Source organism: Xyrauchen texanus, chromosome 5 (assembly GCF_025860055.1).
Source record: "Xyrauchen texanus isolate HMW12.3.18 chromosome 5, RBS_HiC_50CHRs, whole genome shotgun sequence".
NCBI lineage: Eukaryota > Metazoa > Chordata > Actinopteri > Cypriniformes > Catostomidae > Xyrauchen > Xyrauchen texanus.
The window spans coordinates 24,700,502-24,844,680 of record NC_068280.1 but is presented as its reverse complement, the minus strand read 5'-3'; the positions used below and the strand labels follow the sequence as shown (position 1 = coordinate 24,844,680).

The 144,179-nt window shown below is 38.2% G+C and overlaps 2 protein-coding genes across 2 annotated transcripts; both read left to right on the top strand.

Moving 5' to 3' along the window:
* The first annotated feature begins 59,582 nt into the window (after positions 1-59,582).
* Positions 59,583-62,021, top strand: zic2b (zic family member 2 (odd-paired homolog, Drosophila) b). Its single transcript, XM_052126508.1, has 3 exons — positions 59,583-60,702; positions 61,097-61,260; positions 61,348-62,021. The coding sequence occupies exons 1-3, from the start codon at positions 59,772-59,774 to the stop codon at positions 61,534-61,536; spliced, it is 1,284 nt and encodes a 427-aa protein (XP_051982468.1). The 5' UTR covers positions 59,583-59,771; the 3' UTR covers positions 61,537-62,021.
* Positions 62,022-63,754: 1,733 nt separating this feature from the next.
* Positions 63,755-141,823, top strand: pcca (propionyl-CoA carboxylase subunit alpha). Its single transcript, XM_052126506.1, has 23 exons — positions 63,755-63,872; positions 65,286-65,357; positions 68,596-68,643; positions 69,136-69,204; positions 76,013-76,126; positions 76,370-76,423; positions 90,328-90,459; positions 102,492-102,528; positions 102,853-102,931; positions 105,056-105,158; positions 107,913-108,007; positions 108,376-108,526; positions 110,655-110,798; positions 112,200-112,274; positions 115,335-115,403; positions 115,493-115,568; positions 115,640-115,853; positions 120,423-120,525; positions 123,033-123,131; positions 125,671-125,724; positions 134,917-135,057; positions 138,737-138,814; positions 140,717-141,823. The coding sequence occupies exons 1-23, from the start codon at positions 63,819-63,821 to the stop codon at positions 140,783-140,785; spliced, it is 2,130 nt and encodes a 709-aa protein (XP_051982466.1). The 5' UTR covers positions 63,755-63,818; the 3' UTR covers positions 140,786-141,823.
* Positions 141,824-144,179: the final 2,356 nt, after the last annotated feature.

Genomic DNA, 144,179 nt, shown 5'->3' with positions numbered 1-144,179 from the left:
CTAAACTTTTCAAAATAAAAGACATGATATACATAAACATACACATTAAACATATATATATATATATATCCCCCCCACTAGGGGCGGCTCCCGATTCCCCAAACATGGACAAACACATAAAACATGACATAGTTCCAAATTTCTGTATAGAGCTGGGAAGGGGGTCTTGAGGTGTGGGGCGTGGCCTGGCAAGACAGGGCGTGGGGCATGGGACCAGGGCAGAGTAGCTGAAGACTCGAAGGGCCAGGGTGGAGCTGATGGCAGGGTGGACCAAGGCGGTGCTGGAGGCTCGGTGGAGCAAGGCGGATTTGGAGTATCGGAAGATTGAGGTGGAGCCGGTGGGACTGAGGACCAAGGTGGAGCCGTAGGAAGGAGGTCCCTGGTTGAGCTGATGGATCGGAGGGACATGGAGCAGCCAGAGGATCAGAGATCCAAGGCGGAGCAAGGTGACAGACAGACCAAGGAGGAGCCAGAGGGACGAGGGACCACAGTGGTGCCGAGGGAACGCAGAGCTGAGACAAAATCTAGGTGCCATCAAGCCAAGGCAGAGTCCAGGGCTCGGAGTGTCCAGGCGGAGTCTGAGGGTTGAAAGTTCCCCTTGCCTGCTCAGGAGAACTAAGGGTGGGTACAAGGGCGGGAACCATCTCCAGGTCTAATAGCTCAGGATCCAGGGCAAAAGATGGTGCTAGTTCAGCGGCCATGCCGTGGATCGCTGCCTCGGCGGCCATGCCGTGGTTGATCTGCTTCCCCCACATTGAACATAGAACCAGTGATCTGCAGGGCAAGGTCGATATACTAAGCAAGGCTGAGGGAACTGCGACCACCAGGCATCGAAGTGGAGATTACTTATTCCAAAATGGAAAATGTCTTTGAGGGCAACCTCATTAAAATCCACCTGGCATGCCAGAGTGCAGAAGTCCTCCACATAGTCCTCCGGGGGACAATTCCCCTGACATAGGCGCAGGAGCTGAATTGCTGGATTCATTGTTGATCAAGTAATCTGTAACGTTGCTGGCAGTGCTGACAATGATGAAGATGAAGTTGCCCAAGTGCAATTTATTAATAAACGTGAATACCCTAACTACACACGTGAATGAAACATTGGCCTGACATGACCAATGTACCAAACACATACAATACATGACAATGGAAAACATGAGGGTTTAAATACATGGACATGGGAGAACATAAACCAATGAACAAACAGAACTCTAAACAAGATAATCAACCAATAAACTAATGAAAACAAGATGCATGAACATGGAGGGAAAACCGTACATCACTTGACCAAGAAACAGGAACTAAACATTTAAAAATAAAAGACATTACAAGTACTAAATCATTTACATTTATAGACAATTTGTCTAACTGTGGACAGATGAATATCTAAGCTCTTTGAGATAACTTTGCAACTCTTTCCAGCTTTATGCAAAGCAACAATTTTTGTTTGTAGGTCTTCTGAGATCTCTTTTTTGCAAGGCATGTTTGAGTGCTTTTTTACAAGACAAAATAGCTCTAACCCACACCTCAAATCTATTGTCATTAATTGGATGCCAGGCTTGCAAACTTTTGACTCTAATTTGGTTTTGTTGACATCGTTAGCCTTGGGGTTCACATAATTTTTCCAACCTACACTGTGAATGTTTGAATGTCCGGTCGCTTGGGAATAAAATGGAGGAACTCACGGCACTAACAAGGATGCAACCGGAGTATCGTGAATGCAGTTTTATGTGTCTAACTGAGACTTGGTTGAGTGAGAGAACGCCGGATTCGGTTGCGAAACTGGATTGCTTTCATCTTGTGCGAGCGGACAGGTGTGCTGCTGAGACGGGTAAGAAGAAAGGAGGTGGGCTGGCACTGTTTGTAAATGAACGCTGGTGCAACCCGGCTCATATCACGATTAAAGAAAAACTGTGCAACAAGGATATTGAATTACTTGCGGTGGGGCTGAGACCGTACTATTTGCCAAGAGAATTTTCTTATGTGATAGCGATAACCGTGTATATCGCTCCTTCGGTCAATGTGATAAATGCTTGTGACTATATTACTACTGTTACAACCAGAATTAAGTCAAAATATCCCCAATCACTGATTATCTCTGGTGATTTTAACCAAGCATCTCTACATGATATTCTCCCCACGTTTACTCAGTATGTGGACTGTGGAACGAGAGACAATAAAATCCTTGACTTGTTTTATGCAAATGTGAAAGATGCCTACAGATCTTCACCACTTCCACCACTGGGACGATCGGATCACAACCTTGTTAGGTCTGTTTATGTGCCGGTTGTGAAGAAGCAACCGCCAATAATAAGAACAGTTAAGATATGGTCTGATTCAGTCTATGAAGCATTAATGGATTGTTTCGAAATAACTGATTGGGACGTTCTGTGTAAATCACATGATGAGGACATTGATAGCTTAACTGAGTGTATTACAGATTTATATAAACTTTTGCGTTGATAATACAGTACCTACTAAAAAGATCAAATGTTATTCAAATAACAAACCTTGGGTCACCTCTGAGTTAAAAGTATTATTAAACGAGAAAAAGAGGGCCTTTCTAACTGGTGATAAGGATGAGCAAAAGAGAGTACAGAGGTTACTAAAAGTAAAAATTAGAGAGGGAAAAGAGTTATAAGTTAAAAATGGAACGAAATTTACAACAAAAGAACGTGAGAGAGGTTTGGAAAGATTTAAACATGATGTCAGGACATAAGAACAATGTAAGGAGATACATTGCCCCTGGTGGTCAGACATGGGCAGATAAATTAAATGTATTTTTCAATAGATTTGATGTTGGGTTTAATGATCTTGAACATTCTCCATTAAGTAGTTTACCACGGAGTTCTTCATCACATCCACCTCCAGCCCTAAGCTCATCCCTTTCTCCCATTTGTGAGTATGTCCCTGGTTTTTCGATATCAGTTGAACAAGTAAGAAGTGGGCTAAGGAGAATTAAGATGAAGAAATCTCCGGGTCCAGATGGTATTAATTCTAGCGTTCTAAAGGCCTGTGCTGATCAGATTTGCAGGGTGGTACATTATATTTTTAACTTGAGTTTGCGTTTAGAAAAATTACCTGTTTTATGGAAGACATCATGTGTAGTACCCGTACCTAAATTAACAAATCCCACTGAGTTCTCGCACTATAGGCCTATTGCATTAACAGCACAGTTAATGAAGGTTTTTGAGAGATTGGTATTAAACCATTTAAATTCAGTATTGTGTGGTGCTGAGGATAAACTACAGTTCGCTTACAAAACTGGTGTTGGAGTGGATGATGCACTTATTTAACTCTTACATAAATCCTTAAGTCATTTAGAGTCTGTACAGTTAGAATTACATTCTTTGATTTCTCTAGTGCATTTAACACTCTTCAGCCTTCACTTCTACGAAGATGGAAAATGTTGGAGTACATCAAGGTATGGTCAATTGGATAACTGATTATCTCTCTAATAGACCACAGTATGTGAGGATGCAGGACTGTGTGTCTCAAATAGTGAAGTGCAGCACTGGAGTCCCTCAAGTAACGGTTTTAGCACGATTTTTGTTCACTTTTTATACATCAGATTTTCAGTATAATTCTAAATCTTGTCATCTCCAGAAATTTTCAGATGATTCTGTAATAGTTGGCTGTATAAAGCACCACGACGAGAGTGAATATAGGGAGCTAATAAAGAGTTTTGTGGACTGGTGTGATAAAAATGGCCTCAGGCTAAATGCTAGTAAGACAAAGGAAATAGTGGTTGATTTTAGTAGACTTCCCCAGAAAGCTGTACCAGTAAATTTAAGAGAGTCAGAAGTTGAGATTGTAACAACTTACAAGTATTTGGGTGTATATCTGAACAACAAGCTCAACTGGTCTGATAATATGATGTATGTTTATAAGAAGGTTCAGAGTCGTATCCATTTGTTAAGACGACTGAGATCCTTTGGGGTACGTCAGGTACTACTTAAGATATTCTATGATTCTGTAGTTTCATCTGTGATTTTGTACTCTATCACATGTTGGGGAGGGGGACTGTTGGAAAAGGAGAAGAATAAGTTAAATAAACTCATTAAGAAGGCAGGCTCTGTCATGGGGAGTGTGTTACCCACTTTAGAGGAGATAGTGCAGGATAAAATGATTGGGAAACTTTCTCTTATGATTAATCATGACCGTCATCCTCTTAATGAAATATTTGGAGCTTTTGTGAGTACCTACAGCTCAAGATTAATTCATCCACGCTGCTACAAAGAGCGTTTTAGAAAGTCTTTTTTTCCCAACTGCAATTAGATTTTATAATCAGTGTTATATAAGATGATATTCAGATAATGGTCGTATATAATCATAATGCTTTGAAGAAATGTATATTTGAGAACAAGACTTGTTGTTGTGTATGTTGTCTGTTGTTGTTGTTGCTTATTTATTCATTGTATTTTTGTGCTGTTGTGACATATAAATTTCCCCTTGGGGATTAATAAAGTAAATCAAATCAAATCAAATGTATTCAGTATGTACAAGAACAATACAATCGTTTTTGTATTATTGGTTGAAACAGATTGTGTTTGTTCATTATTGTAACTTCGATGAAGATTAAACCAGATTTGAAAACAAATGTATACATAAATGTAAAGGGTTCACATGCTTTTTATTGCCACTGTACTAATTCAGCTTTTATATTTTATATTTATATTTGCTAATGTTAGTTAATAAAAGTACAATTGTTAATTTGTGTTATTTCAAAGTGCATAATACATCTTTTGATTTTAAAAATGTATTACGATGTTGAAATGAACCGTAACCAAGATTAATAAATGCTGTAAAAGTATTGTTCATTTGTTAGTTAAAGCTAAGTAATGTTGTTAAGTAAAGAGTTAACTGTAAAGTTTTACCATTATTTGTATATTTTAAATACATTTATTATTATGTATCTAATTTATCTAGGTTTATTCAGTTACATAACTAGACTGTGACACATGACTCATGACTGATTAAGACATGCTAGTCTGTAATCATTAAATACATAGAATAATAACATTAAAATTCCATAACATAAAATTCCCATCCTAGTTTAATATTTCCAGTTTTGAAGCTACTTGTCAGGTTATATTACACTATTCTACAATTCAACAGTTAAGATAACTTCATCTAAAATCCAAAGTCCATAGATTCTCTTACATTCTAACCTGATAACGGTCTTTCACAATGGTTTGCTGCGTCGGTCTAGAAATGACCAACTGGCATATAGTGCCTTTGATTTTCTGCCTGACCAAACACTTTTGTTCTCCATCTATCTCTTATATCTTTCTTTCTCTTTCCTCCTCCCACTACAACCACTCGCACTCTTTTTCCCGTCACAGGTCTTCTGGAGTCTTTGTCCCTTTGTCACACCACAGACGTTCGTCACTCCCCTTCTGCTTTTTCCCCTCAACCCTTTTTTTTTTCTCTCTTTCTGTCTTTCTTATTTTCCTCCCTCTTTCACACCCTTTTCACCTGGAAAAGAGGGTCAGTTGTGGCCCTGTGTCTCTTGGGGCGTCCCGTTAGATTCTGATCAGTGGGGTGTCTCTTTGTCTTCTTTCAGTCGAGTCACAATAGGGCCGTGGAATGCCAGCGTGTCCGTGTCCAATCATCACTTGCCCCACAATGTCTCTGTGTCTATAACGGATCACACAATCTGGTTATTTGGTTTGCCAGGAGTCAGTAAAACTGCAAGACCTTGAAAAGATGACCCTGTTCAGCCTGGTCCTCCTTCAGACCAGTCCCTTCTGTCTCACGTCCTCTTTCATTTGCTTTATTTATGAATGGATAGTTATTCACTAATTAAGAGGACTGTTAGATATGGATGTCGGGGTATCCAGTCCCCACTTGCCCAGCGGACGGTGGTCGTTCCCCGCATCCGGGCGGTCGGGCTACTCCGTCACCCGGCAGATGGCAGCGGCGCTCCCCTGGGTGGACGGCAGTGTCGAGGACTCTGCCACGGGCATCCCTCCTCCTTCCCGGACTTTCGGCACCAATGTAACACAGTTAACGATGGGCAAGGAGGAGGCGAGAACCGGCTTGTCAACATAAATAATATTTAATGAAAACTTAAACCAAAAGCACACAAACATAAACACACTTGACGGACATGCCTGTAATTCTCTCTCTCTCGAACCATCATCACCGGCCGCCTTTATCCCTCGCGTGCCTCATCAGGCCGATTGGGGACCGGGCGCGCGATAATCCGACCCGGCCCCGACCCCTCCGCTCCACAACTTACTTAACTACATTTTTCAGTAGTGCGAAAGTATGTCTGATATTTTAACAATTGTGTAGCTTTTCCAGTAATGAGCTACCTCTTTCTAATAAGCAACGGTGTAGCATCACAAATTGTCAGTGGTGGGCAGTAACGTAATAAGTATTTTTAATTTGTTACTGTACTTAAGTAAACTTTTCAAGTATTTTCATTTTAGCAAACTTGTACTTTTACTTCACAAAATTTAAAAGCAGAATATTTTTCTTTTTTACTCCTCTACATAAAAAAAAAAAAAAAAAACCCATGCCATTCCTCGCTACTTTGAAATGAATAAGTAAATAAATAGTGTTAAATCGAATAGACATTAAAGGTGGTGTAAGCTATTATTATAATTTTTTTTTTTTTGGAATGGTATGCAGATAATCTTCCTTCTTAAAGATATCACTAAAATAAATGTTGTGAGATATCTCATCAGTCTCTGTAACAGCATTAGACTGTGTAAATAGCAAAGAAAAATGTGACCGCAGTCCCTATGCAGCCTTCAAGGGACTTTGTCTGGAGTCAATTTCTTCTTTTTTTTTTAATCAAAATATTAAGTACGTTATTGCTGTTTATCACTATATTTAAACTCCGTTATCTAAAATATTATGTTTTAAAATTTGTATTAGTTTATTTGGTACAAAATTATTTTTAATTTAGAGCTGCCAGAATTAATGCAATTAATTGAAAAAGTTTAACGTGTACATTTTTCTTATTCACAATTAACACATTTACCGTTAATACAGCATAAACCAGCATAAACATTGGTTGGAAGGGTGGAACCTTTGCGATGTGTCTGCCCGGACTCATTATACTGATGCACACTTCACAAACACACACACAACAGTACTTTCGTGTCTGTGATAAAATGATGGAGAAAGGAGCTCTTACCCTATTTGATGTACAAAATAAGCCCACATGGTACTTATGATAGAAATCAAATATTTTCCAGCCTATGTAAGGCACATTTTAAACCAAAGAAGCAAGTCAAGTCTTCATGATCACCAAAATGTAGAATGAGACATTTTTGTCTGCAAGCACTTTTCATGTGGAGTTCAAAGCGGTGCTTGCCACTGATGCCCTAATGCAAATCATGAGTGCAATTTCACAATTGCTGTAAAAAAGCGGATAGCCACAGTCTGCTGATTGATTATTGTGGAGATATTGTGGAGAATCATACTCATCCTTAGAGTATGGGAAATATTTAATGTTACTTGAATTGGTGCTATTTTAGTGTATTTCTATCTTTATACTGTGGAAGGCTTTGTTTGGAAAATGTTAAGGAAGCAATATATTGAGGGTTAAGTGACACCATGCTAGGTTCGGATGTGTGAACGAAAATCTCTGTGCACTTTGCTAGTTTTAGCACAATTAATGACATAAACAGGTGAGATTCGATACACTCTGCTCCATAACTGTTCCAGGAGGACAATATGTCAAAGAATTCAAAATCCTCTGGCCCTAGAAACATTAAAAGACACTTTCATGCTCAAGCTGACACCCCTTTGTTGAGTTGATTTGGTCGGAGAAATTAGGGAAATTCGTCGAGAAATGCTGAACATGTCGGCAATGCTGATGAAGGTCATTGCTGACTTGGAGGATCTTGCTGTAATACATCGAAGGATCTCTGCTATGGATACAAAATTCACTGAGGTGGTTACAAGAGTGGGGGATGTCGATAAACTGATTGATTTTCTGGAGTCATCGGAGAGGGAATTATCTGCTAATCCACTAGCAACCATGGTGGATTTGGAGCATGTCTGGGAGAAGTTGGAGGACATGGAGAACCATAGCTGGTGAAATAACATCCGAATCATCAGAATTCCTCCACCTAGCGGCTGGAGTTTGTTTTGTGGAGTAACACACCTTCGGGAAAGTTATGTGGATGAATCTACAATTTTTTTGTGTTTATTCCACCTATTGGTTTGATAGGTTATCTTTTTGTGTAATTCTGTCTCACAGAATTTGAATAGAAACACCGGACTTGAGCAATCTGATGGCAAAGTTGTCGCGGGGGCGTACATGGACTGTTTGAGTTTAGCGCGATGGACGCGTTTTTCTTTTTTCTGTTTATTTGGTTCTGGGGGAAGTTCGGGTTTGATTGTTGCACTAGTTTTGGAATGTGGTCTTTCTAATTTAGATTTTGACACACAAACAATTTTTTTCTAATATGTCAAAATGTCAATTTTGTCAATGTTAATAAGAGTGGATTGTCTCTATCTCCATGTGGAATGTGAATGGGTTGAGGCATCCCACAAAAAGAAGGAAGGTTATTTCTCTTCTTAATCGTAAGAAATATTATATAGTGTTTCTACAAGGTAGTGGTGGTAAAATAAATGGATACATTTCAGATTATTTTACTCTTGATAGGGGTACCCGGCAGGGTTGCCCTCTTTCCCCATTATTGACTTGTCTTACCCTGGAACCATTAGCAGCCGTGATAAGAATGGAGGATGGTTTTCCAGGGCTAGTGTCGGGAGGTGTGGTGCATAAGCTTTTGCTTTACGCAGATAATATGTTATTATTCGTCTCCAACCCTACTAGATCTTGCCTACAATGAATTATTAATTACTTTTCTAAGTTCTACAGGGACACAGAGTTAATTGGTCTAAATCCGAAGCTTTGGTTGTGACCGCGTACACTGCCCGGTAATGCCTTTTTCAGCCGGGCGCCTTCCAGTGGCCCAAACAGGTCATTAAGTATTTGGGTATTTTATTCCCAGCAAATTTATGTGATTTTAGTTAGTTAATTTTGACCCTTTAATAAAAAGATTTGAGCGATGTGGGCAGGTGGGCTTCATTACATTTATCTATGATTGGGAAGGTTAATGTTATTAAAATGAAATGTATTCCAAAATTCATCTACCTGCTATAGTCTCTCCAAATAGAGGTCCCCCTCTCTTATTTCAAGCAATTTGATAGCATAGTGAAGTCCTTCATTTGGAATGGTAAACGTCCCAGATTACGTTTCAGTAAATTGCAAAAGATTTTGTTTAATTATTATGCATTCAGCCCCTCCCTGGTTTGGTCTTGAACAGGATGTTCTTGCCCTTATTTTGCCATTGCAAAGCCTTTCTATCGAACTAATCGGAGAAGTTAAGTTACACCCCATTATCTCGCATTTGCAAATTTGGTTCAACATTTTGGGATTCCCAGATCTCTGTTCTTTAGGTGTTTACAGCTGCGCAACCTGCTTTGTACTATTCTTGGGAGTAGCATACACCCCCCTAAAGTTGCAGATACTCTGGGAATGGTGATTACTGCTTTTGGAAAAGGTCATGATCAGTGTATTACTCCCTGCTAATTCAGATACTGGGGGATGGAGCTTTTACTTTTTTCAAGAGATTATGGGAGAAAGATTTCAACTTGGTATTGGAGGAAGGAGTGTGGGCTAGGATTCTAAATAAACATCAAGTCAGAACTTTGACGTCGATTCTATTGGACCCCCTCTAGATTGTATAGGCTTGGTCTTAAAGAAATGCCCATCTGCTGTCGATGCCAATCAGAAGATGGAGACATAACCCAAGTTTTTTTGTGGTGAGTTAAGATCCAAGAATTTTGGTTGAAGGTTCAGAGTTTTCTGTGTGACATATTGGGCACTAAAATTTCGTTTTGCCCAAGACTTTGTATTTTAGGCAATGGGGCGGTCATCAATATAGGGAATTAACACATAAAAAAATTGGATCCTAACCAGATTTATGATTGCGAGACAAATTATTTTAAGGGGATGGAAGACTATCTATTATAAATAATAGATAGATGTATGTATTTTTTTTGCGTGTATATACACATGTGTGACCACAGGAATGTTTTTTGGGGGTCAGGATGGTTGGTGATTGGGAGGGGGAGGGTAATTGTAACCCTGGTTAAATAATGGGTAATAGAAAGGAATTAAGTTTAATTAATAATTTAGTAACATAATATTTCCATAATAAAGGTGAAAAGAAATTTAAAAGTTATTAAAGAATTTTCAATGAAGTCAATTTAAGTTATTTAGTTGATTGGTGATTTGACCAATGAGAGCTCTCCATCATGCATCATCATGTGTTCCCGCGTGCGTGCGAGACCACGGGAGAGAGAGCTGAGCATGACAGAGAAAAGACGTGAGCTGATGTTCGTGAACTAATTACATTTACATTTATTTGGCAGACGCTTTTATCCAAAGCGACTTACAAAAGAGGAAGAACATCAGCGAATCATCTTAGGGAGACAGTGGTACAAAAAGTGCCATATTACAAAGTTTTACTATCATCAGAATAGTACACCAAACAGATTTAAGTGCAGCAAGAAATGTAAATTTTTTTTTTTTTTTTTTTTTTAGTGACCGGTTAAGTGCTTTTGGAAAATATGTGTTTTTAGCCGTTTTTTGAAGATAGAGAGTGAGTTAGCTTCCCGGATTGAGTTGGGAAGGTCATTCCACCACCGTGGTATGATGAAACTGAAAGTCCGGGAAAGTGTTTTGGTGCCTCTTTGTTTTGGTACGACAAGGCGACGTTCCTTAGCCGACCGCAGGCTTCTGGTGGGAACGTAGCTCTGCATAAATGTTTTTAGGTATGCTGGAGCAGACCCAGTGACTGTTTTATATGTCAGCATCAGGGCCTTGAATTGAATACGTGCATGAACCGGCAGCCAGTGGAGAGAGACAAAGAGTAGTGTAACGTGCTCTCTTAGGCTCATTAAAGACCAGACGTGCTGCTGCATTCTGGATCATTTGCAGGGGTCTAATAGCACATGCAGGAAGGCCTGCAATGAGAGCGTTACAGTAGTCCAGTCTAGTTATGATAAGGGACTGAACGAGCAGTTGTGTGGCATGTACAGAGAGGAAGGGTCTTATCTTCCTGATATTGTAGAGTGTAAATCTAATTAAACAAATATAGTACAGAAAAGTATTTAAAATGTGTTCAAGTTAACTTTGTTTTTTGTACTTTCTCCAGTATATGAAGAAGCCGATAGAATATTGTTTAGTCACATTTTCACTTGAGTCAGCGTAGATTAATAATGGTAAAAAGTGTATATAACCTGTATAATACGACGATTTCGTTATTTAGTTGCAGTAAACATAGTGTTTATTTCTTTTCATGATTGTATTTCAAATAATCTAAGTGGTTATAAATGTGGTTGTAGTTAACCGCGGGGTTATTCCTTGTTCATTGCAGTTCACCAACGCCATTGTTGGACACGTGCGAAAAAAGAGAGAGAAAAAAAGATTAATATAGAGGTAAATGATTATAATATACCATTTATTGTAAAAATGGTATTTGTATGTGTAATTGTTTAATTTGGTTATTTCGATCTTTGATGTGAAATTATTCTTGAATCCACTAAATGAATGCTCTGGTCTGTGATCAGGCCAGGTTTTATTTCCTTCCTTGTTGTTTTCCTATTTTCTTGGTACCACGGTTTGTGTTACTTATGTGAGCTGAAACTTAACATTTGATGGTGAGCAACCCAAATTCTACATTGATACAGAGAAAATAGGATTACAATTCATAAAGAAGAGGATTATTTCCTTTCATTCATCAGCCCTGCTGTATGGAAGTAAGACAATTCCAATTTAGAGAACTATTCTGCTTTGACAAACAAGGAAAAAGAGAAGAAACTGATCAGTATTTTACAGAACATTGAACTATTGATGGTATATGGTTACCCATAACCAATTTGATTGATACTGAGATCCTTATACATTGAAACAGCTGTGATTAATTTGAGAAATGTTATTATGAAATATTTTTATATTTCATTCTGATATTGAAAATAACAATCTGAGTATATTTATATAACATTTTTAATCTGTATTGTACATGCATTCTTTGTGTATTATTGTAATTTGCTTTCTTTTTTTTTTTTTTAATTATTATTATTATTTTCACACTTTATCATAAGGAACAAAATAACATTCCAAGTTAAAATTCAACATTGTGCCTGTGTTACGATTCCTGGTTGTCTGCCCCGTGTTTCTCGTGTCCCCTGTCTTGAACTACATTTTCCACAATTCCCGGCCCTCATCACTATGTTATTGTTCTCACCTCCATGTCATTTTGTCATTATCATGTCTGTGTATTTAAACCCTGCTGTTCCTCCGTTCCTCTGTCGATCGTTGCTTGTTTGTATGCTTATGTTTTACCCTGCTCACTCAGTTCATGTACCCTTTGTATGTTTCTGTGTTTTTGGATTCAATTTTCCCATCGTGGATGTTTCCTTTTGTTCCTGTCTGTTTAGTTTTTCTGTGACATTAGTAGGAGGAGGCAGACGAGGAGTGAGGATCTAAATGCAGTTTTATTTAACAAGGTGAAAACTAAACAGACAGGATGACTCCAAATAATCGATCCATCTCTTGATGTCTGACAATCTTGTAACCACTCAGAGAATTTCATCTCCATGGAAGTGATCGATCGACGTATTACAGCAAGATCCTCCAAGTGTGCAATGACCTTCGTCAACATTGTCGAATGTTCAACAATGCCGAATATCTTTCAGTTCACTGTCTAAATTGTTTCAAAAGTATAGCCACAAGACAAAAGGTATGCATGTAAAAATTATTTTAGTGTGATAAAATCACATACTAACCTTTTCACTGTAAAGTTATAGACATTTTTTTTTTCATTAAAGGAGACCTATTATGCCCCTTTTAACAAGATGTAATATAAGTCTCTGGTGTCCCCAGAATGTATCTGTGAAGTTTCAGCTCAAAATACCTCATGGATCATTTATTATACCACGTTATAAATGCCTCGTTTTGGGTGGAATCAAAAACACGCCGATTTTGTGTGTGTCTATTTAAATACAAATTAACTGCAGCTCCCCGGCCTCTTTCCAGAAGAGGGCTGTGCCTTTACAGCTCGTGCCTCGTTTACTACAACAACAACAAATCAGAACCAATATGACTGACAGCGTAAATACCGGAGTTCAGGCAGGGCTGGACTGGGAAGAGATATCGGCCCGTGATTTTACATAGCAACTGGCCCAAAAGTTGAGCCGGGGGGTGTTCACTGTCCTTTTCTGCATATCGTGGCGGCTCATTTTAGATTATCGCGGCCCATTTGTCCCTTTTTGCGGCCGACCCACCAGCCCGCTCAGTTCTCAAGATGGCCAGTCCGCCACTGATCAGCCCCAAAGTGCGTCGGCCCACCAGTAAAATGCCCGGTATGCCAGATTACCAGTCCAGATTGTACACTGGGTCTTCAGTGGCTGTGATGCCGGAAGTACGTGAGAACTCTTATTTTCACTTTTACAGCCAACAACAGAACACTTATGCTAATGAAGCTGAGGCATTATTCTTCTCAATGTATCTGCTCCAGCATGGAAAAAAAGTGTGTAGATCACTCAGGGGAGGAGGGTGGAGTCTGTCATCAGTCGTTGGCGAGGCCTGCACTAAAGTGACATCACATTAGAGCAGAAACGAAAACCGTTCATTTTGACATACTGTAACAGTTAATTTTGCATAATAGGTCACATTTAAAGAATTAATGCAAGTGCTTTTATAAGATTCACATTTCTGTTTTTAAACCCTCTGTTTTTAAAGAAAATAAGCAATACTATTTAATCAGAGGTGGGTAGAGTAGCCAAAAACTGTACTCAAGTAAAAGTACAATTACTTCAAAAACATAATTACTCAAGTAGAAGTAGAAGTAAAAGTACTAACATAAATAATAACTTGAGTAAGAAAGTATCCAATTAAAAGAGTACTCCAGTAGTGTGTAACTTGTTACTTTCACAAATTATATAATATAATTTTAATCCCCTATATTACATTACATAATCCAAATTGAACATGTACTTCAGAAATATTATTATTATTAATGGAAATTCTTTCATCTTTCACCATCATGTTGTTCCAAACCCGTATGACTTTCTTTTTTTCCATACAACACAATGAGATATTAGACAGAATGTTTGCCTGAGTCTCTATTTATTTTCAGTGAATGTTTTATATACAGTCAGGTCCATAAATATTGGGACATCGACACAATTCTAATCTTTTTGGCTCTATACACCACCACAATGGATTTGAAATGAAACGAACAAGATGTGCTTTAACTGCAGACTTTCAGTTTTAATTTGAGGGTATTTACATCCAAATCAGGTGAACGGTGTAGGAATTACAACAGTTTGTATATGTGCCTCCCACTTTTTAAGGGACCAAAAGTAATGGGACAGATTAACAATCATAAATCAAACTTTCACTTTTTAATACTTGGTTGCAAATCCTGAAGTCTGGAATGCATAGACATCACCAGACGCTGGGTTTCATCCCTGGTGATGCTCTGCCAGGCCTCTGCTGCAACTGTCTTCAGTTCCTGCTTGTTCTTGGGGCATTTTCCCTTCAGTTTTGTCTTCAGCAAGTGAAATGCATGCTCAATCGGATTCAGGTCAGGTGATTGACTTGGCTATTGCATAACATTCCACTTCTTTCCCTTAAACTCTCTGGTTGCTTTCGCAGTATGCTTCGGGTCATTGTCCATCTGTACTGTGAAGCACCGTCCAATGAGTTCTGAAGCATTTGGCTGAATATGAGCAGATAATATTGCCCGAAACACTTCAGAATTCATCCTGCTGCTTTTGTCAGCAGTCACATCATCAATAAATACAAGAGAACCAGTTCCATTGGCAGCCATACATGCCCACGCCATGACACTACCACCACCATGCTTCACTGATGAGGTGGTATGCTTTGGATCATGAGCAGTTCCTTTCCTTCTCCATACTCTTCTCTTCCCATCACTCTGGTACAAGTTGATCTTTGTCTCATCTGTCCATAGGATGTTGTTCCAGAACTGTGAAGGCTTTTTTAAGATGTTGTTTGGCAAACTCTAATCTGGCCTTCCTGTTTTTGAGGCTCACCAATGGTTTACATCTTGTGGTGAACCCTCTGTATTCACTCTGGTGAAGTCTTCTCTTGATTGTTGACTTTGACACACATACACCTACCTCCTGGAGAGTGTTCTTGATCTGGCCAACTGTTGTGAAGGGTGTTTTCTTCACCAGGGAAAGAATTCTTCGGTCATCCACCACAGTGTACCCACTTGATTACCCTTTCACATAGATTAGGTGGGACAAACGTTCAATTGGGTGGGCATTCAGGAGGAGGCGGGTCTTTTGTGTGGGCCTGGGAGATTTCAAACATGATGTCCCACTGGACCGGAGCTAGGATCATTGTAGGTGAAATGATGGGTTCTGGAGAGGGATTCTGAAGAGTGGAGTGATATGGGCGGGAGAGTGAGTCAGCTTTGACATTCTTCGAACCTGGAAGATAAGTATTTGAAAAGTTAAATTGAGTGAAGAACCCATCTGGCCTGTCTGGGATTTAGTCTTTTGGCTGAGCCTAAGTATTCTAGGTTGCGATGATCGGTTAGTACCAGGAATGGATGTCTGGCCACCTCCAGAGAGTGGCGGCACTCTCCAAATTCCACATTCATGGCTAGCAGTTTGCGATTGCCCACATCGTAGTTCTGTTCGGCACAGGAAAGTTTGCGTGAGTAGAAAACACATGGAAAATGTTTAGGAGGATTACCTTGGCATTGTGAGAGGATGGGGCCAATACCAGTGTTAGATGCATTGACTTAAACCACAAAAGGTGTGTTGGGGTCTGGGTGATGCAGAATGGGAGCAGAAGTAAAGCGACTCTTAAGTTCATTAAAGGCATTAATGGCATTCGTAGTCCAGTGAAGCTTATTGTTTCCTCCCTTATTATGGCAGATTGTGGGGTGGTGACGGTGCTGAAGTTTCTAATAAATCTTCGGTAGAAATTAGCAAATCCTAAGAATCGTTGGATTTTACAGTAGTGGGTTGAGGCCAATTTAGAACTGCCCGTACCTTGCCCTCATCCATAGACACCCCTGCTTGACTGATGTAGCCAAGGAAGAAGATTGATGTTTGGTGGAATTCATACTTCTCTGCTTTGACATATAGTTGATGCTCCATGAGCCGTTTTAGAACTGCCTGGTTGACGTGTTCTTATAGTGTGTCTGAATAAATCAAGATATCATTAATGTACACAATTAAGCCCTGGTTTAACATGTCTCTGAATACATCGTTTATGAAAGATTGGAAAATGGATAGACTATCGGACATGCCGAAAGGCATAACGAGATATTCATCGTGCCCGCTGCTGGTGGAAAAGGCTGTTTTCCATTCATCCCCCTCTCAAATGCGAATAATGTTATAAGCGCAGATCCAGCTTGGTGTAGAATTTAGCAGATCTCAGTTGTTCCAAAGCTTCGGGGACCAGGGGTAACGTATATCTGAATTTGACCATAATATCATTAAGACCGTGATAATCAATACAAGGACGAAGACCTCCCACTGTTTGAAGCCTTTGAACAGATCTCACCAATTCCTCCATTAGCGAAGTGAGATGCCAGTAGGTTTGCTTGAGCAGAGAGTTTGTTGGACATTTGCATGAGGACAACTGGATCGGTAAGTGGCAAAGTATTCTGTAACACAGACTCTGGTTGAGTGGGATCCATGTGCTGTTTATTAATGACAAACTCAAGTACAGACAGGCATTGTTCGATAATCAGGCAAACAGTGATATCAGATGCAGAGCAGAATCGTAGTTAGACAGGCAGAGGTTCAGGACAGGCAGCAAACAACAAGGTTAGTTATCCAGGCAAAACACAACAATTGGCAAGCAGCAAACAGAAGTAAACCGTAATCCAGAGCAGAGTCAATACACAGGTAATCAAGACAGGGAAATGGTAAACGCTCAGAAATGTAGCCAGGGTAAACAAGACTTTGTAAGGAATGAACAAACATGCAGGGTTGAAATAGTCTGGTTAATGTGAGACAGGTGGGTGATAATCAGCCCAGGTATGTGGGCATTGGGAATTGTAGTCCATTAGTACTCTGGTGAGAGAGACCTCCGGTGGCCGATTTGAGGAATCTTCACCAGCATTCGTGACAATTATTGCCTAGTCATTGCCTATTATTTTCTATTATTGCATTTCTTTTAATTAACCTTGCCCTATAATTCTGTGAAAAATACAAAAATACAAAAATACATTCTCAGAATGTTCTACACTTTTTAATGAAACTAGATAATACTGTCAAAACTATATATCTAACGCAGAGTTCACTTTTAGAAATACTAACGTTTTTAAATCTGAGCTTCTTCATCTGCAAATGTATAATGCATAAGTTAGCCTACGGCACTAAAATACATTTAGATGGCAATCGATTAAAGTCAAACTATGCAATATTAACATGTTGATTTAGTTTTGGTGTTTTGATAAACAACTTGATAAACAAACTACATCCTCAGTTGTCAGATTCAGGTCTCAGACATCAGATGAAAAAGCCTCAGGAAAACCTCTGACAATTCTATGGAATTGCAGAGAAAATAAAAAAAAATGTATGTTCTGTAGTACTGTCTTTGTGTATGATAACAATGAATCAATCTTTTGGATATTAAATTAATAATTTAATTCGCTAGCACCAGTTTAGGACACAAATGTAAATGTAAACAGTTGGCAGTAACTATGGCTGCTGTGTGCTAATTACCTAGCGATTAAAAGGACTATATTTTGGCTTTTGAGTTGTTGTTGCAAGTAAATTAATGAGTTTCAAATGCCAGTTTAAACTTACACCATTATATCAGCTAGCTAGTTATTAATTTATAGATATGAAACTTCTGCATTTATAAAGTTAGAGATAGCTCTGCTAGTTTCGCAAGCTAGCAACCAAACTCAGCCAGTTTAGCGACAACTCTGCTCATTCTGAGACATTTTTGTCTAATGCCGTTTTGTCTGAGGCTGTTTTGCCTGATGTTGGATAATGCAATTCCATAGACTTACTTGACAGAGGTTTTCCTGATGCGTTATGTGTAATATAAAAGAATGCAAATGTGCAAGAAAGTTTTCTCCGGTTTTGTATATTTGCATATACAGTGTATGCATTTTATGCCGTGAAACATATTGAGAATGTTCATGCACAGTATGTTGAAGATACTTAAATATTTTCATAAAGATGAATATCTCTACATGTTTACCTTTCCCAGTACTTGTTGCAGTGTACAGTAGGAATAGCAAGGGAAGTTTGTATAGTGCATTGTGTTGCACACTTCTTACAGGCTTTCAAGAAAGAAAGAAAAAAAGCGATAGGAGTAATATCTTTATATCTAGCAACGTCCCTGTGCAGCACCACAGCAAAACGTATGTGTCTCAACAGTTTAAGTTCTTTTTAACTTGACATGGCATCTAAAAACACAAACAAGCCGTAGATGTCTGTCTAGCGCACGTTTACATTGAAATAATTTATAAAACAGTGCAGATGGACACAAAAAATGTATCACACTTGCCTATTTATTATTTGTTACTGCACATTTTCACTTCAAGCAAATTGGTAAGTGCTTTTTGCATTGTTATAGCAACATTAGGAGTTTTCTAAGTAAATTAGGCTGCTTGAGCATTCAGTGTCGGATCAAGTTTTGAAAAGTAACCATGTACCCTGACGAAACATTTTATTTTACGGGCCCCAGCTGTATTTGTACAGATTTGTATGTCTATTTTAAACTTAGATAAGTTTATTTCATTCTCTGTGGCAGAAAATTACAATACAAAAATAATTAAGGGTCTTTCAATACCCACAGCTTTCACCTAAATGCTATTTTTGTGTGCATTTTTATATTTTTTTGGTTGCTAACTGCATATTCAGTTATTTTGCACTTAAATAGTTACATATAATTGCATTGAAAATTTAATTAGCACAATTACAGAGGTATATAATGATGATTTGTGAGTTTTCAATGCTAAACAACCCCAAAAAATTCAGCAAATTGCATTGCAAAAATTGAGAAAATCATCCATTTTGTAATTGCAGCTAGCCAAATTATGTGGCCTTTTCCTAAATACATTGTAATTTGATGACCAGACTTTAGTTGTGGCAATGTAACTGATTACGTTGTGACAACAGGAAAAGTGAAATTCCTGTATTCATAGCCAAAACGTAACTTTGGACCGGTGCCAGTCCGTTGTGACGACATTGTGCCAAGGTTGTGGTTCAATAGTGTCATGGAGGGGACAAAGGACACAAAAGCAGAGAAAACAGTTAAATAGTTTTATTAACAAAGTTCTCAATGTCAAGATAAGGCACACCTGGCACTGGCTGCAGAAGGCTGTGATCCAGTGAGCCGCAATGGGCTAATGAAGGGTGTGTTCGTATGATAAGTGTGTGCTTTGTGGAAGTCAGGAACAATCCGAAGAGAGTCCATTGAAGATGGTGTGTTGTGAAGCAAAGCCTAGATGATGTATTCCCCGAGACGCTGACAGAGACCGAGGAATCCTCCTCCACACGAACTGCGCACAGAACTGACAAGGGTGACGCAAGCAGGAAGGTAAACGGACCTCTACAGAGGTGCAACCAAAAGACAATCAAGCATGCTCCAACTACACAAGATTGCATAGTTAACATGACAATTAACAATAAACAGGCAAATAACGAGTTGCCCACAAGGAATAAGTAGGGAGTGCAATCAGAGTGAAGCAGATGGTAACAGGCGAATAAATCATTGCTGTGATCAGCATCTTCCCGAGATTGATCACTGTTCCCATGGAAATGCTGATCGTGAGCCAGGTCCACCTGTGAGACATGAGGGAGAGAAAAAACAAACAACTGTATTAACAGGCACAAATGACGGAACCATGACAAATAGTTGTTTGTTGGTAACCAGTTTGTAATTTATGCTTTGAATAATTATTCTATGGGTGAACATGCCGAATTATAACCTAATTTATGTCCTCATTTGCCCAACATTAATTTAGATGTTATTTAAACAGTTGTGCATATGAATAACGAATGCAGAGTTAATGTACTTCATTTATTTTGACAATGTACAGAGAAAAAAATGTAACAACAGAATTGCAACGAAATTAAACTTCTGTGCTCATATTAAAATCTACTTAGACTATCTTAACACCTAATGCCATGAATTTAATTTGTTAATTTAATTTAAAGCCAATTTATGGATTAATAAAAATGTTAAATAACTTCATTACAATATAATCTTTAGATCTACATATTTTTTCAAGAAATAATTAGATTAAATATTTAGCAAAAATGTCAAATGAATCAGTTAGCAAAAAATGAAAAATAACAATTATAAATAGAAAGATAGATAGATTAAATTTACCCCAATTGCTTAAATTGTTTAAACACTGCTGATGAGAAATTTTGTGAAGTTGTAGTCAAATGATGGCATATATCTGTTACTCATTGTATGATTAGTGTCCAAGTTGATATTAATCTTGAGGTGTTGCTGTGTCCATCATGCATAGTTTCCGAAAGCCACTGAGTGGAAATTGACCCATGGTGCTTAGGCCCATCAACGCTGCTTGCAGCTACATTTATTATTATTTTATTTTTATTTAAAGTATTATAAAAATGTATTTAAGGTATTCACCCATTTATAAGACATTCATCATGCTTGAAAAATCATGAAACTTGGCACACACATAAGACATAAGTAAAATCAAAAAGTTAAGTTGTTTTGAGGCTTGGGTGTGGTCGAGGAGCTCTACAGCGCCTCCAAACGCAGGCAATGGTTAGGATGAAGTTTCTCCAGATGTGCACAAGATTTGATATGTTACTGCTCTCATCTTGTTAGACAATGTTCACTCGGTTGTATTTGACTCCGCCCAACAGGAAGTCAGCCATGTTGGATGGATTTTCACTTTTTCCAGCGGTGTTTTGAGGGGCTTATGATGGCTGAAAATGTATGAAAATGTACACATACGTTTTTCTTAGGACATCTTTTGATTTAATATTGCAATTCAGCATAGACGTGCCTCATTGGTTCCACAGCGCCCCAGTTCATAAATGCATATTTCATTTTTCAAAACTCTTGAAACTTGGCACACCCGACAAAATGTGGCATGATTTTAGAATTCTTTTGCCATTTGTCTTGGGTGTGGCCAGTGCACTCCATAGCACACCCTAACATTTCAAAGTTTATCGCTGTGGTTGCTACAGAGTTTGTCTGATATTCACAAGTTTTGGTGAGGACATTCTATGTGGTTGTGTCATGTACACAACCACATAGAAACATCATGAATTTCACTCCAATTACTTTAGAGGAATAGCGAGATAACAGTATGGGTGGGTTGAGTAAGCAGTTCCCATTAAAGTACACAAAGGGTTAACTGTCAATGAAGCAGTCATATCACTAAATGTTGCATATCACTACATGTTGCATTAAGGCGAGTCAAGACTTTAATTGGGTTGATCAAGATTTTGCTGATAAAGCAATTTATTGCAAAAACGATATCCAAGAATGTATCAACACAATTGGAAGTTTGAACTTTATAATATTTCACCACATAACACCAACAAATCTTTCAATTTTCCTAACGAATGTTTAGGGTTTACACTGCCATTTGCTAGATTTAATGGCTTTAATCCAATCCTATAATTATAGCTTTATAGCTGTAACAGAGACATGGCTGTCAGCAAGGGCATATCAAGTGAATTCACTTGCTTCGAAGGCTATCACTTTCACAGTTCTCCACGTTGGTTTGCTTACAGTACAGACAACCTATATTAAACACAATTTGACACCAAAAACATAGTGGTGTTTGCATATACTGTAGAATTAATAAAGATTACAATATTTTGGACATTCCCAATGTTAACATAGTGCATAATATGTCAACTCAACAAACCTGATATAATCATAGTTATTATTTACAGGCTGCCACAATATCGCCTATCTTTGTATCAAAAATATATTACCAAACTCTGCAATACATTAAACAATTTGTCAGCTAATATCTTTTTAATTGGTGATTGGAACCATGATGATTTGAAAACACATGTAGTCTACATTGATGGAAAACCTAGGCTACGATCAATGTGTCAAAGAACCTTCCACTGAAAATGGAACATTGATGGATCGTGTGTACAAGATGAATAAATGTCATCTAAATATACTACTATTGCACGATTTATAAATGATTTCAATGTAAAAATGCGCTAGATAGACGTCTTTCATGGCTTAAATGTGTTTTTAGATGCCATGTTAAGTTAAAAAGAACCTAAACTGTTAATCGTCTCAAGTCAAGACACGTACGTTTTTCTCTTTTATGGTGCTGTGTGTAATTTTAGTGCAACAACAAACGCATTCAAGCATGAGAACGGCACGTAACATGATTTCAAACATTGCCCTGAAATTTCAAAGAAATATTTTGAATATTAGCTAATATATAGGACTATGCAATTACACAAACACCGTCAACACAAGTCATTCCAGCTTCTAGCAGAAATAAAACTAATAAATGTATTCAGAGCTGAATACTGTGGCTGTTCACTTGCAAATAAAACTTGGAAAAATGTCATGGCTCCCAAAAGCTATCTTGTAAAATACAAAGAAAGGAATATATTATGATGTTTCTTTTAACAGCACAAATCAGTACAAATGAACGACACCGGTTCGGAGCAATTTGGAGTGACGTCACTGCTCCCAAAAAGTTTTATGCTATTTCTAAGGAAGATAAATAGTTACAGTGTGTGCAGCGGGGGCGTGGTCAAGCGCCCGTTCGGGAGAGAAAGCGGTAAGGGCGCTTGCACCGGAGCTAAATTATGTCTAACACATGTCTCTAATTTCAGTGAGCATGGGGAGAGCGGCATAAAGATGGCCACAGAACCTCCAGTTAGGGAGAACAGAAACACGCGCCAGTCTAGTGTTGGCACGATATGAGAGAGTCAGGGACAAAGAGACCTGTTGTTGAGCTGAAGAACTATTGTGTTGTTGTGAAGCTGTAAAGTGCTGAAGGTTTTAATTAAAAGCTGTACCTGTGAGATGAAGAAACCAGTTCCCTGTGTTATCCTTCCCCTCCTGGCCTGAAGTTTGTTACACAGTGTTTCTTTTAACGACACAAATCAGCACAAACGAACAACACAGGTTCGGAGCAATTTGGAGTGATGTTATTGCTCCCGAAAAGTTTCATGCTATTTCTAAGGAAGGTAAATAGTTACAGTGTTTCTTTTAATGACACAAATTAGCACAAACGAATGACAAACAGGTTTGGAGCAATTTGGACCACATGGGGTGGAAAGTGAAGTCACCTCTGGATAAAATTCAGAAGATATTCTTGATATTTGAGTACTGTTGCCATGGCAGCGCATTAAATGTCATAATTCATTTTTATGCATATTCACATGTTTTAGGTACTTGGCATGCTTACATTTTCATGATATTTTACACACACACAGGATTGTCAGCCATTAGGTCTGGCGAAAATTTAACACATGTGTGTGGCTGGGGAGCTTTGTAGCACCACCTTTTGACAAAAGTGGTGGGGTCAGTTTCTTCTATGGTCACTAAACTTGCTACATATATTATTCTCATCAAGCCGGACAACTTTCAAAATTACAGCCATTAGCTCTGCCTAACAGGAAGTCGGCCATTTTGGATTGAAAATTGCAGGCCCTGAACTTTTAACTGCCCTCACCTCGGTAACTCAGACCACATCTCTTTTACGCTAATCCCAGCATACAGATCACTCATCAGGTGCACAAAACCACTTCAGAAGCAGGCGAAATCCTGGCCAGCAGGAACCATCTCTGCTCTTCAGGGATGTTTTGAGTATACTGACTGGCACATGTTCAGGGAGGCTGCAACATATGGCGACTCTACCAACTTGAGGAATACACAGCATCATTGATCAGCCTCATCAGCAAGTCCATTGATGATGTTCCTTTCTCCAAGACCATCACCACACACTCCAACCAGAAGCCGTGGATGACTGCGGAGTTGCGTGTGCTGCTGAGGATCCGAGACTCTGTCTTCAGAGCAGGTGACAAGGCGGTCCTAAGAACAGCGAGGGCCAAACTGTCCCGGGCCATCAGAGAGGGAATGTGTGCACACGCGGCTGTGGCAGGGCATCCAGGCCATCACCAACTACAGGACAACATCAGTTGCCTGTGTCAAAGATGCATCCCTTCCAGATGCGCTGAACGACTTCTACACTCGGTTTGAGGTCCAGAATGTCATGGTGCTATGTCTTACCATGGCTGATGTGAGAAAACTCTACATAGAGTCAACCCACGGAAGGCTGCTGGACCAGACAACATTCCTGGCAGAGTGCTCAGAGGATGTGCAGATCAGCTGGCAGATGTTCTTACTGACATCTTCAACAGCTCTCTGAGCAGCGCCGGCATTCCAACGTGCTTCAAGGCCACCACCATCGTCCCCATGCCGAAGAAGTCTTCAGTGTCCTGCCTCAACGACTACCGTTCCGTCGCACTCACACCCATCATCATGAAGTGCTTCGAGAGGCTCGTCATGAGGCAGATTAAGACCCAGCTGCCCCCCTCACTAGACCCACTGCAGTTCGCGTACCATCCCAACCGTTCAACAGACGAAGCCATCGCCACCACCCTCCATCTGGCCCTCACCCACCCAAGTGGTGCTCACAACAGAGCAAATAGGTGGAGCTTACGTTTAGCTCCCCCTCGCTAGATGTCCAGCTAGGAGGAGCTTACCTAATCTAGCTCCACCTCTATGGATCTAGTGAAGCGCCACTCATTTTGCCACAAAGTGGCTGTTAACGTTAATGCAAGCCCTTCGTCAGATCGAACTTTAAACTAATGAACACATTTTTTTTTATTGTTGATGAGCAAAGATTAGGTCAAAGTAACCGTAAGACTTGCTTGGAACTGGATTTGCTGGCATAGCTAATATTGCCTGACCTTTCTTTAGCATTTTTCATGATTTCTCTGCATTGTTTCTGTGACAAATGGCATGACTAGACTATCTGTGCACCCCTGCTTTCTTTTCTTCCCCACCATATTAAGGCTTTGTAGGCTATTTGTGAATTTATGTCAATCATGTATATACATCTATAATATGTATATAATGAATTAATGTAATAAAGCATACTCCTAATATGCTCTTTGCTTTTAAAAGTGGGAACTGAGTTGCCCTTGCAGGTGTGGTACAAAAATAAAATAAAATGCTTGTCTTAACTCGTTTATTTCTTTTAAATGCACACTTAGAATCTCTACCTCAAAAATAAAAATGACTGCATGAACAACAGTGTAGTTGTGAATATAATTTAGACGGAATATAATTTTGGATGGACTCAGTCCACATCTTAATCAAATCACTGTCTAATCAAATGGTAATAAGTAACCTGTCCAGTAGTCTGAAACCAGCCACGTGTCACACTAAAGAAAATATCAAGAGGAAAAGTGTGCTCTGAGACTAGTAGCAAGGCAACCATTCAAGGAACATTTATTAGTAGACTGGAAGTGTTACTTAATTTACAATTTATTAGTCACATACTTCACTGCCCTCAAGTGTTGCTGTATTTATTTTTATTTCTATTAACCTTTGTTAGCAAAATGCAAAATCTTCAATCTAGGAACAAAATGTATAATAAGATATGATACAAAATTGAATTTTAGTACATTAAGTTTCAAGAACACTTTTTTTCCCCACAAAACTTTAATTGGTTTTAAAAGACATTTTACAAAACCTAAAACTACAAGACAATACAAAACAATATTTACCCATCTACCCCAACAGTTAGCTTGTTAAAGGTGAGGGTTGTGCTGGCAAGACACAAATATTTATTTTGTCATATTTTACCTGCAAGAAAAACTCCATGTCCTCTATTCTCTCAAAGGTGAAAAGGAAAGGAGCCTGGATTTTGTCCTCATCCATTTCACCTTCATGGAAAATGGTGTCAATAAACAGGTTGTTGTGGCCAATAAGGCATCATCCTCGTTCATCTTTATGACCTGTGGTAATTGAAATTTCCCATCAAAGTGGGTTCGGTTCTCCTCCACCCAGTCACAGGCAAGCATAATCTGTTTCATCACCGCCAAGTCCTCTGTGCAAAAAGATATGACATTTCAAGTGCTGCTCAAACACTTTTATGAAACCGGAGAGGTAATTACATAAACAAACAATAGTCAAACAATACATAAACATTCCCTGTACATACATGGATTCTTGTAGTTGGGGTGACCTCCATGACGTCTGGCACAGATGGGGTGACCACCATAACGTTTAGATTCGGTTGGATAATTTGTTTGGTGACTGACTGTTGGCTTTGAAGAAATAGTGAAAAAAAGGTTACATTATTTCCAGCGTGCATTATTTTTTATTGCAAATTACCTGCATACTGGGAATGCACATAATGGATATCTTCATCCAAAATATAGTTATCAGTATCATACCTTGCCAGAGGAAATGCCTGCTGTAATTGATGGTGGCACAACCACCTCCTGATTACAGGCATGTCAGACTGATAAAAGATAGCAATTGAAAAGCATAAAATTGTAATTGTGTTTTCAATCCTTTTTGCTGAACAAATAACCAGAATTTGATAAAAGCTCACTGCTGAAAAATCAAAGGGCTTCCCAGGAGTCACATATGGGGCATACTGTAATACAAAATCAAAACTCTGATGTTATATTAAATGCAGTGTTTAGCACACAAAGATACAATGGTATAGTAATTATATGACCACTTACCATCAAAATGAATATCACACAGTCAGTCACACCAAGCTGAAGTGCTGCACCCTGTTAATTAAGAGTGGAATAAGACCATACACATACAGTATATAGTGTACTCTTAATTTATTATATGATGACATTCCACTGCTGATAATAATTGTTTACATGCAAAGAAGTTAAAAGCTGTACATCACGTTCTCTCAGTAAGGACATAGTCCAAAGGCAAGGTGAAATTTATTTGCCAAGTTTCTATAATACAACAATAACACAACACATTTAATTATTATCCAACAATATATCTTCTGGAGAAGTTACATGTAAGCAGAAAACAAAGTTGATCATATTGTATTATAGCATGGTCAGTCTCAGTCTCAATACTGGATTCTGATTGAGTGGAAGGTGGTGTGCATTAAAACAGTTTACTGCACAGGTAGTTCCAGTCAGTTTGCATAGACAGACACTGTCAGTATCTTTCCAAAGTCAATAACAGCTTTAACTTTATTAATTGTGGCAAGACCATGGTATAAGCGGGGTAATACATGCCTAGCATTAAACACTTCTGTTTTCACATCTGTGAGCTTTGCTTTGGGTGGTTCTTCACCTCCATGTCATGCATTAAAATAATATAATGCACAATTAGCCCTGGATTACCCCTTTCACATCACAAGGATTGGGGTTTAAAACAGAACTACCCCTCTTCGTTATAGCAAGTGGTTTGGTTTTACATATGACAAAATTATAAAAATACCAGTTCTGGAAACATTAACCAGAACTGGCTGAAATGTAAAAGTATGTGTGGCAGCGGGGGTGTGGTCAAGTGCCCGTACGGAGAGAGGGAAGCGGTAAGGGCACTTACACCTGAGCTAAATTATGTCTAACACCTGTTTCTAATTCCAGTGAGCACGGGGAGAGCGGATAAAAGACCCACGCCACCAGCACTTGAGGAAGAGAGAGTCTGGGGCCCGAATTGATTGTTGAAAATTGAAGCTGTGTTATACTGCAATAAAATATTTACCTTGAGAGGAGCTATTCGCCTTCATGTCCTCCTTAGCTCTTAATGCTTAATGCCTCCTTAGCTCTTACTGCTTCCCTCTCTCCGCACGGGCACTGGACCACACCCCCGCTGCCACAGTATGGTCTCAATCGGAACTGCCATACATGTCATTATGGGTAAACTCCAGATATCCAAGACTGAAGTGTGTAGCTGGCTTTTATGTCTTATCTGTGAATTTATCAGTTAATAGCACTGACATGAATGCACAGCAAGGTTTTTCAGGTCAAAAGACAAGAATGAGAACAAACCTATATATAAAAAGCCTGGTGTTTGCCCTCAAGTTAAAACTGAACAGAACCATGCTAACCTGATAACATTAAGTTAACGGCAATCTCCAAACCATATGGGTTCTTGGAGTCAAGTGAAAGCACTCTTCCGTCACTCTTCACACCTGTAAAAAACATACATTTGTAGGCTGTTCATTTAAAAATGAATAAAGAAAATTATTATCACAGGGCAAAACAAGCTGTTTACATAAGGATGCAGACAGAGATTTGTGTTAGATTGAACTGTCAGTACATGCATATTATTTGTATGAACGCAGAACAGTAGAACTGGAAACTCTGGAACTTGCTAACCTGAAAACAAAACCTGAAAAAGTCTTTTATATATCTCCCATGCCCAAAGTTTACAGGGTTCATGGAGTCTAGAAATAAAATTTCTCTTGACTTAGGCTTCGGGATCTGTAAAAGAACATGACATCAGTAATTGAACAAATTAAGAGTCCTCAATGCACACTTGTGTAATTATGGGCATAACAACCAAAAAGTACAAGTTTACAAAAGAAAGGGACATTCCATAACAAGGGATGTTGGGGGAATGGGGGAAAAATACGATGACATAAATCCATACCCCAGTTCTCTACATTACATCAACATATGGAAAAATAGGTAACTTCCTTATACAATCCAGTGCCTCAACTCCCATGAATGGAGTAAAATAAAGTCCTAGGTTGCAGCATCCTGTGAGTTGGGATGAGAATCATGGCGAACCATAGTTATTGTGATTCATTCCCTGTGTACTGCACAAACAATTCAGATAGCAAATCATTGTAATGTGTGTTCACCACATATTTTAAAGGATACTTACAGGTAAAGCTGGCAGAGGATCATTGTCAAATGGTGGCAGCCAGGTCACCACTACATAACTGCTGACAGCAAATACATCTTTTCCCTGAATAAATAAAAAGAGTGCAGTTTGTGTCATTATACATTTTTCATAACCATTATATTATGTATTACCAAACACAAGAGAAAAGATAAAACTGACCTGTGAAACTGCAAGTGCAGCTATGAGTTGGAAACACTGATTAGAAATCTGTTAAAGAAATGGAAGGATATTAATAACAGCTGATGCATTTACATCAACCCTATGTCAACAGCTGAGTAATGCATTGAAATTGACAATTACCGTTGTCTCTAACTCATCAAAGGCCAAAGACCAAACGTCACTTCTGGTTAATGTCTGGGTTGGGCTCAGTTGAAGTAAATCCTCATTAAATCCTCATTTGGACTTATTTGGCTCTATCCAAGACATAAGCCAGCTGAAAAAGGGAAATACACAAATTGTAATATATGTCATTAAAACATACAAAATGGAACAGTAATCCAGAAAAAATATTTATGAAAATGACTGCAAAATGTATATGTCACCAAATTTTGTTGTGCTGGGACATGGTTGACAGCCCATATCCTCCTGCTTTCTTGCTCATTTGTCTGACTTGTTGTTACACCTGGAACTATGTCAGTTGGGATAGGAAGATTCATATTATTGTGGCAATAAAATGGATATCATCTTTATACAATTTGAACTGCACTTTATGATGACATAATCTAAAATATAGAAAGAATAACTTTAATCAACTGTCTTGTTTACAATGTTGTATACAGTGCATTGCCCCTGTAGAGGTTTTTACATCCCCCGATCTAAAGAGCATTTCTATAGTTTTACTTGTTTATGAATTTAACAATGATCAAAAACTAAATGACCAAAAAAAAATCAATAACCACATATGTATTTTGACCATTTGTACATTGTCTTATACACTCACCTAAAGGATTATTAGGAACACCTGTTCAATTTCTCATTAATGCAATTATCTAATCAACCAATCACATGGCAGTTGCTTCAATGCATTTAGGGGTGTGGTCCTGGTCAAGACAATCTCCTGAACTCCAAACTGAATGTCAGAATGAATGTCATCTCCACTACAAATAGGAAAAAGAGGCTACAATTTGCAAGAGCTCACCAAAATTGGACAGTTGAAGACTGGAAAAATGTTGCCTGGTCTGATGAGTCTCGATTTCTGTTGAGACATTCAGATGGTAGAGTCAGAATTTGGCGTAAACAGAATGAGAACATGGATCCATCATGCCTTGTTACCACTGTGCAGGCTGGTGGTGGTGGTGTAATGGTGTGGAGGATGTTTTCTTGGCACATTTTAGGCCCCTTAGTGCCAATTGGGCATCGTTTAAATGCCACGGCCTACCTGAGCATTGTTTCTGACCATGTCCATCCCTTTATGGCCACCATGTACCCATCCTCTGATGGCTACTTCCAGCAGGATAATGCACCATGTCACAAAGCTCGAATCATTTCAAATTGGTTTCTTGAACATGACAATGAGTTCTCTGTACTAAAATGGCCCTCACAGTCACCAGATCTCAACCCAATAGAGCATCTTTGGGATGTGGTGGAACGGGAGCTTCGTGCCCTGGATGTGCATCCCACAAATCTCCATCAACTGCAAGATGCTATCCTATCAATATGGGCCAACATTTCTAAAGAATGCTTTCAGCACCTTGTTGAATCAATGCCACGTAGAATTAAGGCAGTTCTGAAGGCGAAAGGGGGTCAAACACAGTATTAGTATGGTGTTCCTAATAATCCTTTAGGTGAGTGTACAATAGGACAAAAGAGAGAAGGGGAAAAGAGCAAAACACAAGAATAAAATAAATGTTAATCAGAGAATTAACCTATAACTGTGGAGCTAGGGAATATGAATCATTTGTTGAGCAATCTACATATTGGCAAATTACATATAGTGATTAAATTAATCTGAGTTTATGAACCCCTTTGGAAGTCTGTTTTTCATATTTTAGTCTTCATCTACACTACATTTTCTGATAAATTATGACACGATCAACAGAAAACACAAATAGTTTGAATATATTTGAATTATTTACTTAATACATGAAGTATCCTAGTGTGCAGAAGCATGTGAACCTTTGGGATTCAGACTTCCCAAAGGTTTCACAATGCAAGGAAATGTTAAATGAAATTATTTGTTTGTACTTTCAAATTCAATGGAGAAATGACAGAGGCCAAAACATGCGAAAAACAAAAGGGTTCATAACTTTCAAACATGATCTATCTCTCTCTCTCTCTCTCACACACACACACACACACACACACACACACACACGTAACTGTATAAGAATCTTACAATAATTCACACAAATACCTTCTTGATGAACTGCAAATGATGAACAATTTACAGTATGCACAGTTGTATTTTCTGCAGCACACTATACATCTCTCAATAGAGAGAGGGGGATCATGTCCTTTCTTCAGTATTATATGATGCTTCTGTGCATGTTAAACAAGCACACACCATTTACATCAGTAAAAATAAATAACTAATTATACATATATATAAATATATATATACACTTATCGTAATACACACACTGCCTACATTTGCTAAAAGTTGGTTTCCACATGTTAATGCCAATAATATGAAATGAATCGGTTATAATTAGGGCTGTCAATCGATTAAAATTTTTAATCTAATTAATTACATGGTGTCCCGATTAATTAATCGTGATTAATCGCATATACAAATATTTGCTGAGAAAGCCCCTTGTATAACAATAATTCAATATATAAAGATTATACATATTTATATCAATACATAGTTATCTTTAAATATTAAAAAAATTATATATATTAGGGCTGATGATTTAATGCGTTAATTCAGCACAATTAATTGTACAAAAAAAATTATGCAATTAATCGCATGCCCCAGACCACAATAAGGAAGATTTCTGAGAAATGCAAGCTTGTAGTACCACTTGTTTACTCCAGAGGGCAGTAAGAGAAATTTCAGCTGTATGATAACTATGTATAATTATATATTGATATAAATATGTATAATCATTATATATTGAATTATTGTTATATTAGGGGCTTTCTCAGCAAATATATATATGCGATTAATCGCGATTAATTAATCGGAACACCATGTAATTAATTCGATTTCGATAAAAATTTAGAATACACAGGCTTTAGAATACTATCTATTGTTTACTACCATATTATTGAACATAAGTCAATCATTGGTTCACAGACACACGTTCACAGAAATCCGTAAGCTCCACCCATTTGCTCTGCAGTGAGCAGCCTCTCCACCCACCTAGATAAAAAGGACTCATACGTTCGAATGCTGTTCATAGAATTCAGCTCAGCATTCAACACAATCATTCCTCAGCACCTGATTGGAAAGCTGAACCTGCTGGGCCTGGACACCTCCCTCTGCAACTGGATCCTGGAATTCCTGGCTGGGAGACCTCAGTCAGTCCGGATCGGGAACAGCATCTCCACCACCACCACACTGAGCACTGGGGACCCCCAGGGCTGTGTGCTCAGTCCACTGCTGTTCACTCTGCTGACTCACGACTGTGCAGCCATGCACAGCTCGAACTACATTATCAAGTTCGCCGATGATATGACCATGGTGGGTCTCATCAGCAAGAACGATGAGTCAGCATACAGAGAGGAGGTGCAGTGGCTAACGGACTGGTGTAGAGCCAACAGTCTCTGAATGTGGACAAATCTAAAGAGATGATTGTTGACTTCAGGAGAGGCCAGAGTGACCACTCTCCGCTGAACATCGACGGCTCCTCTGTGGAGATCGTCAAGAGCACCAAATTCCTTGGTGTTCACCTGGCGGAGAACCTCACCTGGTCCCTCTACACCAGCTCTATCACCAAGAAAGCCGAGCATCATCTCTATGAATGCTGAGAAAAGCACATCTTCCACCCCCCATCCTCACTACATTATATAGAGGGACTATTGAGAGCATCCTGAGCAGCTGCATCACTGCCTGGTTTGGGGCTTGCACCGATTCCGACCGCAAAGCCCTGCAGGGTATAGTGAGGACAGCTCATCGGGGTCTCTCTTCCCTCCATCAAAGACATTTACACCAAACGCTGCATCCACAAAGCAACCAGCATTGTGGATGACCCCACACACTCCTCACACAGACTCTTCACCCTCCTGCTGTCTGGCAAGAGGTACCGAAGCATTCGGGCCCTCACGGCCAGACTGTGTAACAGCTTCTTCCCCTAAGCCATCAGACTCCTCAATACTCAGAGACTAGACTGACACACACACACACACACGCACACACATACACCTGTACACCATCCAACTTTTGCACATGTCAAGAGTTGCACTTAATTCATTGTCACTTTATACCTGCTACCTCAATAACCGCTATGTCCATAGAACACTATTTCATAGTATGTTTACATGTTTACATTTGGCATTTTTAGGAAGTGTCATCTTTTTGCTCTACTCAGATTACAAATGTGTCTTCCTGTGCCTATTGTCCTGCTCCTTTTAGTAATTTATTGTACCATCCAGTACTTTTTGCACACGTTTGCATCTGCACTTTATGTAGGGATTTTATTTAGTCTGTGTAGACTCATGTGGTTCTGTGTTTGTCCTATGTTGTTTTATGTAGCACCATGGTCCTGGAGGAATGTTGTCTCGTTTCACTGTGTACTGTACTAACTGTATATGGTTGAACGACAATAAAAACCACTTGAATTGACTAAATACTCCTAGGAGATTCATGCAATTCTCAACAAATTTGGTCAACATGATGCCAAGACACTGTAGATGCTAAATTGCAAACAGATTTTTGATATCTCGAACGGTGTAGCCATAGCGAGGCAATAAATATATGGCGAAAAAAGGGAAATAGAAAGTGTCTCATATCTTCTGTGTGTACTGACAGATTTAGATCAAACTTGAGCAGTATGTTTGGTAATGGGAGCTGATCACATGCATACGGCTACTATGGGTCATGGTGTTAGCACCACCAACTGGCAGCAGGAAGTAGGGCACTTTTAACAGACTTTGAAATTGCCCTCATATGTTTATATGAATTGCTTCAAAATTCTTTAAAATAATGTCTAGACACTGCTGATGTAAAATTGGCAAGGTATATTTGATATCTTAAAAAGTGTTGCCATGGCAACACATCCATTGTTATTATTCCTTCTTATATTTGGGTGTTTTTGAGGCACTTGGCATGCTTAAAATTTCCACACACATCAGAGTTCACAAAGTTTGCCAACATTTTTTAAATGGTTTAAAATGTGCATGTATGATGATCTTTGTAGCACCCCCATTTTCAACTACAGTCACCAGAATTGGTACATATATAGTTCTCATCAAGCCGGACATCTTTCATAATTATAGTTATTAGCTCCACCAAACAGGAAGTTGGCCATTTGGGATTTTTTGAATATTGCATTCTCTGAACATTTAAATACTCCTCATAGGGGATTCATGAGACTGTCACCACATTTAGACAACATTATGCCAAGACATTGAAGATTCAAAATTATGAAAATATTTTGGACAATTTGTGAACAATCACAGGGTGTTGGCATGGCATTAAATTCATGGCAAAAAAATGAGGAACAGAAAGTGTCTCATATCTTCTGTGTGCAATGTGTGATTTAGATTAAAATTGAGATGTATGTTGAGTCTTGGGGGCTAATCACATGGATGTGACTATTCCACCTCTTGGCAAAGGAAGTGTGGCTCTTAAAACAGATTTTAAAATAGTCCTTATGTATATATATATATTTACCCAAATTGTTTCAAAATTGTTTAGAATAATGTAAAATGCCAAATGAGAGGACGAGAGTCATAGAGAAGCATGATGGCACCGGTGTGTGGCTGGCCGTCTGCATTCGGGTCTGTTTGTTTTGTTTGTTGTGTTTGTTATTTCTTTTTTAACTCAATGTTTCAACCCTGTTTGTTTATGAACATCAAATGCTCCTCGACATAAATAAACATTGTTGAGACTTTGCCAAACACTGAAGTGAATGTACATCAGGTCAGATTTCCACCCCCTCCCCTTCTGATGAGCTTTTTGAAACATATACTCCAGTTGCTGTGGCCTCACCTGGGAAGAAATTGCTGCAGAAAGAGAAGAAAGTGGGATGGAATAGCGGTTAAGCTGAAATTTCACCTTGCACGTATACCTGCAGATTGCAATTGTATGGATTACCCCGGGGGTGGGTTTTGCTGTGACCGTTTCGTCTCATGGGGATTGCTGGAGTTGGCTCACCAATGGGTCTTTCCCATGATCCTGGACACTCTCCTTTATGTTCCTTGGTATCGGTTGCCACGTCTCCGTCAAGGTGTAGTAAACCACTGAAATCTTCATCCACTGTGCCATACAGTGCAGCTGATTGGCGATCCAGTGCAAATCGGGATGGCTCTGGTAAACGTGAGGTCTCTGGTAAAATGTTCACCTCCAATGACTTGGATTTTCTATTTGTAATGGAGACTTGGCTGAGTGACGCAATATAAGTGCCTTTTGTGAACTTGTACCCACTCTCAGTTAATGTTTTAGTTGCCCTAGAACCACTGGTAGGGGTGGAGGGCTGGCAGCTGTTTTTAAAAACAATTTCTTCTGTCGTCTTAAAACTGAGTTATACTCTAGTTTTGAAGTGTTACTGTTTCACCTGGGCAAGAATCAATCTTTAGTGGTTGCAAGCTTTTATCGTCCACCAAAATCAACTTCTTAAACTTCCTAGGAGAAGTAGTTCTAGATAGACTTTTAATTGTTGGGGATTTTAATATCCATGTGTGTTGTGAGTCAAACACCCTGGCAATGGATTTTATTAGTCTCATTGATTCTTTTAGAATAGAATCAAATGATTATTTTGGTCACACATTATACATACAGTGACATTTATTAGTTTTCATATATCCCAGCTAAGCTGGGGTCAGAGTGCGGGGTCAGAGTGCAGGGTCAGCCATGTTACAGCACCCCTGGAGCAGATAGGGTTAAGGGCCTTGCTCAAGGGCCCAACAGTGGCATCTTGGTGGTGCTGGGGCTTGAACCCCTGACCTTCTGGTCAGTAACCCTGAGCCTCAACCACTGAGCCACCACTGCCTTATCCATACTTACTATATGTGACCTTCAAATAGGTGACTTAAGCTTCATAGTGTTATGAAGGGTGAGGAAACAGGACAAGACAGACGAGAGGTGTGGATCCAAATGCGGTTTTTAATGACTTTAACACATAAGAAATAAAAGGTAAACACAAAGGAAAGTCCACGATGGGAAAAACTGGAAACTTGAACACAATGAAACAGATTAAACACGATGAAACAAAACTAAGAACTCGGGTAGGGAACACGGACCAGGCTAGGAAACATTCAAGAAACGAACGACAATCGACAGAGACGCAACAAAGAACCAGGGTTTAAATACACAGACAAAGTGGAGACAGAACGAGACACAGGTGGAAACAATGATGAGTGCAGGCAGTGAGGGAGGCCGGGAATTGTGGGAAATGTAGTTTTAGACAAGGACAGTGAAACACTGGGCGGACAACAAAGAAAACGTGACATGGCGCGTGAACGGTGGCGGGTGAAAAGGAAAACACGGAGCAGACAAGGAACCAAGACAAGAAAGTGAATAGAGAAACATAGAACACAAGACAACAGTGAACATGACAGAATAACAGAAACTACAAAAAAGACTACAAAACCAAAACAGGAATTAAACTAAACTTCACGATGACAGTACAAAAACAAAAGACAACAGGGAACATAACATAACCCCCCCTCAAAAGGACCGGATTCCAGACGGTCCTAACAAAAAAACAGAAATACCAAAAACACAGAATTACCAAGGAGTGAGGGGGTAGACCGGGGGAGAAAACAGATAGATGAAAGGGGGAACAAGGGACACAGGGACCATCCAAGGAGGCACAAGGGACAAAAAGGCAGTCCATGGTGGCACAAGGGGCAATTAGGCAGTTTATGGGGGTACAAGGGGCAATTGGGCAGTCCACGGAGGCACAAAGGGAAAAGAGAAAGTTCACGGGGGCACAAAGGGAAAGGAGTCAGTCCATGGGGGCACAAGGGGCAATTAGGCAGTCTACGGGGGCACAAAGGGACAGGTTTAGGAGGCCAGGGAGGTATTGACCGGGCCTGGACAGGTTTAGATGGCCCGGGGGCTGGCCAGAAGGCAAGGGCCGGTTCAGGGGACCTAGGAGGAGGAGTGGCCACAGGGGAGGCCGGCGGAACCGCGTGAAGCGAGGGAGGCTCGGGAGGCGAAGCCGAGGGAGGTGATGGCTTAGAAGGCTCAGAAGGCGGAGCTGAGGGAGGCTCAGAAGGTGGAGCTGAAGAAGGCTCAGAAGGCGGAGCTGAAGGAGGCTCAGAAGGCGGAGCCGAGGTAGGCGGCGCCGTAGGAGGCTTTAGGAGTGGAGACCTGGAAGGTTCTGGAGTCTCTGGGGGCTGAGCCGTAGGAGGCTCGGGAGGCAGAGCCGTAGGAGGCTCGGGAGGCTCTGAGGGTGGAGCCGTCGGAGGCTCGGGTGGCTCGAGAGGCGGAGCCATAGGAGGCGAGGGAGGTGGCGCCGTAGAAGGTTTCAGAGGCGGAGACCTGGAAGGCTCTGGAGGCGGAGCTGAGGGAGGTGGCGCCGTAGAATGTTTCAGAGGCGGAGGCCTGGAAGGCTATGGAGGCGGAGCCAAGGGGGGCTCAGGAGACGGAGCCGTAGGAGGCTCAGGGGGCGGAGCCGTAGGAGGCTCGAGAGGCGGAGCCGTAGGAGGCTTGAGAGGCGGAGCCGTAGAAGGCTTGAGAGGCGGAGCCGTAGAAGGCTCGAGGGGCGGAGCTCTAGTAGGCTCTGGAGTATCTGGGAGCAGGGCCGTAGGAGGCTCTGGGGGCGGAGCCGTAGGAGGCTCAGAAGGCGGGGCCGTAGGAGGCTCGGTAGTCTCTGGGAGAGGAGCCGTAGCAGGCTCGAGAGGTGGAGCCGTAGGATGCTCGAGAGGCGGAGCTGTAGGAGGCTCGAGAGGCTTGAGAGGCGGAGCCCCAGGAGGCTCGAGAGGAGGAGCTCTGGAAAGCTCGGGAGGCTTGAGAGACGGAGCCCTGGAAGACTCGAGAGGCTTGAGGGGCGGAGCCCTGGCAGGCTCGAGAGGCTCGAGAGGCTTGAGGGGCGGAGCCCTGGCAGGCTCGAGAGGCGGAGCCCTGGCAGGCTCGAGAGGCTTGAGAGGTGGAGCTCTGGGAAGCTCGGAGGGCGGAGCTCTGGAAAGCTCGGGAGGCTTGAGAGACGGAGCCCTGGAAGACTCGAGAGACTTGAGAGGTGGAGCCCTGGGAGGCTCGAGAGGCTTGAGCCCTGGGAGGCTCGAGAGGCTTGAGGGGCGGAGCCCTGGGAGGCTCGAGAGGCTTGAGAGGTGGAGCCCTGGAAGGCTCGGGGGGCGGAGCTCTGGAAAGCTCAGGAGGCAGGGCTCTGGAAAGCTCAGAAGGTGGAGCTCTGGAAAGCTCGGAAGGCGGAGCTCTGGAAAGCTCGGGAGGCGGGGCTCTGGAAAGCTCAGAAGGTGGAGCTCTGGAAAGCTCGGAAGGCGGAGCTCTGGAAAGCTCGGGAAACTCGGAAGGCGGAGCTCTGGAAAGCTTAGGAAACTCGGAAGGCGGAGCTCTGGAAAGCTCGGAAGGCGGAGCTCTGGAAAGCTCGGAAGGCGGAGCTCTGGAAAGCTCGGAAGGCGGAGCTCTGGAAAGCTCGGAAGGCGGAGCTCTGGAAAGCTCGGGAACCTCGGAAGGCGGAGCTCTGGAAAGCTCGGGAACCTCGGAAGGCGGAGCTCTGGTAAGCTCGGGGGGTGCTGGCTCTCGGACGGTCGTGGCTACTGGCGCAGGCTCTTGGACGGTCAGGGCTACTGGCGCAGGCTCTTGGACGGTCAAGACCGCAGGCGCTGGCTCAGGGACGGTCGAGGCCGCAGGCGCTGGTTCAGGGACGGTCGAGGCCGCAGGCGCTGGTTCAGGGACGGTCGAGGCTGCAGGCGCTGGCTCAGGGACATCTGAGGCTACAGGCGCTGGCTCAGGGACGGTCGAGGCTACAGGCGCTGGCTCAGGGACGGTCGAGGCTACAGGCGCTGGCTCAGGGACGGTCGAGGCTACAGGCGCTGGCTCAGGGACGGTCGAGGCTACAGGTGCTGGCTCAGGGACATCTGAGGCTACAGGCGCTGGCTCAGGGACATCTGAGGCTACAGGCGCTGGCTCAGGGACATCTGAGGCTACAGGCACTGGCTCATTGACGTTTGAGGCTATCGGCTCTGGCTCACTGACGTCTGAGGCTACTGGCGCTGGCTCGGGGACGGCCGAGGACTCAGGCTCGCTCACAGTGACATGCGTGGGCTTTAGCTCGCTCACCGTGACACGCGTGGGCTCTGGCTTGCTCACCGTGACACGCGTGGGCTCTGGCTCGCTCACCGTGACACGCGTGGGCTCTGGCTCGCTCACCGTGACACGCGTGGGCTCTGGCTCGCTCACCGTGACACGCGTGGGCTCTGGCTCGCTCACCGTGACACGCGTGGGCTCTGGCTCGCTCACCGTGACATGCGTGGGCTCTGGCTCGCTCACCGTGACATGCGTGGGCTCTGGCTCGCTCACCGTGGCTGACGAGGACTCAGGCTCGCTCACCGTGACATGCGTGGGCTCTGGCTCGCAGACTGGGGCTGGCGCGGGCCGGGAGGCGGAGGCCCGTCTTCTCTCCCTCCTCCGGGCTGACGAAGTGGGCCGCGCTGGCTCGTGGTAGGTGACTGGCGTGAGGGTCGGTTCGCAGACAGGTGGGGCTGGTGTTACTGGGGCTGCCGGAGGTGGTCGAAGGGACTCCATTGTGGATGGCAAGGTAGAGTCCTTCTCAGCAATGCCCACAGTTAACGGTGAGCCGCAGACCTGCAACGTCATCTCCACGAATCTGCAGAGAGTCCACTCGTGCGTTGCTGGTGGCAACCGCTCCCTCAACGAGGCATTCAGGTTGCCCCTGAAGTAGACCACCAGGGCAGAATCCAGGAAGTTGGAGACGCTAGCCAGCCTGAGAAAATCGCCAATGTGAAGCACTGCCGGTCGGTCCTCTTGCTTCAGACACAGCAGCCGATAATTGGCCTGTTGAACCGCTGGATCCATTTTTGGTCGATTGTTCTGTTATGAAGGGTGAGGAAACAGGACAAGACAGACGAGAGGTGTGGATCCAAATGCGGTTTTTAATGACTTTAACACATAAGAAATAAAAGGTAAACACAAAGGAAAGTCCACGATGGGAAAAACTGGAAACTTGAACACAATGAAACAGATTAAACACGATGAAACAAAACACAAACAAAACTAAGAACTCGGGTAGGGAACACGGACTAGGCTAGGAAACATTCAAGAAACGAACGACAATCGACAGAGACTCAACATAGAACCAGGGTTTAAATACACAGACAAAGTGGAGACAGAACGAGACACAGGTGGAAACAATGATGAGTGCAGGCAGTGAGGGAGGCCGGGAATTGTGGGAAATGTAGTTTTAGACAAGGACAGTGAAACACGGGGCGGACAACAAAGAAAACGTGACATGGAGCGTGAACGGTGGCGGGTGAAAAGGAAAACACGGAGCAGACAAGAAGAAAGTGAATAGAGAAACACAGAACACAAGACAACAGTGAACATGACAGAATAACAGAAACTACAAAAAAGACTACAAAACCAAAACAGGAATTAAACTAAACTTCACGATGACAGTACAAAAACAAAAGACAACAGGGAACATAACACATAGGCTAGTTGTGTTTACTTTTTTTTCTTAGATAAAATCACACAAACTAACAAGCCAGCACACCGGTCTTGTATGCTTAATCCTGCATCTTGTAATGAGTTTTCTGTCCTATTCAAGGATTTTTTTTACACTATTGATTTTCTTTTAATAATTTGGATGCAGGAGAACATCTTATGCAATTCAATTCCAACTGCAATTACATATTAGAGTCTGTAGCTCTAATATGTAATTGGGATAAAAAGGCAAAAACCTAAATCTGAACCTTGGTTAAATTGTAATACACAGCCTCTAAGACCGCCCTGCAGAAGAGCTGAACAGAAGTGTAAAAAGGACAAACTACAAGTTTCTTTTGAAATTCTGCAGGACTCTATAAATAATTATCAGAGAGCAGTGAAAGCTTCCAAATCCAAATACTTTTCTGACTAACATTTTTTATTGATTCATACAGTTAACAAAGAAAAGCAAATCATACAGTACTGTGCAAAAGTTTAGGCACTTGTGAAAAATGTTGCATAGTGAAAATATTTTCAGAAGTAATGCCAAACATTTTTTAATTGATCAATTAATGTCGTACAAAGTTCAGTAAACATTAAAAAAGCTAAATAAATATTTTGTGTGACCACCCTTGTCATCAAAACAGCACCAATTTTCCTAGGTACACCTGGACAAAGTTTTTTACGGTTCTTGGCAGATAGGTTGTTTCAAGCATGTTGGATAATTTGACACAGATCTTCCATGTGATTAGGCTGTCTCAGTTGCTTCTGTCTCTTCGTGTAATCCCAGACTGAATCGATGTTCAGTGGGGGCTCTGTGGGGGCCCATGCCATCTGCTGCAGGGCTCCCTGGTCTCTATTCTATTCTATTCTATTCGCAAAATAAATGTTTGGGAATCTAAAATCTATATTTTCCATTAACACACTAAAGCAGAACATAAAAATAACCATGTAAAGACAAATGTTTTTGTGAAAAATCTTATGTGCCTAAGACATTTGCACAGTACTGTATATTCACAGAAACAACATTTAATCCCCCCACTGTTACCCCTCCCCTCCCAATCCCACCATGACCCTCAACAAACATCCCTGTGGTCACACATGAGTACACACACACACACACACACACACACACACACACACACACACAAATATAATAATCACACACATTTAAAACTATACTTCTCTCTCCACTGCCCCTCCCAAAGAGCCCTCCAAGAATGGCAAATAGCTGCCCCATTTCCCATCAAATGATTCCAAGTTCCCCAGCCTTCTAAATGACACTTCCTAAAAAACGCTGCCCTCCCCATCTTCGTGCACCACTCTTCAAATGAGGGTGCTCCAGACAACTTCCCTCTCCTTAAAACAATCTGTCTGCTGATCATAACACTGGTTAAGACCCAATTTTTTATGTGTTTATCCCCTATATTGATGAATGAAATTTCAGTATACCAAGTTTAAATCTTTCTCCCATAATATCTTGATAGACGTTAAAGCTCAGTCCACCAGACTCTGAATTATCATGGAGTAATACACTGATGCATCATGACCTTTTCCAGAAGCAGTAATCACCACTCCCAGAGTGTCTGCTGCTTTAGGGGGGGTATATGCATGTAATGAGTGTATTAACCTCCCTCGCAATCCACTCTGACCAGCAGAAAGGGGACTTATTAATACATAATTTTGGTTCTGTCATATGCTCGAGGCAACATTTAAATAAATGTCTGAATTAAACACTCTGAACAATTTTGTCCATGCTGAGTGCAAATGTGAGATAACGAGTGTAACTTAACTTCTCCAATTATTTTGATAGGCTTTGCAATGTTGAAATAGTGGCAAGAACTTCCTTTTCAATACAAAACCGGGGAGGGGCTCTCTGAGGTGGAAGTGACCAATGAGCCAAATGTCCGAGACCGAATGCATAATAATAAAATAGAATCTTGGGGAGGTCTTTGTCAATTGGCCTATGCAATTTACTGAAATGTAATCTGGGACGTTTACCATTCTAAATGAAGGACTTCGCTATACTATCAAATTGCTTGAAATAAGAGAGGGGGACATCTATAGGGAGAGACTGTAGCAGGTAGTTGAATTTTGGAATACAATTCATTTTAATAACATTAACCTTCCCAATTGTAGATAAATGTAATGAAGCCCACCTGCCCACATTGTTTGAAAACCTTTTTATTAAAGGGTCAATATTAACTAACTAAATCACACAAATTTGCTGTGAATAAAATACCCAAATACTTAATGCCCTGTTTGGGCCACTGGAAGGCAACCAGCTGAAAAGCCATTACCGGGCAGTATGCTGTCAGAGCCAAAGCTTTGTATTTAGACCAATTAACTCTGTATCCTGAGAACTTAGGAAAGGATTTAATAATACTGTGGAGGCAAGTCATAGATCTAGTAGGGTCGGAGACAAATAATAAAATATAATTTGCGTAAAGCAAAAGCTTATGCGCCACACCTCTCGCCACCACCCCTGGAAAATCATCCTCCTTACTTATTGCGGTGCTAATGGTTCCAGAGCAAGACAGAACAATAATTGGGAAAGAGGACAACCCTGCCAGGTGCCCTTATCCAGAGTAAAATATTATGAAATTAATGCATTCATTTGTACCGCCGCTACCGGGTGTCTATAAAGTAACTTAATCCAACCAATGAAAGTATTCCCATACCCATACATTTTCAAAATTTAAAAAAGATAATCCCATTCTACCATATCAAATGCCTTTTTGGCATCAAGTGAGATGACAGCGACAGGAGTCTGATCCTTCGCCAATGACCACATGATATTGATGAAATGCCTAATATCAGATGAGCTACAGCCCCAAATAAAGCCCACCTGATCTATATGTATAAGAGATGTCAGAACTTTACTTAATCGGTTAGCCAAAAATTTTGACAATATTTTAACGTCTAGCTGGATCAGGGAAATTGGACGGTAACTCTTACACTTGCTTGGATCTTTGTAATAATCTTTTTAGATCAGACTGATTCGGGCTTTCATCATGGTTGGCGTAAGCTTTCCATTCTTTCATGATTCTGTATAAACTTCTAGAAAAAGTGGAGCCAGTTCTGTAGGAAAAGATCTAAAAAATAACTCAGCGGCAAAGTCTTAATTACCTTGCCAAGCTCCTACAAATTTATGTCAGTATAAAGTTATTTTTTTTGCTCAGCCATCAGTTCAATTCAGCCTTTAACAGTTGTTGGAATTCAGGATTTTTCTAAAGGGATACATTAAAGTGGCAACTATATGATTTCCTTTTCTCCCTATGTGGCAACACCTCTAAACACCAGGGCGTGATCTGAGACTAAAATGTTTCCAATTTAGCAATCAACAATGGAAGAAATGATGGACTTAGATATAAAAAGAAAATCTATTCTAGAATAAATCTTATGGACTGATGAAAAAAATGTATAGTCCCTACCAGATGGGTTCAAAAGTCTCCAAATATCAGTAAGACCAACATTTTTACATATCCTGTGAAGTGTCAATGTTGCTAAAGGGGACTTGCACACATTTGCTTCACTATGATCAAGGACTGAGTCCATCAAAAGATTAAAGTCTCCTCCCAATATTATATTATGAGGGGTGCCAGCAGCTTGCAACATCCCTTCAAGATCTATAAAAAAGCCCTGATCATCAACGTTAAGAGAGTAAATATTAGCCAAAATAAGATTTACCCCTGAATTTCTTCTAAAACAATGATGACACTTCCTAATTTATCTTTAATCTGTTTGAGACATTTGAATTGTAGAGCCTTACTTATCAGTGTCATTACTCCCCTGCTCTTTCTTGAGTCAGCACTAAAGAAAATATATCCACCCCATATCTTCCCAAATTTCTTGAAGAAACACTATATCTTATTTCTTAGCTTAAGAAGAGAAATAACCTTCCTTCTTTTTATGAGGTGCCTCATCCCATTAACATTCCATGTGGAGAGAGACAATCCACTTTTATTAACATTTGACATTTTGACATATGAGAAAAAATAGATTGACCACATTCCAACATTAGTGCAACAATCAAACCCCGAACTTCCCCCAGAACCAAACAAACAGAATAAAGAAAAATGTGCGCATTACCCCCGTGCATGAGAGCGCCAACTGGCGTCCATTCCTCTAAACTCGAACAGTCCATGTACGCCTGCCAGAGTCCCGCAACAACTTTGCTGTCAGATTGCTAAAGTCCAGTGTCTCTATACAAATTTTGTGAGACAGAATTGCACAACAAAAGATAATCTATAAAACAAACTTCAGCCAATAGGCAGAATAAACACAAAGAACGTGCAGATTCATCCACAAAACTGTCCCGAAGGAGTGTTACTCCATAAAACAAACTCCATCCAGAACAAATAGAAACAAAAAATGGCGCTCCGTTTCCGTCAGGTGAATGTTCAGTGAGTTGGTCCACTCGGCTGCAATTTAAGTACCACAAAATCACTTACTCCATTGACTTTATGAAGGACATCGCTTGCTGTGGGCGTGTGAATGTTTTATGGCCATTCTTAGCATCTATTCTCAATTTTGCCAGGAACATCAGTGCAAAAGCGACTTTCCGTTGATGTAAGAGTTTCTTGCATTACTTGAATCGATCATGTTTCTCTCGTCAAATTCACAAAATCTGGGAACAAGAAAATACTGTGGTTTTTCCAAAAAAGCCTTCCTTTACTCCTCACCTTGCATAACTCAAGATCTTTATCGGATGATTGCAGAAATTTGGCCTGAATTGAATTGGGCCTGTCTCCCTCAGCTGATCTCCGAGCCAGAACCCTGAGTGCGCACTCGATTTCCATCTAATGGCCTGTTATGTCAAGCCAGCGATTGATGTATTACGTCTTATCAAGATCCACCAAGCCAGCAACGACCTCCGTCAGCATTGTCAACATGTTCAACATCTCTTGTTTTCCCCTAATTTCTCAGACCAAATAGGCTCCTTGGTTCGGGGCCTTCTCAGGGGTGTCAGCTTGAGCATGTAAGTGTGTTTTAATGTCTCCAGAGCCCGAGGATTTTGAATTCTTTGTCATATTGTCCTCCTAGAACAGTTATGGGACAGAGTGCATCGAATCTCACTCGTGTTAAGACTAGCAAAGTGCGCAGAGCTCGCCGTTCACACCTCTGAACCTCGCATGGTGTCATGTGACTCCATCCAAGTACTTTTCAGACATTGTATCAAAAAGCCAGCAAAGACCGAGGATACACTTTGCCACTATAAACTCCCTATAAACTCACTAATCCCCCTGTCACTGTATAACTTGAGGCTTCTACTACTGTATGTGAATGCTTTTTTAGATTTTATTTAGGGAGAGAAAACAATATTAGACAGGGCATTGTATTTTCAAATTATGACCCTTCTGAACCTCCCACTGGTACCTCTTTTCTTAATGAATTTTAATTGGTTTCTCTTAATTCATTACAAGAAATAATCAAGCAATTGAAACCTGCTATGTCTCCACATGATATCATTCCCTAATGCTTTCTTATCCAGGTTTTTTATGTCTAGCAAAAATAAACAAGTGTCAGGGGATAGTTCCAGAATATTTTAAACCGATTCTGAACCTCCAACTGGCACTGATTTATCTTTTAGAACTCCTGAATATCCTGAACATTATTTCACAGCCTAGATGCCTGAGATCATCACACAAGAAACTCTTGATGGTCCCTAAATCAAGACTAAAGTCAGGGGGTGACCGCTCGTTTGCAGTTGTAGGTCCAAAACTATGGAACAGTCTGCCAGTATATCTTACAAATATTGAGACAGAGATAGAAGTTAAATCTAAATTCAAAATGTACCTTTTTGAGCTAGCTTACAAATAATCTCAAGAGTCTATCCTTGGTCGACATATGTGATGGGTTGTCTTTCTAACTTTTTGGGTGTTTTATATTGATAGTCTTAAATAATTTTTTTAAGTAATTATTATGTTATGTTATTTTTTGTTAATGTTGTACAGCACAATGGTCAACCAGTGTTGTTTTTATTTGTGCTATATAAATAAAAGTTTGATTGATTAAATTGTTGAAATGCATGTGTCCACCTTCCCGTTTTCTTAAAGCCACCTGGTTGAAATGGACACGTGGTGCTTCGACCCATCATCGCTGCTTGCAGCTGTATTTTTAACCAACTGCTCCCAAAGTCAGGGGCGAAAATTTCATCAAAATGTTGGGGGGGGACAATAAACATAACAATTCTCAAGAGCAATTTTTGAAGGGGACACCAAGGTTTTTTTTGTTGTTGCCCCCTTTGCATTTGTATTATTTTATGCAACCCTCAGATGGGGGGGGGGATCCTGACCCCCCCGACCCCCCGCGATTTCGGTCTAAGTAATTTTTTTGTGGATGTATGAAGTCAGTTCCCCTCAAGTTCACAAAGTTAACATGTAATTCACAACATTAAATATGGACATGTTCTAGTAATGACAAGCGAGAAGTGTCCAAATACTTTTTATTTTATAATTTGAGACAAAAACAAACTACTTTTTTTGTTAAATTATTTGCTCAAAGTGTGCATTTTTGTGCTATATGGCTTAAAATAAATGCATTTGGTTTGATATGATAATTCTTGACAAACCCGCTTTTCACAGTTTTGAGGCAAAACAGCATGAAAGCTTGTGCTTTCCAAAAGTGAACCAGATTTTTAAAATAACCTTATCCTAGCTTGGACTGTAAAGGCAGCAAACCCATAACAACCTGGGAAGAAATTGGCATTTATGACCTGAAACAATCTGCACAGCAAGAGACTATATTAGTTGCCTCTTAGCCTCTGGCTCCAGCATTAGTCTTGCAGTTATGTGAATGCTGAACTAAACCCTATGAGACACTATTGTATTATACTCCATCATCTGTTGTCCATAGATGCCCAGCGGGTGAGGGCCTCCTCTGATGTGTATGGCCTAAGGCCATGTGCTGTCCATCCTGGTAACCCTTCTCTCTATAGGCATTGTTCCCTGACCTTTAGCCTCTTCAGAGCTTCCTCGGCCAGATCATCAGTTCCAGTGCCCCCCCACACATACACATCTTACTGTGAGTGTGCTGAGAGTGGTGTGACCTGGTCATTTAATAACAGGTGATAAAATTAAGAGACTGCCGGATATATTACTCTTGCACAAAGAATTTAGATGTTCTTTTCTTCAAATGCCCTCCATCATCATCATAATCTCTCTCTCACACTCTGATCTCCCTCCATGGTGAAATTATTATCTCAGCCATCTAGAAAAATTTTATCTGCACCCTTCTACCTCTGTGCATCTAACTCCAACAGAGAGGTTTAACTGAAGCTGGTACCACAACTTTGGTTACTGTTATGAAGAGTTAGATGGTCGCATAAGCAGGTATGCACTATATTGAAACAACAATACAATGACCACATTTACATGCACTTAAGAAAACAGTTTATTTCAGGGTTTTTGCAGCATTAGTAAGCAGCATTGTGCTTACTAGTAAGCAGCATTGTGAAACGTCATGTAAATGAGAATGCCGATTTCCTTAAGCCGTTTAAGGGACTAAGAGAAAGCAGTTTAACACACCAGGATTTCTCACAGAGAACGCAGCTTATGTGGTCATGTTAACACATAAGCGCCATTCTTACAGTGCACATGCGTGTGAATAGACCAGATAACATACATCATATGATGGAGTACAAGAACAAGTCAACACAGTTGAAAGAATTCAACATTTCTTGAAGCACAGTAGGTGAAGCACATACACTATAAACTATACCCATTTAAACACACCATTGTAAAATATGTGTGCTGCAGATGGCAATTTATCTCCCACTTGTAATAAAGATAGTGGACTGCAGTGCCTGTGCTCACTTCAGAGAAATGCAGTTGGGACAAGGCGTTGATGCCTGCTGCTACTGTTTTTAATAGGACCATCTAGTTCTCTCTATCTTCACTGCAGTGGTTCTGTTCCATCCTGTCTGTCAGGGCTGATATTATGCTAAGCCAAAGTCTATCTAGAAATACAGTACACTGTCAGCCATCTTTGGAATGCCCTCGGGAGGCTATTTCCAGTCATGTCAGTGCAGCTCCTATCTACTTGAATGTCAAAAACGGTTGGTCAAGATTACGATCAAATGAGAAATACAATCTGACAATACTAGAATCAAAAATTGTGATTCTTAACCTAAAATCTTGCTAAAAATTAAATTTCAATTTTCCCTGCTTGTATAGCTAAAACACATGTGTGTTCTAGAGTTGATTGACAGGTGATGTCTGTATCTAAAAGGTTATTGGCTCTTTAAACTGTAAGGCGGGACTTCCTTTCAACATCCATTGACCGTTGGGCACTCAGAGCTCTTTGGTTGAGCTTTACAATTTCTAACATTAATTTTATTAGATGTCTGCTAAATAAACTCTGGCTAAGCCCTCCAAACAACCCTTTATATATGGTTGCCACAGCTGCATTATTCCTGGGGTGTTTCAACATAAAATGATTGCAGAGGGATTGAACCTCAAAAAAAGTGTGTGTGCAAGTATCTGTGACTTTGAGAGAAAGAGAAAAAGAGATGAACTAGGATGCTGAAAAGCTGTTTCTAAAAGCTGTTTTTAAGATTTGTATGATTAACAACATTCACATCATAATTTACCTGAATCCCCATCTTTTTTCTTTTTGGCCATAGGCGGAAATCGCGGGGGGGTCGTCCCCCCTAAAATATCATTAAAATATGTGTATTGTAAATAATATAATGATATATTCTTAAAATAATTGTTTAAGAAATAAAATAATACAAATGCAAATGGGGCAACAACAAAAAAACCTTGGTGTCCCCTTCAAAAATTGCTCTTGAGAATTGTTATGTTTATTGTCCCCCCCAACATTTTGATGAAATTTTCGCCCCTGTTTTTGGCTAAACAAAACCACCCCAGATTTCAACAGACTGGTCATCTTTTCTGTTGACCAAACTCATTTCAGTCTGATGTTACAATCTCTGCCAGAAGTAAACCAGAAGTGTCAAATGTAAGCCAGATTCAGCACACAGTTTGTTGTAGTCTGGGTTTGAATAAGCTTGGGCTGATACAGCTAAGGGAAGTTTCATACGTTTACCCCATAAATCTGTAGCTGTTGTGATTTTCTTTATTTGTTATGTCTGAAAATCTAAGGGGAGAGGAACTGTGGGCAACATCAACAGCCACCCCATCCTTTCTTTTCTGTTCTTTCCAAATGGCAGAATTTCAGAACTGTAAAGCGTTCCCCCTCTGATTTCATCCACACATATCTGAGAGAGATTTAGAGTACTGGTTGACAGTGCAGAAACATTAACGGTTTGTTCACACAAAAATAAAAACAATCTCTCATCATTTACTCACCCTCATGCTATCTAAGATGTGTATCCCTTTCTTCTGCAGAACACGAAGATGTTTAGAAGAATATCTCAGCTCTGTAGGTTCAAACAATGTAAGTGATTGGTGACCAGGCCTTTGTAGCTCCAAAAACTAGATAAAGTCAGCATAAAAGTAATCCATAAGACTCCAATGGTTTAATCAATGTCTTCTGAGGCAATAAGTTTGGTTCTGGGTGAGAACAGACCAAAATGTAACACCTTTTTCACTGTACATCTCACCAATGCAATCTCTAGGCAAAATCATGATTTCAAGCTAGATTACAAATCATAGTGCTTTGTATGTACAGAGCCAGACCCCATCCTAGTGCTTTGTATGTGCAGGGCTCATACAAGGTTAGCATATAATAGCATATCATAGTGAGCCTATAGACATTCCATGCATGGTACACTGGCAAGGAGACAAGAGGCCATTCTTTTTGAATGGATGTCTATGAAGAAAATGCTTCAGTGTGCTCAATAAACTGCTTTTGTGTGGACACCAGTAGTGTAGTCTAGGGAAAACACAGGCATGGTATGCCCACCTAATTTTCTTTGGATTTTGTATATGCTCACCTAAAATGATGACACATATGGCCACCAGATCAACAAGTAGGCTTTTGACACGTACCTTTTCAATGTACTGAAGTGATGCCGCAGCACCTTTGAGTGAATTGCACTGGAGTCACCATTATTTGCGCTGTATATTTACTTTGCTATTAGCCTACTAAACATACAATATCACAGAAAGCCCACCTCTTTGGTCACTACTACAACACAAGACAGTTCATCACTTAATGAATTGACCACCTGTCCTCCAATCTTAAACAAGTTTTACACCAAACAATTAGTTTGAAGTGAACTATGAGTGGAGTTTTACTACACTAAAATTGCTGTTTTAAAAGAGAAGTCATGGATGATTTTGCAACAGATAGGTGTCAGTTTAAATTCATTTGTATGATATCTGCAAATGGTGGCATACTGTCACAACATGCTAGTTGAACATTATGCTCTCTCCAATGGTAAAAGTGCAGAGGTTTTTATCTCTGTATAGAATATCTCTATGCAGAGCACTAGATGGCACTATAGGAAGTGTAATCGAGCTTGAAATCATGATCGCCAAGAAGACTGCTGTCAAGATATACAGTGAAAAAGGAGTTATATTTTGGTTTGTTTCCACAAATAGCACACTGGTTCACTTCATAAGACACTACTTCAGAATAAACTACTGGAGATTTATGGATTACTTTTATGCTGACTTTCTCCTTTTTGGAGCTTCAAAGCCCTGATCACCATTCACTTGTATTGTATGGATCTACAGAGCTGAGATATTCGTCTAAAAATCTTTGTTCTTTAGAAGAAAAAAAAAAACTCATACACATCTGGGATGGCATGAGGGTGAGTAAATGATGAGAATTTTCACTTTTGAATGAACCATCCCTTTAAACAGCATATGGTTGATTCAGCACTGTCACAGAGAGAGTCAGAAATGAGGACCCAAATGCAGGAATGAGTGAAAATGTGTAAAATAAATACTTGTATTAATACAACTGAAAATAGAACAGGTAACACAAAACTCTCACGGAGAGAAAACAAATCAAACTATAATAACTAAGACCGACCGAGAACAGGAACAATTTGACCAGTAACAAAACTCACAAAAACTGACTGGATACAGGAACACTGGAACAGGAGCAAACAAACAAGCTAACAATACGATCTTGACAAATACTAGAGGGAAGAGGGCACAACATATAGAGGAAAAGCACACAAGGAACAGGTGATTGCAATTAACAAGGGCTAAATGAGGGAGAGTGATGAGGGTAATGAGGAGGTGGGGTCAGGGAAAAACATGGCTAACACAAACAATTGCACATATACACGGCAAACACACACAAACAGATAAGGACAGAAGGGCAGAGAGAGAAGGCTCATGACAGCACCCCCCTAAACGGACATCTCTTGGTGTCCACATCAGACAGGACTGAAGGGTTGGCCCATGGATTGGGTAGAAGACCAGGAGGGCAGAAACCAGATTAAGGAGGAGGAGGCCAGGGGAAATGAATGGGCCAGGCCGAGGGACATATGACAGACCAGGGAGGGTGGGTAGGGGTCTGACCGGACAGCCGCACTCGAAGGGTCAGACTGGGCGGCAGCTGCAACTTGCTCGGACCACTCCTGGAATGCTGCAGCAGACCCTGATGCAGGGACCCCTCTCCTAATCTTGTGGGTGGAAAGTGCAGCAGGGTCCTCCACCTCCTGGTGGTCCACAGCGGACAGAGCAAGCCAGTCTTTGGCAGCCGCAGGAGGCTGGGCAGACTGGATGGTGACCGTTGGTGACTGGACGGGCTTGTCGATGGCCTCGGGGGACTGATGGGCTCATCAACGGCCTCAGGGGACTGGACGGGCTCGATGACTTCTGAAAACTGGATAAACTCGTCGCTGGCCTCAGAGAACTTGGCGACCGCCATGGTAGGGAACGCTGGCAGTGACTGAGGAATGGCCTCCGAGGCATTTATAACATGGTATAATAAATGATCCGTGGGGTATTTTGAGCAGAAACTTCACAGACACATTCTGGGGACACCAGAGAGTTATATTACGTCTTGTAAAAAGGGGTATAATAGGTCTCCTTTAAAACAACTGAAAACAGAACAGGTAATACAAAACTCACAGCAGAGAGACAACAAATCAAAACATAAACTAGACAAAGTATAATAACTAAGACCAACCAGGAACAGACTGACTAGTAACAAAACTCAACTGGAAATAGGAACAACACTGGAAAAGGCACAAACAAAAGTGGGAAGAGGGCACAATATATAGAGGAATAGCACATGAGGAACAGGTGATGGCAATTAACATAACAAGGGCTAAACAGGGAGTGTGATGAGGGTAACAAGGATGCGTGGTCAGGGAAGAACATGGCTAACACAAACTTAGACACAGCCAATTGCACATACACATGACAAACACACACAAACAGAAAATAGACAGGGACAGAAGGGCAGACAGAGATGGATCATGACACAGTTCATTAGTGCATCTGTGTTTTGTATGAAGGGACTTGCTTGCTAAATAATGAGCTCATTTACACAGAGTAATTTTGCACTGCACTCCCAGCTTTGGAAATGTGTATGCACGCTTGTTTTTGTGTTTGTGCATTCACACATATTGTTCAAACATCGCATACTGGGGCATTTTGCACCTATTATTCAATATCAGGATGGGTAGACCTTAATATACTTACATCATTCTACATTCACACAAAAAAATAAATAACTCTGAAGTAAGCTCTCTTCAGATATCTACGAAAATCAAAATACAGTTTCATTTGTGTGTGTGTTTGTGTGTGTGTTATGTTGCAGATCATTCAGATTGCATTCATGATATTTAGTTTAAATTCATCTAGCTAGTGTCCATAACAATTTGGAATTATAAACTTTGTAAACATTCTCACGGTAGAATAGTCTGTTTTGAATTAAAATTTTCTTAAGGCTTCACACTATTTCCAATATGCATGGCTTAATTCATTTTTGTGATGAAGCAATCTGATTCTGATTTTAATAGGATGTAAATTAATTTTTAATCGAATTAATTACATGGTGTCCCGATTAATTAATCACGATTAATCGCATATACAAATATTTGCTGAGAAAGCCCCTCATATAACAATAATTAAATACATAATGATGAAATAATTATACATAGTTATCTTTAAATATTAAAAAATTATATATATATATAAAATAAAAAATATTCAGATAATTAAAATGCATTACATTCTTGTAGTAGAAGAGTTCATCATTGATAAGACAATACAAAAAGCGGCCTTAGAATACAATGTATTGTTTACTACCATATTATTGATCATAAGTCAATCATTGGCAACAGTTCACAGCAATCCATTTCACAAGTGATTTTGTCAATCAGTTGGAGATTTATTATGAGGGCTTGTTTAAGGACCCGTCAATGAACATCTGCGTCAGATATTTTTATTTTCTTTAGAAACAAGCCAGGGGTATACATAGTACACAATACTATAGATATATTTTACAATAATGCCAAGACATTATATTCATTACATAGTGCAATGGTTTTCAATGCTTTGGAGTTGTTGGAGGTATTTAAATAATATATATTTTTTTTAATTCTCCAAAATACTACTGCGTGGGCACATTCCCCAAAAAGATGAGGGGCAGATTTATCTACAGCATTACAGAAGGAGCAAAGTGGATCTATTTCAGGGAGCATGTTACTTAAAAAAAGATTAACTTGGTAAAAACTGTGTTTAAAGGACACCTCCTTAACCGGTAATTAAATATTTGTGAGGTAAAGACCATACCATAGGGTGACCACCTGGCTATTGCTCTGTTGCGGGACAATGTGGGACATGAGGGTGAGATAACTTACTATTATTGTACTAGGTGAATAAATATTGATTTTATATTAGATGTATTTTTACAGTGATGTTACATGTTAATGACGGCGCTGTGAACGTCACTCAGTTTGGCATAAGGTCTATGATACAAACAAATTTTAACAGCTCAGACCTACTCAATGTAAATACACTCACCTAAAGGATTATTAGGAACACCTGTTCAATTTCTCATTAATGCAATTATCTAATCAACCAATCACATGGCAGTTGCTTCAATGCATTTAGGAGTGTGGTCCTGGTCAAGACAATCTCCTGAACTCCAAACTGAATGTCAGAATGGGAAAGAAAGGTGATTTAAGCAATTTTGAGCGTGGCATGGTTGTTGGTGCCAGACGGGCCGGTCTGAGTATTACACAATCTGCTCAGTTACTGGGATTTTCATGCACAACCATTTCTAGGGTTTACAAAGAATGGTGTGAAAAGGGAAAAACATCCAGTATGCGGCAGTCCTGTGGGAGAAAATGCCTTGTTGATGCTAGAGGTCAGAGGAGAATGGGCCGACTGATTCAAGCTGATAGAAGAGCAACTTTGCCTGAAATAACCACTCGTTACAACCGAGGTATGCAGCAAAGCATTTGTGAAGCCACAACATGCACAACCTTGAGGCGGATGGGCTACAACAGCAGAAGACCCCACCGGGTACCACTCATCTCCACTACAAATAGGAAAAAGAGGCTACAATTTGCAAGAGCTCACCAAAATTGGACAGTTGAAGACTGGAAAAATGTTGCCTGGTCTGATGAGTCTCGATTTCTGTTGAGACATTCAGATGGTAGAGTCAGAATTTGGTGTAAACAGAATGAGAACATGGATCCATCATGCCTTGTTACCACTGTGCAGGCTGGTAGTGGTGGTGTAATGGTGTGGGGGATGTTTTCTTGGTACACTTTAGGCCCCTTAGTGCCAATTGGGCATCGTTTAAATGCCACGGCCTACCTGAGCGTTGTTTCTGACCATGTCCATGGCCACCATGTACCCATCCTCTGATGGCTACTTCCAGCAGGATAATGCACCATGTCACAAAGCTTGAATCATTTCAAATTGGTTTCTTGATCATGACAATGAGTTCACTGTACTAAAATGGCCCCCACAGTCACCAGATCTCAACCCAATAGAGCATCTTTGGGATGTGGTGGAACGGGAGCTTCGTGCCCTGGATGTGCATCCCACAAATCTCCATCAACTGCAAGATGCTATCCTATCAATATGGGCCAACATTTCTAAAGAATGCTTTCAGCACCTTGTTGAATCAATGCCACGTAGAATTAAGGCAGTTCTGAAGGCGAAAGGTGGTCAAACACAGTATTAGTATGGTGTTCCTAATAATCCTTTAGGTGAGTGTATAGTGAAGTGAAAATAATAATCTAATCATTAAAAAGCACATTTCCAAATAAGCACATCAATTCCATTATTAAAGACTAGACAGATTAAATGCATTCTTACCAGATTTAGTGCATCTTGAATTAAATTTTTTTGTCTGATCTGGCTGCTTCGATTAGGGCCTTCTCATGCATTATTATGACAGTAGAACTCCTGGCAGGTGTAGGTGTTCACTTTTGATGAGGTCCACAGATGCTCAGTTCCTTGTCTCTGTCCACGCAGCGGTCATCAGTGAAAACACCCTCTCAACGAACGCGTTGGTGACAGCTCAAAGCCAAGGATATCAGAGCTGTCATGTTTGGGCACTGAACTGCTTCAGCAGAGCTGTCCGTGAAACTTCGGTGGCATACCCTGCACTCTCCTTTTTTAGGGTCACCTGTTACTGGTTTAAACCATGTGTATATTTTCTCCAATTCTTTATTATACGAACAAAGACACTTTTTCTTCTCGGGAGCTCCGGGTAGACCCATTTTTCTGTTGCAGTTTTTTTTCCAGTGTTTTCCCGCTCTGGCAAGAAAAAAAGGCTGCGCATGTTCAGTGTTTTTTAATTAACAATTTTTTATAGTGATTTTGTAATTAAAGGACGATGAAATAAAATGATGCCGAAATAATAATAAAGATAAAAAATTATACAGACAAAATTGAAATGCGGGACACTGCTTATGACTTGCGGGACGCGGAACAAAGCTTCGAATTTCGGGACTGGGTCACCCTACCATAGACCTGCGTCAGACATGCTTGTGTAGCGTCTCCGTTGTGTTGCGTCATAAAAATAAAATGTTTAGGTCACTGTGTCAAGTTAAATATAGTTTAATACTCAATCTTTAAACACATATTGAGATCCCTTAGTTCGCATTTGAACCCTTAGTAACGCATATCTGTATTGTTTTCTTCACTGTATAAACTGTGTGTTGCTCACACAGCTGAAATTTCACTTACTGCCCTCTGGAGTATACAGGTGGTACTACAAGCATGCGATTAAATGCGTTAATAATTTTAACGCGTTATTTTTTGTATTAATTAACTCGACAGCCCTAAAATTAATATATTCTGATGTAAACTATTCAAATTATGCTTCAAGACAATAAAAAATTGTGAAATAAATTCGCAAATTTGTAAAATATAATATATACAATGTTCATAATTGTTCAAAGCGCAAAATATTATGATGTGCGCAAGGTAATTGATTTAATGAAACAAATTTGAATTCATTTACAGGTCAATTGTTAAGCTTGCTCACTTGTTGATTGGCTTTTTAACTCTTTTTTTTTATCATAAGGACATCCATAGACAACATGTATCTTGAGAAATAAGACTGGAACTACATAATAACGCTTTGCTGAACATATGCTATTTCCTTGCAGGTGTCAGGCTGAGGGGATGCGTGCAAAATAAACCACCCCATTTCGACAGGGTTTTAAAACTTTTTTGTAAAAGTTTTTGTAAATTGTTCTTTCCTCATTTTTAAATGTATGAATGTCTTACATTCATACCCCAGATCTTTAATTGACTAGCGGAGTCAATGTTTTTGAAACAATTGAAGTTGTTTTGTGTTCTTAAGAAAAGGTGATAAGGGCCATTTTAGCCTCTTGATTTTACACTCATGGCACAGTCTTTCATATGTGTATGTCACCAATTCAAGCCTCAGCACATAAATATGTGTCTAAAGGTTAGATATCGTCTTTGGAGGAACAACTCGTCCACAATGGAGAGACTTCCCATCTCACCACCGTTGTCAGGACAACCCAAGCGGTATCCGTCCGTCTCCATAATAAGTTTCAGTTCAAAGCCAGTGACTTACTTCTTTACAACACTGTCATGTCCTCCCTCTTCCTTTTCTTTGACTGCTCATTCTGAGATTTAAGGCATGAGCCCATGTCCAAATAATCTATAGACAAAAGTGTTTGTTTTCGGGAACATTAGAGAGAAGGAGAGTGTGTTTTCCCATTAACACAATCCTGTCACCGATGATGCGAGTAAAATGTTGGAAAAATGGTGAGGATTAAAGGACGAATCAAAAAATATCATTATTTTGAATACTTATGGACACAGTGCTAGCTTAAAAATACAGTTAGTTAATTTGTAATAGCATGCTTCAAACTATAATCCCTGCTCAAATTAATACTTTTTTTTTGAGTAGGGAAAAATTTAATCATATACCTTGATGTGTATTCAGAACTTTCTCATGCTTTTATGTTCACAAAACTGACACGTTTTTAGTAACCTGATTTGTTTTGTTTGGTTTGAGATAAATGAACTTGTCTCTTTACATTTGCAGTAACTTAAATTTAGTAACTTTTGTCTTTGTGTCATCTTGGATTTACACTGACACCTAGCAGCTTTGATGCAGCATAATTTAAAATCAATAGTTTTCAGTTTCTGATGCTATTGCAGAAATGTAGTAGCTATTCACAGTCAGCCATGATTACTTTAATTAGTGAAAGAGTCAAATATCAGGATGGTTACAGAGCTTAAGCAAGTAGTAGGCTGGTCATGTGATTCTAACATGGCAGCCCCCGTGCTGACCCTCTCCATGTAGAATAACAGCTTTTATAAGGACTGGAGTCTTTATTTTAATTAACTGGTCATCATTTCCTACATATATTGCGAAATTACAGGTAATTTTTCTAAGAATTAAACTTTTAATTAAATCATTAAACAATTGCTAAGCTAATCAAAGAACAGTGTTACCAACAAGCATGCTTTCAGCATCCTAGCATATTAGCTACTAGCAGGTTACCTCTACTTAAAATATTTAAATTGAGATTACATGTTAATTTTAAATTAATTGCCATCAAAATTTTATTTTACTCAATATTTCAAGTTAAGAGCATTAACTTGCATTTGTAGTACACAATTAAAATCTGAAAGTTCTATTAATCTTGGGAGTTTGTTAAATAAAAAAGATTTGATGTAACTGTCTGATATTCTAAATATTTTGGAGTTCTTCTAATGTATTAGTGTTTACAGTGTAAGCTTTACATCAATCATAAAAAAAAAAAAAAATCATAATTCTTCAGTTCACATTTCATGTTACCATCAAGTAGCTAGTCTAAAATGTCTAAAGGTTCTAATATGGGTCAGACAATTTCATGAGATATTTGATTTAGAATATTTGTGATAAACCGATTTGGCAATGTATTTTGTTATGTATTGTGTAATTAGTGTTTCATTTGTGAGCCCATTCTAATTACAATATATTGTGAGCGAGAGCTCTGCTGTTTTGTGCAATTGTGTCGGCTACAGATGTAAGCGATTGTTCGAATCTGCAGTCCTTGAATTTGACATTTAATGGAGATAAACCTACAAATTGAGGTTATGACTTTCAAAATCAAGGTTTATAAAACAGTTACTGAATTCAAACAAAGTTATGGTGATATATATATATATCACCATAACATATAACATATAACATATATAACATATATAGGCTATATATCCTATATATATATATATATATTCTTTTTTTTCACAACATTGTTTGTTTCATTGATTTATTTCTCACATCACGCAGACTCTTCTCTCGTAAACGCATATAACTGGGCGGAGTAACAAGAGCCGTCATCCCTGATTACTCATGGTGAGTAAATGTGCGATTGGACGAATTTGGGAGTTCCACAAACCAATGAGATTCCTAGATTTGAGTAGTAACGGGGCTACTGTCGTGAGGGGGCGTGGGGTGACCGGGAGAGACCCTTTAGATAAACGCAGTCAGGAGCGCAAAAAAAACAAAAAACATAAAACCACACACAGTGGTACTTATAGGATCTGCAAAGTAGTTACTAGTTAAACTTTGGCGCAGTACCTAATCAGTCCAAGGCGCAGTGTGAGATTTCTATACTTTTTTCCATATTCATACGTCGTTTTCAAAGGGATTTATTAGATTTGACTCTAATTTCATCACGTGATATGACTTTTCTTTAACCACTAACTTTTTGTGTATACTTCTTTTTTTATTATCTTTTTACGCACGAGTGTCGCCTCTTTACGCATCCATTAATCAGAAATCGTGGTGATGTTACTGGATGCCGGCCACCAGATCTCCGGCTTAGGGGTTGGCACGTTCACAAGGCATCACACGACTGTGAGCGAGGCGCAGGAACGAGATATGAGTTTCATGGAATCGGCACACATGGGAGCGTTCAAACTGAACCACCCCGATCTGTCCCCTGGCCAGAGTGCAGGTTTTGCCTCCCAAGCAACCAGCTATTCTGCGGCGGCTCTTGGGGCGCATGCAGCAGCGCACGCTGCTTCATACGCCAGCTCCACTTTCAACTCTACCAGGGAATTCCTCTTGCGCAGCCGAGGGTTTGGGGATTCAACTCCGGGCGGCGGGCAGCACCCCATATTCAGCGCCACTGCGGGGCCTCTCCATCACTCTCATCCAGAGGGTCAGGGTCACCTACTTTTCCCCGCAATCCACGAACAGCACGGGTCCCACCATAGCGCTCCAAACATCCTTAATGGCCGCCTCGGATTACCCGGTGATGTTTTCGGGCGACCGGATCAGTATCAGCAAGTGTCCAATGCGCGGGCCGATCCCTACAGTCAGTATGGCCTAAATATGAGTATGAACATGACGCACCATCCCGGCGCTATCTTCCGCTACATGAGACAACAGTGCATCAAACAAGAGCTCATTTGTAAATGGATGGACTCGGAGCAGCTTGGTGACCCCCAAAAAAGCTGCAGCAAAACGTTCAGCACCATGCACGAGCTGGTCACACATGTGTCCACGGAGCATGTCGGTGGGCCAGAGCAGTGTAACCACGTCTGCTTTTGGGATGAATGCCCAAGGGAAAGCAAGCCATTCAAGGCCAAATACAAACTAGTAAATCATATCCGAGTGCACACGGGAGAGAAACCCTTCGCATGTCCGTTCCCGGGATGTGGAAAGGTTTTTGCGCGTTCGGAGAATTTGAAAATACACAAACGGACACACACAGGTAATTTCACGAGCTTAGTCTATTTTAAAAAGTTTTAAATATCCCTTTAAATTCAAGTAGGCAATACATTAAAAGTGTTTACATTTCCTGAAAAACTGTGAGACTTTGCTGATGCTTTTGTAAGTGTGAACTGGTCTTTAATTGCAATGCGTAAATCGGGTTTACTGGTAGGCCTATGAGGGGCAAGCTCAGTGTATTCTGAATCAGGCCATCACATCTGCTTCCTTTTTGGCCATCAAAGTTATCTCACTTCATGAGGGATTGATTTTAGTAGTAGCAGCCTATATACACACCCCTGCTTAAGGGTATTAATTGTAAATGTGTTCTTTTGTAGGCCTATTATCCAAGTCGTAAAACAAATAAATCTTAGTATAGAACCTGTGTTGTCTTTCAGGAGAAAAACCATTCCTGTGTGAATTTGACGGCTGCGACAGACGCTTCGCCAACAGCAGTGACCGGAAGAAGCACATGCACGTTCACACGTCTGACAAGCCATATCTGTGCAAACTGTGCGACAAATCCTACACACATCCCAGTTCTTTAAGAAAGCACATGAAGGTGAGAATCGACAATTCGCTGACAAATCCTTCCTCGCAAATCAAAGTTTAAATGGAATTAACTATACTTGGTTGATGTCTTTTGTAGGTTCATGAGGATCAAGGTCCGGTAAACGAATCCTCTCCTACTGGAAGCTCCGGGTACGAGTCGTCGACCCCCTCCAGTTTGATCTCTCCATGCTCGGAGACGCACAGTACCATGTCGCCCGACTCTGCTGCGCTCAACAGCAGCGGGCACAGCAGCTTAACGTCCAGTTTTAGCGAGTGGTACGTTTGAGGACTCCGCCAAAAGTGACAAATAAAAAAAGAAAATATTATCTGTACATAGTAAATGAAGGTTTATGTTATCAGCATGTCTAAGATTCAGTGTTGCACTGCGGCTGATGTAAGCTGAGGAATATAAGCAATAAAAATGACTATGAAGGCTGTTCTCTCATATGAAGAATTAAATATCCTTTGGTAATTTTTCGCGAAAGACGAAGAATTATTTTTTTAAACTGTATAATTGTTTTACAGTAGGCCTAATATCGTGTCAAGTTATGATGTTTGAATAAAATATAGAGCTATTTGACGTTAAATGATTGTCTTACCATATATGTATGAACTGGGACCCTAAGTGCGAAATCAAAAGTATGTTAAAATGAACACAATTTTGTGAATGTATTTTAAAAAATTATATTTCTATAACATATATATGTTACAGATGTTTTATGTTATAAAACATCCATTGCGTTGATTGTGAAAGCCTCTTGATTTTAAATTATGGTGTAGCGTATAGCCTACTTGTTAAAAATACAAATATTAATGGAAACTTCTTGCTAAATATCTGTACAGAATTGTTGCCTTTAACGTGTTTGTAAATTGTTTTTCATTTTGAAGATATAATTCTTTGTGATAACATGCCAAACAGTAAAATGAACGAAAAAGATATAAAGACAATAAAACAAACAAGTCTCATTCGTTAATTCATAAAGTGTGAAACTGAGATTATTTAATAATGACAACCATATTTGTGATTTTTTTCTCTGAACTTGATTTCAGTTCATGTTACATTTCACATAGCAAGGGCATCCCGCCCTCGGTACTTCGTCTAAGTTTTTCCTAAAATTATTATTATTTAATTTCTTACATTTTAAAGTTTTAACTTTTGGATGAGTAGGCCTATTTATTTCTTTGCAGTCCTTGTTGTGACCGTTCCAATTAGATTTCTTTGTGAAGATTTAGTGTCCATAACACCCAAATTTCTTTTAATATCAGACTGTGACGTAGACAATGCAGTTTATTTAAACAAAATTGTTTTTGTTGTCATATTTAAGATAGGGTTCAATGGGATAAATGCTCACCTTAAGGAAATCACTTTTTTAAAATATTGATAGAGCAACATATTTTGTGTGGTTAAAATTAGTAATACTAATAAAAAGTGGTGAGGGAGCCTTTTACCCCACACTTGTATATCGTGGATATATATTAGTCATTGGGTAAAATATGTCAATAGGCAAATATTTTTGAGACATCAAAGAATTTTTGAGTAATAAATTAAGATAATATAACCACTTCAGAAAATAGTTAAGCATGTTCTTTAAATTTCAATTGCATTTGGCATTTCATAGCATCTCAAGTATTTTATAAACAAATGAATCTCCATTGTGATTGGATCAGTCACTGTGAGCCTACATATTTCTTAGCATATATCTATCTATTCGCCCCACGTAGGAAAAACTATATGTTTTATGGGGGCCTTTATCCCCATAATTATTTATAAATTTTTTGACCCCCAAATACAATCCTTTCACTTATATGACAGTTTATTGAATCACCTTGAACAAAACAAAAAATGATAAGTATTTCGTCTAAAAATAAATGTGATAATTGCAGGGATTCTCATTAGTTACATTTGCAAAATTTAAAAAAAATACTTTGCTAAATATTAGATCAAATTACCTCAAAATCAAACTTTATTAATTGCACGCAACATTCCCATGCATCAGGAATATTGTGTAGTGTAAAGCGACAAACAGGTGTTAAGGAAAGTACTGTGGTAGTATTTGTTGTTTATGTATATATATATATATATATATATATATATATATATATATATATATATATATATAACTAACGAATAAACGGCCATTTTCAGCATCCTTTGCGCTATTAGCTAGTTTCCATTTTGTGTCTCAATAAAAAAATAAGGAAATAATTAATAAAGTGATGAACTGAATTGGATAATTTTATCTAATCGCACATGGAAGCAATTTTAAAACAATCCAACAACTCATACATTCACGAGACGACCTATTTGATACAAATATTCAAAAAAATCCTTTAATGCATGGTCATACATTCGTTCACACAGATTTAAATCAATAGAAATACAACCGCGTTCAAGGTCACGGTTTTCATCAGGAACCTGTCGTGCCACTTTCAGTTTTTTTCTCCTCTCTGGGACACATTTCAGTCTCTGAAACAGCTGAGCTCTGATTGGTCGAGAGGGGAAACACCCACACGTCTGTCTTTTATGTCATATGTGCGCGCCACACTGTCTCAGCAGTTCCAACAATCATGGCGGCTTACAGAAGCGCTGCAGGCTTTCAAAGAGTTTTGCATGCGGCTAAGGTGAGCGTTTGATATCTGAAGTCGGTACATGATGCAAAGTATTTCATATATCGTACCTGAACATTTGACAGAATTGTGTTCATAGCATTTACACATTGTCTGTCAAAGTGGTCTGCATCGTCCTAGAGATCAGCGAGAATGTTCCCTTGACTTGTCATTCTGCATGGACAGTTTCATTGATTGGTACCTGTCCAAATTATTGTTTATGAAACAGCACTTGCGCCTTAATTGCATTAGGTGACCTTCATTGTCGGAAAGAACTTATTCCCTTTTCACAAATTACTTTCAAAATGTTCTCATGTATTGTTCTCGCTTGCTGTCTTGAACTTATTTGTCCTCTGGGCATTTAACACGTTTAAACAAAATAGCACATATGTGCGACGATTATGTAAGTGTAACATTTTCTGACATTTTGATATTGAAACGAGGTTAATATTTACTGCATTTTTTATTTATATATTTATTTATTTTATGCTGTTTAGACTAGATCTTTGCGGCCATTTTCTGTTTTTATGACACACAGGCAGTCTGAATCTCTACTGTACGCTGTTGCAAACTCTAAATCATAAACCTTGCTAGTCAAGAATTCATTTAAAACCTTTGTAAGTCTGAGCTATGTCCTTATTGTGGGGAGTTTAATATATTAATTCAAACTGATGGTATGTTTTTGAAAGTCATTTTTGGTTAAAAGCTGATGGGGTAAGTACACCTATTACATTATAAAAAGTTTCAGTGTTTTTATAGATTACTTTATGGTTATGAAATTTTGATGGTGACCCTTTTAATGTTTCAAAATTGAGACCAAAACACATTCAGTGCCAGCTGTCATAGCAGGGCTTTTCAGGATTATTTTTGGCCGGATCAACCTGCCAAACTGGAGCTAACAATTTTCATTGGCCCATCTCAAAAAATGATGGATTTTATTGTTAGAGACATTTTCATGTCAGAGTTTTTTTTTATTTAACATTGTTTTCTTCAACAAAAATAAATAGTTTACAGCTTAAGTTTTTAATTTAGAACAATAGCTGGAAAAACTATAATGTAATTCCTTGACAGCTATAAATACATACACACTCTTTTTCTGAAAAACATACAATGCAAAACGCTAATTTGTTGTTAGAATTGTCAATCAATGGTGTCAATCTTGATGTCATTTTTAATTATTTAAATACATTATAGAAAAACAAGTTTTTCTTTGGCTTAATGAGACATGTGTATATAATCAGCAAACGTTAGATATAGTGTCATCGTAGCACTGGCTGCTATTAAGCAAGTGACAGTTTTGTCAGCTGGCCCAAATCTCACTTACGCTTGCCCTGGGCCATCGGACCATCCTTATTGTTAAACCCTGGATAGTCATTAATAAAGTAAACTACCATTCAGTGATTACAAAACAGTCTTTCTGTCTTTTAGCATGTCTTTCTAATGCCGAGATGCAGTGTTTTAGTCTGCCGGTACTCTACAGTTTATGACACAAATGAGAAGGTAAGTCCTGTAAACTGAGTGTTTGGTGTTCATGTGTCAGACTCAGAATTCTCTTGGCCACATATTCTCCTTTCCTATCATTCCTTATCATCCCCCTTTAAAAACAGCCTGTTGCATCCATGTAGCTTTGATCTGCCACTATCCAACAATCAGCCTATGCCTGGAGGGTGTGTGTGTTTTTGTGTTGTGGGGTTAGGGTAGTAGCAAGTAATAAGAGCAAATGGGAAATATGCTTTGAGTTTAGGAATTCTTTCTGGTGAAAGAGACTGAAAAACGTGTGATACTTTTTTGCCTTAGGCCCATCTTGACACATGGTTTATAGGCAGACACTCCCTTGAGTTTTTCTATAAATTGTTTACATGTGGCAGACAACACAAGTCTATTGCTTTGATCTTAAAGGCACTCTAAGTCAAGTGGTCTAACATCCACCTAAAGATTTTTCCCCATTAGATCTTGTGAATTTTTATGCCCTTCCTGGATAAGCTAACACTCACTCACATTTACATGCACTTTAGAAGTTCGATTTCAGTCAAATGAAAACAAATTTTCCTCCTTTTAAAAGTCTTTATTCAGACTGAAATCATACCAGTCTGATTTTAGCAAAGTCGTACTAACAGACCTATATATTGCAAATGCAGCTCTGCTTAATCCAGCATCAGGGCTCGACTTTAAGCATTGTCATGTGCTTGTCCTTCGGACAAGTGAATTGGTCATTCACAAAAAAGTTATTTGTCCAAAGACAAAAACAAAAGACAGTATGTAAAAAAGGAAAAAAAAAGAAAAGCCTACATCGTCATCATTTACACCTAATAGGGATTAAGAACAAATAAGAAAATAGTCATATGATGACAAATCATAATCACTATTCACTGTATCTTTTAAAATTTTTTTTAAAGAGGTGAATTGATACTGAAACCGGGCCAATTTGGTTGCTTATGAGACCTAGCTGGAGTCACTCAGCATGCCCTGGATTTGAATTTGCTCCTCCAGGAGTGGTAGCCAGTGTCTTTGCTCACTGAGCTAACCAGGCCCCCCTGACTGCTTTAATATGTTAAGTGGCGAATTCTGTTTAGAACAGGCTGGGTTGCTCTATTGGTCCTGCACTATTCATTTAATTGTTTTCAATAAATATGCGTGTTAAATATTTGCTGACGTTGATTCTATGAATGCGTTTCATGTTCTATAATGTACAATGATCTTAATGCAAGGCAAGCTCGTCGTAGATTATTCAGTGGAAATTAGCTTCGGATTTGAAATAGTTTAAGTATTTTAAATGGGTTGCATATTTTAAAAAGTATCCTTGCATATGTTCCTGGTCTGTCCAGATGTTGCAGGATATGATGCAGTCCCATGCTAACTGCATTAATGTTATAGTATTAATATTACTATAATGTATATTGTTATATACTTATTAAAATTTACTGATTCACATGGCAGAGAAAATTCCTTGGAAACATTAGATGGAGCTCTAGAATGATGAGATGCATAAGTTTGTTATAAGCACTTCTATTCACTCTACAGATGGTATTATTACACAAAGCTTTTTTGCAATTTCTGCTTTTTTTGTTGTATTATGAGGGAGCGCCACGATGTGACGAGACAAAATGAGATCTTTCCAATGTTGCGCGCGTGAAGTGAAGCGATGACCGCTTTGTTGATTATAAACCGGAGTAATAGTTTTACCGTATCACTCGCTTATAGAGACATGGTACAACTCCATTCAAATGTACAATTAACGGGTTTGTACCCGTTTATAGATGTACTAATTTACTGAACTTTAGATTTTACATCCTCACAGCTCGCACTCACAAGCTGCTTAAAGCTGCACCATAGTGAGGGAAAGAGGGTGACAAGAAAGAGGGAATTCCCTGTATTTTGAAAGTGAAACATCTGGGAATTATCAAAATTGTGCTCAATCCCTGCAATTGAGATTTTAATCAGACTGCTTGTCTGGTCGGGCAAGTAAAATTCTCTTTAACTTGCCCGTTCAAAATTCCAATTGTCGCAGACAACTGTAATGTTGAGCCCCGAGCATGTATACACATTAATCTGACCACAATTGGCCTCAATTGTATATTTTCAATTGAAGTATGTAATTGCTGCTACACTAGCGCCACCAAATGGAATTGCAAAAATAAACAGGTTTCTCCACACGCCTCCCCGTCTGCCAGTGGTCAACCAAAGAGATAGTCCTGCCCCCAAACTTACTTTGTGTTTGTGTAAATGTGTCACTCAAAGTAAACAGGAATTTTTATAGCGCCACAGAGACACAGTGTTTACAGTTGAGAAAATAAGCCTATGAATGGAAATGTAATGGTTGGATAGGAGAAAATATTTAAACAATGGAAAAGTTACATCAACTTTAAATCGGAAGCAGAGTGCAACACAAACAAGGTAGTGTTATTATGGCAAATGCTAGGATCATATGTTTTTGGATGGATGAGGAGACAACTGTTGAGAAGCTACAAAGCCCTCCATAAGTATTGGGACAGTATAGACAAAATTGCTCTTTTTCCCTGTACTCTTGAAGCATCTGTAAATATGATTAAAAGATGGATACGAGGCAAAAGTACAGACTGTGACCTTTTTATTTCTTGGTGTTTCAACACACTATGTTTTATCAATTAAAAAGAATGGCAATTTTGTGATCTTAAGTATAGGGACAGTTAAACTTAAAGCAAATGTGAAAGTATAAAAGATATTTAGTCTCAAATTTCATGAATGCAATAACAGCAGTGAGTCACCAAACTCTTAGTATCGTTCTTTTGAGATACTTTGCCAAGCCTTTAATTCCAAAAATTGGATTTAAATCCAAGACTACTTTTGTTTGGTTTTGTGCCCTAATATGACGCAAAAGGTCAACCGGAAAAGGTCTACATGACTTTCTCAGCTGACCTATATAATTTCCTTCTTATATATACTTGAACAGACAGACAGATGAAAACTGTAGCTTGACAACACAAAAACCCACTTTAGCTTGATTATAAATGTGCATGTACTGACTGACTTAGTATTGTGGTCCTGCATTTCATACAGTTTAATTATGATAGAAATTGTCTTTCTTTATCTCTTTTGGTATGTGTCATCTAAAAAGTGGCGTGTGTTGTGTTAAACAACTTTCACTTAAAGCAGAATGGGTTGAGCATGAGCTGTTGTTTAGAGCATACACACTGTGGACAAATCCATGTGTTGACAAAACAAATGTCTTAATCACCCTGTTCCCTTTTCCTTTCCACAGACCTTTGATAAAATCCTCATTGCAAACAGAGGCGAGATCGCCTGCAGGGTAAGTGTGTGTGTTCTTAAATACAAACGCTCCTATCAGTGTTTTTCTTTAAGCAAACCATTAGATTTTTCTTTATGTAATTTTGAAATCAGTGGATGGGTGAAGTCCTGCATGTGTAATTACAAATGTCTGGTGTGTGGAAATCTAGTGAGTGAGAAGCCAAAAATGTTAAGTACGATGTTCTGTGATGCTCCAGTGATTTACTACCTATTATGAAGCATAAACACTCAAATGTATTTACAGTTGTCATCCTAAAGGAGTATTTCATGTTTAATACAAGCTCAATAAACAGCATTTGTGGCATAATGTTGATTACCAAATAAATACATTTTGACTCATCTCTTCTTTTCTTTAAAAAGAGCAAAAATCAAGGTTACAGTGAGACACTTTCAATGGAAACCGATTTTGGTGATAATCCACATTATGCCACAAATACTGAAGATGAACTTGAACCCTGAATATTCCTTTAATTCTCTTCATTTCCATACATAGGTGATTAAAACATGCAAGAAGATGGGCATCAAGACAGTTGCAGTTCACAGTGATGTGGATTCCAGTGCGGTGAGAATAACACCTATTTAAAAATACCATACATTTGGAAATATAGGAACATGTATTGGAAATTTTAGGATCCTTATGTTCATGGAAAACCTGGAAGTATCAAGAAATTAAAGAGTGATTTTAAATGTTTCAATAGGTATACTTGGCTCTAAAATATTTAATATATAATATCAACTTGAAACTTGAGTGCAATCTCAATAAGATTATTTTAAACATTTAATATTCAGTAGTTGCAAAAAGTCATGGAAAATCTTGAAAATTCATTGGTAGAAATGTATGGGAACCCTGTCAATCAAAACTTTCACATCACTCCATACTAAAATCAAATAAATGAAGTGACTCTGTATTGCAGTATAGGCGTATTACAAATCATTCGAAATGAATAAATAGATTAGTTGAAGCAGACCAGTAATCTGGAGGGGATCTGTTACTAATTTCTAAATAGGATCCCACTGCACTTTTACAAGCATTGCAAGATAAACCAAAGCTTTTGCATCTCTCATCTTTATCTTTGCATGTAGTGTAATCCTCTGTCCTCATGATTGATAGCTGTCAGTTATCACCTCCCCTATTCTATATGCATGAGTGTTTGATGGGGGCAGTGTTTTAAACTCTGCTCTGTGCCCCTGCTGTGTTCTGTGCTGTATTGGGGAGTGATGGGGGGTTGGAGGTGGGGATCGTTTGCATTTGATTTGCAGCATCTAAAGAGCATCTAAATGAAGATGTTTAAACAGCAGTGGGGGATAATCTGGACTCTGTATGGGGGAACAAAATGATGTCAGAAGTCCATATACTGACCTCAGGACTGATGTTTAAATATTTTACACAGACGTTCCTTACGTAGGATCTTTTTCCAGCCCCCATTACTCTTTTAATTCTTATGTATTTTTCTATAACATGAAGTTATTGATTTAGTGTGTAATTTCAAGTAAGCGTTTCATCACAGGTAGTGGAACTGGGACTAGAGGCCGTTTCATGTCCTCTCTGGTTAGGAGGATAGGTGCTGGCAGAAACAAGTAGTTTAATAGGCTTCTGAAACAAATGTTGGGAAGCAATTACGTTTTGCATCTCCTTAAAGGTCAGACAAAATGCTGTAACTGTTTTAAATGCTCATTCAAATCATTAACGATAAAGATGGAAGCATCTTTGGAGATATGTGGTATATAAAGCTTGTTTCAAAATCTAACTGTAAGCGCTAACTTTTTGTAGTGTTAATATAGGCAGGTAATCTGAGTAGTTAATTAAATTAGCAATGATCAAATATTCATTTATCCATAATAATATTGAAAACAGATGTCAGTTTATCAAATAATAAGTTATTCAAATATAAATTAAACAAGCAATTACCACAAACATTAACTTGAATACATCTCTACTATGATGAACACAATTTCTGGTGCAACCGTCTGTAGACAGTAAAAAAACAATTATTAATAATTAGTCTTATTAAAAGAAATAGTAACATAAATAGTTTGGAATAATCTTTTATTTAAAAAAAATAAGCAATAAACGTTTTTAACATTTAAAAATTGTTTTTAAAACAATTTTGTTTTAAATATTATTAATATTTGAAAAACCTTTGTTCTCCAAGTTAAAGTGTGGGTAGCCATTCTGTTGTCGTGTCAAAAGCACCCCAATTAAACACTCATGGCGGTTTTAAGTCTTAAAAAATATCCAATATTTTGATTTTTGTGAAAAGGCACTTTTTGTTCAGGTCAAATGGAGTAAACTCACATGTATTCAAGGTGCAAGACCAGGATTTACAAAAAAAAAATTTAAATTCATTTTTAAGTCATAATTTCTTTTTTTAGAAAATTAGATTTTTAAGGTTTTTCCTTTTAATCACATCAGACAACTTTATTGGGCTCATTTGGATGTCCAACAAGCACTCCAGATGTTTGACGGAGCTCCTACAGTCAACCCTGGTTTTCATCACCTTCGTTAAAAGTGAGAAAAGACGACTTCACGTCTTCCTCTTTATGCATGTGTTGAAAACATTTGCAGAGAAACAGCAGTTGGTTAGCAAGTCTTTTCCAAACCTCCCCTGTTGATGCAGTTGTCAATATTAATGCATCCCTGGAGTGAGGTCTGCCACTCCGTCAGCTCACTGTCACAGTTGCCTCATACCGTGTTTGTTTGGTGACAACTTGGCCACACAGACATTGAAATGTATTTGTGCATTCAGCGATGAACACACTGTCATTGCCAGTAATAAAAATGAGTTAATTTAGATAGTATTGTAAATTTTAACTGGAGAATGTTTTTATGTGGGTGGGTGTACAGGTTTGGCTATACTTGTGAGGGCCAAGATTTTGAACATGTTGTTAAAAATATTGTGACATTTTAAAATGGTCCTCACTACTTGAAAATGCTAATATATCAACCAAATCATGTTTTGCATCAAATCTAATGTCAACAGGTTTCTGTGAGTGTTATGTTTAGGGCTAAAGTAAATATCATTATAATATAAATCATTGGTGGCGTCAGACGATTTTTGCCGGGGCTTCAGCCCCGAATGTTTTGAGTGTAGCCCCGAATGTATTTTGAAAAGTTGACTGACATATATGAAACCGGACAATAGCCTATATGTAAACCCCCGAAATCATAAGTTGCCTTATTTCATTGTGTTTTGGCTTTACACATACTGCATACAGCCTGTAAAAATAGACATAGGCATAATCTAGCCTATAGAATAAGTTTCTTCTGCTGTTGGTAGCCTATGGGCGACTCCGTTTCTTCCTCTCTGTTGAATATGCAGCAAGTAGGGGAGGAGCTTGCACAGTCGTTGACATCAACTATCGTTACTTAGTGGCGAGTTAACAGCAGTTAGCAGGAAAGACAGCAAAAATGAAGCAAATGAGGCTTTGGGGATTTTTCCGAAAGAAGTCAGTGGTTAAGAATTCACATTTGTTTTTGTCCTTAAAGTCTGAAGATCATCATTTGGCTGGCTTTCACCCACAGTAGGCTAAACCTCAAGAGGTCCACTACCGACTGTCATTACATGTTGTATCCTCTAGCCTCCTTGTTAGTGCATTCGCCTCTTACGTTGGAGACGTCGGTTCGAGTTAGGGTTGGGCGATGTCCCCTAAATTGGCAGTTGACGATGTTGACAGTAAATTTTACTCACTGATGAGCAAAAGGTTGAGGCAGAAATGACCATGTACCTGCAGGAAATGGCCATTGATGGGGAAGAGGACCCGCTGACTTGGTGGAAAACGAACGACAAAAGGTTTCCGTTCATGGCAAGATTAGCACGGAAATATCTGTGCATATGTGCTACCAGTACTCCATCAGGGCGGGTCTTCAGCACAGCGGGTAGTGTAGTTACTCCAATCCGCAGCTTATTAAAACCAGATAAAGTGAATATGTTGGTATTTCTGGCCAGAAACATCGAAATTTAAACATGGTCTATGGTGAAAGATATTAGAATTCTTTATGCATTTTTCGCCATCCGTTGCGGAGCTATTCGATTTTGCATATTATTTTTTAAACGTTCATTTGTGTAGTTCATATGACCACTTTACAATATTTCAATAACTTAATTTATTTTGTAGCCTGTGCTGAAGTTAATTGTGCTGCTAATTATAAGTGAAATGTTAATGTCGAGTGTTGTTCCCGTTTTGTTGTTTTATTTGTTGTTCTTCTACGTTTTAATAAATGTGTGTTATTCATATTCACCTTGTTTCTTTCATTTGATTTGACATTATGGATTTATGGCCAAGGAAATTTTTATTTAAAAGTATTAACCAGACAAAAGTTATTTGACGTTCGCTGGTCTGGGTTTATCTTAAACTGCCGCTTCAGTGTACAAGAGCTATGTGACAATGAGCAAGATTTTCTGAGACACTACAACTACTAATAATTAATTAATAAAGGCTTAAAATAAAATATTTTAATCTAAATGTACAGTGTAAGACATGTAAAAAAAAAAGACAAGAAGCTAACAATGTCAAGATCAATATTTGTGTAGCCTGCCTGACATGGTATTTTCACAGACTAACACGTCACGTCTCTGGCATATACTACAGTATTTAAAATAGCACATATGCATTAGTTATATTCTCAATTTAATTTACAGAGCAATCCTTGCAAAGTTTTTAGGTTAACTATAGAAGAGACTAGGATTAGTGAGTCACACTAGCAAGACTCGCAAAAGGGGGCGTGGCATCACGATGGTGGCTCTACATCGTGATGTTGGTCAGCCATCACGATGGACGATGATATCGTCCATCGGCACAATCCTAGTTCGAGTCACGTTTGGAGTATACTTTTCTTGTTTATCAGGTGTTGTTTTCGCTAAGGATAACCAATAAGCACTTGTTTTGTGATATTAGTTTGTAGTAAATATACATTTTGATTTGATTAAATGGTTTTGTAGAGGGTAGCAAAGATGAGCTACAGACTGAGGAGCAGCAGCTGTGCCAGAATCAGGCATGGAAACTGGTAACAATTAATCAGTCACTTTACTTTAGAGAAAGTTAAACATTGTTTATCCCAATGATCCTAATGAAAGGATTTTGACAGATGAACATTGAGAATTATATACAGTTCGATTCCATGGTGTGTCAATGAACTTAGACTAAAGTCATTCATGTATTGCTTTTACTCATTTTGACTATTTATGTCAAAAAATAGAAATTATTTATATAAATTTTTTTTTTTACTTTACTCACTATAATATAACTCTTTTGTGATGACTTATGGTAATGTACATCAAAATTCAAGAATAATGATAGATCTTAGGGCAATACCACTGATCTGCTCTTCCCAATACATTTTCTTCAATGGTATTGGTCTACACTTTGAAATATGTAGCACTTGATGAATTAGTTGTTTGAAGCTGATTTGCAATAAGTTATGTGCTGTATCTGTTCTTTTGCATCACAGATGATTCGGATGAGTTAGTCGAGGATAGTACTAGAGTGGAAGATTTAGGAACTGTAGAAACAGGCCCAGCCAGAGCAAAACCTAAAGAATACCCTCTCACCAGCTTTGAACTACAGAGAAGTGGTTGCTAGTGTGAAAATATAATTGTCTGGGCTAAGCCCCGGATGTCCTTAAATGCTGGAAACGCCTCTGATATAAATGGGTCATTTACAGATAATGGCCAAATTATACTTCAGCTTTCTTGCACATTGAATACACATACATGTACATGAGTAGGAATATTAAACGCTTCGCAAAGTCTAAGTGGGAGTTGACTAATTGAAAGAATAAGTCCTCACATAGGTTACATATTCATTGCAATGAGCATTAAATCTATTAAACTCTCCTCAGTAGTGGTTTGCAACCCGACCCGTGCCCAACAGGACCCGAGGACAGGGTACATTTTTCTAGTACGACTTTGGGTTCAGTTCGGGTTTGTATGAATAAAAAAAATAAACATGCTCGCCGAACTTGTTTCGCGCACGCGCTCTCACTCAAAGATGAGTGAACGGACGAATTAGGGGCCGTTCACACCAAACTTATTTTTTTTTCGCTCGTCTGTTCTGATTTCCCATTGTTCTTCTATGTAAACACATGCTGGATGAATGTCTTTGACATTTGCAACACGTCTCTTTTTCTTCAGTGTCTCGTGCAAGACCGGCACATTTTAAACACTGTCAAGTTAAAAAGAACTTCAAATTTTCAAAAATATATGTTGAGACACCTGCCCTCTGTTTCATTCTTTGCACTGCGATTGTGACAACTGTGCTAAAAACAAAGACTAAACAATCTGAACAATTCAGGCTGCATAGAGGTGACTGTTGCATTGTTTCATTTTATTCCAGATTGTTTTGCACCAAGTGATGTTTCTGCAAATAATTGTTGAGGCAATGCTTTTTTCCCCCTCTGCTCTAGTGTACTAAGGGGCTGCTGTTCCTTGTTAAAACGGTGTATGTTTACTGTTTCAGTACCTTTACGAATGTTGCCTATATGCTTGCATAAAATACAGCCTATTGCAACAGTACTTGCTAGGAGAAAAATTAGATAGTAAGTGATTTCGGGTTCGGGCCAGGTTCCTTCTTAAAATCTGATGGGTTGGGTCGGGCCATATGGTCTCGAGTACATGTCGGGTTTCATTTTAAGGCCTGTGCAGACCTCTACTCCTTAATATTAATCACCTGGCAGACTGTGTCTATAGCATTTGTGAAGCTGTGTTCAAGAGTGACGTCAACGCTGCTTTGAACTCCACATGAAAAGCACTTACAGAACATCTTCTGATTCTACATTTTGGTGATGGTTAAGACTTGCCGTGCCTCTGTGGTAATTAAAATGTGCCTTACTTGGGTTGAAAAAAATTCTATCACAAGTTCCATCTAGGCTTGTTTTGTACAAAAATAGCATTAAGTGCTCCTTTTATCCATCACTTTATCACTGACACTGGATCACTGCTGTGTGTGGTGTGCATCAGTATAATGACTCCAGCCAGACACGTTGCAAAGGTTCCACCATTCCGACCTGTTTATTTTTTTTACTTATGCCAACATACATTTTTTCAACAATTTGAGCTTTTGGGGGGGGGGGGGCTGGGTAGCTCGGCAATTAAAGATGCTGACTACCACTCCTGGAGTCGCAAGCTCGAATCCAGGATGTGCTGACTGACTCCAGTCAGGCTTCCTAAGCGACCAGTTAGCCCCAGAAATTGAAAGAGTCTTCATCATAATAGAGGTGCAATTGTAAAAGTAATTGTCTTTTTTGCATTTTGAAATACTTGATAGATCTAGACAAAAAAAATTTACCAAAAACAAATTGGCCCAAATATCATATCCAAGTAGGAAATCCACTGTAATATAGCTTGTGTGAATGTGTTTTTCTGTTCCTTTAGGTTCATGTGAAGATGGCTGACGAGGCTGTGTGTGTCGGTCCTGCCCCTACTAGTCAAAGTTACCTGAACATGGATGCTCTCATGAACGCCATCCGGAAGACTGGTGCTCAAGCTGTGAGTGTGTGTGTGTGTGTCGGTAAAATCGATATGAATTAAGTATATCATAGGGCACTGTAGCACATTATGAGCATAACAAGGCTATTTATGATCAACTTGGCACACTGGTTAAGTTATTATCCATAAACATAACTGAGTGATGCCGTGGGGCTGTTGCTGAGTAACGTTTTTCAATAAAGAATTAGATTAGAAAATTATTGAAATTGTTTTACACTAATGTTAAAACTCTCTCTCTCAAAGGTTCACCCGGGCTATGGATTCCTTTCTGAAAATAAAGAATTTGCGAGGAGACTGGTGAGTCTGCAATTTCACTACAAGAGAAAGAATGAAAAGTCTTAAATGAATTGTTGAATATTTAAATGACTGTGTAAGAGTTGGGGGAGAGAACCATTTCACTTATTGTTCTCCAACAGCCAGTGTCCCTCCCACACACACACACACACACACACAGTTTTTGTAATTAACAGTTCAGACCCCCCAGTAGTAATTTAATTAAAGGTGAGAGTTCTGAGGTGAGAAGATTATTTGCAACCCAGATAAAGTTGAAAAGGCCAAAAGGGTAATTTGATAAAGAGATCCAGTTCCACTATACCACCATATTCTTTTAGCTTTCTTATATTTTGAAGGACAGTACTTTGTTTCTTATGACGTGGCTTGTGCAATTCATTAACACAATATTGAGTGTAATAAAGTTGTTGTTTAGGGTTAAAAGCTAGAAAAAAGCTATTTAATCATCTCAACCCCTGTACCCCAAAATACATGAGCTAAGCTCTTCAGTACTAACAAGTACAAGTGCCAACCTCCAGCTGAGCCTGGTTGTCAGTGTTGTCATGGCAGCTAAACTCAGAAGTTAACATCTTTTTTTCAATTGATTGTAACTAAATAAGGACATGCTCAGTGTCGGTGCAGGCCTTAAACACACTCTGAGAGCTTGTATGGGGCCACAACTCTCTGTTTTTGATCTAGATATTTTTTGCTTTTGGGATGCCAATCAATTCTCTCTGTTGTTACACTTTGCTGAGTTTTCTGTGTTAAAAAGTACAGAGCTAGGAGGAACAGACAGCATTTTTGAATAGAGGCAAATGAAAATGACATATGATGAGAAGGCATCTCTCTTTTATCTGCTCCACTGTCATGCTTATTTTTTGTCAAATACACCATGGTCAAAACCACCAAAGACATATATGCATGCTCCTTTTATTGATTAGTTGTCAGTCAGTATGGATTATTCATTGGCTGATTTCAACTTTTTTCATTTGGTAAACCCAATCTTATTTTGCTACTTCCTTTCTATGCAAAAATGTATATATTGTGATTTACTGTATATCTCCATATAATATATCATAGAATGAGGAGATTTGTGAAAGCGCATCAACGCAGCTTAAAACAATCCCATCTGCTCTGGTACGTATATCATCTTTGTATTGTCTGACGCTCTGCAGCATTAGACTACTGGCACAGTTTCTGTCACTGAAATCTCCCTTGAAATTTTGCATGCAGGGAGGAGGGAAACACACACAGGGGCATCATCACAGCAACTATGGATCAGTTGCCTGGATGTAGTTTTAGATGGTGGTTGACTGATATGGGTTTTTTGAATAGCCAATGCCGAAATCCAGAGAGCAGGATGGCCGATAGGCAGATACAATGCGATATATCACACAATTTAATATAGTAAATAACAAACATAAAATTGCAAAAAAATATATAAACTCCTATTTACCACTATATTTACTCAATTTCACACAAAACAAAAAAAAGATTATATTTTAAATGATAGATGGCAGTTTCTTCAGATTTATGTTGTCATCAAATTTCAGTAATTTATGTGCAAATGAAGACATTTTATCGGTCGAGCACTAGTTGGTAGATAAACTTTTTTAGATAAAAATCTAAAATGAATTATCGTTTCTGGTGCAGTTTTTAAGGCTCTTCTTGGCAGAGCATCATAATGTTAACGTTAAAATTCACCCGCATGTCAAAATATGTGTTAAATGTTATATTGTCAGTGGCCTGCAGCAACTCTACTGAACCCAGATTGGTTTTATGTCTCTTCAAGGTCATCGACTTTTGTGTGGAGGAATTATTGCACTTTAACCATGCTATTTGGCAGTGAATGAATTGCAAACCACTTTTTTCCACTTTTTCATAGTCCTTAGAATTACTGTAGGCCTGCAGAATTCTGCTAAAACTGAATAGTGCCTGACAGTGGTTACTTGTTTGAAACCTGTTTGTTGCTGCTAGTGGCACAGAAATTACATAGTTCATCTTTAAATATAATTGTATTTTGAATAGAGTATAGAATACTGTAAAAATTTTCATACAGTAAGAAACTGTTAATTGGTTCATCTTAACGTGTACCTGTTTGTAACTACGGTAAATGTAATTTACGGTAAAAAATAAAGTAAAACGTTTTACCTTATAGTTAACGGTAAATTTTATATTGTGTTTAACAAGACAATATGTGTAGCCTACTTTTATGGTAAAATAATGTTAAAAGTATGGGGAAAACTATCATTGTGCTTCCCTGCGTGACCATCACATTTGATTAAAAGTTATTGTAATATTAGTAATATTAGTTTATTAATATGTTTGATATCAGTTATGTAATTTTTTAATTAATTTTTATTGCATTATGTTTGTGTCACTGATGTTACCCTGATGTTGTTTGTGTGAGTGACAATGTGTTGGGCCCAATGACTTCCACGATGAGAAGAAACATGGTCAGAATCTAGTCATAAAAGGAATTGGCTATAAAGCATGAAATGCCATGGAATTTGACATTAAAGTTAAAACGAATGAATGAATTATACATTTTTCAAAGTAAAATCATGATGCATGTTATGATTAAACCTGAAAAGACTGATGTTTAATTAAATAAAGAAATGTGCTGCATGCTTCTAAGGGTATGTATGAAGCCTGCCACTCTAACACTAACACTTACATTTACATTTATTCATTTAGCAGACGCATTTATCCAAAGCGACTTACAAAAGAAGAAAACATAAGCGAATCATCTTAAGGAGACAGTGTTACGAAAAGTGCCATACTACAAAGTTTCACTACCATCAGAATAGTATATATAAATAATATATACATTTTTTTTGTGACCGGTTAAGTGCTTTTGGAAAAGATGTGTTTTTAGCCGTTTTTTTTAAGATAGAGAGTGAGTCAGCTTAACAGATTGAGTTGGGAAGGTCATTCCACCAACGTGGTATGATGAAACTGAAAGTCCGGGAAAGTGTTTTGGTGCCTCTTTGTTTTGGTACGACAAGGCGCACCTCATCATAAGCATCACGTGCACTCTGTGTTTGTAATAGATGACAGACAGCAGAGCGCACATTAACCTTAAAGTGTGCAGCAAATGCAGACTATTTATTTATTAGGGCTGTTTATTGCTTAAAATTTTTAATACAATTAATTTCATGGTATGCTGATTAATTAATTGAATTAATCGCATATATAAATATTTGTGGAGAAAGCCCCTAAAATAACAATAATTTAATATTTAATGATTATAAATAATTACAAATATATATATATATATATATATATATATATATATATATATATATATATATATATATATATATACACACACAGTTCACAGCAATACATTTTGCAATTGAATTTGTCAATCAGTCCGGGATTTATTATACAGGCTAAGTATCGTCAATGTACACCTGCATCAGATGGAAGCTTTTGGAGAGGCTCACTTTGGTTATGTCGTGTCATAAACGCACAGGTTTAGGTCGCTGTTAAGTTAAACGTAGTCTGAAATGTAGACAAACATATCTCCTGCGTTCTGATTTGTGATCCAAGTGTTTGAATGCAGGAACATGTCCTTATATTGAGTGCTTATCAATCGGAAGGCTGCAGCCTAGTTGGGCTGGATATCTATGCTGGCACATCATCAAGAACCGTGGAAGGCCGCCTCAATTGTGAGGACCCTTGGAAGGCAGCCTCGTTTCACAGCCTTCATTTGCCATATTTTGGAGGATGCATGAAGTGCAGTCTTCTTGGCCTTCAATCACTCATCAAATTTGGGCCGCAAATCCCTGCAGAGGATAGTGAGGAAAGCTGAGAAGATTACTTCCATCAAAGACATTTACAAAAAACACTGCATCCGCAAAGTAACCAGCATTGTGGATGACCCCACACACCCCTGACACAAACTCTTCACCCTGCTGCCGTCTGGCAAAAGGTACCGAAGCATTCGGGCCCTCACGGCCAGACTGTGTAACGGCTTCTTCCCACAAGCCATCAGACTCCTCAATACTCAGGGGAACTGGACTGACACACACACACACACACACACACACACACACACACACACACGTGTCCTGAGTTGCACTTTAATTATTGTCAATTTATACCTGGCTGCTACCTCAATAACTGCTATGCGCATAGAACATTATCTCATGGTATGTTATGTTTACATTTGGCATTTTTAGAAATGGTGATATTTTTGCACTACTGTGTACTGGTCGGTGCTGCACTGTGTCTCACTGTGCCCATTGTCCTGTTAATTTTTTGTAATTTATTGTACTGTCCCATACATTTTGCACACATTTGCACGTGCACTATATAGGCATGTTATTTAGTCTGTGTAGTCTCATGTGGTTCTGTGTTTGTCCAATGTTGTTTTATGTAGCACCATTGGTCCTGTAGGAACGTTGCCTTGTTTCACTATGTACTGTACTAACTGTATATGGTTGAACGACAATAAAAACCACTTGACTCACAATCCCTTGCACATGCGTACTTACTAGACCATCTCATTTTAGCGCTGGATGCTGAGGAGGAGCCTAGGCTGTAGCCTTCCAATTGAGAAGCACCCATTGTGTTGTCTGCTGTTTCTGTTCTCTGTATAAGAGTGCATGTTGCCTACACAGCTGAATTTTCACTTACTGCCCCCTGGAGAAAATAGGTGGTAATTGAAACTTGAATTGATTTGATGGTAGGAATATTCCTTATTACGGTCTGGGGCCATGATTAATTGCATACATTAACACATAATTTTTTTATATAATTAATCACACCAAATTAACGTGTTAAATTGGCAGTCCAATTATTTATCAAATTAAATCAGTCTTTTTTAGTGCTTCATTTGGTTTCCTGCCAAAATAAAAGCTATGTTTCACTAGTGATATTGTAGACATTGCGACATAACATTTACATTTTACATTTACATTTATTCATTTGGCAGACACTTTTATCCAAAGCGACTTACAAAAGAGGAAAACATACCGGTAAGCGAATTATCTTAAGGAGACAGTGGTACGAAAAGTGCCATACTACAAAGTTTCACTACCATCAGAATAGTATACAAAACAGATTTAAGTGCAACAAGAAATGTAATTAATATTTTTTATGAGTTATCTTCCCGGATTGAGTTGGGAAGGTCATTCCACCAACGTGGTATGATGAAACTGAAAGTCCGGGAAAGTGTTTTGGTGCCTCTTTGTTGTGGTATGACAAGGCGACGTTCCTTAGCCGACCGCAGGCTTCTGGTGGGAACGTAGCTCTGCATAAATGTTTTTAGGTATGCTGGAGCAGACCCAGTGACTGTTTTGTATGCCAGCATCAGGGCCTTGAATTTAGTACGTGCATGAACCGGCAGCCAGTGGAGAGAGGCATAGCGTGGTGTAACGTGCTCTCTTAGGTTCATTACAGACCAGACGTGCTGCTGCATTCTGGATCATTTGGAGAGGTCTAATAGCACCTGCAGGAAGGCCTGCAATGAGAGCGTTACAGTAGTCCAGTCTAGTTATGACAAGTGACTGAACGAGCAGTTGTGTGGCATGTACAGAGAGGAAGGGTCTTATCTTCCTGTTATTGTTTAGTGTAAATCTACATGATCTTGCAGTCTTTGATATGTGGTCTGTGAAATTTAGCTCATCATCAATGGTTACCCCTAGATTTCTGACTGTTTTGGAAGGCGAAACTGTAGTTGGACCCAGCTGCGCGGTGATGTTGTGTTCAACAGCAGGGTTGGACAAGGAGTTCGGTCTTGGCTGGGTTGAGTTGCAGGTGATGTTCCTTCATCCAGGCTGATGTCTGCCAGACAGGCAGCGATTCGAGTGGTCACTGGGGTGTCGTTGGGCTGGAAAGACAAGTAGAGTTGCGTGTCATCAGTGTAGCAGTGGTAAGAAAAACCATGTGACTGGATGATGGGTCCCAGTGATGTTGTGTATATGGAGAAGGAGAAGTGGCCAAAGCACTGATCCCTGAGGTACCCCAGTAAGTAACTGATGTGGCTTGGATACCTCCCCTCTCCAGGCTACCTCAAAGGACCTTTCTGAAAGATAGGAGTTGAACCAGCCAAGCACAGTTCCAGTGATGCCCAGTTTAGACATGAATATACTAAAACTGTGTAGTTAAATGTATAATTCATTGTAGTAATATTAAATGATGGACCTTATTTTAAGAGCACTATGCCTTAAGCGCAGTGCTATGCGATATGTCATATGTGCAAAGTCGGTGGGCATGGCCATGAAGTTTTGATATTGTTGTGCAAGTATGTGCTAAGTCTAGGCACAAGTAGGTTGGCAATTTAATCCTGAGACCTGAGTAGATCAGCAAGTAAAGATGCTGACTACCACACCTGGAGTCATAAGTTCGAATCCAGGGCATGCTGAATGAATCCAGTCAGGCTTCCTAAGCAACCAATTGGCCCGGTTGCTAGGGTGGGTAGAGTCACACTGGGTTAACCTCCTCGTGGTCGCTTTAATGTGGTTCTCGCTCTCAAAGGGGCGCATGGTGAGTTGTGCATGAATGCCGCAGAGAATAGCATGATCCTCCACATGCTAGGTCTCCACGGTAACGCGTTCAATAAGCCACGTGATGAGATGTGTGGATTGAATGTAAACAGTGATTCTGATATTTTTTGGAGTGGTGGTGGTGTAGTGGCTAAAGCACAGGGCTGTTAATCAGAAGGTCATAGGTTCTAACCCCACAGCCACCACCATTGTGTCCTTGAGCAAGGCACTTAACTCCAGGTTGTTCCGGGGGGATTGTCCCTGTAATAATTGCACTGTAAGTCGCTTTGGATAAAAGCGTCTGCCAAATGCATAAATGTAAAATGTAAATGTAAATTTTTCATTTTATCTCATATTTCCCCAGATTTTCCAGCTTATTCACAGTGTTGTTTATGGCCAGCTGCTGTTCTACAGGTGTGTTGAGGTTTGATCTGGACAAGGAACTGGGGGCTTTTGTTATGATGATGCAGAATCAGATTGGGCTGTGATGGTCATTTAATTACAGATTTGATGCCTTTTGGTCATTTGGAAATTAGAATAAATCATGTAGAGTAGTGGATCGCAACTGGTTTTGCTTCAGGGCCCAGATTTTACATTGGACATCAAGTGGTGACTCAATACAGGGCCAAAATCGTTTACTGTACTGAAGCAAACAAAAATGCCCTTAAACCTACACATTTATGAATGTAATATTACATTATTAGTAATAATTTAATTCATTTGTTAATATTACTATTAAACAGAAAAAGTCAACTGCCTAGTACAGGGTTCCCGTGGATCCTTAAAATGTTTTGAATTGAGTTTTCCAAAATTTAAGGTCTTAAAAAGTCTTAATTTTTATTTAAAGAGGTCTTAAATTTGGTAGCGGAAAGACAGGAATCATGATATGACCTAATGTGATTATCAAACTTCAAAATAATATGATTTAATTACATAAATGCGTGCATTGCATCCCTCAGACTGAAAACGCAGCACTGTTGTGTTTTCTCCAAGGGGTTTGTGAGTGTTTCCAGCTTTTGCGGAGCAGTTCACAATCATTAAGCCATATCGGAAATTTATGACAAGCGATCACAAATAATCATCTGTTGATGATGATGATGATATAGTGTTGATAAAACATGACGATGTTTACTTTTGTTTATTGTAAAATGTACATTTTATTGTAGGAGTGCACATTTTATATCCCTTATCTGTTTGTATGAGCAGCTGGAATCAGTGAATCGCAAGCATTTCAAAATTAAGAGTCCCTGGTGTATTTCAAAGTTAAAGTGCTGTTTATTGTAAAATGCTACACCACCCCCCCCAACCATAAAGTGCATATGGAATTGAATTACATTTGTCTCTGTCTGGCCCTCCCCATCACAGGAAGAAAAGACAAAAAAAATGTTTTGGTATGGGGACACGTTATTAATTTTATTTGTTCAGGTCATTTTATGAGCATCATAAGTAATTAATGTAAAACCTATTTATTTTTCCTTGTATCTCTTATTTCCCCAGATTTTCCATCTTATTTGTAGTTTTTCTACCAGCTTTTCCCTTTATACTTATTTTTTTGGATAAAAGCATCTACTAAATTAATAAATAATTGTTTTCTTCATGTCAAAACCAAACCTGTACTTCTCCAGCTCCCTCCACCTTTCCATCCCCCAATACATCTTTTCCACCCCCCATCCAAAACACACATGCGCACACACTCAAATGAGTGGGCCATCCTCTGCCTTCTGTGTGTGTGTGGAAATGAAGATGTCATTACATTAGCAGTTGAATAGCGATACCCCTCTCACATGAATAAGAGGTGAATGAGCCCCCCATCCTGAATAGCTGCCCCCTCTGCTCAACTGTTAGTACAGTTAAACACAGCACAAACGATTGGCCAGAGCCTGAGGGCATGCACAGATTCAGCTCTGTTAGGATTACCTCTACAGCCTCTTTAGCATGTTAAAAGAGAAGTGACTTTCAATAGGAGAGAGGAGATTGAGTTTGCGTGGAGTGTGTGGGTGTGGGTGGTTTACGAGGAATTTTTTTAGGTTACATACTGGTAATTACAAGGGTATTATGCTATAAATGTTGTTTATGAGGACATTTCTAGTGTCCCCATAATTCAAATAGCTTAAATACTAAACTATGTTTTTGGAAAATGTAAAAATGCTGAATTTTTTTGTGAGGTTTAGGGATAGTGTTAGGGGATAGAATATATTTTACATTTACATTTATGCATTTAGCAGACGCTTTTATCCAAAGCGACTTACTGTGCACTTATTACAGGGACAATCCCCCCGGAGCAACCTGGAGTTAAGTGCCTTGCTCAAGGACACAATGGTGGTGGCTGTGGGGATCGAACTAGCGACCTTCTGATTAACAGTTGTGTGCATTAGCCCACTACGCCACCACCACTCCAATATATAGTTCGCACAGTATAAAAAGTATTATGTCTTTGGAGAGTCCTCATAAGGATAGCTGCTCCAGCGTGCGTGCATGTGTGTGTGTGCTGCCTTTTCATTCTTTGGAGGCAGTCTTGCACAATATGTTGTCATTATCCTAATGTTATCTCTCATGGCCGCTGTTGTACACAAGTTCTGGACACTTCTATACACCCTCTCTCGCAGACCCTTAACCTTAGGGGCTCACACTCATTTTACTGTTTTTGTAGGGGCTTGCTTGTTGATTTAAACTTTTCAATGTACCACATGCACTCTCTCACACACACACACAGGCAGTGCAAAATTGGACACCAGGAGTGGAAAGAGTAACTGACATTTGAATGGGCAGAAGCGCTTTATTGGATTAAATTTCCAGAATGCAACCGACACAGATAAGGGTTAGAGTGAGAGGTTTTCAGCGTGAATGGGGCCATTCTGATTTTCCACCACATATCAAAGAATATACTTTGATATTTTGATTGATTTCATTATGTTTTTATTTAATTTGTTTCATTTTCCCAGACTTGTTTATAGTAAAAAAGGGTCGTTAGTAAGCCGAAGGACATAATTTGTTCCAATAATTTTTATGGAGCAAAATCATGTATTGAAAACAAACAAAGGAGAGAATTGGGAAACTCTGTGCATATGAATTTGTTACAGTTAAAAAAAAACCACGCAGTATTTCTCCACTTTTTCATTTTAGTGATTGTTAATGAACTTTAAGTGATTGTAGAAGTTCAGTTTGTTGATGCTTTTAGTATTTTTTAGATTTATCCTTTATCTCATAACACCATGGGTCCAGTCAGAGCTGAAAGAGTCATGGGGTCAAATCCTTCTTTTAATTACAGAGCTCCATGGGTTCTGCATGCCTTGGGCATACTATCTGTAGTATATTGGCCAGGAAGCAATAGCCTCCCGATTCCCGAGCCTAACAAAGAAAAGAACAGATCTCATTGTCCCCTTGTTTTTTTCTGACTTCGTTATTTAGATGTATGTTTCTGCAGACATTACCTGAAGCTACTTTTCTTTACTTTACCACAGTTCATACCCTGGGGTTCTTATTTGTGTGTGTGAAGGGATTTTGTTGCCCTGGCAACAATAGTGTGTTAGCTTACCATTTTTAAAGTAGTGAATTGTAAAGTTTCAAAAGGATTCAAGATTTTCGAATGCCATGCATGACCAGTGCGCTAAAGATTTTTGGTATTCTTAATAACTACATGCTTTCCAAGTAGTAGTATTATATAATTACTTTACAAGTTTATTATTAATGAAGAAGTTTACATGATTTTGGGTGTATCTGTCCAGCTTGTCCATTTAAAACAAATTTTAAAAAAAAAGTTTTAAACATTTAGTTTTGTAAGGAAATGTATACATAGACACTATTTATACAGTATTTGCATTAGCATTTATATCAAACGGTCTTTAGGACCATGAAATTCATACATTTTGTCTGGTGCGGTCAGACTTTTGACTTGTATTGTAAACAATGAACCATAGTATGTGGTATCAGATGATTCACAGTGTTGTTTATGGCCAGCTGCTGTTCTACAGGTGTGTTGAGGTTTGATCTGGACAAGGAATGAAAACTGGTGGCTTGTGTTGATGCATAATCAGATTGGGCTGTGATGGTCGTTTAATTACAGATTTGATGCCTTTGGTCATTTTAGAATAAATCGCAACTGGAGTAGTGGATCGCAACTGGTTTTGCTTCAGGGCCGAGATTTTACATTGGACATCAAGTGGTGACTCAATACAGGGCCAAAATCGTTTACTGTACTGAAGTAAACAAAAATGCCCTTAAACCTACACATTTATTAATGTAATATTACATTATTAGTAATAATTTAATTAATTTGTTAATATTACTATTAAAGAGAAAGTCAACAGCCTAGTACAGGGTTCCCGTGGATCCTTAAAATGGCTTGAATTCAGTTTTCCAAAATTTAAGGTCTTAAAAAGTCTTAAACATCTTAAATGATACAACAACATTTTTATTTAAAGAGGTCTTAAATTTGGAAGCGGAAAGACTTCAAAAGAATATGATTTAATTACATAAACTGAAAACGCAGCACTGTTGTGTTTTCTCCAAGGGGTTTGTGAGTGTTTCCAGCTTTTGCCGGAGCAGTTCACAATCATTAAGCCATATCGGAAATTTATGACAAGCCATCACAAATAAGCAACCGTTGATGATGATGATATAGTGTTGATGAAATATGATAATGTTTAATTTTGTTTATTGTAAAATGTAGATTATTGTAGGAGTGCACATTTTATATCCCTTATTTGTTTGTATGAGCAGCTGGAATCAGTGAAGTGCAAGCATTTCAAAATAAGAGTGCCTGGTGTATTTCAAAGTTACAGTGCCTTTAAAGTTAAAATTTCCATGCTATGAATCTTGTAGCCTCTGTCTGGCCCTCCCCATCACAGGACAAAAAGGCTAATAACATTTAATATAGGCTACCAATTAAAAAATAAATATTGGCAGATGACCTCTAATTTGTATCTATGTATATATTGGTTCATAAACCAATTTTAGAGTGATAAATGTGGAAAACATATCTTTAAACTTGTATATAGCCTATCCTGTTTTACTGATAAGCAATGTCCAAGCCATGTTGAATGTGTGCCCCTGCCTGTTTAAGTAAGAGTCTTTGATGAATTATTTATTTTGAGATTGTGTTGGTTTGTTTTGATATGGGGATAGGGTATTAATTTTATTTGTTCAGGTCTTGAAAAGGGTCTTAAAAAGTCTTAAATTTGATTTGAAAAACTCTGCATCACCCCTGTAGTAGGATTAGTTTGATAGTTTGGTTTCTTAATGTCTCTTAAAGGTGCACTCAGTAGTTTTTTCCTCATTAAAAAGCTGGCAAGTCACCAATATATTAAATAGTAGCCCAATAGTTATCATGCCCTTACATTTTTAGATACTAATCAAAGTATTAAAATGTAATTAAAATAGAATAAAATAGTTTTCAAAAGCGATATAATTAGCATGGGCGAGAAACAGTTCAATGTTTAAGTCCTTTTTTTATCATAAATCTTCCCTTTTCTTTCACATTCTTCTTTTGTTTTTGGGTGATTCACATTTTTTGTGCATATCCACCTCCTGGGCAATGAATTGTAATTTTTGGGTGAACTATCCCTTTAACTGCATTAACGAAACAAAACAAACACAAATGTGATAACACAATGGAAATTATTAGGCAGCATTAATTGGGGAAAACAGGAATTTTTAAGCCTTACACTTGAGAGGAAAACTGGTGTTTTCTATTTGTTTAGGCACAGACTAAGTGAAGAAATTAAACTGTTGTAGTCGTTTCATAAAAGTAGAAATTGTTATTGCATTATTATTAGCATTATTATTATGTTACATTAATAATTGTCTTTAGATATTATCTGTATTGGTAATTTCCCATCTGTTGTTGTAGACCGATACTTGCGTGATGGCAAATGGGCCTTTTGGAGACTGTAAATATTTTTTTAAAACCACTTCATTATAAAATTTTTTATTTTTTTTTATTTCGTTTGAATAGCAATATGAATTTAGAAATATCTTTGGTTTAAGTTTTTCAATAAATGAATTAATTTAAGGCAAAATTTACTGGTTGAAATGAGTGAAATGCATACACTTAAATATTGTGAAAATATTTAAAAGTCAAGTCAAGTGGTTTTTATTGTCGTTCAACCATATACAGCTAGTAAAGTACACAGTGAAATGAGACCACATTCCTTTTAGTACAATAAATTACAAAATAATTAACAGGACAATGGGCACAGTGAGAGACAGTGTAGTGTTGACCAGTACACAGTAGTGCAAAAAGATGACCGTTTCTAAAAATGCCAAATGTAAACATAACATACTATGCACATGGCAGTTATTGAGGTAGCAGCCAGGTATAAGGTGACAATAATTAAAGTGCAACTCAGGACACGTGTGTGTGTGTGTGTGTGTGTGTCAGTCTAGTCTCTGAGTATTGAGGAGTCTGATGGCTTGGGGGAAGAAGCTGTTACACACTCTGGAAGTGAGGGCCCGAATGCTTCGGTACCTCTTGCCAGACGGCAGGAGGGTGAACAGTTTGTGTGAGGGGTATGTGGGGTCATTCACAATGCTGGTTACTTTGCAGATGCAGTGTTTTTTGTAAATGTCTTTGATGGAGGGAAGAGAGACCCCGATGATCTTCTCAGCTGTTCTCACTATCCTCTGCAGGGCTTTGCGGTGCAAGTCCCAAACCAGGCAGTGATGCAGCTGCTCGGAATGCTCTCAATAGTCCCTCTATAGAATGTAGTGAGGATGGGGGGTGGGAGATGTGCTTTCCTCAGCCTTCGAAGAAACGCTGCTGGGCTTTCTTGGTAATAAAGCTGGTGTAGAGGGACCAGGTGAGGTTCTCCAGCCAGGTGAACACCAAGGAATTTGGTGCTCTTGACTATCTCCACAGAGGAGCCGTCGATGTTCAATGGAGAGTGGTCACTCTGTGCTCTCCTGAAGTCAACAATCATCTCTTTTTATTTTGTCCACATTCAGAGACTGGTTGTTGGCTCTCCACCAGTCCGTTAGCTGCTGCACCTCCTCTCTGTATGCTGACTCGTCGTTCTTGCTGATGAGACCAACCACGGTCGTGTGATCGGCAAACTTAATGATGTGGTTCGAGCTGTGCATTGCTGCACAGTCGTGAGTCAGCAGAGTGAACAGCAGTGGACTGAGCACACAGCCCTTGGGGGCCCCAAGAACAAGAATATTTTTAAAGCAAAAAATTGTTGCATATTGCCCAGCCCTACAAAATAGACAACAAAAGAAATAGGAATTATAAAGCCTTTTAAAGCTTAGTTAAAAACATTTTTTTAAGTCTAACTATGAATGACTATATGATTATTTTGCATTTTATTTAGTACATTTCGCATTTTGTCCCTGCTGTCCATGAAACTATCAGACCATACATGAGATAGAGTTTTGGGTTGTGACACACCAATTGAGAACCACTGATGTAAATGTGTCTTATTATAAATTATTTTTCTACAGGCAGCTGAGGGGGTGACATTCATTGGTCCTGACACACATGCCATCCAGGCCATGGGAGATAAGATCGAGAGCAAACTCCTCGCCAAAGCTGCCAAAGTCAACACCATCCCAGGCTTTGATGGTGTTGTCAAGGTCAGATCAACATTTTGTGTGTTTTTTTCTTTCTTTTTTTTTTATATCCTCAGAATCTTCCAAAGAATCCCTCACTTTACATAGCCATGTGCTGTTCATTTGATAGAAACATCCTAAACAACACATTTGGTTTTGTTTTGGTTTTACACATGGTGTAAATAGTGTTCACCCCAGCACAGCCACCCAGATCAGCGATTTACCTTAACCATTTTTTAACCATCTTAATCCTATTCAAGCTGAGCAAAACAAAGAGCTTCTAAACAATAAACAGCAATATGGTACATATGTGGTACATAAATATAACAATATAAATGTTGTATTGTATGTGTATGTAATGGACATTGATATCCACAATGAAAATTTGGGATTCATTATCAATTTTAAACATTAATTAATCAAAGTTTCTAGATTTTTAAAATTTTAAAGCAAAGAAATGTTATGACTTAAAATGCAGAAGAAATATTTAAGATCCTGTGTTATTTCTTAGCCACTTATCAAATAAGCAACTATTTGACATTGAACATGATTACTCTAAAGCCTAAAGTTACAATTTCATTGCCTCTATTGAAGCACCAAATCATCCTGTGTTAACATCGATCATTGGGTTCTATGATGCAAAGAAAAAATGAAATCATTTTAATTCAGCTTTTCATGCCAATTATGCTGATACTATCATTTGTAAGAAAATAATGAATGCACTATTCAATTAGAAAAATGCAAAATGGAAGCATTTTCACAAGAGGTCTTTTGAACACCACTGTACAAGCTACTTTTCTATAGAATTTATACACTTTGGATAAAAGTATAAACACTTAAAATACAGAATTTGTATGTTATTTTGTCAGGTAATTATGTAGTCAATATGATAATTATGTTGGCATAAGCATTGGGTCTAGTAAACAACAGCCCAACATTTTGACACCCATGGCAATATAACAGGATTGCAGTGATCTCAGAATGAAGAAATCTGATTTTAGTCAATTTTAATGGAGCTTCCGTAATTATCTGTGCCTATTTTGATCGTTTTCTTGAGCTTGACTAGTGCTGGACCCAAAGACTAAAGGAAAACAGTCAGATAAGGACAGTTGTTTTTAAAAGTAAATATTGTTATATTTATTTGTATATATATATATATTTTTTTATGAAACTCGAATTGGAGATTATACTATGTGGCCTGGAAGATTGACCATGTTTACACTGGTGGCCAAAAGTTTAGAATAATGTACAGATTTTGTTCTTATGGAAAGAAATTGGTACTTTTATTCACCAAAATGGCATTCACAGGGCACTACACTAACTTTTTTCCCAAGGAGTACATGCGCTCCTAAATGAAAAAATGTAGGAGCACACAAAGAAATTTAGGAGCACAGTGAAAATTAAATACAGAGTTTATTAACAAACAATTTATTACATACATATTTATACTGCGTGTATGAGTGTGTGTGCGTGTGCTAAGGGACACACATCTGTGGAACAGCACATACCTCCCAAATCACACATTGAACCCATGCCTACTAAAATCAAAGGATATCAGTTGTCCAGCTGCTTTTGTATGTTGACCGTCTGGCATACTTAGAGGTCAGCCAGCGATCTCTCATTATGTCAGCAATTTGACCGATCATCTCCACACATTGTCGTATGTGGGATTAATGTAAACTCCGTTTTTGTGGTGGAGTCTGATAAGCGGCCCAAATTTGACGAAAGTTTGTTCTTTCACAATGAAGTATGCAATATTTATCTTTATTTTCAGCTGCTTCCACTCCTCCTCCTCAGACTGCAGCACTTACCTCCTCAAGGCTGCAGACACAGAGCTTCATGGTTTCTCCTCTCTCATCCAGAGCACTGGATATCCCGCCATGAGATGTTTCGCTACACTATCTCTTTTCAGATTAGCAATGGGCATTCCGGCTCTTTTCATAATTGGTGTTAAAACAATTCGAATTAAATTATTAAATGTAATTATACTCTACCTTAACCACAATGTATTTAAAAATGCATTGATTTGTTATGAAAAATAATGCTATTAAACATTTGCAAGTATAACTTTTCACTGTATATAAACAAAGTGCATATAAATGTAACAATTAAAATACAATCTGAACAACATAAATTGGCTCCACCCTCCCTCACGCATCTTTGGTTCATTGGTTGACACTGCATGTCTGATTGACAGGAACAACAGGGGAGGCTTTTAGTCTGAGCAGACAGTCAGAACTAATGTGTGCGCTTGAGCATTTAGGCCTATATTATTTTATTTGTTTTTTTCGTCATTTTTAAATCTTTTGATTATTCGTATCTTAATTTGTTTTTAAAATATTTGTAAAAATAGATTCTGATATGCGAGCCGGCTCCCAACGTTCACAAGATCCGACTCGTTTGCAAATGACCCATCACTATTTCAGATGCGGGTTTCCTGACACGAAGGACGAGATGCCCACCTGTTTCTGCCCAGAACATGACGTTGTTTTCGAACTCATGGGAACATTTTGAGACAATTTGCATTGAATCTATGTGTTCTCCCTTCACCGGCTACAGTGGATGTTGAAGTGACAGCTGTGGTCACGGTAGCATCGCTAATGTTGTTATCAGCATCCCTAACGTTAGCCGTCTCAGGTAAACCTTGTGAAGAGACTTCATTAGTTGAACCTTGAGAACCTCCCTCACCAAATTCCTCTTTCTCTTCCTTTTTCGCTTAAAATAAAATGTGATGTCGCCTATACCGATACTTTTTCCATTGTTCACCTTTCTCTCTCTGACTGGATCGCGTCATCACAGAAAACTCTACTGTGATTGGCTCAAGCCGCATGTGGAATGTGTGTCTTGTAATTTTTAAACAATTATCTTAAAAAAACAAAACAAAAACAAAAAACGTTTGTAATCTTTAATCGCACACTGTGCTCCTAAATAAATTTTCCGGTTCGCACATATCTATTTTTAGGGGCAAATGAGAGTGAAATACTCTCACTGTAGAGCCCTGATTCAACTGATCATAATGTATAGTCAGGACATTAAAAATGTGAAAAATACGATTACAATTAAAAAAAAAATCACTTAAACTACTTCAAAGAGTTCTCATCAAAAAATCCTCCACGTGCAACAATGACAGCTTTGCAGATCCTTGGCATGCTAGCTGTCAGTTTGTCCAGATACTCGGATGACATTTCACCCCACACTTACTGTAGCACTTGCCATAGATGTGACTGTCTTGATGGGCACTTCTCATGCACCTTACAGTCTAGCTGGGTTAAGATCCATAACACACTTTTCCAATTATCTGTTGTCCAATGACTGTGTTTCTTTGCCCACTCTAACCTTTTTCTGTTTCAAAAGTGACTTTTTCTTTGCAATTCTTCCCATAAGGCCTGCATCCCTGAGTCTTCTCTTTACTGTTGTACAGGAAACTGGTGTTGAGCGGGTAGAATTCAATGAAGTTGTCAGCTGAGGACATGTGAGGCGTCTATTTCTCAAACAGGACACTCTGATGTACTTATCCCCTTAAGTTTTACATCTGGCCTTCCACATCTCATTCTGTCCTTGTTGGAGCCAGTAGAGCTTTTGTCTTTGAAGACTGTAGTGGACACCATTTGTATGAAATCTTCATTCGTTTTTTTTTTGGCAATTTCAAGCATTGTATATAGGGCTGCAACTAACAATTATTTTGATAATCGAATAATCTAACGATTATTAGAATGATTATTCGCTGATTATTGCAACAATTAATCATTAGCTCTTTACCGATTATTCAGATTGTGGCCCGACTTAAAAGGTTGAATTAAACGTGCTTACTAGCAATAAAGAGGGGGGGGGGGGTCATCTTTTAAAAGTACCTCTAAAAGACATTCACTGAATTAATGGGAAATAAATACTTTTTAAGTTTAATTCAATAATGAAGTTCACTGCAAAAAATCCTATTGTTATCAAGTTTTTTTTCTCTTGTTTTCCATTTTTAAATTGTCTAAAAAAATTAAATCCATTTACTTAAGAAGCAACATATAAGATATTTAGACTTGATCCATTTTAAATTTTGAATGTATTTTAAATGTAAGTGTATTTTGTATACAAGTGTATTTTTCACTTGGTTATAATTCTGCGAGTGCATTAAAGACAAAATATTCTTATATTCAAGATCTATTCTCTAAAAGCAAGTCTAAATATCTTATATGCTGCTGCTCAGGTGAATGCATTTTATTTTAAAGGATTTTTAGATATTATATTCAACATTCTCAGAAAACAAATTGTCTTCTGCAGTATAGCTGCTAAAGAAAATGTACATCGTTTTAAAGGAGTTTTAGATATTTATATTGGAAAACAAGCCAAAACACAATCAAATCAAAAACTTATTTTGTTGCAGTATATAATGGGGTGAAGACTTCCTCTCTCACCTTTCTGTTCACTTCAATCCATCTTTAACTCACAAAACAAACAAACTCCCTCTTATTAATAAAGCTGCACATTGCCAATTTTCTTCACGATAAGAAATGCACAGTGACGAGCTATCACGTTCTAATCTAGATGCATTAAGTGTGTGAGCTCGAGGGACGAGTGCCCCCGTGACTGAGTGTGCATCAGCCAGGTGCAGTTTCAATCGCTCCCCCTTAGATCGGGACATTTGTGCAAATCATAGAAGAGGCTCTGACCACACAGAGAAATGCTAGTTTCAGAGTTTGTAGTTAATTACATGATCTGTTTCTGTATTATTTGAACTTTAATAAAGTTATAGCGCATTAAATATAACTGCATTTAAGATGTTACACTGGGGTGTTTCCTTTAAAGAGCTCCAGCTCCGCTTAATCCACAACAAAAGTGCTTCTTAATTTATTATTATTATTAATTTTTTTTTTTATAATTCCCTTGTACTTTGGGATCTACATCACCTGAAGCTGTTTGGAAAATTTAGAGTGAATATGGACTGTGTGCTGTGTAATTCTTCCTCTCCTCGGTCTTGTGCGAACTGCAGTGGTGCTCTCGTGCATCATCATTACGGTTTAATGTGATCCCATGTTACGTTAAATGAGATCAAACGACTATTCGACAATTTTTTTTCTTTTTTTCGATAATGCCGTTTCAGCCCTAATTGTATAGCCTTCATTCCTCAAGACAATGATTGTCTGATGAGGTTCTAAAGAAATCAGACGTCGTCATTTTTTTTTGCCTAATATTTGACCTTAAGACATACCTGTCTATTGCATACTGTGGCAACTCAAACACAAATACAATGTTAAGCTTCATTTAATGAACCAAATAACTTTCAATTGTGTTTTATATAATAGCAAGTGATTTTCTTGAACCAAATTGGAAATGAGCTCGATTACTCAAGGATAATTAATTGGAGTGATGACTGCCAGAAATGTCAATTTTTCAAATAGTGATGGTGCTGTTTTTTAACACCAGCAATGTCCTGACTATACTTTGTGAACAGTAGAATGCCATTTTGGTGAATTAAATTACCGATTTCCTTTTGAAACTGCAGAATCTGTACATTATTCCAAAAGTTTGGCTACCAGTGTACATGCACTTAAGAAAACTGTTTGTTCTAGGGTATTTGCCGTAAGCTGTGTTCTGAAACATCATGTAAACAAGAATGCAGATTTCCTTATGCTGATTAAGGGATAAAGAGAAAGCGGTTTAACACATCTAGGTTTCTCCCAGAGAACGCGGCTTATGTGGTCATGCAAACACAACCAGTGTTCTAACAGGTTTGAGAAGTGCACATGTGCTTGAACAGACTGGATAACAAACATCATTGGATAGAGCCCAACAACAAGAATTCAACAATTCTGGAAGTACAGTGGGAAAAGCACATACAGGTGCTGGTCATATAATTAGAATATCATCAAAAAGTTGATTTATTTCAGTAATTCCATTCAAAAAGTGAAACTTGGATATTATATTCATTCATTACACACAGACTGATATATTTCAAATGTTTATTTCATTTAATTGTGATGATTAAAACTGACAACTAATGAAAATCCCAAATTCAGTATCTCTGAAAATTTGAATATTACTTAAGACCAATACAAAAAAAGGATTTTTAGAAATGTTGGCCAACTGAAAAGTATGAGCATGTACAGCACTCAATACTTAGTTGGGGTTCCTTTTGCCTGAATTACTGCAGCAATGCGGCGTGGCACGGAGTCGATCAGTCTGTGGCACTGCTCGGGTGTTATGAGAGCCCAGGTTGCTCTGATAGTGGCCTTCAGCTCTTCTGCATTGTTGGGTCTGGCGTATCGCATCTTCCTCTTCACAATACCCCATAGATTTTCTATATGGTTAAGGTCAGGTGAGTTTTCTGGCCAGTTAAGAACAGGGATACAATGGTCCTTAAACCAGGTCCTGGTAGCTTTGGCACTGTGTGCAGGTGCCAAGTCCTGTTGGAAAATGAAATCTGCATCTCCATAAAGTTGGTCAGCAGCAGGAAGCATGAAGTGCTCTAAAACTTCCTGGTAGACGGCTGCGTTGACCTTGGACCTCAGAAAACACAGTGGACCAACACCAGCAGATGACATGGCACCCCAAACCATCACTGACTGTGGAAACTTTACACTGGACTTCAAGCAACGTGGATTCTGTGCCTCTCCTCTCTTCCTCCAGACTCTGGGACCTTGATTTCCAAAGGAAATGCAAAATTTACTTTCATCAGAGAACATAACTTTGGACCACTCAGCAGCAGTCCAGTCCTTTTTGTGTTCTGACACTGTGTCTTGTTCAAGAGTTGCTTGACACAAGGAATGCGACAGCTGAAACCCATGTCTTGCATACGTCTGTGCGTGGTGGTTCTTGAAGCACTGACTCCAGCTGCAGTCCACTCTTTGTGAATCTCCCCCACATTTTTGAATGGGTTTTGTTTCACAATCCTCTCCAGGGTGCGGTTATCCCTATTGCTTGTACACTTTTTTCTACCACATCTTTTCCTTCTCTTCGCCTCTCTATTAATGTGCTTGGACACAGAGCTCTGTGAACAGCCAGCCTCTTTTTAACAATGACCTTTTGTGTCTTGCCCTCCTTGTGCAAGGTGTCAATGGTCGTCTTTTGGACAGCTGTCAAGTCAGCAGTCTTCCCCATGATTGTGTAGCCTACAGAACTAGACTGAGAGACCATTTAAAGGCCTTTGCAGGTGTTTTGAGTTAATTAGCTGATTAGAGTGTGGCACCCGGTGTCTTCAATATTGAACCTTTTCACAATATTCTAATTTTCTGAGATACTGATTTTGGGGTTTTTCATTAATTTGTCAGTTAATAATCATCAATTAAAAGGAATGAACACTTGAAATATATCAGTCTCTGTGGAATGAATGTATACATTATCCAAGTTTCACTTTTTGAATGGAATTACTGAAATAAATCAACTTTTTGATGATATTCTAATTATATGACCAGCACCTGTATACCCATATAATCTATACCCATTTATACACAGCAATGTAAAATATTGACGGTCCATCACTTTCGAATATATGTACTGGTAAACTGGGGGAAGCCCACAGTTTTATGTAAGAGGGAAACCCCACTATTGAAGGATAATTCTGCTGCAGGTCATAATCGAATTGAATCCAAACATTTAAGATTCCAACTCTGTTGCTGTGGCTAATAAAGCTGCTTACTCACTCCGCTATATGGGTACGGGAGTAAAGAGTACACCACTTATACAGTGCGTATAAATGGGAATGCTGCTTTCTGGTGTCCATGTAAATGTATTAATTATTTGTAGCCACTTTTAACAAAGCACAAAACAAGCTCTATTTAACAATTATAATGTCGCCTATGTATATACAGTGTCCCCAAAAAGTAATTGGACACTTTTGACAGTTATTTTTTTTTATTGCATTAGAAAAGAATTTCCATTCTTTTCATTCTTGCCATTTTTCTATTACTTTTATTAACTGATCCTAAGGTGATTTGATGAAGCTACAAAGCCAGTTCCTCAGGTGGGTGGCAGAAAAGTGCATCATTGTAATAAATTATAACAATATATCTATTGTTATATCATTTAATATTTTGCTTAAAATATGTTTCTGCCATATTTATTTAAAAATAAATGCCACTTGGTTAAATTAATTAATATTTAGTTAAATAATGCAAAGACATTCATACTTTAAGTCTGGCTTAGGTGTCCAAATAATTCTTTGGACAATCACTGTGTGTAACTTTCACAGAGTTGCAAACCCCACAAATAACTCAACCACAATTAAGCCATTTATACTACCAGTCCTTCAAAACAAGAGAGAACACAGTACTTTTAAATTACCACTCTTCTCTGTATTCCTCTTTCCCCCTCCCCCTCCCTCCATCCCCTCCTCCATGCTGTTTTAAATGGCCTTTAATAGCCTTATGTAGTGGCCATTTTGACACATCCTGAGCTGATAGGGCTCTATAAAGCAGAGATGTGCCATATGACACTCTGATTGTATGGGCATTACCATCTGTGAACACTTCCCAACGGCCATGATAACAACAGCACACTGATCACAATCTGACTCTCTCTCTCTCTCTCTCTCTCTCTCTCTCTCTCACACACACACACACACACACACACACACACACACAAAAATCTCTCCTTTAGTTCTTTCTGCTGGATTTCTCACCTTAACTTCATTGAATGCATGTGTAGGACAAAGCTGTTAATGTATTTTGACGTTTTCTTAGATAGGTGTTCCACTGTATGTGGTGTAAACCATTTAATAGTTGTTTCACAATTGTGGACAATTATTTTGTCACCATTTGCAAATTAGTTAAAACCAATTCAATTGTAGCTCACTCTCTGAAATGAATCACAGCAATCACATTTTAGCATTTATTATTTATATATGACATCATACTGTATGCTGACTTGAATAAATATAGCAATCTTCTTAGTAACTTCTTGACCTTTTAAAAATTATATTTATAACATAATGCCATGTCCCCGCCTTTCGCCCAATGTTAGCTGGGATAGGCTCCAGCCCCCCCGCGACCCTGTACACAGGATAAGCGGTTGACGATGGATGGATGGATGGACATAATGCCATGTTTAATGATAGAAAAATCATAGATGATAAACTCTTACAAATGATTCTGAGATAAACTTATTGAAGTTCCAGTCTTCTAGCATAGTGTGATGGCTTTCATAAAAGTCAAAGCAGATGCACTGTAGGCCTCTGCCTAAATATGCATTTTCAGGTACTATACCAGTGGATCTTTAAAACACTTTCACTGGGAAAAAGAAAATAATAATGCTTTGGTTTCTGATGGTTTAAGCTGTTGGACTGTATATTGCATTTTTAATAAAGGGACAGTTCACCCAAAAACTAAAAATCATGTACTCACCCTCATGCTGTTCCAGATGTGTATGACTGACTTTCTTCTGCTGAACGCAAAGATTTTTTATTTATAATTATTTATTTTTTTATTAGAAATTCTCCTCCCTGCCAAGTAGGTGGTGATATGCACAAAAATGTGATTTGCCAAAAAAACAAAAGAAGAAAGTGAAAGTGGAGATTGGTAGTAAAAAAGGACTTAAATATTGATCCGTTTCTCACCCACACCTATCATATCACTTCTGAATACATGGATTTAATCAATGGAGTCTTGTGGATTACTTTTATACTTCCTTTATGTGCTTTTTTGACCTTCAAAGTTCTAGCCACCATTCATTTGCATTGTATGGTCCTGCAGAGCTGAGATATTCTTCTAAAAATCTTATGATCCGCAGAGGAAAGAAAGTCATAGACATCTGGGATGGCATGAGGGTGAGTAAATTATGAGATCATTTTTATTTTTTGGGGAACTATACCTTTTAAGATATAAATATTGCTGCAAGCAGTGATGATGGGCACCATGGGTCCATTTCCACCTGGTGGCTTTTGGAAAACAATGCAATGTGGACATGTGCATCTGGCATTTGACATAATTCTAAACAATTTTGATGCAATTTGGGTAAATATAAGAGGACTTTTTAAAAAAAAATTTTTTAAACTATTTCAAAGTCTGTTGTAAGAGCCACACATCCTGCTACCAGTAGATGGTCTATGGCCACTATGTGATAAGCCTTCAAGACTAAATGTACAATTTGATCTAAGTCACACATTGCACGCAAGTTATGAGACACATCTTCTTTCCCATTTTACACCATTAATTTAATGCCTCGCCATGGCAACACCGTTCGTGATATAAAAAATATTTTCACAATTTAGCATCTTCCATGTCTTGGCATTATGTTGTCTAAATGTGGTGACAGTCTCATGAATCCCCTACGAGTATTTAAAAGTTCAGAGACTGCAATATTAAAAAAAATAAAAAATGGCTGACTTTCTGTTGGGCGGAGCTAATAACTATCATTTTGCAAGTTGTCTGACTTAATGAGAACTATACGTGTACCAATTGTAGTGACTGTAGGTGGTAATGGGGGTGCTACAAAGCCTCTTACATGGCCATTTTAAAGGGGGGTGTTACAGAGCCCCCCCACACGTCCATGCGTGAACATTTTCCCAGCCCTAATGGCCAAAGACTCTGATGTGTGTGCAAAATGTCATGAAATTAAGCATGCCAAGTGCCTCAAAAACACACAAATAGGAAGAAAGGGATAATAATTGTGTTGCCATAGCTACAATATTTAACATATCAAATATACCTTTACAAATTTGCATCAGCATTGTCTTGACATTATTCTAAAGAATTTTGATTTTAATTTAAGAGGGCTATTTCAAAGTCTGTTACAAGTGCCAGACTTCCTACTGCCAGTTGTTGGCACTATGACCGTGATCCATAATGGCCACATAAATGTGATCAGCCCCCATTACCAAACATACAGCTGAATTTTCATCAAAATCACACAGCGCACACAGAAGATATTAGTTACTGCCTGTTTCACATTTTTGCCATACATTTATTGCTGCGCCATGGTGATGCAATTCAAAATATTTGTTGCACAAATGTGGTGCCAGACACATGAATCCCCTAGCAGGATTATTTAAAAGTTCAGAGCCTGCAATTTTCAGAAAATCCAAAATTGCTAACTTCCTGTTGGGAGGAGCTAATGACTGTGAGTATGAAAGTTTTTCGGCTTGATGAGAACTATATATGAACCAATTTAGGTGACTTCAGGTGAAAATGGGGGTGCTACAGAGGACCCCCTTACATGCCCATTTTCAAGGGGGAGCTACAGAGCAAATTTGCCCAGCCCGAATGGCCAACGACTGTGTGTGTGTGTGTGTGTGTGTGTGTGTGTGTGTGTATGTGCTAAATTTAAAGAGTTTTCACGCATGTTAAGTACCCCAAAATTATGTAAAACCTTGAAAGAATAATACTAATAATAATCCTTATAAGAACAAAAGGGTCTCTGCACTTTCAATGCTTGTGCCCTAATAATAATAATAATAATAATAATAATAATCCAAAGACGACCAATAGGGTCTCTGCATTTTCAGTGCTTGTGCCCTAATAATAATAATCCTTAGAAGAATAATAGGGCCGCCGCACTGTCAGTGCATGGGCCCTAATAATAATAATAATAATAATAATAATAATAATAATAATAATAGTCCTTAGAAGAACAATAGGGCCTCCGCACTTTTAGTGCTTGGGCCCTGATGATAATAATAATAATAATAATAATAATAGTCCTTTGTAGAACAATAGGGTCTCTGCACTTTCAGACTTGGGACCTAATAATAATAATAATAATAATAGTCCTTAGGAGAACAATAGGGCCTCCACACTTTCAGTGCTTGGGCCCTGATGATATTAATAATAATAATAATAATAATAATAATAATAATAATAATAGTCCTTCGAAGAACAATAGGTCCTCCTGCGCTTTCAGTACTTGGGCCCTAATTATCATAAATATGGCTGCTTAAAGAAGTTTCTTCTCATTCCGTTCTGTCTGGTCCTGTAATCTTGAATTACTGGAAGCTATGAATTGTCAGGGGACCCGGAACTGTGCTGCAATGTTGCTCCCCCTGCTGGTAAAGATGAGGAAATTAACTTTCTGTGGGCCATATTACACAAGCAGTATTTACTGAGCAAGATGTAATGGCTATTTTTTTATTTCAGAATGCAGAGGACGCTGTGAAAATTGCCGGGGAGATCGGTAAGAAATATTGAATTCAGATATTTTTTAATCTGCCATTTTGTATCTGGGAAGATGGAAATGTTATTGTCCTCAGAAAAGGCTAATCATTATTTGTCTCATATACTGTCATAATTTGGCTGGACGGCAAAGAACACAGACTTTGTCCGTAAACAAAAAGTTATCTCTTCAATTATTATTATAATTTTTTTTTTTGTGTTTTTGTTTTTTCAAGTAAATGTAAGATTTGTCCTGCAATGTGACATGCTATATCATGAACTGCAATACAGAAATATTTTAGAATGTAAATTTTTATTTTTCTATAAATTTGTGTCTTTCTTGTAGGCTACCCTGTAATGATCAAAGCTTCTGCTGGTGGAGGTGGCAAAGGCATGAGGATCGCTTGGAATGATGAGGAAACCAGGTGAGAAGTGCAGACTTGGGGATCCGTTTCATAATGTTGTGTCACAGACAGATCTCTAGACAGGACATGACACCCAGAGTGAGCATGTTTTCTTTGGCGAGAATCAGTCTCAAGTTGCACTTAAAAGGAATTTGAATTGGTGCTACAAGAACACAAACACACCATAAACCGTATATAAATGGTAAAAAAGAAGTTCTGTGAAATTCAATGAACAAGTTTACTCAAATTAAACATAAATTAAATGTATAGGATGGAGTTATGGAAGCAGCACTTGACACACAAACAACAATAATGGTAACAATCAACAAACATATTAAATACAAAGATTTACATAAACACAACAACAACAGGCTAAATAAAAACATTTTTCTTAAAAAAAAAAAATACAATGCAATATATGATAAACACAATGTGATAAACACAATGATGTACATTATGATAAACACAAGATGTATTATAATACAATATACAATGCAGTGTACTTTGTATATATACAGTAGCCTGGACAAACTCCTACCAATCCCTCTTTTTCTCTTCCTCTTATCTCTCTCTTTTCTTGTGAATATTAATTAAAACTTCAGTGGAATATGTTGCTGTTAATTGCTTCTTTCGCAGCTGTAGGCTGAAGATAGGCTTTTGCTTTAGCTCTAATTGGATTTATCTCGAGAGGCAAAACAGTCGCTGAGAGCAATTCAGTGGAGATTACATACACACAGAGAGAGAGAGAGAGTGAGAGTCCTCGGGCAAAGAGATGGTTATCTGCAAAGTGGAATCTCTTGCCACAAATGTCAAGTTCTCTTACACAGTCACTTGAACTGACTTCCAGAGAGTTTAGCCATTCAGAGAATCCCCTGGTAGTTCACAGTTTTTTCTCATTTATCAATAAACTGGAGTGGAGTAAAAAACGATTAATTTGTCCAAAGTTTGCAAATTGCAAATTACATGAACTTCGCACTACCTTGATTTCTTTAAATTAGATGGGAAGTTGGTTGCTGGTGTTTTTCTTTATGGAAGGCAGATGGCACACAGAAGGTAGTTGTATACTACAATATTGATATTGTAATACTACTATATTTCGTCCACTTTCCAACAAGAAAAATGCTGCCTGTACCTCTAAGACCCAAAATCCCCTAGCTTGTTACATTGTAGATACCAAAGCAGGGCTGTTTGTGAATATATATATATATATTTTTTTTTTTTTTTGGGGGGTATTTTACTTTGCTTCTTAACCTATTATTTGTTTGGACTGACAAAGATTAATACATTTTGACACAAAATTGGATATGAAATGCAAATCCTGTGAAGACAATGTAGTATATGAATGATTGTAACTAGGCTTGCTTCCATATTTAGGCTATTTATTATTTGTATTTTCTACTTTTATTAATTAAACTTAATTTTTGGGTGCTTTTAATTATTTTACTCCTTTGATTTTAATTGTTAATTTTAGACGAATTACTTTTGTATTTTTTTTTGAGAATATGTTATGATGATGTGTTGAATGTATTTACGGTGCAATTACAATCACGGAAAACAATGTTTCATGCGCTCTAATGAAATATTTGTGTAAAAATGTGGCTGTGTTGATTCTGGTGCACAGCTGACAGCACGCTAATTAAGACAAGAACATTCCGCTGCGGTTGCCAGATATTAAATTCCGGAATCATTCTACATGAATAAGACATTGTATTTTCATTATCTAGTGTCTACCATCAAACCATATGGTGAATGCGGTCCATTTTTAGTGCATCGCAATAACCATAACGTGTGATGCTGCAATTTTTTTACTTTTTCTAATTAGCACAATTTGGCATAAAATGCTGTCAACACTACTAAAGTGAGAGTGTGCCGCCCACATCTGCGCTGTTCAGAAAAACTGTTCAGAAAAGAAATCAAGTTTCTTCCTTTATTGACAAGGATTTTCTTTCTGCCTTTATTGTAGGCATTTTGAGAGAAGGATTCTGAAAGTATTCTATCAAAACTTATAAAATAACTGTATGCTGAATGCAGGTGCTTGAAAATGTACAGTTACTACATATTTTTTTACATGTATTCAGCCCATAGTGTGTGTGTGTGTATAAAAAGGTTTTAGAAAGGTTAGATTTTTTTTTTGTGTTGATTCAGGGAAGGATTTCGTTTCTCCACTCAGGAGGCAGCGTCCAGTTTTGGAGATGACCGTCTGCTGATTGAAAAGTTCATAGATAACCCCAGACATATTGAGATTCAGGTATTTGCCAGTAAAGTCCACCTCACTTCTGTACACTTGATACAAATTTGTATTGTTGGTCATATACCATAGCAGTTTAAACACAACTGTGTACTTTTTTGTTATTACTATTTTGCATGTTTTAGTTAGTATAATAGTAAAGTCAAAACGATTAAAGAAGACAAATGGATGTATGGGGAATTTTGTAGTGACCAAAAAATGGTACACAAATCAAATCTATCTTGCATTGTTGCTTGAAGTAGCCATCCTTCACCCTTAATGGGTGATAAATAATAAACCTTTTCTAATAGTCTTTAAGGAAATCCCCCATATATGCAGACCTTTGTTGGCCAATTCATCCATTGAAATTTAAAAAAAAATTTGTAAAGAAATTCATGCATGGGGATTATATTGGTTATATTGGTTTTTGACATTTAAATAATTTCAGCCTTTTAGATCCACAGGTTTTTAAGATCAGGGGAAACATGAATTCAGTCAGGTGTTTCCAAACTTTTTTCTAAAAAAGCCTCTTTTCCACCATCTAGCCAAACGCTTTATGTCAGTAATGGTCCAACAGCATTTCCACTTGAGCACTTTTCGGTACACTAACATTACAAACCATTCCTGGCCTGCAGTTGTCAGCACAGTTAACTAAAACCTGGTTTGAGTCGGGGACATATGTTTATGTATTTGATGCACCCAGTCGTGGTGTGTAAACACCACCATGACTGAAAACAGAGGACTGTGAAGTTGTTAAGTTTGAGCAGGGTGATATCTGCAAATCTGATACACAGGACAGAGAACTGCTGGTGGCTTTACTTATGTGGCGACTTGTGATTGGTCAGTTGCCCAGTCAGTCCATTCTAATCCTGATTTTGCAGCACCATAGTGGAATAAGAAACCATAACCCAGTTCAGTATGGAATGGCACGGTACCACAGCGAAAACCTTTCGGTCTGTTGGTGGAATAATGCCTGTAGTGTAAATCAGTGATATTTACATTTATTCATTTGGCAGACGCTTTTATCCAAACCATATTTATTGGTGAAATGGTTAAGGCTCAGGCCTGGTAACTGGCAGGTTGCTTGTTCAAAAAAAAAACAATGACTATACATTCATTTTCTTGATTCAATTATTTTCTAGATTCTAAAGCAAGAAAGTGGTCTTATGGAATATATATGTGCAGTGTTAATTATTACAGTTTTTGTTTTTGTGATCGTTTTAGTCTTTTGATGAAATAGTAAATATTTCATCATGTCATATTCATTTTATATTTTAGAAAATGTGAACAATTAAAAAAGGTGTCAAACTGTAACAGACCAAACTTTCAAATATTCAAACATTTAGAAAACAATTTACACAACTTTTTCTAAATTTAAACATGTATAAAATATATAAGAGAAAAGCTACATACAAAATACTGTACAACTGTCCTTATTATAAAAACCTGATCTCCTGAAATTATAGCATATAATCAATATACTGAAGTATTAGATACTATTTAGAAGTTACTATATTCTGAGCTCTTCATGCTTTAAAGACTGTTATACAGTAATAGGGAAAGCTCACTCAAGAATTTATATTCAGGCCACATCCACATTAATACAATTTCATCACAAAATGTATCTTTTTGAGGGGTACAGCAAGTAAAGACGCTGACTACCACACCTGGAGTCGCAAGTTCGAATCTAGGGTGTGCTGATTGACTCTAGTCAGGCTTCCTAAGCAACCAATTGGTCAGGTTGCTAGGGTGGGTAGAGTTGGGTAACCTCCTCGTGGTTGCTATAATGTGGTTCCTGATCTCGGTGGAGCGCTGGGTGAGTTGTGCATGGATGCCGCGGAGAATAGCGTGAGCCTCCACACACGCTACGTCTCCACGGTAACGTGCTCAACAAGCCATGTGATAAAATGCGCGGATTGACGGTCTCAGACATGGAGACAACTGAGATTCATCCTCCGCCACTTGGAATGAGGTGAAAACATCAGTTACACTGCCTCCAACACAAGGCTGAGTAAACAATGACTGAATGTTTTTGGGTGAACTATCTCTATAATTTCCTGTGTTTTAGCCAGTTTAGAATATTGCATTGCGTGTAGCGCATTTTTTTTAATAAATCGTGTATTCGCAAAACAAATTATGTATAAATGTATAATCTATTGTATAAATAGGATGCGTTTCAGTGAGGTAATTAACGTTTTTTAAAGCGGTTCATTTTGCAGGTGTTAAGCGCGTTCAACTTGCGCAGCTCAAACGGGGAAATCCCCAACATATTGACTGACTGGATTAGATTAACAATATTTAAGATTTTCTTCTATAAACAGATGTTTCTTCTTCTGTTTATACCTCTCACTGTTTTATTTTTATTTTGTAATCACTTTTTTCTTATCATCTTTTCGTAAACCATATGCTTTAATAAAATCGTTTAATTATCATCATGATGTGCTTGTTTCGTCTTGTATTTGTTACCATTGACGATTTACATTTTCAACAGTGATTTTGGTGATGAGATTAACACTGGATAAGTGGTAATTTTGGGTGCTCATGGGATTCTAATGTAATTCCTCTCTTTAGAACATCATTTACAATGGTGTGGAGCTGCTTTTGAGTTCCCAGTGGCTGACTGTCAAATCTGATGTTTGTAACTCAATTGCTGTATCTTTTTCTTCAATACAGATTGTTCACTTCACTGTCATAGGATTTGTTTTTTGTTTTTTGGAAGGGCCACTGTATGGATATTTATGCTAAAGGTTTCCATTCTGTGTATGGTGTCTGCAGGTGTTGGCGGACAAACATGGCAATGCTCTGTGGCTAAACGAGAGGGAGTGCTCTATCCAGCGAAGAAACCAGAAAGTGGTGGAGGAGGCGCCCAGGTTTGTTAGTATTTTTTTTACTCAAAGAGATCGAGATAAGATTGCAGTTAGGAATGAGTATGCCATGAATAGGATCGCCCTGACTCAAACTATATTTTAAAGGTGGAGGTGTAGTGAGAGGAGGTGATGTATAGCACTGAGTGTGACTGCTTGGTCACAATTAATTTTCAATGAGAGAGGCAGGCACGACAAAGAGCGCTTGCAGTCCTGTGACACTGACATGGATGAGAAATAGAGAAGTAGATTTTGTTTTGAGCTGTGAATGGACAGAGCGCTGCTTCCCAAGGCGAATGTCTATATTGCCTATGCCAGGATCCGCCACTCAGTGTACCACTTATCAATGAGAGCTGTGTGTTGTGTCTGTTTAGCACCTTTTTGGATCCAGACACACGGAGAGCGATGGGAGAGCAGGCCGTGTCTCTGGCTAAAGCAGTGCAGTATTCCTCAGCTGGCACTGTGGAGTTTCTTGTCGATTCCAAGAAGAACTTCTACTTCTTGGAGATGAACACACGTCTACAGGTTTGTATGTGCAGGAGTGTTTTTGTCCTACTTTAGGAAGTGCATACAAGTTTTGCTCATTACATGTACATTGAATAATTTTAGACAAATTAAGAAAGCACAAGCAAATTATTAAGAGTAATCCGGAGCTGTATAAAATTTAACAAATGTAGTACAAAAGTTTAATTGTGGAAAAAGTAGAGAGAAGTGATATTATTTATGTTTATGGATTAAGTGCTTGTGGAAGAGGTGTGTCTTTAGCTGTTTATTGAGAACTGTGTTTGTCTAACAAGATCAGATGGAGATTGGAAACTCATTCAGCCTCAATGAAAATGAAAGTTTGGTGCAGATATTTCAAATTCAAAGTATCTATTATGGAAGTCCATAGAGGCCATGCGTTATGTTTGTGATTTTTGTGATGACAGTTTTTTCTAGGGATGTATCAGCTGCCGATTTTTATTTTATTTTTTATTGGCCAATTATTGACCAAATTTAAACCATCTGCATATTTGTAATGTGCATGAAAATGCCAATATGAAAAACCGATGGTTTATTTATAATTAATTGGTAATACTTTGTAAAAACTCTGTGAATTCATATTCATAATCCTGAAATAATAATTTCCACAATATCTAGAAGGGTTGACACTCCTAAGAACATCTGATATTACATTTGTATTCTGTCTTGTTCTCAAATTAATGCAGAAATAAAAGCCATCAAGAGACGTGACCGTTGTGAAAGCTGCGCATACCTAACAGCTACATGATAAGGAAAGCCATCCAAAATGCTTTGAATCCAGCAGACTTCTGAGATGTCTGTATTATATCCATGAATGCTTCATGATTGATTGAATTAAGACAATATGACTTTGTGTGATTGCTACACATTTATAGGCTGCGTTTTAAACTGAAAAACAGACGTGCAAAAAGTTTTAAAACTACAAAAAAGGTTTTTGATATGAATCATCATGTTATCATGTTTAGTCATTTTTGTATCTTTTAATTTTATATTTTTAAGTTGTGTGTATCATTCTCTGTGGCTCTCTTTAACATTTTGGCCAGTTGTGTTTTTAACAGATCAAATATTCAATGGAAATGATTTACTGAACAGTGAAAAACGTTTAAACTTTTTTTTTTGGGGGGAAATTTTGTAACTATTCCTAAGTAAAACAGTTATCTGATGACAAAATAAGGTAAGTTACAAAATATCGGTATGGTTATCGGCATATCGGTTTTTTTATCGGATCTGTATCTGCCAAAAAGTTTCATACTGGTGCATCCCTATTTTTTTCTTCTTTTGTGTGTGAAAACAATTAGCAAAACAACTGAAATTCCTCTAGGAAACATGATTTACCCCCCAAAAAAAATTATTTATGGGAATGTTAATGCTTGGGTGGATGAAGGTACTGGACAATAGAAATCGGGTTTGCTTGGCAAGAACACAAATTAAAGGGTAGCAAGAAACTCAAACTTGTGTTCCTCCAGTAGCGCCTCTACGTATCAATGTATCAGAGCACATACACTAACCGTTAGTCCACAGCTACATCACAAATGGCTTTTTAACACCACTTCACTTGCCACCTCACTAGAACACTGAGCCAAATAGGGCACCATGACTCGCCACTGGTTGCAGATCAAAGTGTCTATAAAGCTCATTAGGGTGGACCTCCCAAAGGGAGACAGGCAAAGAGGCAGGGGCAGTTCTGCTCTGGGCAGGAAAGGGTTTAATATTTCCGCTCTGGGCTAATGACTAGTTCTTAAGGGGACTGTCTGGTTAACGAGAGTCTCTTTAACACCCATGTTAATGTTTGTGTCTAGTAGGATGTTGCTGAGTGGTTTGAGATGTTTTATAGCATTACTCTTGCATTTTATTGTTTTCTGGGTTATTGATTCTTGTACGTATTTCAGAAGGAGATTGGAGAAACATGTACGGTTACATTTGTAACTGCAAGGCAGCTATTTGTACATCAAATCAAATCAAATCAAATCACTTTATTGTCACACTACCATGTACACAAGTGCAACAGTAGGTGAAATTCTTGTGTGCAGTTCCGAGCAACATAGCAGTCATGACAGTGACGAGACATATACCAATTACAATAAACAACATGTATTATTGTATGATTTTAGTGAGTGTGTGTCTCTCTCAGGTTGAGCACCCCATCACGGAGTGTATAACAGGGCTGGATCTGGTGCAACAGATGATCCGTATCGCGAAGGGTTATAAACTGCAGTACAAACAATCAGATGTACCCATAAATGGCTGGGCGATCGAGAGCAGAGTGTATGCTGAGGTAAACCAACAACAAACAAATTTGTAATGCAATGATCATGTATAAGAGATTATTACACTGAGAATGAACCAATATTTCAGTCAGGGTGAGTCATTGTCCAAAATATAAAAAATTGACCAATAATTGTACTAGCGTTGCAAACGAAGTGCTTCAGCATGCAGTTGCAGCCTGGTCAATGAATAATGAGGGTTCCCATGGTCATGGAAAAACCACTGTGATTTACAGGCCTGAAGAAGTCATGGATTTGGAGAATACTTTAAAATTTCTATATTGATTATAAACGTTTATGCTCATGCTCCACATTTTATTGGCTAAAAATAGCTCTTTTTGAGTGCAATCTCTATGAAATAATTTTTGAATCCTAGTCTCAAACTAAAATGTAGTACTTTAAAATGACTTTAAAGCTGAAGTAAATCATTTCTGCACCACCAAAGAGAATTGAATAATAAACGTTGTTTTAAAAACAGCTTTTTGAATATGCCCCTGTATGCCGTTGTTCGAACAAAGAGATGGTCCCTCCCCAATTCATGCCATTGGTTGAGTAAAATTGTTGGGCCAGTTCTAAGTAGGTCTCTCAACAAACAGCAATTTTCAAAGCACAACAGAAACACTGTGTTTACAGTTTTAAAGAAAATTAACCTACAGTAAAAATTGCTTACTAATAGTTGTCTCTGCAGATTTATCTGGGATTAAATAGGAGAAAATATTTTAACAAAGAAAAAGTTACATTAACTTTAAAAGTCATAGAATAGGGAATATAGCATAGAATCTATAATAATATATACTATAATGCTAATGTTTTTTTTTCTTGAATATTATTCAATTAATAAATAATTAATTTGACAAATTACTATTTACATTTTTGCATTTTTGCTTATTTATTTACAATCATTAAATTCTATATAGTGAAATGTCACCTAGACATGTTCTTGATCTGTGAAAGGTACTAAACCATGAAGCATGTCCTGCCCTATTAAAGGGGTTTTCTTCATGATGGATTATTAAAAGATTAAGTGGGATCCTGAGTATTTTTACTCCTACAGAGCTGTTAATCCTGGACTCGCCTTAATCTGACAAACTGTTTCTTTTTGTGTTTAGGATTATTGCAGTCAAACATTTTTAAAAGCTTGAATAACAGCTATTCATATGATGATACTATTGAATTCAGTCTGGGTTTTCTCTCTTATCTGATCATGCTGAAAAATCCTGACCCAGCCTAGATGACTGAAATGTCTGTGGCAGCAGAAGATGAGATAGATAGCGAGTCTTGTTAACCCAGTTTAATTGGGCCTGCAGTTTGAACTCATGATTAAGACTCATGCTTTGAGGTGCGGCACTTGACCTCTTGTTTCCTGTGTTTTATTTGAGAACTAATATTTCCTCTCTCTTTTTCTGTCTCAGGATCCATATAAATCATTTGGTCTCCCCTCCATCGGTCGACTGTCTCAGTACCAGGAGCCGCTTGACTTGGCTAATGTCAGTACTAATATATATATATATATATATATATATTTTTTTTTTTTGCATTTTAAATGAGCTTGTTTCTTGAGGTGGTATGTGTCTCAGAATCCCCCATGCTTGGATGTGTTTAGGGCTGTGTATAAGCAGGGACCTGTCGATACAATATTATATTGGTATCTGAGTCCTGATACAATATTGAAATTCTTTAATTGTGTGTAAGGATGGATCACATTTTTCAATATCTATACAATAGTTTCTCTTTCATCTGCATTAGACTTGACTGCTTTGCTCTATTATAAGCTTTCGCTCTATAATTCGTTCTGAGTTTGGATTTTGGTTGAAAAGGAGTAATTCAGCTTGGATTCACAATGTTTTCACACTTTTTTTTACATGTCATGTGAATGTTTTTTTGTGTGAAGTCAGACGAACAGACCTACAGAAGATAAAGCAATTTAGCTAGGCTTCGTTCAGCATGTATACATGTTAAATGAACCACCTTTGGGGCTCTAATTTCATTAAATTTCACGTGCAAAGAACGCACGAAGGCACTTAGCACTAATGCTTTTAAAATAGGGTCCTTGGTCTCTGGGTTTTGAGGTGTTGCATGTGACAAGACAGTCACATGCAACACCAAAAAAAGTTGAAAAAAAAGGTTTTATTTCGAGGTGCGTACGATGGAAGCATCTCAAACAGAGCTATTACGGGGCAAAGAAGATGAATGGAAGGAGCTGCTACAATCCAGTCATTTGCCCATCTGCAGAGATTTTGGAAAAGCTTCACTTCAGCTGATGTCCTTCCTTCAAATATTTAATTACATATTGTGTCATGCATTAGCACCCGCCAAATGTGGGTAGAAATTGGCAGTGGCGGGTAACTTCGTTATTGGCCAATTTTGCGGGAGGCCCCAGCTGAAGCCAATTTTATTGTAGTCATCTCGAGTTCAGCATTTTATAAGAAGTAAATATGTTTCCCATACCTGACATGCAAATATGTGCGGGGTGAACAAAGCGCGGTTTTGTGCAGACCACCACAGCGCATATCAGCGTGCTCCAGAGATAGAGCCAAAGCTCTGGGACAGTCACAGAGCAGAGCAGAGCAAAATATGCATTATTCAGTCAGTCTTCACTCTATATCGCGGCGGTCGGTGGAGACCACATAACATGTGTGACACATATGAATTCTAAAGAGAACATTCTAGTAAAAAGCTCTACATAAAGGAATTAGAAAATCTTAAACTGCTAGACAGCCCTGACATTATAAACAGCACAGGGCGAGATAAAGAGACAACAGTGTGAAATGCATCAACAACTTTGATTTCAAGGTTTTTAAAATATACTGTACATCATCATCCAAACAAAAATGTTTTAACTGCTGTAACACTAGCTGGTATCTGGTATAGATGTATATTAAATTGATTAGGTCGAGTCTATAAGACTTCACTTTTATTAATAATAATTATTGTCATCATTCACTTACCTTTATTTTGATCCAAACCCATAGGATTTCTTTCTTCCATGAATGAAAAAAAAGATTCATGTTTTTTTCCATTTATGGAAAAAGATGCAATGAAAGAGAATGGTGACTGAGTTTAATCTACCCAACATCTCCTTTTGTACTCCATGGAATTATTAACAGTAAAAGTTGTAGTTAAAGTTTTCTGAATGTGTTTAGGCCATTTGTTTTTCATATCAAATACTATAGTTTATAGACCATCTACATTAGCGTAACCACTGTAATGTGGAGCCATTCATGTATATGTAGTTATTATTACAAATGCCGCTGAAATGGAAAAAATATGGTAAACTTTCATGAAGGCAAGTACAATTTAGAAAATTATTGACAAAGTTTTCCCCTTTTTCTATCCTACTCCTGTTTTAACTGGCCATAGTATTCTAAAGATGACTAAATCATTAGGCCTGTGTCCTGCTGAACTCCTATTATTCTTGTTCAAATAAAATGTTAAAACAAATGCATGCAATTACAGTTCCCTGATGTTTTTATCACTTTTTGAGGGGCTGGGGAATTTAGCTAGTGAAAGTGCTGAGTGGTGAGTGACTTGGGAATACCACTAGCCACAGTGGCCGGCGAGCCAAAAAGTTGTCAAGCCCTGATTTTATGTATACATGGACAAATAGATAAAGACTGTTCTGCAGCTCGAAAACAAAAAAGGCTGTAGCTCAATTATAAATGTGCATGTAAATGTACTAAACAATGCTTTGCCTTCTCAGAGACTTGCTCTGAATGTTGGGCAGTCTCCTTTTTCCCAGAAATAATGTGAAAAATGCGACTAAAAATAGTGATTCTTGGCATGAAAATATCGATACAGTATTGTAATACTTTGAAATCCCCACCCGTAGATGTGTTTGAAGTGTAGAGTGCTGCCGCCTCCCTTTTGACCTGTTCTCTATGTCTTATGTAAAAATATAATTGATGTAAGTCACTAAAGCAGGTATCCTGTGTGTGTTTGTGCGCGTGTACTCTCTGCTGGATCAAATATATTAGTATATTGATGTGAGAGTAGATGTATCTGTTTTTAAGGTTATTAACATTTCACTCAATTCAGGAAGCCCAAATGGCTCCTCTTCAATGAAAGACCATCGGTTTCTGCTATCTAATCAGAACAGGATGTAAAATGTTTTGACTTCAGAAACACACACACACACACACACGCACACACGCACAGATGATGTTTAAATGTCTAAAGAAAGCAAACATCATTGAGGATATTTACATTATCAATTCATTTATAGACAGGCCCAAAAAGAAAGCATTGTGTGATGTCTTTTAATGATTATTAATAGTTTTGTGTTCCGGTAATTTCTGACTTTAAACAGATTTGTTTTGAGAATTTATTTTTGTCAAGAATCATGTGAAATGCAGGACACAACTAACCAAATATTGTCTCTTTGTGGACTAGGAAGGGAATATATTCAAAATCGGTCATTATCATATTTCAAATAATATTTCAGAAATGATTTTCTTATTTCAAATACTGCAACACATCTACAGTTTAAGTCAAGTTTTAAATATTTACGAATTGCATTTTAGAATGATTAGTTTGCTTTTCTGTTGAAGGTTCGAGTGGACAGTGGAATTCAAGAAGGAAGTGACATCAGCATCTACTATGATCCCATGATTTCTAAGGTAAAATAAATGATCAGACTGTCCCAACAGTCTCATTTGATTGTAAATGTCACACCTGTCCACTGATTTGTTGTTTTGCCGTTTAATAGCTGGTCACGTATGGTAAAACACGAGCAGAAGCTCTGAAGAAAATGGAGGAAGCACTTGATAATTACGTCATCCGAGGTAAATTGCATAAATTATGCACACAATTTTAAATTTGTATATATGTATTTCTTATTCTCTTATTCCTTCAGGTGTGACTCACAATATTCCTCTACTGAGAGAGATCATTGTTCACCCTCGGTTTGTGTCTGGTGATATCAGCACAAAGTTTCTGCCGGAGGTGTATCCTGATGGGTTCAAAGGTCACTTGTTAACAGCAGGAGAGAAGCGAGAGCTGCTGGCCACGGCAGCAGCACTCTATGTAGCAGCACAGCTCCGCTCTCAGAAGTTCCTGGGAGATCTGAGGTGGGCATCTGGATTACATATGCGTACACCTACTAGTTACCATTGTCGATTGTTCGGTCATGGGCCATATTCTTCACTTATAGCACTTTATCTTGTTCCCACAATCTCACTTATAATCTTAATCAAGGATTCTTGTATTAGAAATAGTGGTAGTTTAGGTTTACATTACCAGTTTTCACATTCTCTCTGCACTTAGAATTACAATGAGCTATTTTTGCTACTGTATCTCTAAACCTTCTAAATCAGAATCAGCTTTATTGCCAAGTATGCTTACACATACAAGGAATTTGTCTTGGTGACAGGAGCTTCCAGTCTACAACAATACAAACAATACCAAAAACAGCAGAAAGACATGGGTAATTAAAAACAAAAAAAGAAGACAAAATAAATAATTATACATAATTATTTAATTAATTAATTATTTAAATGTAATACTGTTGTTATTGGCTAACATTTTTTGCATGCTAAATGAGCAATAACGACTCTTGCCAAATTGCTGAATACTGAATAGGCTTTAATATGTAAACATGGGTGGTCATATGTTAATGTCCTGATTAGCTCGACTGAAATGGGTTTTTAATGGCCGATGCTGTAACCAATATCTAGGTAGCAGGGTGGCCAATACAGGGTATCCGTGGGTCCTTAAAGTCTTACATTTACTTATTAAAGGCCTTAAATGTCTTAAATATCTTAAATAAATTACAAGAAGAAGTCTTAAATTCCCTTTGCCGAGGTCTTAAATTTGGGGGCGTGAATAGAGGAGACGCTTAAAGAGTCAAAACTATCTATCTCTCTCTCTCTCTCTCTCTCTCTCTCTCTCTCTCTCTCTCTCTCTCTCTCTCTCTCTCGCTCTCTCTCTCTCGGGCAGCCAGCATTTAGCAGCTGACGCTTGAGTGTAGTGTGAGCGTGTGCAGGGAAGCGCATTTTTACTGAACTTATGATATTACTCATGTATAAACCTGCAAATTATGTTATTATGTGTCTAACACTGTCGCTCCTGCTTATAATCGACAAAGCAGTCAACGTTACAATTTGCAAGCACGCAAAGTTGAATCGGTCTTTTGCCACATTTCAAATCGTGTGCTTGCTTATTTTACATTACCTCTGACAAGAATTGTAAAGCTAACAGAACTATTCGGCTGCAGAATTACACCTGTTATATCTCATCTCCATCTCGCTAGATTTAGAGCTACCAACGCAATTGACACTGTTCTCATGCTCTCACGCCACACGTGAGAATAAGGTCTATAGACCAATCCTCTTGTTTAGTTAGTGGTGTCAGAAAGCCCACTGACCGTTGCGTTAGATTTGACAGATTAGAGGATTAAATGAAAGTATGACACAAAACCATCATAAATACAAACATATTCTTAGCGATACAATTACTATAATGATATGAGTTAATAGCAAACATGTAGTCATGTTCACTATTAATATTTGCGGCAAAGTTGTGAGTTCAAATGATCTCAGTCCAGTAAGCTCTGTTGATGATCTTGAAGCCACAGTAGTGAATTAGAGCCCTCTGAATCATTTTTCAATAATGTAATCTGATAAAAGTTTACTTTTATGCAAGATTTTTGCCACCACTTATGTGTTTGACATAAGTGGTGGCATTGCCAAAGCATTGGTCTAATGCGTCACGTCTTTCTAGAAAGCAAGTGACTAAAGAGAAGGGTTTAATAAAGGCTACATATACCTACAGATACCTGCAATAGCTGTATATAATGCTAATATAAACTATATAATAGAAGCAATAAAGATGTATTCACAATTGTGGAATTGAAATGAGCACTTATTTTACACAGAATTTAAGAGGGCATAGTTTACAGCCAATGCTGATAATCTCAATGTTTTATATACCAACATATGCAAATAATGGAAAATTAATCGGCCTTGCCGATATTATATATCAAGATAAATATTGGACATTTAATCAGTCTAGCCGATTTAATATATCAACAAACTAATTTTGGCCAATTGATCAGCCTGGCCTATATTATATATCAACATATACTAATATTGGTCACTTAATCAGCCTAGCCGATATAATATATCAACATAAATAATTTTTTTTCTGATTAATCAGCCTGTTTATAATATATCAACAAAAACTAATTTTGGTTTATTAATCAGACTGGCCGATATTATATATCAACATATACTAATATTTGCTGATTTATTAGCCTGGCTGATATTATATATCAACATATACACATTTTTGGCTGAATAGTGGCTGATATTATATATCTGCATATACTAATATTGGCCGATATTTGCACAGTTTTCTGTGATTAATCACGATTAATGATATTACTTGGTGCATTAAAACAAATATTAAAACATAATTCTTAATACATTTTCATTATACTCTCTCAAAGAACTTGCAAAAAATGGTTAGACATAATTTATTTCATTTAAATATGTACATGTAAAATATATTTATATAGTTTTAGTTAAACACATTTTTACAGGTATAAATCTTTGATACAAAAATATGGTTACATGTCATAAAATCAGTGGACATGCTGTAAATAGAAGCAGGTCAAAAGCTGGTGTTTTTTGTGGTGAACCTTTTAAATGATATTATGAAATGGGCAGATTCTATTTATATTAAGCTTTATTGACAAGATAAAATTAAGTGTACATTGCGTAACACATTATTAGACACTATATATATATATATATATATATATATATATATATATATATATATATATATATATATATATATATATATATATATATATATAGATAGATAGATATAACAAATTGAATGCTTAAGTTTAAAATAGCAGCTGTTCAGTCTCTATTGTGCACATGCTGGGTCTCTCATTCGGTTTCGTATTTGACACTGGTTCGGATGACAGTGAGTGTTTTCAGGCAATGTGAAGAGATATGGCAACTTGTTCGTACTGCATCTCTCCCACTCCTGGCTCAATGTTTGCGGGTGAAGTCTCCATTCTCCATACAGTAAATTCGCTCCTGTGTTTATTATGCCCAGTATATGCGTTGTGACACCGCTCTACACAAACAGTTTCTGTGGTAGGATGTGCAGTCGAGTCAAGGATGTACCTCCTCGAAATTTACATATGCCAGTTTGAACCACAGGAAGGGGAAAAACATTACTGAAATTTCAGAAAGTGGAAAAAAAACAAAAAAAAAAACAAAGGATACTGCGTTAACTACATAATTTTACATGTTAAACAGTCAAATATTATTTGCAGAAATTAACACGTTTCATTTAAACTTACCGATATGTTGGTCTTTCACTAGTGCTGCTAGTGAGTGACATCATAGCTTGTTTTTGTATCTTTGTTTTTATAAATATTCTTGTTGGAATGGGGAGAGAGCTTTGTCTGCATAGAACAAGGAGAATAGAAAATGCTGTTTTCAGTGATGTGCCTCCTTTATTTGAGATTCTGTTTCTTATGGTTGTAGTATTACATAATATAGCTGTGTTTTGTAAGTTTAAATGATTATGAGGATCTATTGAAACACTTTCTTCCCTCCATCCAGCTGTTTAGGACAAAGTATTAAACATCTGCTGCAGACCAATGTTTATGTGTGAGAGAGAGAACTTCTGCATTGAGGCTGCACCATGTTCCATATTAACAGTTTTCTCCCTATTTTCTTCTGTCTCTGTAAATCTACCTTCTCTATCCTTCGACACTTACACATTTGGCCATTTGTCCAGCACTCACTGTCACTTAAAGTCATTAAAATGTAAAACTTGTATCTCAAAGAGATATTAATTGAACATTATTCAATTAATATTTTATTTTTCAAACATTAAAAGAAAAATAATATTCCAGGTTAAATACAAGGTAAAGTATCGACTGCATTTGTAGCTGTCAGTTACCACAGACAATAATTTAGACTTGTCCCTCGGTGACAGATGGGGACAGTGTTTGGGAAACAATTACTCCATTTGGTGATTGTAGCGGAACAGGAATTATACTCCTAAACTTTAAATACGCTACAACCACACTGTTTTCAAGTTAAACCATAAAACTTAAACATTACATGTGGAGTGTAAGTTTATTAAGTGTAATATTTAAAATGGAATGGGCCTTTAATTGTAAATATTAATTGTTTGTGAATGTACATCACAGTCATTGCAAATGAATCAGTCATGAATTACTCTTCATCTGGAAAAGAAGACCAATTTACACTTGAAAAAAGATGCAGAGGCCATCTGTCTAAACATCTCTCCAGTTTCCCCCTCCACCTTCTCTTTCTTTTCTCTTTTTTATGTGTTCCAAAAGTTATTGGTGGGGGGTGGGCTTTCTCTTTGTAGTGAATGCAGCCCACCATGGTGGGAAAAACACTGCATTCCTCCTAATACATTTACTTTAGGTCTCCTAGCAGAGGAACTGTCAGTCAAACAACCAGTGACCAGGTGGTTAGAGTGTGTGTGTGTTGTGTTTGAGCTCATCTGTAAAGGAGAGAAGGCTTTATTATTGAAAATGATTGCAAAGAGAGACCTTTTATATAGACTGTAAGGAGAGAGAGTGTATTTCTTACACCTGGCTTGACATATGATGAACGTTCTGCATCTTTGTGCTCCAGGGTGTCAAGCGTTCCTCCGGAGAGAAGACAATGGGAGTTGTGTGTGGAGCTTGATAAAGGTGTTCACATGCTGGGCGTGTTTCACTCTGAAAACATCTATACAGTGAGTGAAAATTGTCCTTCATTTTCAAAATATTTTACCTCTTATTATATCTCAAATTATGGTCGACATGCCAGAGCTGTGGTGCCAGAGTTAGCACATGTGTTTTTGACAAATGCTCATGCAGGTGTCAGGGTTCGGTTCTGGCATGCATCGTCTTGATCCCATTCCTTTTCTCTCCCCAACATGTCCTGTCCCTCTCCACTGTTTCTGTCTAATAAATTAAAAAGCACCAAAATAACAATAATAAGTCCCAAAAATTCAAGCCTTTGACTTTTATAGAACAATAATTGTCATTAATAAAGACCACTTGAAAATGTTTGACGAATGTGATTTTCTTTCCTGTGTTTATGTAATTCCTGTTGAAACAGGAAGTTTGGTCAGAGACATGTTCTAATCTCTCTCTTTTTTTTTCTTGTAGCCAATAGTGTGCAACAGTCTGGTCCTGCAAGTAAAAATCCCATAATTTTTTTCCGTAGGCAGATTGATTTTCAATGATAACTTATAAAACTTTAAATACAGACCTACCTTGAGCCCCAAGGTTGTACATCGATGCTTCCGTTGAAGACATCCATCTGTGTTATGTCAACTTCATTATTTAAAAATCATGTTTGATAGCGGAATTCATGGTAAAGAACTACATTACCCATGTACAGCAGAGAAAGTTTCAACAATCGAAGAACCGCAACCCAAGCAAGCCCGTGAAACATGCCTCAGAGTGACCGCCCTCTCCCATGACGCTCTGTGAAATGTGTAATCGAGTCTGTGTCTCTTCACTCTTAACCTACTTATCTATTTATATATATTGGAATATTTTGCAATTAACAAACTATATTGTTTCTATACTTATCAACAACCTAAAATCAATAGTTTTATATATTCCCATAGTTTTTTTTTATTCAATGAAAGACATTAAGTACACAGTCTTGTACATTTGTCTGTTTGTCTGGTTTTCAAATATTTTTTTCCTTAAAACAAAGTTTGTGATGTGACTTTACCTCTGAGCTCGTTGGCTGGTACGAACCAATCAGGCTTAATACTTTTTTATGATGGATTTTATGAAAAGTCTATGGGAAAAATACTTGCTAAACCCAGATGGGCAGGCACTGATGTGCTCTATGGCATTTACAGTAGTTTATGTCACCGTCGTAAACCATGATTTTCTATTTACTATTGATTGTCAATAGGAGGGACATTCTCATGCTAAAGAGCATTTGATTAACTTTGTCAACTTTTTGGAATTCACTAATATATAGATGGCCTCAAAGCTAATAGACATAAGCCCCTTTAACACATGCGACCAGGTAAATTACAGGAAAATCATTGGGTTTCCTTTACTGGAAAATGTACCACATGTGCTGTTCAGACATAACATCAAAATGGACATTTATAAGTACTAATGATACAATTTTGGAAATGGAAGAGAAATTGACAGCAAAATGTACCAATAATTTCAAAAGGGTCACGTTCACACATGACCTCTAACCTGAAAATTGCAGTAAATTTTCTGGAAAAAAGCTGTGTGTGAGAAAGGGGCTATAGTCTAACGACCACAAGTTTTAATTTGTCATAACTTAGCCTCTCTATCCAGTTGACTTCTGTGAGAAGGTCTGCTCTCTGCTTTTGTTCCAGTGAGCGATGCTTCCACGTTCTCTCTGTTTGTAATTGTATTTGTGTTGAAATCAATCCCTCCGCTCTGAGTCTAAATCACTTTACATTCTTTGTGTGTCTTCCTCTTCTGTTACTGAAAGGCCCTCACAGAGCAGCAGCTCTCCAGCTCTCACACTTTCTCTGAGACGTCACTCACAAACTGTGTGTTTATACACCTGTGGTCCTTGAGTTAGGGATAAAAGAAGCCTCCAGGGATCAGGGGCCTAACCTGATTTCAGTAGACTCTCTCTCTTTCTTGAAGCTGAGGGGTGGATATCTGGTCCTCTCCCAAAACTGCACATCAAACCGGACCCCCTGCTCTAGAGAGGGTCCTGGAGGTTCCAGTGTCCCAGCATGCTTTGGGAATGTAACTGATGATTCAGAACTGTTGTTTAGACAAGTGTTTGAGGGCTGAGGGTGATCAGCTTGACCAGAGACATTGCTTTAAAAACAAGACTAACATGAAACACCCCCACCTCCCCTTTCAGGCATCAGGTGGATTTGGGAGCAGAATTTACTGACTGACCTTAGAGGGTTTCTGAAACATACATTTGTTTCGCTGTTACTCTTATATGTGTGTCCGCACACCCACACACAATACAGTATGTTTATAAAGCAATCCAAATGTGGACATACCATAGTCCTGTATTGTTACTACATAAGCTATTAAAATTTATATGAAATTACCTCTAACTCATTTTAGAGGCTTATTTAAAAACAGCAATTGCTGTATTTATGAATTGATTTTCCAATTGAGGAAAATTGACATCCCTGAATGATCCCATTGGATTGGTTGGATATTTTTCTCACTATTTCCCCCAAAACCGTATCTAAAAACATCTGTGTGTTTGTTGGTGTAGGTGGAGATAGATGGAGAGAAGGTTGAAGTGTCTGGAGAATGGAACCTGGCCTCAGCACTGCTGCCCATCAGCATCAACGGCAAACACAGGACTCTCCAGGTTCACACATGCACACGCAAATGTATATAGGAAATTAATCTAGCCCATTGAATTATTGAAAAGTTGTACACCTGAGTTGTAACCATTACCACCTTGGGTGTACAGTTGAAGTCAGAGGTTTACATAGATTTAGGTTGAAATCATTAAAACTCATATTTTAACCACTCCACAGATTAAAATTAGCAAACTACATGTCATTTAGGACATCTACTTTGTGCATTACACAAGCAATTTGTCCAACAATTGTTTACAGACAGATTGTTTCACTTTTAATTGACTGTATCACAATTCCAGTGGGTCGGAAGTTTACATACACTAAGTTAACTGTGCCTTAAAGCAGCTTGGAAAATTCCAGATAATAATGTCAAGCCTTTAGCCAATTAGCTTCTGATAGAAGGTGTACTGAATTTTATGTGTACCTGTGGATGTATTTTAAGGCCTACCTTCAAACTCAGTGCCTCTTTGCTTGTCATCGTGGGAAAATCAGAAGAAATCAGCCAAGACCTAAGAAAAAACATTGTGGACCTCCGTAAGACTGGTTCATCTTTGGGAGCAAATTCTAAATGCCTGAAGGTACCACATTCATCTGTACAAATAATAGTATGCAAGTATAAACACCATGGGACCATGCAGCCATCATACCGCTAAGGCAGGAGACGCATTCTGTCTCCTAGAGATGAAAAGTGCAAATCAATCCCAGAACAACATCAAAGGACCGTGTAAAGATGCTGAAGGAAAAGGGTAGACAAGTATTTATACCCACAGTAAAACGAGTCCTGCAAGTGCACATTTTGACAAATATCTTACTTTATGTAAAAATGTCCTCTGGTCTAATGAACCAAATTATTAACTGTTTGGCCATAATGACCATCGTTATGTTTGGAGGAAAAAGGGTGAGGCTTGCAAGCCGAAGAACATCATCCCAACTATGAAACATGGCAGTTCATGTTGTGGGGGTGCTTTTGCTGTAGGAGGGGCCGGTGCACTTCACAATATAGATGGCACCATGAGGAAGGAAAATTGTGTGGATATATTGAAGCGACATCTCAAGACATCAGCCAGGAAGTTAAAGCTCAGTCACAATTGGGTGTTCCAAATGGAAAATGTCCCCAAGCATACCTCCAAAGTTGTGGCAAAATTGCTTAAGGACAACAAACTCAAGGTATTGGAGTGGCCATTACAAAGCCCTGACTTCAATCCAATAGAAAATGTGTGGGCAGAACTGCAAAAGCACGTGTGAGCAAGTAGGCCTACTAACCAGTTCCAGTTCTGTCTAGTGGAATGGGCCACAATTCCTGCAACTTAATTGTGAAAAGCTTGTGGAAGGCCACCCAATGTTTGACCCAAGTTAAACTATTTAAAGGCAATGCTACCAAATACTAAGAAAGTGTATGCAAACTTCTGACCCACAGGGAATGTGATGATATAAATAAAAGCTAAAATCATTCTCTCTAATAGTATGCTGACATTTCACATTCTTAAAATAGTGATCCTAACTGACCTAAGACAAGGAATGTTTTCCTACTATTAAATGTCATTGAGTTTAAATGTATTTGGCTAAGGTGTATGTAAACTTCTGACTTCTTCAACTGTACATATTTTTAATAATTCAACACCCCACTGAATAATTTTCAGTAATACAATAATCAAAAGTAAATTAAGTGTAAATAAGTGTAAACTTATTACACGGCTCTCTGGAATACTTGTTTCTGATTGTTTAATTGTGCATTCCAATGATTTTGTATAATGACCAAAATATGATTGACCATTGTTTCAAATACAAATGATCATGCAGTGTCCATTCATTTATTTTATCTGATCATTATCTCAAAGTAAAGTTTTTATAAACGTCTCAACAATATGAAAAAACACCAGTATTAATATTAATATTTCTTCTGCCAAGTAATATAGTTTATTAGCCTAACTGATGGCTTTTTACAGTTCCCAATTAATGTTAATTAACATAGAATGTGCAATGACAGATGTGTATTTATTAGCATTTTACAACATGGCTCATCCGATCAGTCAGAACTCTCCGTTATATTTATTTTAAGCCATTTATTGATTAATCTTTTAACACTTTACAATAAGTTTCCATTTAACATTAGTTAACATGAACTAACAATGAACAATACTTTTACAGCATGTATTAATCTTAATGTTAATTTCAACATATAGTAATAGATTTAAAGTTTTTAAAGTGTTTGTTAACCTACACTAGGAGGCATATTCAGAAAGCTGTTTAAAAACAATGTTAGTTATGCAATTCTGTTTGGTGGTGCTAGTGGCTCAGAAATTACATTCTTCAGCTTGTAAAAAGAATGGCGAAGTGATATTCTACTGGAATATGGTCAACGAACTACAAAAACAAGCTACTTCATAGCCATGCATTTCTGTAAAATTCAAAACCCTTAGAATGTGTATCAGTCAATCCAAATGAAGAATTCAACAGTACTGTTGAATAAGCGCACAACATTATACATGTACTGACACTGTATCACACATCATGTCTTACTCTTTGTATTCCCTCTGAATGCAGTGCCTCTTGCGGACAGCGGCTGGAGAAATCACCCTGCAGTATCTGGGCACTTCAGTAAGTCTCTAAACAAGCACCTTAGAGTTAAATGACAATAGACTCAGTTTCTTCTTTACAGAGCTTTTCCTTTATCTCACTCCGTATTAATTTTAAAGCCAGAGGCATGAAGAAATTAACTGAATGCCGGGGGCCTGGGCAGCTCAGCGGGTATTGACGATAACTACCACACCTGGAGTCACGAGTTCGAATCCAGGGTGTGCTGAGTGACTCCAGCCAGGTCTCCTAAGCAACCAAATTGGCCCAGTTGCTAAGGAGGGTACGGTCACATGGGGTAACCTCCGCGTGGTCATGATTAGTGGCTCTCAATCTCAATGGGGCATGTGGTAAGTTGTGCGTGGATCACAGAGAAAAGCTTGAGCCTCCACATGCTGAGTATCCGCTGTGACATGCACAGCAAGCCACGTGATAAGATGCGCAGATTACCTGTTTCAGAAGTAGAGGCAATTGAGACTTGTCCTCTGCCACCCGGATTAAGGTGAGTTTATGGCGTTATTTCCCTGTCAAATGTCGAGAGCGCATTATTGTAGCGCGAAAGTACATTAATGTTATGCGCGAGCGCGAATCCCTCTGCTCGCGCGCGGAATATAATGCGCCGAGCGCGAATCCCTCTGCTGCGCTGGAACTGGCGCAGCTCTCAGATACACGCTGCTCTTGAAAGAATTTTCTCTGCGCTCGCTCAGAGAATATGCCTGCACTTAAAGCGTGTTCATTGCAATCGCGAATCTCTCCTCTTCGCTTAAAGTAAGCGTGTTTGTGCTTAAACTGTGTCCCGTGCGTTCACGCATGCCCAAGTACTCTTCTCTTCGATTTCTTTCTCTTTGCTCTTGGCATAAACGCTGTCAAAACGGCAACAACCAATCAGAAAAGGCTTCAACGACTGACCAATGAAAACGCGACATCGTACATGGAATCTTATTGGTTGATATTGAACCGCACATGTTCATGTGTTCAATCAAGACGATTCAATTCAATCAAGACGAGCCGAGATGGATCCGCAGAATCGACGATCTCAGGTAAACAGTTTTATTTGTTTTGATGTTAAATATGTCAAATGTATCTTAGAAATGTCTGGGAAGAGGACGATTGGATTATTTTACATATAAATGACCTAGACTGTCAACCACATTCATACTACAGGCGCTATGCCCATTGTAGTGAGATTTTTGAGCCAAATAGATTTGAAAGCCGATTCCAAAAGGCAAAAATAATATTTTACGTCTGATAATTAACACATTGTCTCGTGCAATCACACCAGTGATTAAACATTAAGTACGTAGCGAGATCAACTGCTAAATTAAAATCTGAAAAAAGACTTGGTGGGGAGATAAGGTGGCAACATGCCCCGTAAAATTATGCTAGTCCTATATCTATTATGGCTGTCACGAATGAAGTGATGTGAAATGAAAAGTGTCATCTGCAATAGATTTTCTTTATCGCTGATTGCAGCGTTGAGTGTTATAACGTTAATCAATCACCCACTTTCTGTTGAGCTTAATTAATGCAGTTTGGCCAATCAGAGGCATTTTGATTAAAGGACAAGTTCGGTATTTTACACTTAAAGCCCTGTTTTAAGATCGTTTCTGATGAAATAGAACGGTTAAGATTAAAATTTGGACCAAGGCGTCATAAAACCAACGCGTCAATATGAGACGCAGATATATATGGGCCAGAAGAGCCTCCTAGTGGTCTAACCCTAACCAATCTTTCAATCTTAACCGTTCTATTTCATCAGAAACGATCTTAAAACAGGGCTTTAAATGTTAATTATCAGACGTAAAATATTATTTTTGCCTTTTGGAATCGGCTTTCAAATCTATTTGGCTCAAAAATCTCACTACAATGGGCATAGCGCCTGCAGTATGAATGTGGTTGACAGTCTAGGTCATTTATATGTAAAATAATCCAATCGCCCTCTTCCCAGACATTTCTAAGATACATTTGACAAATTTAACATCAAAACAAATAAAACTGTTTACCTGAGATCGTCGATTCTGCGGATCCATCTCGGCTCGTCTTGATTGAATTGAATCGTCTTGATTGAACACATGAACATGTGCGGTTCAATATCAACCAATAAGATTCCATGTACGATGTCGCGTTTTCATTGGTCAGTCGTTGAAGCCTTTTCTGATTGGTTGTTGCCGTTTTGACAGCGTTTATGCCAAGAGCAAAGAGAAAGAAATCGAAGAGAAGAGTACTTGGGCATGCGCGAACGCACGGGACACAGTCTAAGCACAAACACGCTTACTTTAAGCGAAGAGGAGAGATTAGCGATTGCAATGAACACGTTTTAAGTGCAGGCATATTCTCTGAGCGAGCGCAGAGAAAATTCTTTCAAGAGCAGCGTGTATCTGAGAGCGCGCGCCCAGTTCCCGCGCGCGAGCAGAGGGATTCGCGCTCGGCGCATTATATTCCGCGCGCGAGCAGAGGGATTCGCGCTCGCGCATAACATTAATGTACTTTCGCGCTACAATAATGCGCTCTCGACATTTGACAGGGAAATAACGCCATATGAGTTACTGCGCCACCACGAGGACCTACGAAGTAGTGGAAATTGGGCATTCCAAATTGGGAGAAAAAAAGAAACTGAATGCTATATTCTTTAAATTCTGATTCAGAATAAAGAGAGTTGGGAGACTTAACATCATTTTATTATAGTAGAAAGTTCTCTAGTTACTCTTAGGGGCCATTAACAAAAAGTGTTCTTGCATCTGAAAACAATGTGAATACACATTTTTAAAAGTTAAGAACTTTTAATTTGTCACAGTGTTTCAAAAATATTCCAATCATGGTGTGAGATGTGGTGGATACAGCTTTGGCTGTTGCAATGGATGTTTACAAAAAAACGACTAAAAACACTTCTGACAGATTCAAAAACATGTCCTGTATAAACTCCCTCTTAGATATTTCTGTGTTATATAGTCTGTATTCTTTGATACAATGATGTCTAATGTGTTTATGTCAGTGACCTAGACTATGTATGTGTGTATTCTTGTTTACACTATGGTGATTTTCTGTGTGTCTTATGCTGGGTGATATATGCTATATTGTGTCACTCACTGGGGCGTTTATCCTGTCTTTACACTCCAGTCGATCCACCAATCACACGCAAACACACATAGGCTTGCACCCCTTGGCGCAGTCAGAGTTAAATCAATGCACAGGTGTAACTACAAATCAAATCAAGCTGTCCCGTCTTTGTTGACCCAAAGGCACCTAAACAATCAGCATCAACGTTTTGCCAGCTTAAACAAATAAACAAGGTTAAAAACACAGTAACTCTTTAAAAGAAGAGGAAATGCTGGCTTCCACAATGCACACGCGTGTGCTACGTGGGGGGTCTCTGCTTCAAAGACCTGGGGCTGGGAGGCGATTTGTTTAAAAGTTTCCCTGGTGTCACAGCTATTATGGGATGCCTTCCGTTCATTCTATGTTAACAGGTCAGTGGGGCTGTGATTTTCAGTGCCTGACCGTTTCCCTGTCAGGCCCAGCAGAAAACAAGGTTTGACAGTTTCCTCCTGTCACAGGAGTATTATGGATGTTTTCAGAATTTTTGGATACAGCATGAAAAATTCTGGAAGAAAAGATGCAGGGGGAAAAAAAATCCAAAATCCACGTTATTTTTTTTTAGTCTGTAAGAAGATATGTGCATAAACTACGATAAAAACATTTTCCAAATATATTCTTATAGAATTTATATAAGAATATAGTCACCAACCAGTTTCTAGGTACACCTATTATTCATGAGATTATCTAATCAGCCAATCATGTGGCATTAGTGAAATGCATAAAATCATGTAGATACGGTTCAGGAGCTTCTGTTAAGGTTCACATCAACCATCAGAATGGATTTAGTTTTTTGAGGATTTCTGTAACTGCTGATCTCCTGGGATTTTCACTTGCAAAATTCTCTAGAGTGAATGGTGCCAAAAACAAAACGTATCCAGTGAGCATCAGTTCTGTGGATGGAGAATGGCCAAACTGGTTCGAGCTGACAGAATGTAACTATGGTTACTTTGATAATGGCTCTGCAATTAAACCCATTTCTCTTTCCAAATCCCACATGAGGTAAGCTACATTTTAAAATAAAGGCCATGTGTGGCATGGTTGGATATTAGCATGAAATATTTTTATTAGCTTATTTAACACACATGTTGATTACATTCACATAATGTCAAATCGGATACAGTTGAAGTCAGAAGTTTACATACACCTTAGTCAAAAACATTTAAACTTAGCTTTTCACAATTCCTGACATTTAATCGTAGAAAACATTCCCTGTCTTAGGTCAGTTAGGATCACTACTTTATTTTAAGAATGTGAAATGTCAGAATATTAGAGAGAATTATTTCTTTCAGCTTTTATTTCTTTCATCACATTCCCTGTGGGTCAGAAGATACATACACTTTATTAGTAGTTGGTAGCATTACCTTTAAATTGTTTAACTGGGGTCAAACATTTTGGGTAATCTTCCACAAGCTTCTCACAATAAGTTACTGGAATTCCGGCCTATTCCTCTAGACAGAACGGGTATAACTGAGTCAGGTTAGTAGGCTTCCTTGCTCGCACACGCTTTCTCAGTTCTGCCCACAAATGTTCTATTGGATTGAGATCAGGGCTTTGTGATGGCCACTCCCATACCTTGTATTTGTTGTCCTTAAGCCATTTTGTCACAACTTTGGAGATATGCTTGGGGTCATTGTCCCCATTTGCAACAGAGCTTTAGCTTCCTTGCTGATGTCTTAAGATGTCGCTTCAATATATCCACACAATTTTCCTTCCTCATGGTGCCATCTATTTAGTGAAGTGCATCAGTACCTCCTGCAGCAAAGCACCCCCACAACATTTCACAGTTGGGATGGTGTACTTGGGCTTGCAAGCCTCACCCTTTTTCCTCCAAACATAACGATGGTCATTATGGCCAAACAGTTAATAATTTGGTTCATTAGACCAGGGGACATTTAAAGATGTGTCCCCATGTGCACTTGCAAACTGTATTCTGGCTTTTTTCATGGCTGTTTTGGAATAATGACTTTTTTCTTGCTTAGCAGCCTTTCAGGTTATGTCTTATCTATTGTATAGTTGTCTAGCTGTTTCCTTCAGCATCTTCACAAGGTCATTTTGATGTTGTTCTGGGATTGATTTGCACTCTTCGCACCAAACTACGTTCATCTCCAGGAGACATAATGCGTCGTCTTCCTGATAGGAATGATGGCTGCATGGTCCCATGGTGTTTATATGTGTAGTATTGTTTGTACAGATGAATGTGGTACTTTCTGGCATTTGGAAATTACTCCCAAGCCTTAAAATACATCCATATTTACACCTTCAATTCAGTACACCTCCTATCAGAAGCTAATTTGTTAATTGGCTAAAGGCTTGACATAATTTTCTGGAATTTTCCAAGCTGCTTAAAGGCACAGTTAAGTTAGTGTATGTAAACTTCTGACCCACTGGAATTGTGATTTATAGTCAATTAAAAGTGAAATAAAAGTAAACATTTGTTGGAAAAATTACTTGTATCATGCACAAAGTAGTTTTTCTAAATGACATGCCAAAACTATAGTTTGCTAATATTAAATCTGTGGAGTGATTAAAAAAAATTTGTTTTAATGACTTCTGACTTCAACTGTATACTATTTTTAAGGATATATTAATATTATATGTAATCATTATATTAATACACCTCTTTAAACTCTTGAAATATATTTAAGAGAAATAAACCAAGTACACACCTAGTAACACTGGGTATAATAAAATTTATAAAATATATTAATGTATAATAATATGCTATAATAAATGTCATTTTTAAATAATACTGAAATACTTAAATACTGTAACTACGAGTTTGAAGATGTTTATTTCACATTTGAAAGAAACTTATACGTATGGTTAATAATAGCTTTGGTTGAACTGCAATGAAAAAAGAAGCTGAGTTTATGGGACTGGCAAGGATTGATATCAGCCCTACAGTGGCAGTCTCAATCACACCAACAGTTATTTATAATGCCAAAGTTGCCCTCTAGTTGTTAGACAAGATTAATGATAGAGAGAAATATGTTTCTAATATGTAGTCTTGTAGTGATGCAACATTATCTGAGCTAACCATAGGCTAATTATCCATGATTCAGATATTTAAAGATGATTTGAAGGACACTGATTTTGGTCAAACTGTTGCAGCAATATTCTTTCCTAATTTTAAGATCAGGATTGCTAAAAGGACATCAGATCATTACAGAGCTCTGCAATTGTATTCTTACAATATTTACTTAAGTGCAAATTTAATTGTGTAGCTCTATAATTGGAACTCTTACTAGTAAATATTAAATTTTAGATCTCTTTAATTGGAATTCTTACTAGTAAAATTTTAATTTAAGAGCTCTGCAATTAAAAAATGTATAGCAGAAAAAGGAAACATGACAATGAAATATTCAACTACAGCTCTCTATTTGGAATTATTACTACTTAAAATTCAGTTAGAAAGTTTATATTCAAAATTCTTTTAAAAATTCAAGTATAGAGCTCTGTAATTGGAGTTCTTACTAGTAAAAATGTAATTATGATGAGTAACGCATGGAATATTAAAATATAATTTGGCCTTTCATAGGACCAAAGCCTGTCATTACAATGATTGGCTACTATTACCACCCAGAACTCTCTGACATGCATTTACTCCCACACAGAAGGCACCTGCAGTTGAACGCTAGCACACAAAGTTTGTCAAAGTTTCTGTGAGCTCTAAACTGTAAATAATTTATTACATTTATTAGAAGAATAGTGGCTTCAACTTCCATGGACCCTTTTTCACCCTTTCGCAATTAGAAGTCGTCATAGCTGGTTAAACTAGAATGGCAGTTTATGGGAGACCACAGCAAATAACATTTGCTACAGAACAAAATCTATGATTACTCATCCACAGCTTTGCAAAAGAAGAAAAAAAATATACAGCAGTAAGAAGAACTGGCCAAAATTTCTGTCACTCCCTCAGCAGATGTTAGAAGCCTCATTACAGCTGTGGTAACTGATTTTTTTAAAAACTTATAATATAAGAGTAATATAATACAAAGTACAATGTTATTAATTTACAATAAATATTTTTAAAATTGGAAATATAACAAAGTTTGCTACATTTACATTGTTAAAGAAGGTGGAAACGCATCATATCAGGTCTGTGAAAAGGGTCCATTTTAGTTTCTATCACACGCATTTTCCCCAGAAGTGACAGATGGAAATGCTTCTTTATTTGCATGTTTTCTTTTTTTACGATATTTAGATTGTTCAATATCGAATCGATAAAAACATTTAAAACAAGAAAATGTTATGTTGCAAAAAAGAGCAAATTTGAAAATCAAGATTTTCTTGCTTCCTTTTGAAACCCTCTCAAACTGTGCTGGAATAACATGGATTCAATGTTGAAATTGAATTATTCAATTGTTGCAAGGTTTTGCAACTTGTGGAGTCCATGCAAACTCTACTTGGTGACCTCAAAATTTCTCTAGTCGTGTCTTTAGCTTGTATCTCAGATATGAGTTGACCATGCTAACAGAATCATCACCATGTGACCTCAGTTTACCACAGTAATGTAAGGCTTCTTTTGTTGAATTCCTGGAAAGCAGATATATTCCCTTCAGAGAGCTTTCCAATGATTAACGAGTCACCTTTTCCTTTTTGCTAAAGATAGCACAGAAATGACATCAACACTAATAAGCAGGGCCTTTACAAGGACACAATTGACAGGAAGTGGCACTGGGGGTAAGAAAATCTAAGAAAATAGTAAACTAAAGTATCTGGCTCTTTTTTTTTGTTGTTTTTTTTTTAATGAAAAGACTGTCGTCAAAGCATTAATAGGTTTTTAGAAACTTTACATAGGGCATAGTACGTTAAGCAGTACCACTTTAAACTTGAGTTGTCTTCTATTAAAAATTAGATGAGAGGTAAAAAAAAATGAATTTTTCATTTTATTTCAGAATATCTATTGTCAACTAAAATTAGAAGAAAGCATCTGTAAGATAGCACCATAGAAATTTGACTCTTCAAAAATGCAAGTTGACCTGTGACACAACTTTAGGGGTAGGTTGTGTCATGTCAAGGGTATGCTATAATCATACAAGTGAACAATTTACATTTCAAATAAAATTATTAAGACTTTCGTTGTTGTGATGCTCTTAAAATGGCCCTGGACAAATGACCCTCTTTGCACCCAAATATCCATCTTCACCTCTCTTGCTTTCTCACTATCTCATCCCTACATAATCATGTAGTGCCAGTCTCCTGCTCTGTATGTGACTATTAATTAGCTTGTCATTTTCTCTACTAACTGTTATGAGCCAATGGCTCTCCATTAGTGTCTGTACAGAGAGTAGGGTGCTAATGCATTTGCATGGGGCTGCAACTGTGTGTATGAAAGAGTTTGTGAGTTTGTAATCGTCAAATTGACGAAAGTTATTTTCATTCATTGAGCTGTGCATTGTGTGGAGGGCCAGACTTTATCATCTGGTTATTGAATTAAGTCACAGTTACAGAGCCTTTCATCTCTCTGATATACATGAAGAAAATAAATGGTGTATTTGAGTGGGTGCAGAACTGTGCTGCCATCTAAAGGTGTAGATGTGTAGCTCAGGAAAGTAAAGGAGTTGAGACTTCTGAAAAAAGAGTCTCAGTCACAGAATGATGGAAAATGGGGTAATGATGGGGGAAAAAACATTCTAACACTAATCTGGATAGTTTTTTTGTGTGTTAATTCCCATCTGAATGACTGATTGCTTAACAGCTTCACAGATTTGAGATACATAAGTTTTAAGATTCTGCCAGGCAGGAAACATTTTTTTATATCAGTAGCAAATACATGAATTATCCATCAACTGTATGTTCTGCTTTGTTTGCGGTGTTATCGAAGTAATTGTTACTTATTACTTTTGGATGGCTGGAATACTGGCCACAAATGTACTTGTCTTAACAATCTTGCTAGTCTTTGAGCATCATTTATCAACTGCGTGAAATTAGTTTTTTTTACAAGAGGGTCTCTGTTATTGGTGTTTCTATGTGTGTGGGTCTGTTAGTCGTTATCATATCAGGTTTGTTCCTTTTTATTTGTATCATCAGAGTGTGCTGTATTTAGTTTATTGTGGTGTCTGTACTCGTGCCTGATTTATTTATTTTTTTCTGTTTGTATTTTTTTTCTGTACTCAGTTTAAGTTGCGTGTGTTGAGTAAACTAGCTGCATCTCTCAGTAAGCACATGCCAGAGAAGGTTCCGGAAGACACCAGCAGTCTCCTCCGCTCTCCCATGCCAGGATCTGTGGTAGCTGTGTCCGTTAAACCTGGAGATACGGTAAGTGACTAAAATACATTAATACACTACTTAATTAGTATAACTGTTTACTTATTCTCTATTTCCCTATTCAGCATATGGATTAAAATTCAGTCTAAATTGTTTAAAGGTCTCTGGTTGAAATGTTGCAAGTGATAAAATTAAGCTTAAATAAATTTGAATTAACTTTTAAATATAAAGACACGGACACATCTACCTTTTACATTGCGAAGTTTCGCAGGTATATGTGTGGGCAGATGTTAAATGGAAAGTCACCCAAAAATCTAAATTCTCATAATTTACTCGCCCTCAAGCCATTTCAGATGTGTATGACTTTCTTCTGCTGAACACACACAAAGATTTTTTGAAGAGTATTTAAGCTCTGTAGGGCCATACAATGCAAGTGAATGGTGACCAAAATTTTGAAGCTCCTAAAGGACATTTAAACATTAAAAAAGTAATCCATACGACTCCAATGGTTTTTCTATTACTTTAGAAGTGCTATGATGGGTAAGAAACAGATCAATTATTAAGTCCATTTTACTTTAAATTCTCCTCCCTGCCTAGTAGGTGGATATGCACGAAGAATGCAAATCCCCCAAAACAAATGAAGAATGAGAAAGTGGAGATTATTACAAAAGGACTTAATATTGATCTGTTTCTCACCCACACTTGTATCGCTTCAGAAGACATGGATTTAATCACCGAGTCATATGGATTACTTTTATGTTGCCTTTATGTCCTTTAAAGATGAACATTTTTGTCACCATTCACTTGCATTGTATGGACCTACAGAGCTGAAATATTCCTCTAAAAATCTGATATGGCATGAAGGTGAGTAAATGATGAGATAATGTTAATTTTTGAGTGAACTATCACTTTGAGAGAGTGTGAAACTAGCAAAAACTACTCGACAAGCAGCATCTTTTTTTATGCTGCATTTATTCTCTGCGAAAGTTAGGTTATAAAGAAACTTACTGCTAAAATTATTTGCTCGTCCATTTTGAATATTCAGTAGTTACTGTACATGGAAGCACTGTTCAAACAGAGGTCACTGCCAAACCAAGAAACTTCCTATTGGTCAAAGCTGAAAATTCGCATTTGAAGTTCAACAAACTTAAGTACCACACAAAATTTGCATAGGGAAATTCTATAAGTCCATACGGCACAATTCCTGATTACAGTTATACCCATTGACATGACTGTATTTCACCCATAAAATTTTGCAGTGCAAAGGAAAATGTGACTGAGCATATAGAATATTAAAGGCAGATAGTAGCCAAATGCCCATTATTCTCCAAAACATGTTGACCTGGAGTAGACTGATTGTAGCAACAGATAAAATGTTGCTAGAGTCGCAGTTTCTTTTTATTTTTTTTAATTTTTTTATTATTATTATTTGGGCTTTTGCCCATTTTATTGGACAGATATATAGTAGATACAGAGTGTTAGAAATTTATTAGAGATAGAGGAATTTGGATTAGGACTTGTCACCACAGCTCAACATGTCAACAAGTTATTACTTCTAACTTCTTAATAAAGAGGGTTCCCCTGTCATGTAAATCCTGGAAATATCTGGGAATTGTAAAAATTTGCCTGAAAAAGTCATGGATGTTAATACAATCTAAAAGGCTCTATGATGGAAATCATAGAGAATTTACAGTACTGTGCAAAAGTCTTAGGATGGTTATTTTTATATTCATCTTTAGTGTGTCAATAGGAAATATAATACATTTTAGACTCCCAAACATTCCTTTTGCAAATAGAAAAGGTTCGAATTTAAGAACAGGAAGCTCTGCAACAGATGGCATGGCCCTCACAGAGACCCCCCACTGAACATTGAGTCAGTCTGTGATTACGTTTACTGGACTTTGTATAATTTTAATTGATAAATGAAAACTACTTATGGGATTATTTTTTTATGATATCCTCACTGTGCAACATTTTTCACAAATGCCTAAAACTTTTGCACAGTATATTTTTGTATGATCCACTCTATCATATTATATTTCATCTGCTAAATAATGCTGATGTGTAAAGTAAATATTGAGAGATATACCTCTAAAAGCCTATTGTATCCTATATTTGATACACACATTTCAATGTGATGTTTCGATAATTTTTTTTACAAAATTATAAGCAAGCACAAGTTGCTTTAATTCAGTGAATACTCTTTTTGAAATATCCGTAACAATATAAATGTTATTGTTACTTTTACTTTATCAAAACCAGCAAAGATTTCACAGCAAAAAGATGAGTGCTTTTGGAAATTATATTACAAGATCTTCTACTTCCAAAAGAGCACAGAAACTTTCACTAGGAGGAAGTAGACATCTAGTACATAGTATACAACAAGCAAAGGATCCATCGTGTTGATGTTTAGAGGCTTTAGGAAATAATTTATCAAATGTGACACGCCAGGTTTCATAGGGTTGAATAAACTGCTAAAGTGTTAAACAAAAACACAGAACGCCTCTAGTAAAGTAATGTGGTTTGGATCAGGATGACATCATTTGTAGAGCTGACAGTGCACCTTTAGACAAAATGTCTCTGTGTGCCTGCATGTGTGGCTGTCAAGTTGAATTGAATGAGTCCTCACTCGGTTTGTTAATGACTTGTATATTATGCACAGACCGACTGGCTCCAGCTAATACATATGAGCCCTTCCAGTAAAACATCTAATTTACTCAGCAACACACACACACACACACACACACACACAAAAGAGCACTACAATGAAGAGCTCTCACACTGATTAGTCACAACACGCACACAGTAGTGACAGGCACTCCACCTGATTTCTGCATAAATTAGGCTGAAATTAGTCGTTGTGGATGGGGGGGTCATTTATTGATTTTGAGCATTGTGCGTTTGTTAACCGTTATCACTTTTCTAATGCATGTGCCCTTATGAACTATTACAATATTCTCTGAGATAAAGTGTTTTAATGTACAATACTTACATGAGTCTATGAAGTTAATAAATAGAGTTCCAGGTTTTAGCTAACCTGGAGTCCAATCAATGACCTATGATAATACACTCAAAAAAATTTTTTGGATTGCTATTCACAACAAGCACTGCCTGATGTGAACCAATGTATATCTAAAATGTGTTTAAGCAAAGTGTTTGTATGCTATTTTGTGATACACATTTATGTCGAAATCCATGGTAAAATGGGGGGGGTGCACATATTTTACCCTGTAATGCTATTAAAAAGTTAGTAAAATAAATATAAATACAAATTTTGTTTACAAAACGCTTTCAAATAAGGTGTTATTCGTTAACATTAGTTAACAAACTATCAATGAACAATACTTTTACAGCACTTATTAAAATGAAATATATACATTAAAATGTATGCATTATATTAATGCAAAACACTATGAATAAATGCTGTAATAACATATTGGTCATTGTTAGCTTGACCAATTTACAAATGTTAACACACAGAACCTAATCATTATCAAAATATTTAAATATTCTTAACATTTTATTTATTATTTTTTAAGTAAATTTAGGTTGTTTTAAAAATATTTAGATATTTTTCGATAAAACAAGAGTAAGAAAATAAGTTTTTGCAGTGTGCTGCTGTATCTGAAGTGAATATTTGAAGTAAATATTTTCTGCAAGTCATGCAGTTCAGGGCATTATCAGTAAGTACCTGTTGTGATTTGTATGTGTCTGTGTGTGTATTCTGAAGGTTGCCGAGGGACAGGAGATCTGTGTGATTGAAGCCATGAAGATGCAGAACAGCATGACTGCTGCTAGGACAGCCAAGGTGAGCTCACACATTCGCACACATACATTGATACATAATCCTCCTCACTACCCTGTACATCATAAATCTATGACAAAAAACACACATACCTCAGCGACATTACAGTACCTAACACCAAGAGAGAGAGCGAGCGAGCAAGGAGCCTTGGTCTATTACCCACACTTGTGTTCTGAATAGACCACTTTGCTACTGTGAAGAAGTATCTCCTTTCCCTTGTCAGAAGTCTAAAACCAGATTGTGGTCATATTTATGGATAATTTGGGTATAGTTTTGTACTTAACTCAATGTGAAGTACAAAAATATTATTTTTTATAGGTCAGAGAATAAATATCCTTTGCTATTCTGTGCTCAAATGCTCATTGCAAAGGCTCCTAAATGTTACAAGGCCAGAAATATGTAGGTTTGTCTATAGACCACAACAGTGCCCACCCACTTTTTCAGCCATCTTGGAAGTATATTTCCCATAAATTTTTCCCATAGGGCTATCATAAAATTCTTCATTAGAGTTTTAAACCATGAACCAAATAAACCAGCTCTGAGGTAAATCACAACTTTGATTTGAAGCAAGTAGTTATTTGGAAATCGGACAAAAAGACAGAGATACAAGACTGTGTACTTATATGAGGGCATGAACTACAATCTTATGAAGCATTACGAGTGAAGTAATCCTATTAAAAATGGTCGGAAAATATAATACTAGTGGATTTAAAGTTGTTGATTATAAGGACAGAAGCTATATGTTAACTTTATGGCAAAATATTTGCATATTTACAAATATTTAACTAGTTTGTGAGTGTAGGGATCCTGACTCTATTGCACCATTCATTCACAGTGCATCATGGAATTGGGTGGTTGCTGTCGGGCTCATTTGGCACAGTTTGTTTTTCATGATTTTCTGATTGGTGTATTTTTCTCTTCAGGATCATGGGTACTGTAGTTCTTCACAAGGTCGATTTGATAGCTATTAATATGGGAATAATTCCCTTTTGCTTACACATGAAAGAAATTATCTCCCTGCTAATACTGTTAATTATACAGGGGACCTTCTAACTAGGTAAATTATGAAAATATGTTAATTTGACTAATTATATTTTATTAGTTAATCATTTTGGTCAGATTTTATTTAAAAAAAAAAAATACAAATAAACAAATCCATTTATTCAATTAATAAATTCAATATTATATTGCATATATGTTTTTTTTGTAACATGTTCGTTGTTTAATTTGTTGAAACACGTGCTAAAAACTGGTACTGTCTCTTTAACAAAACCGGCCTTTCTGTAAAGTGCATTTGTAGATGACAGCATGTTAATGAGAGAGTCTCGAACAGCTCAACCTCATCCGTGCTATGCATGATTAGATTTAGTTGTTTCTTTTCTTTAGTTTTTTGTTTGTATTTTATCAACAACTGACCGTAAAAAACAGGAATGTTATTAAGAGATAATATTTAATGACAAATGGGTTGCATTGTATATCTTCTTTGGGCACACATTACACAGAACAATTTTTACTCCCAAAACGCAGGCCAAATTCACACTAATACGTTTGAAAACATATCTTTTTCTCTACGTTTTGGCCTTCTATCCACATTGAGAGGGTGTTTTTGACCGCAAAAACTTTGCTTTTCGAAAACGCTCTCCCCACTCACCTACACAATCACTAGTGAGTGAAATCTATCATTTACCGGCAAGTTGCCAAATACGTAATGCAAATGCGAGCGCTTTCTTTCATTTGTAGTAGAGGGTTGCACATAGAGTAAAAGATCGATATTTGGCATTTAAGTATCAAGATTGTTCAAATGAAGATCGCAGTGCATCGTAAAATCTGTGTTTTTACCTTCCCTAGTATTTTTAATATTCAAAAGGTTTGGAACTGTCTCATGTGATGTGTCTCCTTGTTCAGGTGAAGAGTGTGCACTGTAAAGCTGGAGATACAGTTGGAGAGGGAGATCTACTTGTGGAACTGGAGTAAATAAACATGTCAAAATTTCTCATCTGTGCATTCTGAAGAGAACTTCCATTGCTGTGGATGAGCAAACAAAGACACTTGTAGAGTTAGATGGAACATTCCTCCACTGTTCTTGTTTTTTGGTTTGTTTCATGGTTTCACTCTGATATTTTGGTGGATTCCAATTAAGGTAATGTCAAAACACTCACATTCTCTTGTGCCTTGGTCCTCACTGGAGGCTTTACTGTTTGACATGGAAGTAACCCCCATTTGGCATCAATCAAAGTCACCACAGATTGTCCATTTTATGAATCATCAACAACTAACATGTTTGAAGGCACTGGCCATCTTGAAATGCAGTCAAGGAGAGCTGCTGTCCTCCCTCTCTCTGTGCATTTATCCTTCTTTAAAGGAAGTGCTGTTAATGGTTTTAATATGCTATGATTTTTCCGTTACATCATTTCTCAAGCTAATGTTGGCCTATATACATAGATTTAATCTATACAAATGATCACTCTTCGTTTGATATAAATCAGTATTTCCTTTGATCTGACACAATCCTGTCCTCAAATGCATTAAACTTGTTAAGTAATAATAAACTTAAGGAATATGCATGCTAAATTTCACATGATCACTGAGAGTTTTTGACATTAGTTCTGCCTTGCTTTCTGTACTACAGTTGCTTTGGTTTATTTCCTAAGCTCAACTTGAAAATTGGACAAGTTGTTCTAGTGTAAGAGTTTGTGTTCTTACTGTAGCGATTTAACAACAAAGCTTTTTGTTTTAAAATGATTCAGTATTTTACTCTCTTTGTAAAACCAAGAAAATTAGAGTGGACCATAAGCATTAGAGAGGCAGATGAGATTACTCAAACTAATAGACAGCTGTGGTCAGGAGCCAGAAGACCAATCGGAGGAGGCTCAGATGGTGCCGTTTCCTTTATTTTAGCCACTTGGATCCACTTTCTGTCTGTGTTGTTTTCCAAAAACATTGTTATAATAAAAATGGTATTAATGTAAACCATTTAACCATTTAAGTGGCCCTAGGCTTGGGAAAGAGAAATTAAAAACTTGACTTGCTTCAGACACCTTTGTCCACACATCTTTTTTTATTTTTATTTATATCCCTGTAAGCAAACAGGGACAGATCATATTTTTCAGAAAAACCCACCACAGCAATAATCAGTTTCTCCTCCATTTTGTCTTTGGAACTAATGTTTGGTAGGAACCAAAGTTTACACTGTTGTGTTCTCTAGACTTTGCTAGAGCATTAGCTTAATTTATAACTAGCTGGTGATCCGGTCAGCATGAAACCCATTACTGTCATTAATGATTTGATTTATATATGTTGTTTAGAAGAAATGCATGACATCATCAACATCCAATCACATCCGCTCTATATTTCTGTAAGGAGGTATTTACATTTGGTCACTCAATGTGATTTTACTGATTGTATAGCTATTCAGTCATGAAATGACCAAGTGTAAATGCACTCCTAGATGTTTTATAGACTGATAGTATTTCAAGACATACACTGATGAGCTAAAATATTATGAACACCTGACTAATATGCTGTTGGTCCTCTGCGTGCCACCAAAACCGTGCCGATCTACTGAGGTATGGACCCCTCAAGGTTTCCTGTGGTATCTGGCACAAAGACAACAGCAGCATATCCTTCAAGTCCTGTAAATTGCAAGGTGGCTATGCCGTGGATCAGACTTATTGATCCAGCACATCCCACAAATGCTCAATCAAATTGAGATCCGGGCAATTTGGAAGCAAGGGCAACACCTTGAACTCTTCATTATTATCCTCAAACCATTCCTGAACAATGTGTGCAGTGTTGCAGGGCGTATTATCCTGCTGAAAGAGGCCACTGCCATCAGGGAATACCATTGCCAACAATGTTTAGGTAGGTGGCACGTGTCAAATTGACAATTTTCTGTCTTGTGCCACAATAGACCTTCTGTCATTTCGGAGCAGATGAGATAGCCTTCGTTGACCTCATGCATTGATGAGCCTTGGGCACCCAACACCCTTTCGCCGGTTTGTGGTTTGTCCCTCCTCAGGCCACTGTTGGTAGGTACTCACAACTGCTGACCAGGAGCATCCCCCAAGCCTTGCCGTTTTAGAGATTCTCTGACCCAGTCGTCTCGCCATAACAATTTGGACCTTGTCAAAGTCACTCAGGTATTTAACTCCTGCCCATTTCTCCTGCAAACACGTGACTACGAGAACTTATTGTTCGCTTACCATCTAATCTACCAAGACCTTGACATGTGGCCTTGTTAGGAGATGATCAACTTTATTCGCTTAACCTGTGAGTGGTCATAATGTTTTGGCTCATCGTTGTATAAGACTTGACTTGGTTGCTCTAGTGTAAATGCATGGTTGTTTAGGCAAATTACAGAAATTGTATTCCTCCCAAATTGAAGTACTTAACCATACAGAGGTTTAAGCAGCCACAGCCAATGCATTTTCAGTCTAGGACTTCAGTGCAATTCATGCCATTTAAGAAAACACAGTTTCACAATGAATAAGACGCCGTATACCCATCATACATTATGTGACAGTCAACTAATAATACCAATTTACATTTTGAAAAAGATACATTTTTAAACAATGCAAAAAACACTAAACAATTTGCTTTAAGTGAAAATCAGCCCTCCTTCCTGTTTAATCAATCAATCACACGATCATGCAGAACATCTTAGGTTTTTAAATTCACAAGGATCTCTTTTCTCAACGGCAATACCAGCAGTTATGACAGGCAACTGGTCAGCAAGTTCTCGTGCTCTTCGCTTTCAAATTACATACATCACTTAATGCATGATTGCGTCATTCAAGGCCAGCTAGAAGGCCTGGGCTGGGACATATCCTAAAGACCACATCCACAAGAACAAATAAATAAATCTGATTGGCTGATGAATTTGACAATCTTACTTTAGATGCGTATTCACTGCAGTGTTGGAAATTCTGAAGGCCTGACGGGGCGGAGCTCAGACTCGGGCACTGCTTCGGCTAATGGTGCGTTCAAACCAGAGGCGTCAAGAGCGTCAAATCGACCGGAAGTCATTCATTTTCTATGGCAGCCAGCGTCTCTCAGCGGCGAGAAGCATCACGGCGCGTCTTGGAAGGTGTGGGTGTCAGAGGAAAGTTCAAGTGCGGGCAACATTATGGTAATGAGCTTTGACGCGGTTCGGCGGCAACCTATTGGTGTATAGAAGTCTAGAGAACACAACAGTGTAAACTTTGGTTCCCACCGAACATTAGCTATATTCTCTAAAAAAAATTAATAGAATATTTTTTTTTAAGAGAACATTTTTTAAAACTTATGCTCAGGAAGGAACTGAGACCTTTTTTTTTTTTTTTTTTCACCATGCGGTTCAGGGCTTCTGTACAAAGCACATTTGTTTAAT

Excerpts from the sequence above, each read along its gene's own strand:
- zic2b (XM_052126508.1), top strand. The coding sequence starts at position 59,772 with ATGTTACTGGATGCCGGCCACCAGATCTCCGGCTTAGGGGTTGGCACG. Across the intron at positions 60,703-61,096 it reads ACACAAACGGACACACACAG|GAGAAAAACCATTCCTGTGT; the intron begins GTAATTTCACGA and ends GTTGTCTTTCAG. Across the intron at positions 61,261-61,347 it reads CTTTAAGAAAGCACATGAAG|GTTCATGAGGATCAAGGTCC; the intron begins GTGAGAATCGAC and ends TGTCTTTTGTAG.
- pcca (XM_052126506.1), top strand. The coding sequence starts at position 63,819 with ATGGCGGCTTACAGAAGCGCTGCAGGCTTTCAAAGAGTTTTGCATGCG. Across the intron at positions 68,644-69,135 it reads GAGGCGAGATCGCCTGCAGG|GTGATTAAAACATGCAAGAA; the intron begins GTAAGTGTGTGT and ends TTCCATACATAG. Across the intron at positions 115,854-120,422 it reads AAGTTCCTGGGAGATCTGAG|GGTGTCAAGCGTTCCTCCGG; the intron begins GTGGGCATCTGG and ends TTTGTGCTCCAG.